This window comes from Muscardinus avellanarius, assembly GCF_963383645.1.
Source record: "Muscardinus avellanarius genome assembly, chromosome: 1".
Classification (NCBI taxonomy): domain Eukaryota; kingdom Metazoa; phylum Chordata; class Mammalia; order Rodentia; family Gliridae; genus Muscardinus; species Muscardinus avellanarius.
The window spans coordinates 141,605,824-141,750,002 of record NC_137786.1 but is presented as its reverse complement, the minus strand read 5'-3'; the positions used below and the strand labels follow the sequence as shown (position 1 = coordinate 141,750,002).

At 41.9% G+C, this 144,179-nt stretch overlaps 4 protein-coding genes across 5 annotated transcripts in view; 3 read left to right on the top strand and 1 right to left on the bottom strand.

Moving 5' to 3' along the window:
- IL18 (interleukin 18) overlaps window positions 1-9,077 on the bottom strand; it is a gene marked incomplete at both ends in the record, with an annotated part of 13,260 nt that extends 4,183 nt beyond the window's left edge. Inside the window, 3 exons of the mRNA XM_080716975.1 lie at window positions 940-1,073; window positions 3,623-3,757; window positions 9,005-9,077. Coding sequence (XP_080573101.1) covers window positions 940-1,073; window positions 3,623-3,757; window positions 9,005-9,077 — 342 coding nt within the window. The remainder of the gene's footprint in view (window positions 1-939; window positions 1,074-3,622; window positions 3,758-9,004) is intronic.
- A 19,110-nt stretch (window positions 9,078-28,187) lies between these two features.
- On the top strand, window positions 28,188-31,036 carry TEX12 (testis expressed 12; the record flags this gene model as incomplete). The annotated part of the gene is made up of 4 exons (XM_080698225.1): window positions 28,188-28,250; window positions 29,312-29,423; window positions 29,515-29,570; window positions 30,896-31,036. 4 exons carry the CDS (start codon window positions 28,188-28,190, stop codon window positions 31,034-31,036), a joined length of 372 nt encoding a protein of 123 aa, XP_080554351.1.
- Window positions 31,037-42,618: 11,582 nt separating this feature from the next.
- On the top strand, window positions 42,619-67,083 carry BCO2 (beta-carotene oxygenase 2; the record flags this gene model as incomplete). Its single annotated transcript, XM_080719958.1, has 11 exons — window positions 42,619-42,779; window positions 52,271-52,482; window positions 52,940-53,055; window positions 54,710-54,812; window positions 58,943-59,071; window positions 60,298-60,458; window positions 62,508-62,675; window positions 64,347-64,484; window positions 65,055-65,237; window positions 65,799-65,909; window positions 66,970-67,083. 11 exons carry the CDS (start codon window positions 42,619-42,621, stop codon window positions 67,081-67,083), a joined length of 1,596 nt encoding a protein of 531 aa, XP_080576084.1.
- An 8,603-nt stretch (window positions 67,084-75,686) lies between these two features.
- On the top strand, window positions 75,687-84,686 carry PTS (6-pyruvoyltetrahydropterin synthase; the record flags this gene model as incomplete). 2 transcript variants are annotated; one of them, XM_080718951.1, is made up of 6 exons in its annotated part: window positions 75,687-75,769; window positions 78,098-78,177; window positions 80,601-80,623; window positions 80,997-81,053; window positions 84,065-84,135; window positions 84,563-84,686. In XM_080718951.1, 6 exons carry the CDS (start codon window positions 75,687-75,689, stop codon window positions 84,684-84,686), a joined length of 438 nt encoding a protein of 145 aa, XP_080575077.1. The 2 variants fall into 2 exon arrangements, with proteins under 2 accessions (XP_080575077.1, XP_080575078.1); XM_080718952.1 differs by lacking the exons at window positions 75,687-75,769; window positions 80,601-80,623 and having other exon boundaries at window positions 78,154-78,177.
- Window positions 84,687-144,179: the final 59,493 nt, after the last annotated feature.

Sequence of the window (144,179 nt, the reverse complement as noted above, 5' to 3'; positions counted from 1 at the left end):
ACTTGTGATTCTGATAGCAGCTCATTTTGGCAAATCGCCACTTATAAGGAGTCTGCAAAATGGGGTTCGTCTTTCAAGCACAGTCAATTTGTGAGCAACCCCCTCTCATCTGGAGGAACATTTTCTGGGTCAGCCTCTAGCAATGGTTTAACGGTTGTTTACCTAATAATAATTCATAAAATAGAGAAAATCATAGAGAATAAGGTAGGATAATAGAGAAAAGAACAGTGGCCAGAAATAATTTACACTTGGCCTTGAGATAATTATGGCCTTATTTTCACAGCTGATCTTGTTAATTTTATTGAATTAGGTTGTTAAAAGTAACACATAACAGCTGAAAGCTGAAGGATGTGGCTAAGACAGGCTAAGAAGCAAGAACAAAACAATTAGGACTTAAAGTATTATGATCATGATTTACAGAGTAGCAGAGTTAAGGGCAATTAGTTTTATTGTGTATCGTAGGACATAATTAATCCTATACTGTTACTTATCTAGAGTTTGAATATTCCAATGACTCAGGTTGTAAATCAAGTGCCGTGCCCCTTCCTTCCTGTGACAGGCTTGGAAAAACCATGTTAGCACAATAGAGTAAAGTGCTTAATAATTTTTTCTTAACTATCCATTTCAGTGGTTCTTGTTTCTTGCTCTTCCTGCTCTAGATAAAGTTTATGGAGGGTTTGGGCTTTCTAATTGTGCCTATTTTTATTTTTGTGGCACTTAGGGATCCATCCCAGGGGGATTCTACTTCTGAACCACACCCCCAGCCCTCTTTTTTTTAATTTTGAAACAGGCTCACACTAAGTCGCTGAGGCTGGCCTTGAACTTGTGATCCTCCTTCCTCAGCCTCCCAAGTACTAGCATTACAAGTGTGCGCCACTATGCCCAGCTAATTGTGCCTAGGAATATGACTAAAAGAAAACAGCGAAGGCCCAGTCTTACCTTAAAGGAAATAACTTTGTTCTCACAGGAGAGAGTAAAAAGTTTCTCACACTTCACAGAGATGGCTATAGCCATTCCTCTGGCATCACTGTCTTTATACAGATATATTATAAATCTGGTCTGGGGTGCATTATCTGAAATAAACAAAGAAATGAGAACACTAGTCAGAAGAACTTTTTTGTGTGTGTGTGTGTGTGTGTGTGTGTGTGTGTGTGGTACTGGGGGTTGAACCCAGAGCCATTCTACCTTCGGGCTACACTCCCAGCCCAATTTTATTGATTTGGTCAGATAACAGCAGATTATACACAGCTGGCCAGGCAGTCTTTAAATACACTTAAGGGATTCTGTTGTTGTTGTTGGGGCACTGGAGATCAAATTCATGGCACTGCCTAAGTGTTTTTACCACCGACTCCCATCCCTAGCGTGCGCATGCCCTCTCTCTCTCCCTCCCTCCCCTCCCTCTCTCCACCTCTCTCTCTCTCTCTCTCTCTCTCTCTCTCTCTCTCTCTCTCTCTCTCTCGGGGGGGGGGGGTGGTGGTACTGGGTATTGAACTTGGGAGGTGCAATCTTTGACCTATGTCCCTAGCCCTATTTTATTTTTTTTGAAACAGGGTCTTGGTAGGTTGCTGAGAATCTTGTTATGTTGCTGAGGCTGTCCTTGAAGCTGCTATCTTTCTGTCTCATCCTCTCAAGTACTGGCACCACCATGCTCGACTCCCCAGCTCTCTTTAAAATACATTTCAAAGCCAGGCACGCTTGTAATCCCAGAACTTGGATTTCTGGACGAGAGGATCTCCAGTCTCAGAAACTTAGATGAGACTCTATTTCAAAATAAAACTACTTTTACTGTTTTATACTGCAAGACAAAACAAAACACATTTAATTTACTTATTTTTGTGGTATTGGGGATGAAACCCAGGGGCATTCTACCTCCAAGCTGTACTCCTAGCCCTGTTTTTTTATTCTTTATTTTGAAACAAGGTCTCACTGAGTTGCAAAGAGCCTCACTAAGTAGCTGAGGCTGGCCTCGAACCGTGATCCTCCTGTCTCAGTCTCCTGAACAAAACACATTCTAATGTGTGTTGTAACATATATATGGCAGCATTTTGAATGCATTAAAGATATTCAGAATTCCAAAAAATTATATTTAACTTTTTTTTTTTTAGATACTGGGAATGGAACCCAGGGGGATTCTACTTCTAAGCTATACCCCAAGCCCTATTCTTTATTCTTTATTTAGAAACAGGGTCTCACTGAGTTGCAAAGGGCCTCACTAAGTAGCTGAGGCTGTCTAAGAACTGCTATCCTCCTGTCTCAGCCTCCCAAATGCTGGGATTACAAGCATGCGCCACCACACTCAGCTTATATTTAATTTTGGAATGCTAAAGAAATTATTAAAATACATATTTGTTGAGATAGAAATTCAGTTGCTTTTAGGAATGCACATTCCAGACTTCAACCAGGCCCCAAACACTGACATTTGAAATTCATATCATGGGAGGCATAGTAAATTTACATATTTTCTAAAGTACTCTGAATTTCTGGTGGAAGACCAATTCATTTGAAATGCTTGCATTTTTTTTTTTTTTTAGTTTGAAAATGTAATCAGTATTTCTGAGCCAGGCGTGGTGGCGCATGCATGTAATTCTAGTACTTGGGAGGCTGATACAGGAGGTTCACTCAGGTTCGAAGCCAGCCTCAGCTACTTAGTGAGGCTCTCAGAAACTTAGTGAGACCCTGTTTCCAAATAAAATATAAAATAGGTCTGGGAGTGTAGCCCGGAGGCAGAAGGCCCCTGGATTTCATCCCCAGCACCACAGAAAAAAAAAAAAAATGTAATCAGTATTTCCAACTATAACCATCAGGGATTAAGGATTCAACTCTATAATAAAGACCTTATATAGTTAATGCAATTAAAATGAAGGGATTGGAGCTGGGTATGGTAATACTTGTAATCCCAGTATTTAGTGGCTGGAGATATAGTTCAGTGGTAGAGCACTTGCATAGCATGCAAGAGGGCCTGGATTCAATTCCCAGTAGTAAAAGAAAAATAAAAAAAACATATAGGCCAGTATTTGAGGGTGAGACAGGAGGATTGCACATTTGGGACCAGTGCATTAGTGAGACTCTGTTTTAAAATAAAAATAGGGCTTGGTGTATAGCTCAGAGGTAAAATGCCTCTGAGTTCAATTCCCAGTAACACAGCACAACACACACAAATGGGATTGGTGGTCCAAATGTAGGTTCAGAGTGATGTGACCTGTAGCAATATCTTTATCAGATACAATTTTCAAGTCGGGTATGGTGGCGCATGCTTGTAATCCCAGAATTTGGGAGGCTGAGACAGAGGGATCGAGGTTCGAAGACAGCCTCAGCTGCTTAGGCCCTTTGCAACTCAGCAAGACCCTGTTTCAAATAAAGAATAAAAAATAGGGCTGGGAGTATAGCTGGGAGGTAGAATGTCCCTGGGTTCCACCCTGGGTACTGCAAAACAAAAACAGATACAAGTTTTGCTTTAACTAAAAAATATGGGCATCCATAATTTTTTTAAGTGAAATTATTGTTACCTCTATGACTTTCCATCTAAGGAAATGGGTTTGGTATAGAAAAAATGTAGGCAATTAAAATAAAAAGGGAAAAATAGCTAGTCATCTCTGAATTTGTAAATATATATTAAAAATACCTGTACAGTCTGAATCAGGCATATCCTCAAACACAGGTTGCTTTCCTCTGTTAATGAAGAGAACTTGATCCTTCAAATTTCGTATAATTGAGATGCTGGAAGTGATCTTGCCAAAGTAGTCTGATTCCAGGTTTTCTAAAATATATATCAAATCTCATTAAAATATTTATTTTCTTTTTTTTGTGGTACTGAGGATGGAACCCAGGAAAATTCTACCTCCGAGATACACCCCCAGTCCTATTTTTATTTTTTATTTTGAAACAAAGTGCAAAGTGCCTCACTAAGTAGTAGCTGATGCTGTCTGTGACTGTGATCCTCCAGTCTCAGCCTCCCTAATGCTGGGATTCCAAGCACGTGCCACCACACCCAACCTCTTTTCTAAATCTAAAAATAGTCATACTGTGTACTTCAGTATTCAGTGAATCCGTTATAATCCTCCATTCCAGAAGCAGCTAAGATCAAGTTGCCTATTGGTCTTTAACCTGCCCCCCAGGGCACGCTCTATTGCCAGCACCATCCAGAGCTCCTCTACCTCTAAAATGATCATTTCAAACATCCTTCTTGCTGACCAGTCTCCTGTTCTTTTAGTTTGCTTATGCTTATACTCCAACTAGATACATTCTTAGACTTTGCAAAGTCTCCCAGTCTCCTCCTGACTCTTGTATTTCCTTAACTAATCTCTTCCTGTCTTCCCTTCCTTCCCTATGCAGCCAAACCTCATGGTATATTAGTCTATGTATCTTTTTGTCAGTATCTTAATTCCCTAACCCATTTATCTTTTCACTACTAAGCTCCAAACCTGGCTGCTGAGTGCTACCCAGGTGTTAAAGTGGGTGCCGTCCAGGCACATCCGTTGGGAATATTTTGTTTTCCAGGCCAGCGCTCTTGTCCACGGTGCACAACTGCAATGCCAAGTCTTCATTCTCTTCAAGACTGCGATGCCATCGCCTCCACTTTCACTTTCAACACCTGATTTCTTGTCATTCCACTTACGCTCCTCACTGTGGCACCCCCGGTTATTTCCTCTACCTTTCTTGTCCCAAGGGAAAATGTCGAAAAATCGCCCCTTCTAGGACCCAAGAATGATCTCATCTGTGCACTGCGTGTATTTTCTACTGACTCCTTGATCTGCTGATCATTCACTTTCTTCTATCAACCTAGCCGTCCTCCTTTTAGAAGCAATCAGACATATGCACAAATACTGTTATACAGCAATGCTTATAGGAGCACTGTTAACAATAAAACAGTGAGCTGGAAACGACTTAAATGTCCATCCCCAGTACCATAAAAAATGTCCATCAATTGAGGATCGATTAAGCAAATTTCTGATTTGCCCTTATTATGAAGTATTATGAATTTAACTATAATTATTAACTGCCATGAAAAGATGTCTCTAAATATTGCTAACTAGAAGAAGTTTAGTATAAGATGTAATCCCGGTGACCCAGGAAACTGAGGCAGAAGGACTATAAATTCAAGATCAGCCTCAGCAATTTAGCAAGACCCTAAATCAAAAATAACTAAGGGCTCAGAATAGCTGGGTGTGTGCTGCACACCTGTAATCCCGGTACTTGGGAGGCTGATACTGGAGGGTCACAGGTTTGAGGACAGCCTCAGCAAGTAGCAAGACCCTCACTGACGTAGCAATACCCTGTTTCCAAATAAGAAAATATAGAGCAGACTATTCAAACGGGAAAAAGAAAATTCAAGAGAATGCCACAGGCTCCCAGGAAAGCATTTCAATTTGGAGGTAGGAAGTGTGTTTAAGTCTGGAAAATCAAGGGCCAGAAAGCATATCTTCTTTGAATTAATTATAACGAGCATATTATCTTTATGATCAGAAAAACATACATCTCTTTATTTTGAGACTGGAAACTCCCCTGTCAACCCTATCCCACCCTGCAGCTACAGCCCTCTCTCCCTCTTTTAATAGCCAAGCTTATGGCAAGACTTGTCTATGTAATTTTCTTACTTTCCATTTACTTTTCTACCTATTGTAATCTGCCTCAGCCTCCACTTCTCCATCAAAGCAATTTCACTAGATCACCAAAATCCTTGTTGCTAAGTCGAATCTATGCTTTCTGGCCCTTGATTTTCAGGGCTGCAAGATTCATTCATTATTTTTGTTACTGGGGATAGAACCCAGGGGCATTCTACCTCCAACTACACACTCAGGACTTTTTATTTTTATGCTGAACCAGGGTCTTGCTAAGTTGTTTAAGGCCCCGTTAAGTTGTTGAATCTGGTCTCAAACCTGTGATCCTCTTGTTTTAGCCTCCTAAGTACTGGGTTACAGGCCTGCACCATCACGCCTGGTTCAGGGCTGTAAGATTTAACATAATGCCTGTTACCTCTACCTTGAAATGCTCCTCTGGGAATTTGTGGTTTTCTTTTTTATCTTCTTCTCCTTTGGTTAATCTACTTTCTCTATATCTATCATCTATCTATATATTTTCGGTACTGGGGATGGAACCCAGAGGCATTCTACCTCCGAGCGACACTCCAACCCTATTTTTTATTCTTTATTTTGAAACAGGGTCTCCCTCCCCTGAAGGAGGGGAGAAGAAGCCAGGTACAGTGGCCCACATCTGTAATCCCAGTATTGGCAGGCTGATACAGGAGGATTGTGGGTTTGAGACCAGTGTGTGGTATTTATTAAGACTTATTTCAAAATAAAAAAATTAAAAGGGCTGGGGGTGTAGCTCAGTGTAGAAAGTCCCTAACTTCAACCCCTAGTACCATGGGGGAAAAAGAAAGAGAAGAAAAACTTAGGTATAATTTTTTCTGCCTTCTTCTATATTCCCTTCCAAATCTAACCCCAAATAATGTCCTACTCATTCTTTTGAGTATTTCTAAAATCCATTCTAAAATTCTTTGTCACCCCATACCATTTCTTATAGAGATTAAAATAACACGCTTCTAGCTGGCTTCTCTCTCTCTGTCTCTCTGTCTCTGTCTCTGTGTCTCTCTCTCTCTCTGTGGTGCTGAGGGTTGAACCCAGGGGCATTCTACCTCTGAACTACACCCCTAGCCCTACTTTTTATTCTTTATTTTGAGACAGGGTCTCACTAAGTTGTAGAGGGCCTAAGTAGCTGAGGCTGGCCACAAACACAGATCCTCCTGTCTCAGTCTTTCAAGTACAGGGATTACAAACATGTGCCACCATGCCTGGCTCACTAGTTGGCTATTTTCAATCCTTTTAATTGCCCTATTCCTTACCCTGCACCAGCAATTCTTTATACTGAATCCCAAAGGATGTTAAGAAAGATGATTATATTGTCCCTGAATTAGAATGAGGCACATGCCATCCAGAATAAAAATTATATTTTTTAGCTCTGCGTGGTGGCACACGCTTATAATCCCAGCATTCAGGAGGCTGAGACAGGAGGATCGTAGTTCATGGATGGCTTCAACTAATTAGTGAGGCCCTCTTCAATGCAGTGAGACCCTGTTTCAAAAATAAAGAATAAAAACTAGGGCTGAGGTTGTAGCTTGGAGATAGAATGCCTCTGGGTTCCATCCCCCGTACTGCAAAAAAAAAAAATTAAAACAATTTATTTTCTAGATTTCCTTTCATTTGGTATGGCCATGAGTCTAGTCAATGGAATGTAAGAGAGACTACTGTGTACAATTTCCAAGTAGAACCTTTAAAAGAAATAGGCCTGCTTTCCTCTTATCTTGACTCTTTCTTGATAACTGAGATATAGGTCCAGGAAATAGGATGCTTTTGAACTACATGTGAGGGGAAAATGAAGTAATAAGAAAGAAGCTTGAGATTCCAACATCATCAGGCTGCATGCAGGCATGTTCATCCTGTCAACTTGGACTGTATTTGAGAGGAAAATTTCTATCTTATTCACTTCCTGTATTTTTGGATATCTTTGTTACAGCAAGTGAATCCATATCCTAGCTACTACGTATTGTGCAGAGTGAATCCCTATTATCCCCAGGACCAGATCCAAATTCCACACCTTGGAATAAGAGAATTTCCTTATCCGCACCCTATTTATTACTCTGACTTCTTTCATTGTTTTCTTCCTCCACTCTATTCCCTACCCATCCTGAATTACTCTTATTTCCTCATTCATGCTGTGCCTCCCTTCATAGCTTGGCCTAGAATGTGGTCTGCTTACTCCACCCATCCCTGTGTTCTCTGCTCCCCGAGTGCTCTGTCCTATGGGAGCCGCCCAGGCTTCTTTCTTCCCAAAGCATTTCTGAGAGAACAGGTTGAAGAGGGGAGATACTGATTTTGGAAAATTTCTTACACATTGATCCCCTTTTTTATGCTCCCCAGAGAACCTGTGACTCTCTGCCAATCTTAAGATCTATGCAGTAGGCAAGGTCTACTTTGTAGCTTCTAAGAGCTAGAGAATTTCCTAAGGTGTAGGAAGCCAGTTTTGTAGAGGTTCTTTGTATCCCTTAGGTCAGCTTCATTCTAACTCTGTGCTATTGAGTCCACTTTATTTTGAGGAAGCGTGGCTTCCCAGATAGGCTGGTACCATGTAGACAGAGTCATCGTCATTGATAGCTGGCAGTGGTGATATAGATGTGTCTCAAGCAGCTACTTATTTTGCAAAGAAAAAAATATATTTATACTTTACCATCGTCTTCAGCTAAGGGGAGGAAAAGAGAAAGAAAATCTGTTAAATTATGTATTTCAACTCAGAATTTCCTCTCACCCTACCCTTTTAGTACTCTGCTATGCTACTCTCCACTCTTTCAACCCTGTTTACTGGGTCTGGTTTCTTTCAGGACTATTAACCATCCAAAAGGCTGATAAAATGAAGTGCCTTAGACTTAATGTGTTCTTAGGTAAGTTAGACATAAATCTTAAACCCAGGATTTGTACATGAAAATACATAGCTAAGGAGAACCTTTATAAAGTGATGGAGTTTACTCTCAAATTTATTACTTAAATGGAAAGTCACTTAAGAACTCTTTATGGAGCTTTTCAAATGAAGCCAAATTGCCTATGAAAGATTAATCATTCATTGTCACAAATATTTACACAAAGTGATATAACTCATTCATTGAACCCTATATTTAGGATATCTCTTCTGTAATTTGCCAATTCGCCTTGGGAGATAGCATTTCCTCAATGTACCTAGTTTTGTGGGATTTTCATGATGTGTACCTGATGCCACCTTGAGAGTGGGCTATTGCTAGTTAAAATGCCAAGATAAAGTGCTGGGACTTTGGAAATATTATGGTTAATATGGGTAAATATTATAGTTCACTTTTTTTTCTCAGAGAAGAGTCATTAATATCATGATGAAATGTGGTGACAAAAAGGAGTCACTTAATAGTCCACCTCAAAAATTCTTTTCTAGCTGAATATATTTATATGAGCCTTGTATACTGGTCCTGTTGCTTTAGACTTACCTATAAAGTAAAGTGTATTGTCTGTAAATTTCATCTCCACCAAGTTGATGCAGTCGTTGTCTCCTGATGCCATTTCTATTTCCAATGGAAGCAAAGAGTCATCTGTTATTAAGAGGCCATGCTTGTTCTTTTTACATAAAAGGAACCTTTTACCACTGCCTGGATGACTTCCAAGTTTGGAAATCAGTTTATAACTCAGAATGTTGATAAACATGCTGGATGTTTAATAAATACTGGGAGTATTGGCTTATGAGTACGCTGCTTAAACATCTTCTTACAAGCCATCAGGGATTTGGAATCTAGAAAGCATTTTCTTATTAAACAATATTACAAAGAGAAGATAAATGACTCACTATTAAATGGAATCATTGTTCCAGTATTCCTTGGGGATAGATCATACGAACATATTTTCCATGTAAATAGAGCTGCGTCCAAGGATAGCTTTACAACCAGAGGGCTCCCACGGGTGAGAAGTTAAAGGTTCATGACTTCATTGTCAAAGGGCTAAAGGTGAAGAAATAATAAGAATGGTGTTTCCACCTGGGTTTGGGCAAGATGGGAGAAGGTTGGAAGGTTTTGGCATCTGCTGGCCTTTTCTTTCCTGAGCAGCTACATCTTTGGATTTGGATCCTGGATTATAATTCTGGTTTTTTTTTTTTTTTTTTTTGTGGTACTGGGGTTCCTGGAAGCCCTTCTACCTCCTGGACTACACTCCCAGACCTATTTTTTTTTTTTTTTTGGAAACAGGGTCTCCTAAGCCAGCACAGCTGGCTTCGAACCTGCGCGATCCTCCTGTCTCTGCCTCCCAAGCGCGGGCTTTACAAGCGTGCACCACCACGCCTGGCGTTATAATTCCGTTTTTATAGAAGTAATGTATATATACATACAATCTTTCTGTAAAAAAACATAATTTTTTTTCTCTATCTTCCCATCTCTCCACACTCCTATATGCTATGAATCCATCTAGATTTTTGTCATTGAGTGGGGTTTCTAGATAGAAGAAATCCATGAACTTGGATGGGAAGAATATATATTTATTTTTGCCAACTTCTGAGATTTAGCATTCTTCCATAATTAGTATAGGAGACAAATTACAGCTGAAATGGTACCTGTGACTAAAAAACCAAATAATTTTGTATTGAGTCATAGTTGTTACAAACAGCTTGAAATATGGTTTAAGCCCCTTACTACTTTGAAATTACAGAAGGTATTAGTCCCATCAGATCTTAATGTCTTAGTAAACACTAGTAAACCTAAGCATTTGTAGCCGGACATGGTGGCGCATGCTTGTAATCCCCGCGCTTGGGAGGCTGAGACAGGAGGATCGTGCAGGTTTGAAGCCAGCCTCGCTGGATTAAGAGACCCGGTTTCCAAATAAAATATAAAAAATAGGTCTGAAAGTGTAGCCCGGAGGTAGAAGGCCCCAATACCACCAAACAACAACAACAACAACAACAACAACAACAACAATAACAACAAAAAAACCATAAACTTTTGTGAATATCTTAGTATAATAAGTTTCCTTTTTAAGTCCAAATACTTAATTTCATTCATATAAAAGCATTATTCTGAGAATGGGCTTCAGGCTTCACGAGATTGTTCATGGAAGTCCCTACCACTGTTGGGACTAAAGAATGATACCTCAAACTACAGTGCTCTGACATACTGGACTAAAGAAGCAGTTTCGAGGTCTTTCTGACATTCCCTCCTCCAGTACCCCTTCCTTTCTCTTGACCTTCTTTCTCTCCTGATACACAGGAAGGGGCTTTCCCTAAAGTTTCCTTATCTACCTAAAGACTGAACCCAGCAAAGAAGGATATAATTGTCTTCAGTCTTCTTCCTGACATTTCATTTACCAAGGAAGATTAAGCTCCTGTCTCAAAGGAGGAGACTAAAGATCCAACACCATATTTAAAACTCAAGAGGAAGGCGGGCGTGTTGGCGCACACTTGTACTCCCCGCGATTGTGAGGCTGAGACAGGACGATCAGGCAGGTTCAAAGCCAGCCTCAGCTACTGAGTGGGGCTCTCAGCAACTTAGTGAGACCCTGTTTCCAAATAAAATATAAAATAGGGCTGGGAGTATAGCCCGGAGGTAGAAAACCTCTGGGTTCCACCCCCAGTACCACAAAAATAAATAGATAAATAAAACTCAGAGGAAATCTGTCCCAGGATATTGTTTGTTCTGAGCTCATTCCCTTCCCCCAATATAATTTACTACCCCTCTGAAATTTCCAACAGCCTCTACTTCCCTCTTCCCTTAAAGAGGGTTGTCAAGCTTCAACTGTCTGGCCCTAGAGTTTTCTCTAGTTTTGTATAGCTCCCATGCTAATGCATGTTGATAAGTCGTTTAGACCTTTTTGTCCTGTTAATCTGTCGATTACCACTTTTTTTTTTTTTTTCTGGAAATGGGTATTGAAACTAGGGGCATTCTACCTGTGAACTACACCCCCAGGCCTATTTTTTTATTCTTAATTTTGAAACAGGGTCTCACTAAGTTGCAGAGGGCCTAACTAAGTAGCAGAGGCTGGCCATGAACCTGAGACCCTCCTGTCTCAGCCTCCCAAATGCTGGGATTATAAGTGTGTGCCGCCAGGCCTGGCTCTATTGCCACTTTATTTCTACCAATTCAAGGTTCAAATACTGAACCTTCAGAGGGAATTTCTGAACTTCCCTACACTACAGAAACGACCAGGAAGCCCTGTGCCAGAGGTGAGCAGTGCCTTGTATCCCTGAGAATGGTTATGGTTGGGGCTCCAAGGAAGATGGCTGTATCAGTTGTCAATGACAAATGCTCTGATTTGTCCTCTCCGAAATTCATGTTGTGGGTTGGCCCTGATGTGGCAATGTTGGGAGGTGGGGAGTAGTGCGAAGTATTTGGGTCATGGAGGTGGAGCAGACATGAATGAATTGGTGCTTTACTTATATCAATTAATTCTTAAAGCAAGCCCATCTTTTGTATGTTGTCTCTTCTGCGTGTGCTTGCTTGCCCTTCTCCTTTCGACTAGGAGCTATTTCAGATGTGGCTGCCTGATCTTGAACTTTCTAGCCTCCAGAAATGGGAGCCAAAATAAATTTATTTATTTATTTATTTATTTTTTTTTTGCGGGTCTGGGGATGGAACCCAGGGACATTCGAACTCCAAGCTACGACCCCTGCCCTAGTTTTTCTTCTTTTTTTTTTTTTTTTTAGAAACAGAGTCTCATTAAGTTGCAGAGGGCCTCACTTAAGTAGCTGAGGCTGTCCGCGAACCGGGATCCTCTGGTCTCAGCCTTCCGAATGCTGGGATTACAAGCATGCACCACCACGCCCAGCTTAAATTTCTTTTCTTTATAAGCTACCTGGCCTCAAGTATTCTTTTATAGTGCATAAAATTGACTAAAGCAATGATATATAGGGAAATATTTATAAATGTCTGTTCATAGGTAAAGAAGTAACTCAAATGTTTTCTGGCATAATCTGAGGCCAGGCCTATATGGTAGAGGAAGCAGGAAATTAAAGTTTGATAAAACTTTATTCGAATTGTCCTTAGTAGCTAAAATACTTGTTACCTGATAGACATTTAAGTTTTATCCAGGTTCAGTTCCTTACATCCAAATATGAATATTTGTTAAATGTATTTTATAGAAATAAAATACTGAATTAAAAATATTTAAATTATCTAGCATTATCACTTAAAATTTTTTTTTTTTTTTTTGGTGGTACTGGGGTTCCTGGAAGCCCTTCTACTTCCGGGCTATACTCCCAGACCTATTTTTACATTTTTATTTGGAAACAGGGTCTCTTAAACCAGCGCGCGCGGCTGGCTTCGAACCTGCGCGATCCTCCTGTCTCTGCCTCCCAAGCGCGGGGATTACAAGCGTGCGCCACCAAGCCCGGCATCACTTAAATTTTTAAAGGGAGGTTGGGGGAGAAATATATAGCAAATAATATAGCAAAAAATAAAAAATGTTGAAATAAGTCTAAAAATTTGTTTTACTTAAATAAAATCAACTTTAAGATTAAAAATCAAAACTCTAATAGCTAGGTAGTGAACTCTATGAGGGCATTTTTTTATTCATCTTTATGGTTTCACTGCTTAACACAGAACCTGTTATTAGTGGCAGAAGAATTCATTTGTTAATTGCTACATTAACCAAAAAGGTAGACGTTTGTTAACCTGAAACTTTTATGATTGTTTGCCAACTGGTGAAACAGTGACTAGTGGTCTTTTTTTTTATCTTAATATTAAAAAGCATACACATATTTATTGGAGCAATTCACTTGAAAGGCAAGCAATATGGGTAGGAATTAAATTACTAGTGTTTACTACAATTGAGTATTTAGTTAATAAGTGAATGGATCAGAGAAAGATAGTTGCTTTAAACTCATCCATCAATTAATCACTGAGTATCTACTATGCATCACTTATGGAATTAAAAGCTGCTGAATGCCGGGCGTGGTGGCCCATGCTTGTAATCCCAGCATTCGGGAGGCTGAGACCGGAGGATCTTGGTTTACGGACAGCCTCAGCTACTTAGTGAGGCCCTCTGCAACTCAGTGAGACCCGGTTTCAAAATAAAGAATAAAAAATAGGGCAGGGGCTGTAGCTCGGAGGTCGAATGCCCCTGGGTTCCATTCCCAGACCCGCAAGAAAAAAAATAAATAAATAAAAGCTGCTGACGCAAAGAATGAAACTTAGCAACTCTCCTTCAGTGACTCAAAGCTAGTGGGAGAGACAAATATACAAAATAGTTTAATGAATGCTGTAAGAGCTAGATTTACGAGAGATCCTGTGTTTGGTGGTGGCGGTGGAGGCTTCTCAGGGGAAGTGACACTGTGTGGCCTTCACAGAGAGACAGCATTTTCAAAGCAGGGGACCATTTCTACACAGAAGGATGATGGGAACAAAGGCTAGGAAGCAGGGGGCTGAGAGGATACCGGCTGAGGCCTCATCACAAGTAAGCAAATGTAGTCACATATTCCAGGAAGGGTGTGTTTCTGAAGATCCCACATAGCTTGAGGTTATTTCTTTCCTTGGGAATAAATGTAAAAGTACTAGAAGAGATATTCTTGGAGTGCAGAAATCTACAGCCACCAAGTGTATGATTTTTTCTGCCCACTTTCTATGCGTCACTACTGATGTTTTGAAGAGTGTTCTCTGTTCACAGCATATCATGGTGGTGCCTTGGCCTTCTTTTTTTTTTGTATGTGTGATGGGGGAACTGAAACTAGAGGCATTCTATCTCTGAGCTACACCTCCAGCTGTATTTTATTTTTTAAATTTTATTTTGTATTTATTTATTTATTTATTTATTTATTTATTTATTTGTGGTACTGGGGGTGATTTTATTTTTTATTTGGAAACAGTCTCACTAGGTTGCTAAGAGTCTTGCTAAATTGCTGAGGCTGGCTTTGAACCTGTGATCCTCCTGTCTCAGCCTCTCAAGTACTGGGATTACAAGCATGTGCCACCAGGCCCATTTTACCTTTTTATTTTGAAACAAGGTCTCACTCAGCTACTGTGTGCTGGCTTGAACTTGCACTCCACCTGTCTCAGTCTCCCAAGTACTGGGTTACAGGCATGTGCCACTGGCTTCTGCCAGCACTGCTTTAAATCAAGACTCCACCATGTTTTACATCTTCTAATGGTCCTCTTAGGACTGTCTTGCTTCCAGACTCTCCCCTACTCCATACTGTTGCCAGAGTTATTTCCCTGCCAGGCCAGAACTTCCTGTCCTTCCCCCCATCATACCTTTCTTCATTCTTTATTCTTTAAGTCTCAGCTTAATTACCTCCTCTAGGGAAAATTTTCCTGACTCCTCCATTTCTAGCTAATTGTTCTCTCCTCAGAGTCCCCTTTCCCCTCAACCCTCTGTCCATGCTTCTAAAATATCTCTTTCTATACTGAATTAACATTACTTTGATTACAAACGGGTCTATCCGGTTCCGATCAGAGTTTCTTTGCACAATGAATCATCCTTTCCTGCCAAAGCTTCAACACCTGAAAAGAACTTACTAAATAATAGGGGCTCAATAAATTTTAAATGAGTAAATGTTTGCTAGGATAAGCCTTGCTTGCATGACAGTATTGTGGAAAGAGACTAGTGAAGTTTTCTTTTGCTGTTCTTTTTTTTTTTTTTTTTTCTCTCTTGGTACTGGAGATGCAACCCAGGGGCATTCTATCTCTGAACTACAGTCCCCTCCCCAGCCCTGTCTTTTATTCTTCATTTTGAAACAGGGTCTCACTGAGTTGCAAAGGGCCTCCCTAAGTAGCTGAGGCTGTCTGTGAATCAAGATCCTCCTGTCTCAGCCTCCCAAATGCTGGGATTACAAGCGTGCGCCACCAAACCCAGCTCTTTTGCAGTCTTAAAACTCTTCCTTTATCTAAAAGCCAAGGTGAAAGAAAAAGAAATTGAGGGAGGCCTACCAATAGATTTAAAAGGCAGAATAATTTTTCTAATGTTCTTCCTTTTTTTAAAACTAAATAGTTTCCTTTTTTTTTTTTCTTCCAATACTGGGGATGGAACCCAGGGGCATTCTATCTCCTAGCTACATCCCCAGTCCTATTTTTTAAATTATTATTTATTTTGAAACAGGGTCTCACTGAGTTGCAAAGGGTCTCACTAAGAAGTAGCTGAGGCTGTCTGTGAACCACGATCCTCCTGTCTCAGCCTCCCGAATGCTGGGATTACAAGGGCGTGCCATCACGCCCAGCTCAATAGTTTCCTTTTTATTTCATATGTTCATTTTGAATTCTTCACTTGTTTTTTCTTAGCACTCTTTTTGGTAGATGTCAGCACATCTATGATTAGAAGTGTTGTATTCTTTTGCCCTTTGCCCCTCTCTGTGATTTTTCTCTGATCCTTTTTTTATCCATGTTTCTTTGCCTTTTCAATTATAACCTATAGTTGAAAATTAGAGTTCTCATTGGGTGAAAATGTTTTGAACATTTCATCTAAGATTCTCAGCCTATTAACACCTTTTTGAAAAAGAATTATAAGACACTTCAGGAAGATCCTCCCAGTGATATGTAGTGAGTGTTGATTCAAAGAAATAAAAATGTATTAGTTATATGATCTTTTAAAAACTAGCCAGAAGCTGGGTGTGGTGGCATATGCCTGTAATCCCAGTACTTGGGAGGCTGAAAAAGGAGGATCACAGGTCTGAGGACTGCCTCAGGAAGCACTGAGACTTTCATCAACCTAGGGAGACTGTGTTCAAAAGAAAAATGAGGTCTGGTGATACAGCTCAGTGGTAGAGTGTTTGTCTAGCATGCCCAAGGCCCTGGGTTCAATCCAGCACAGTAGGAAAGAAAAATTGCTGGGGGTGGTGGCACATACTAGTAATCCCAGTACTTGGGAGACGGAGACAGGATGATTGTAGGTTTGAGGACAGCTTCGGCAAACAGTGAGACTCTTACCAACCTAGGGAGGAAAGATAAAATAGGGCTGGCTGGGGATGTAGCTCAGAGATAGAAAGCCTCTGGGTTCAATCAATCCGCAGTGCCACACACACAAAATCAATAATCAAATTAAATTAAATTTAAAAATAAATAACATAGGGCTGGGGGTGTTTTCAGGGTAGAATGCCCCTGGGTTCAATCCCCGAAGAACTCCCCACTGCAAAAACAAAAGCTAGCCAGAGGATAATGAAAGGTCATGATGGAAATAGTCACATGAGTTCCAATTTTGTCTAGGGCAAGTCACTTAATTCTGAGGGTCTTGGTTTTCTCATTTGGACAACAAGGAAGTTGGATGATCAAGCTTTAAGGTCTTTCCAGCTCTGGCATTCTGCAGCTGCCAGGAAAGAACCATTTATACATGGCAAATGTCTTAGTAACCACTTCCTTATAATTTTAAGACAGCGCATACTTTAGATATTTATTATACAACCAGCATTGTTAAGTCACTAGGAGATTAAAAACAGTATTGGTTTAAAAATACATATGCTTCAAACTTGGAAAGTAACTATGATTATGTTTATCCTTTCTGTGGAATTCTGATTCTCTGTAATAGATATGAGACAAAATGAGGGAGCATGATACATAATATTCTCTAAAACTATGTAGTCTTTTTAATAGCAACAAGACAAAACCCAACTTTTTGCTTCTATACATTATTTTGTCCTTGCAAATTCTGGCATCTTACAGATGTGTGTATGCAGGTATGGAAGAGGGGAGAATAGAAGAGGACTTAGGCAAGTAGGCAATTATAAAAGGTATGTTTAAGACAGGTGTGGTGGTGCATGCCTATAATCCCAGTACTTGGGAGGCTGAGATAGGAGGATGGCAGTTTCAAAGCCAACCTCAGCAACTTAGTGAGACCTGTTTCCAAATAAAAATTAAATAGGGTTGGGCATGTAGATCAGAGTTAGAATACCTCTAGGTCAATCCTCTGCGACAAAAGCACACACATACACACATGTGTATGCACACACGCACATGCACTTGCACACACAGTATTGTTAATATTGCTAAATATAGACTTAAAGCAAAAAGCTAGGTGGAAGTAATATAGGTAAATGGCCTTATGTGAATAGGAGAGGTGAATTAATTAATTAATTAATTAATTTGCAGTCATGGGGATGGAACCCAGGGGCATTCTATATCTGAGAGACACCCCCAGACCTATTTTCTATTCTTTATTTTGAAACAGGGTCTCACTGAGTTGCAAAGGGCCTCACTAAGTAGCTGAGGCTGTCTGTGAACCGTGATCCTCCTGTCCCAGCCTCCCAAAGGCTGGGATTACAAGCGTGTGCCACCAGGCCTGGGTAGGAGAGGTGGATTTAATCTTAAAGAATGCTCAAAATCTAAGCCGGGTGTGGTGGCGCATGCTTGTAATCCCCGTGTTGGGAGGCAGAGACAGGAGGATCGCGGACTAGGATTGAACCCAGGGATACTCTCTGAGCTACACCTTACTTTTTAAGTTTTGAAATAGGGTCTCACTAAGTTCCTTAGGGCCTCACTAAGTTACTGAAGCTGGCTTTGAACCTTCAATCCTCCTTCCTCAGCCTCCCAAATCCTGGGATTACAGGCGTGTTCCACCATGCCCAGCAACAAAGATCTCTCTCTCTCTTTCTGTCTCTTACTCTTTTTTTTTTTTTTTTTGTGGTACTGGGGATGGAACCCAGGCACATTCTACCGCTGAACTATACTCCCAGCCCTGTTTTTTATTCTTATTTTGAAACCGGGTCTCACGAAGTTGCAGAGTCTCATTAAGTAGCTGAGGCTGGCCATGAACCTGTGATCCTCCTGTCTGGGATTACAAGTGTGCATCACCATGCCCGGCCAAAAAAGATATCTTAAAGGAGGACTTATTAGAATTTGAAATAGATGAATATAGGTGAGAATAAAGAGGGGTTAAAATGTCCTAATTTTCTGTTATTCAACTTCAAATTAAAGATATTTATTTAGTCCTTCCCTTATTGTGAAATAGAAATTTCCCTGGGGAATGCTATTTAATTGTAGCTCAGCCTAAGAATGATGCCCCACATTCCATCAAGATGATCAACCTTGTGCATAATTGTAGTCTGTTTTGGTGTAATAGATTCAGAGTTGAGACTTCCTTTAAAGAAAAGCTTGATTTATCATTTCACTTTAAGCAATGATTCGCAGGGGTTCACAAAAACAGAGATCTTTCCCAATAATTTGTCTTTTTTTGGTGTGGTACTGGGGGTAGAACCCAGGGGCTTTTCTACCTCCAGGCTATACTCTCAGACCTATTTTATACTTTATTTGTAAACAGGATCTCACTAAGTTGCTGGGAGCCTCACTCAGTAGCTGAGGCTGGCTTCGAACCTGTGCGATCCTCTTGTCTCTGCCTCCCAAGCGCTGGAATTAGAAGTGTGCACCACCACGCCTGGCTAATTTGCCTTTTTTATTCTCATTCTCTCAGAGGTATAGAAAAGAGTTTATCAGAGCCCACATTCTGTGGGACATTGTAATAGACAGTAGTCAAAGTAGAATCCTGTTGTCTCTTATGGAGACAGACATTATTTTAAAAAATTGCCAAAATGAAAAAGGTCATTCTTTACATTAGGTTCTTTTTCAGAATATATAGTTATCTTTAATTAAAATATTTGCAAGTCATTTATAATAACATCTGATGTGCTTGTTATTATTATTTTAAGATAAATTACTAGGTAACTTTAAAATTTCTCAGTTTTACTCTCTAACATAGTAAATTACAGTAATGTAGTGAATAACTCAGTGATTTCTAAGAGAATGAAGGCGACGTGCCAATCTTTGTCCTCAAGTGACACTTTCCTTTATTTGATAAAAAGAGAGAGAAGGTTTCTGCTCTAACTTGGCTTCTGTTTGTTCCTTCGCTGCTGTCTGCCTGTGTTAGTGATGTGAGAGGACTTCAGTTTCCCTCAATAGCTTTTTAGCTTATTTACCTCGAATGGCCATGGTCAGTTCCAAATAAAGAGGAATGATATTTCCTACCTGTGTCAGTTTCCTGCAAGAGGAAGCGATCTGGAAGGTTAGAGGTCCTTTTATTTTTCCCCCGAAGCTGTGGAGATCCTAGAAGGTGGCAGCCTCTTTAGCAGCCGGGATGCAGGAATGCCAACAGCCTGGGAAAACACAACTAGTGGCCCGGTCGATACAGCAGCTCTGTGACTAGATGGCTCTGGGAAGAACAAGGAAGAAGTATGTAGAGGGGAGGAGTCTGTCTCTGGCTCGCCTTGGACCCGCCTCTAAATATTGTCTCTTTCCTCAGGCAATAGAACTTGGGGGGGAAAAAAAAAACTTGAAAAAACTTGAAGAAAAAATAAACCGAGTATTTCTTTTAATTGAAAACTCACTTTTAATGAACGAATTTCTTCTTCCCAAACCTATACCCCTTTCAGAAGTACATTCAGAAAACACTTTGAGAATCAAATAACACTTGCTTAGTCCATTAGAAGCATCTTTTCTCACATTAGTCTCTCTCAGTTTTGAGATTTTCCAGTCATATTTCTGTACAAAACTATTGTGTGTGTGTGTGTGTGTGTGTGTGTGTGTGTGTGTGTGTGTTACTGTACTGGGGATTGAACTCAGGCATTCTACCTGCAAGCTACACCCCCAGCCCTATTAAAAAAAATTTTTTTTTGTGGGTCTAGGGATGTACACCCCCTGCCCTATTTTGTATTTCTATTCTTTATTTTGAAACAGGGTCTCACTAAATTTCAGAGGGGCTCACTAAGTAGCTGAGGCTATCCGCGAACCGCGATCCTCTAGCCTCAGCCTCCTGAATTACAAGTGTGCGCCACCACGCCCAGCTGATTTTTTTTATTTTTAAACAGGGTCTCACTAGGTTGATGAGAGTCTCAACTACTTGCTGAGGCTGTCCTTGACTCTGCCATCCTCCTTCATTGCTTCCCAAGTACTGGGATTACAAGCCTGCTTCATTATGCCCTAATTGATATGAAATTTTGTTATCTGATAGTACCTGAAGAATCAGTCATACTGTATTATTTCCTATAGCAAGCACCTAAAATACTTCTAAAATATAACTATTTTGGAAAAGAATATTTTGCATAAATCATATCCATCTTTCCTCTTTCTTTCTCTTGCTTTTTTTTTTTTTTTTTTTTTTTTTTTTTGGTGGTACTGGGGATGGAACCCAGGGCATTCTTCCTCTGAGCTACACCCCTCACCCTATTTTTTATTCTTTATTTGGAAACAGGGTCTCACTGAGTTGCAGAGGGCCTCACTAAGTAACTGAGGCTGTCTGCAAACTGTGATCCTCCTGTCTCGGCCTTCCAGATGCTGAGATTATAAGCATATGCCACCATGCCCCACTAGGATTTCTCTTTTTATTACCTCATTCAGGACTTGTTCCTAAGCTCAACCTGTATAATTGATAGAGGTCATTAAAATTTACTTCTCAAACAAACAAAACTAGGTTCTGTGCATTTAAAAAATAAAATAGCAGCTGGACGTGGTGGCACACGCTTGTAATCCCAGCATTTGGGAGGCTGTGACTGGAGGATCGCGGTTAGCAGACAGCCTCAGCTACTTAGTGAGGCCCTTTGCAACTCACTGAGACCCAGTTTCAAAATAAAGAATAAAATATAGGGCTGGAGGTGCAGCTTGGAGGTAGAATGCCCCTGGGTTCCATCCCCAGTGCTGCAATAAATAAATAAATAAATAAATAAATAAATAAATAAATAAATAAATAAATAGCAAAGCCTGGCATGGCAGTGTCTGCTTGTAATCCCAGTACTTGAGAGGCTGAGACAGTAGGATCCAGGTTCATGGCCAGCCTCAGCTACTTAGTGAGGCCTCTCGCAACTTAGTGAGACCCTGTTTTGAAAAAAAAGAATAAAAAACCCAGAATAAATAAAGTATAAAAAATCAAGCTGGGAGTGTAGCTCAGAGGTAGAATGTTCCTGGGTTAAATCCCCAGCAACACACAACACACACACACACACACACACACACACACACACACACACACACAATGAAATAGCAATTTGAAATGATAAAAAAGATTTACTTCTCAGAACAAGAACAGTTTGTTTTCATAATTTCTCTTTTATTTGCCAAATCAGACGAAAACCAAAATGCATATTTAGTTGGGATTTTATTGAATAATTTTATTTCCTGCAACAGAAAGTAAATTTTGCTTTGATACAAGAATAAATATTTACTTGTTTCCAGTGCTAAAACTTTCTATTCCTGAAATGGTGGCAAACTTCTGACTTAAATATTTGAAGTATGATTTAGGAAGAGACATTTTTAGGACCTATATTTGACTCATAAAAATAGTCTTCTAAATGTAATTTTTTTTCAGTCCTGGGGATGGAACCCAGGGGCTTTCTACCTCTGAGCTACACCCCCAGCTCTTTTTTTATTCTTTATTTTTAGACAGGGTTGTAAAGGGCCTCACTAAGTAGCTGAGGTTGTCTGCAAACCAGGATCCTCCTGTATCAGTCTCCCAAATGCTGGGATTACAAGTGTGAGCCACTACGCTCGACTCCTAAACATAATTTTTATTTATTTATTTATTTATTTTTTTGGCGGGTCTAGGGATGTAACGCAGGGGCATTTGACCTCCAGGCTACACCCCCTGCTCTATTTTTTATTCTTTATTTTGAAACAGGGTCTCACTGAATTGCAGAGGGCCTCACTAAGTAGCTGAGGCTGTCCACGAACCGTGATGCTGGGATTACACGAATGCTGGGATTACAAGTGTGTGCCACCATGCCCGACTCTAAATGTAATTTTTAATGAGCTGTAATAAGAGGCCAGCTTTGGTAACAGAGCTGATTGCAGATATTACAACCTTAAAATAATTAATCAAAACAAAATTTCTTAAGATTTTTTCCCTGAATATGTGCTAATTTGTATTACTTTGCCACAAAGGGAATTCACAAGGAAGTTTTTTTTTTTTGGTACTGGGAATGGAACCCAGGGGCATTCTACCTCTGAATCACACTCCCCCCCACAGCCTTATTTTTTTCTTTTTATTCTTTATTTTGAGTGTTTCACTGAGTTCCAATGGGCCTCGCTAAGTGGTAGCTGAGGATGTCCTTGAACCCCTACCTCCGGTCTCAGCTTTCCAAATCCTGGGGTTACCAGTGTGCACTACCACACCTGGCAAAGAGGTATTTTTGTTTTTGTTTTTTTTGACAGTACAGACATGAGAGGTTCTAGAGTTAAGAATCTGAATGCATATGTAAGCAATATTATTTTTTAAAGATGGGGTTTTACGGAGCATGGTGGTGCACGCTTGTAATCCCAGTACTTGGGAAGCTGAAACAAGAGGATCACAGGTCCGAAGACAGCTTCAGTAAGTAGTGAAACTCTCATCAACTTAGTGAGACCCTGTTTCAAAATAAAAATGAAAAAAATAGGGCTGGAAGTGTAACTTAGAGATAGAATGTCCCTGAGTCCAATCCCCAGTACCACAAAAAACAAAAGACAAAACAAGATAGGGTTTTATTTTATTTCTTTTAATTTATTTTTTATTTTTATATTTTGCGGGTCTGGGGATGGAACCCAGGGGCATTTGACCTCTGAGCTACATCCCCTGCCCTATTTTTTATTCTTTATTTTGAAACCGGGTCTCACTGAGTTGCAGAGGGCCTCACTAAGTAGCTGAGGCTGTCCCCGAACCGTGAGCCTCCAGGTCTCAGCCTCCCTAATGCTGGGATTACAAGCGTGCGCCACCACGCCCGGCTAGGATAGGGTTTTAATTATATTTCATGTCAATAGTTGTGATGACAACAACAACAACAACAACAACAACAACAACAACAACAACAACAAAAAGCCTGTGGCAGGATGGTGGTGAAAAAAATGAAAAAATAGAGTATTTTTAGAAGAATATAATAAGAATACATATATGACTGAATTTGAAATAGCAAATTTTCATCCTCCAACTGTAGAGTCTAACCAACTAACATGAAAGTATAAAATAGGGTCAAAGTAGCAGAGTACCAGAGAAGTTCTAATTTTATTATTAAACCTTTTTTTTTGTGTGTGTATGGTTTTGGAGATTCAACCTAGGAACATTCTACCATATAACTATACCCCAAGCCTTTTTGTTTTGAGATAGGGTCTTGCTAAGTTGCTAAGGCTGGCCTTAAACCTGTGATCCTCCTATCTTAGCCCCCCAAATACTGGTATTATAGTGAGCACCACTGCACCTGGCAAAAGTTTTAATATTATATGTTTATGAGTTTTTTTCTAGCTCTAAAAATGCAAAATGCACAATTTGTACATTTCTAAGTTTTGGGACTTTTTTCTTTGATATATAGCAACCCTAATGTCTTAGTATCCTATGTACTCCATAGGGTTGTTTTTAAAAATTAAGTGACATGGTAGCACATGCTTATAATCCCAACATTTGGGAGGCTGAGACAGGAGGATTGTGGTTTGAGGACAGCCTCAGCTACTTAGTGAGGCTTTCTGAAATTCAGTGAGACCCTGTTTCAAAATAAAGAATAAAAAATAGGGCTGGGGATGTCACTTAGAGGTAGAATGCCCCTGGTTCCATCCCCAGTACTGAAAAAAAGATTAGGGCTGGGGGTGTAGCTAGGGGGAAGAATGCCCCTGGGTTCAATCCCAGTACTACTAAAAGAAAAGAAAAAGTCATGGTATAATTTGATAGAAGCATTTATGCATTAGGCTTTGGGATATTTTTTTCTCAGAAATAATTTATGAACCAGAATTATATGGAAAACTACTTGTTTGGGTATCATATGTGAAGATTGGGAGAGGAAACTGATCAGTTGGGAGAGGAAACTGATCAGTAGTTCCCAAATTTTTAATTTTTTTTCAGTACTGGAGGGTGGAACCCAGGGACATTCTACCTCCGACTTATACCCTTAGCCATATATTTTTAGTCTTTTTTTTTGAAACAGGGTCTTACTGATTGTGAAGGGCCTTGCTAACTAGCTGAGTCTGTCTGCACACCGCAATCGTCCAATCTCCACCTCCTGAATGCTAGGATTACAAGCGTGTACCATGCTTACTTATTCATTCATGTATTATTTTGTGGTGCTGGGGATGAGAACCTTCTACCTCCAGGCTACACCCCCACCTCTCTTTAATTTTTAATTTGGAAACAGGGTCACATTCAGTTGCTGAGAGCCTCACAAAAAAAGCTGACCCGAACCTACAATCCTCCTGTCTTAGCCTCCATAGTATTGGGATTACAGACATACACCACCACGCCTGGCAGGATCACACCTTTTAAGAAAATTACTTTCTAGATGCGTCAGCAGTTTAGTTGACTTAACTGGCAGCAATTATGAAGATGGTATTTGGTAATAGCATGATTCACATACTTGGGGCTTAGTCTCATTGGATGCTTCAACATGGCGACTTTGACCTGCCTGTCCACAGACAGACATTCTAAACCTATGCCCTGTTAATTGGAGTGGCAAGAATAAAACAAAAGAGCCTATCACCTCATAAAACAAAGGTCAGTAACACACCTTCATAAACTCTACGTGCACAATCTTACACCTGAGTGGTCTATATTTAACACATACATCATTACAGTTTTTTTTTTTTTTTTTTTTTTTCAGTAGAATGGAACCCAGGGGCATTCAACCTCTGAGCTACACTCCAGCCCTATTTTTTATTCTTTATTTTGAAACAGGATCTCACTGAGGTACTGGGGATTAAACCCAGGGACATTCTGTTTCTAAGCTATACCCCAGCTCTATTTTAATTACCTTTTTTGTGTGTGCGGTGATGCTGGGGATTGAACCCAGTGGCATTCTACTTACAAGCCACACCTCAGCCCTATATTTTACTTTTTATTTGGAAAAGGTCTCACCAAGTTGATGTGAACCTCACTAAGTTGTTGAGACTGGCTTCAAAACTGCGGCCCTCCTGTCTCAGCCTCCCCAGTACTGGGAATTACAGACGTGTGCTGCCACGCCCAGCTTTTAATATTTATTTTAAGACAAGGTCTCACTGAGTTGCAAGAGGCTCCATTAAATTGCTGAGGCTGTCCTGGAACATGAGATGCTCCGGTCTCTGCCTCCCAAGTACTGGCTCACAGGAGTAACTTCTACTTTGAAAGCGGAGGAGGGTATGCGCGGGCTTCTGCCGAGGCACCACCCCACCTCCGCTAGTTCTGGCGACTTGTAATTAATCTCGAATTAACCTCAGGGCCCCTCCCCATCCCAACCACTGGAAAACAGAGGAGATTCCTATTTCAAGTCCTATTTCGCCAAGATTCTCGGGTGAGCCATCAGGAACGCAGCAAGGCACGAGGCCACCACGTGACCAGCACGGGGCTGTCACGTGACTGGCGCGGACTGCCGGGAGCCAGGCGCCGCCTGCCGCGCTGCCTGCCGGGAGCCGCGCGCCGCCTGCCGCGCACGCACGCGGAGTCTGCGCACTCGGCCCCCTCGCGGCGGCGCCTTTGCTGACCAGGGCAGACCCCGGCTGAGCGCAGCCTGGACCTGGGTGGGCTGGAGGGCAGCGCACGTGGGATGTGGTGGTGTGGGAAGCCTGGCAGGGCGAGCGGGTGGGCGCGCACCCCGGGTCTGAAGTGGAGCGAAGCTCGAGAAGAGAAGGACGCGGGGCGGGGGGCGAGGACGAAGGCAGGCAGGGTGGTCTGAGGAGCCACGGTGCCCTGAGGAGCCACAGTGCGTGGAGAATAGAGGAAAATGGTTGCATGAAGCAGAGGGTGGTTCCTGGTAATAAGCCGGTCGCCAGTGTCTGAGATTACTTCGCCCGGGTCAAGGGCTGTGACGTGTTTGTTATGGGGTGAGGACCAGCCTGTCAACCAGCCCTGAATAGGTTGAGCCTGAAGTTGTGACAGAAAAGCTAGAGTATTTTTTAAAGAGGCAGAATTAACTAGTCATAAAAGTTCTTATTTGACATATGTGCCCTCCGGGTTAATTTGAGAAAGGAGAGAACCGGTGTAAAAGGAAATGAGAGTGAAAGAGGGGAGGGAGAATAATCTGCAGGTTGGCTTTTCTGAAACATTTTCCAACTTCCAGGCCCAAATCAGTGCTGCTGAACATGTATAATTTCTGCAAGTTATGATAGCCCGTAAATTTATATACTATATATAAAAATACTGGCATTACTATACTGAGTTTACTAAACAAGCATCTTTCTCTAGACTTTGTTTGCTCTTGCCTCTTGTATATATGCGTATTATATGAATGATCAGATTCATTATAGTTCTCCAACTCAGCATAGTTTTTTAAAGTAAAGTAAGTTGATAACGTAGATAGGGTTTCTCATTTCTAAGAAGTATTGACTGTACTTTTTATTTTTTATTTTGGTGGTACTGGGGATGGAACCCAGGGGCATTCTACCTCCAAGCTCTATCCCTAGCCCTACTTCTCTCTCTCTCTCTCTCTCTCTCTCTCTCTCTCTCTCTCTCTCTCTCTCTCTCTCTCTCCCTCTGTCTCTCTCTCTCTCTCTCCTCTGTCTCTCTCTCTCTCTCTCCTCTGTCTCCTCTGTCTCCTCCCTCTCCGTGGTACTGGGGTAGAACCCAGGGGCTTTTCTACCTCCGGGCTATACTCCCAGACCTGTTTTATACTTTATTTAGGAACAGGGTCTCACGGAGTTGCTTCCGAGGCTGGCTTCCAACCTGTGTGATCCTCCTGTCTCAGCCTCCCAAGCACTGGGATTTACAAGCATGCGCCATCGCCAGGCTTTATTCTTTATTTTGAAACAGGGTCTGACTGAGTTGCAAAGAGCCTCACTGAGTAGCTGAGGCTGTCCACAAAGAACTATCCTCCTGTCTTAGCCTCCCAAATGCCGGGATGAAAAGCCTGCCCCATGCCGCAGTGGTGGTGCACACTTGTAATCCCCGCTCTTGGGAGGTGGAGACAGGAGGATCGCCCAGGAAGCCAGCCGAGCTGGCTTAAGAGACCCTGTTTCTAAAAATAAAACATAAAATAGGTCTGGGAGTGTAGCCCGGAGGTAAGAAGGGCTTCCAGGAACCCCAGTACCACCAAAAAAGAAAAGAATAATAAAATAAAAAGCCTGCACCACCACTCCCAGCTTTTTGACTACACTCTTTTAGGTTCTAATATGTTGTGTTTAAATAATTCCTAGAAGAAAAAAACCTTCGGAATTTTTGGGAAAGCAATTTGATGATGCTATATTAAGGTAAGGTAGGGCAGCAGAAAAACTAGAAGAGTGAGGAAGTCTGTGTCTGGTCTGGTCTAGTCTCACTTGTTTGAATTTGGCCAGATATTTCTGACCCTGTTTTCTCATTTGTTAAAAAAAAAAAACAAAAAACAAACAAAGGGGGGGAAAAAACCAAAAGAGATGGTATCAAATGAATTGTAAGATCTATTTCAACATTAAAATTTTGTAAGGATAAAAGAATTATAGATCAGGTGGTTCTGAAGCAAGTCACAAATGCCAAATAGAATAGTTTGGTTGAGTGCACATAGAGGAGTAGTTGAAAATGATGGGAATGGTAGGTGAGCCCCAGACAAGGAGGGACCTTGAATGCCATACTGTGAAGTTTGTTTTTGCCCTGGAGCAATGGATAGTCAAAGGTTTTTGAGTGAAGGGAATGGAGGAATCAAAGTTTTGAAAGTTTACCTCTTCTAAAAAGTTAATAGGATAAATTAGGAGAAAAAATTAAGATTAGGTAAGACAGATGATGAAAGCCTAATAATAGCAGCAGTAGGAATAGAAAAAGGGGAGGATTTAACAGAGATATAACGAAGTTTGTACCTAAATTTGTAATTGCTCTAAACTTTTCAGTTTGTGTCTCCTGAATATGATGGCAAGTCACCTTGTAAAATCTGATTCTAGAAACTGCAAGAGGCCAAGAGAACTGGAGGTAAGGTGTATGCTACTGGAGTCTTAATCTTCTAGTGTATTTGTCTCTGTGTGTGTAGAACTGGAGATGGAACCCAGTGGCATTCTGCCTCCACACTATACCTTCAGACCGATTTTTTTTTTTTTTTTTTTGCTAGGTTGCTGAAAGTCTCATCACTTGCTGAGCCTGTTCTTGAACCTGCAATCTTTTTGTTTTCATATTCCCAGAGCTAGGATTATTTCAGCAGAAACTTTGTTGATTCTGGCTGCTTTTTTCAGCTGCTTGGCTCCATAAACTTCCAAAAACTATTTGGAAATTTCTTTTTGGTAGCTTGTGATCTAGAGATAGAAGCAAATTCATGCCTTTATGATACATAGGGTTTTACAAAGTTATTTGGGTATGATAAGTAAGATACCTAGGTATTGTAGTTTTTTATACTTTTTTCTTAGAGAAAAGACAAGAGGTTTTATTTAGGAAATTGAGGGATTCGAGGGGGAAGGTAGTCCATCTTTAGAGGTGGAGCATCTTTGTGGCCTTTTCAGTTCTTTTAGAGAACCTCCAAGAGGGGGTGGGTGGGGTCACAGAGTGGAAGTTTGCACTTCCTCTTAATCTTCAGGTTCTCTTGTTTTGAGATGACCCACAGTGAGACGCCAAAGTCCAAAGTGCCAAAGAGGTTGTTTTGTTTATGTTTTTGATCTTTTCAAAGAAGAGCACTATTGTCCCACCAGTTGAATTGCTGCATTTGGGACATTATTTTTTTCCCCTTGAAAACTAAGTTATATTGCAAAATTTTGTGTCCAAATTACAGTTCCTTATTGTTATGATACATTTTCATCAGGGGATTAAAACCATATTCAAAATCTAATTTAAAACCAAAACAACAAAATTTGGTGTGTTGAGCAAGGTGCTTCCTGGACTTAAAGATTCATTGATAACAATATTTCCAATGACTAGTACAAAATTTTTAGCATGTTTGCTTTTCTTCTGAAAAATATTTTTATTTTTAAATAAATAGAATGTATATGTCCTAAGGATCTTATCATTGACCATATATCCATTTTTTCTTTACATTCTTTTGTTAGTCTCAAGTGCCAGATAATCCACAGCTGTCTTCTCTTGGAAAAACAGATTCATCTTTCTCTGAATTTTCTGGACTATTTTATAAAGATGAAACCTTGGAGAAAGATTTGAATGGTGATGCATAAAAAACCTGTATTCCTCTACATTGATTGTATCATGCATGTTTATTACATTTCATTACTTACTCAATGTTATTTTTAAACAGAGATGAGCAAGGAAATTAATCTAATGTTGTCTACATATGCAAAGATTTTAAGGCAAGTACTTATACTGTATTTTCTTGGGCATTTATTTTAGAAATAGTAGTTTTCTTCTGAAAACACTGTAATGGGAAGTTTTATTCTGTGGCTGAGAAGCCTATCAAGTAGTTAAGACATTTTATTCTATCTCAATTTCTCCTTCCTTCCTTCCTTCCTTCCTTCCTTCCTTCCTTCCTTCCTTCCTTCCTTCTTTCTTTCGTGGTACTGGGGTTTCTGGAAGCCCTTCTACCTCCGGGCTACACTCCCAGACCTATTTTATATTTTTATTTGGAAACAGGGTCTCTTAAGCCAGTGCGGCTGTCTTTGAAACTGCGCGATCCTCCTGTCTCTGCTTTCCAAGTGCGGGGATTACAAGCGTACGCCACCACGCCCGGCTCTATCTCAATTTCTTATAGATGAGTTAGTTATTTTCAGGGAATAAGCTCAACTTTTCTGTTAAACATCCTTTGTCTTGCTATTCCCAGAACTAATAATGGACTGGATGTCTTGATCTCTAATTAGTGTTAAAATTAGATCATTTTAATTTTTTTTTGCACTAGGGATTGAACCCAGGGCATTCTACCTCCGAGCTACACTCCCAGCCCAATTATTTTATTTTTATTTTGAAACAGGGTCTCAATAGGTTGATGAGAGTCTTACTGCTTGTTGAGGCTGTCCTCAAACCTGTGATCCTCTTGTCTCAGCCTCCCAAGTACTGGATTACAGGCTAGATGATTTTAAATTTTATGTGAATACCTCTTTGAGAAAAATATTATTTGGTGAGCTGGGCATGGTGGCACATGCTTGTAATCCCAGCAATTGGGAGGCTGAGACTGGAGGATTGAGGTTTGAAGACAGCCTCAGCTACTTAGGTCCTTTGCAACTCAGTGAAATCCTGTTTCAAAATAAAGAATAAAAAATAGGGCTGGGGGTTTAGCTCAGAGGTAGAATGTTTCTGGGTTCAATCCCTAGTACTGCAATGAAAAAAAAATATTATTTGGTGAAATTAATGGTAATAGAGTAGTATTAAAGATGAATATTATTTTATATATTCATGTGAAACATGCACTTTAATATTAGAATTATAATGCATAAAGTACACTTTCTCTTGTGTCAGGAGACTTTTTGAGTAGTTAGATATTAGTCTGTGGGACCAATTTAACTTTTCTCTGAGGACTACTGGTAATTTTGTTTTTGACTACTAGTAAATTAAAGTCTCTCATGCAAAAAGCCATTTAAATAAAATAGCTAATAAATGTGGTATAGTAAATAACATCATCATGATGATGTTTACAGACTGTGTAACTATTTGGTTTAATGTAAAACTTTTTTTCCCCTATTAGTGAGAGAGCAGCAGTAGATGCATCTTACATTGACGAGCTAGATGGACTCTTCAAAGAAGCAAATACTATTGAAAATTTTCTAATACAAAAAAGAGAGCTCCTGAGACAGAGGTTTACAGTGATTGCAAACACACTGCACAGATAAAGTGTGTACTTAAAATAAGCGGAGAATTTAAATCTGTTATTGCTGCAATGAAAAAAATGACATTTATGCTCTGAAGGCTCTCTAGTTATTAAAAAAAAGTGTGTCTTAAAGAAAGGAAACTTTGAATTTTTTTTAGATTTAAGAGAAGCTTTAAGCAGAACAGTAATATGAAGTGTATAATTTTCTTTGGAGGGTCAAATATTTGGCACATTTTAAAATGTCAATTATTTAAATCATACATGGATCCTTTTCTTTTTTCCTTGAAGGTCATATCCTTTAAACTTCTAAAATTGGACTCATTTATATGTTTTCCAATATGTACATTTTAATTTTATAATTTTTGTTTAAATGGCAGATAATTTTGGAGATAGTTTTAAAATGTTTTTATGGGTATTATAAGAGAACATTAAAGATAACTTGTAAGTTCTCAATATGTTATGCAATGTAACTGCTATTGTTTAATTTGCTATTTGATTGTTTTCACTTCTAGTTATATACAACTAATACAAACTTGGCTCAAAATTATTTTCTTGTAGTGAAAATAGTAAAATAAAACCCAGAAATTACTAACCAGAACCTTATCTGAGTCACTTTTTTTACACCTACAAATCAGTGTGTGCATTTAGTGGATTTTATTTAGAAAGCTTAGGAGTAGTGTGGCATGGCCTGGAGATTAATGATTTAAAAGTAAAGAAAGTAACAAGATGACTTTGGCAGGTCACTTCAATTGTAATTTTATTTATTTATTTATTTATTTATTTATTTATTTATTGGTGCTAGGGATTGAACCCAGGGAAATTCTACCTCCAAGGTATACCCCCAGCCTGATTTTTTTCTTTATTTTAAAATAGGGTCTCACTGACGCCCGGCCCTATTTTATTTTGAAACAGGGTCTCACTAAGTTGCTGAGGGGCTTGCTGAGTTGTTGAGGCTGGCCTCAAACCTGTGATCCTCCTGTCTCAGCCATCCAAGTACTGGGATTACAGGTGCATGCCACCACACTGGTCTAAGACAATTTTTAAAATCATATTTTGATAGCTTTAGTACCATTAACATAAACAAGAACAATCTCATAATTGGAGATACCATGTTGTAGGAATATCATTTCCCTCTATACTTCTAATATGACTGTCATTTCAATAAAATGTCACAAGTAGCATATACATTATTATATTTTTCTTTTTTATGTGGTACTGAGGGGCATCTTCCTCTGAGCTCTACCCTAGCCCAGTTTTTTATTCTTTATTTTAAAACAGGATCTCACTAAGTTGCAGAGGGCCTCACAAGTAGCTGAGGTTGGCCTCAAACCTGCAATCCTCCTGTCTTAGCCTCCCAAGTACTGGGATTACAAGCATGTGCCACCATGACTGGCTGAAGAAGAATATTTCAGGTAGGGAAAAGTTTGTTTAAAGGCACAGAAGAGAGCCAGGCATGGTGGCGCACGCTTCTTAATCCTAGTACTTGGGAGGCTGACACAGGAAAACTGTAGTTTTGCAGCCAGCATCAGCTACTGAAGCCCTCCACAACTTAGTGAGACCCTGTTTCAAAATAGAGAATTAAAAAATACGGCTGGGGGTGTATCTTGGAGGTACGATGCCGCCAGGTTGAATCCCCAGTAACTAGCGTGCACGCGCACGCGCGCGCACACACACACACACACACATACACACACACACACACACACTACACACACACGAATATTAAAAAGAACAAAGGCACATTGGGGTATGTTGGGCACTTTGCTGGGGAATTGTGTATCATCTAAACCAAGAACAAAGAGAATCTTGTTTTTTGATACTTCTAGCACAGTATTTGATAAATTGATGCTCAAAAATGTTTGTTGTCAAGCCAGGCCTGGTGGCACATGCCTGTAATCCCTGTATTTGGGAGCTGAGACAAGAGAATAACAGGTTCAGGGACAGCCTCAGCAACTTAAGTGAGACTTTCAGCAACTTAGCAAGACCCTGTTTCAAAATAAAAAGTAAGCCGGGCGTGGTGGCACACACTTGTAATACCAGCATTTGGGAGGCTGAGACCAGAGGATCATGGTTTGCAGCCAGCCTCAGCTACTTAGGCCATCTGCAACTTAGTAAGACCCTGTTTCAAAATAAAAAATAAGAAGACAGGGGATGTAGCTTGGAGGTAGAGTACCTCTAAGTTCAGTCCTCAGTATTGCCCCAAAAGAAAACACACAATGAAGTTGGGTGTGGTGACGCACGCTTGTAATTCCAGCGTTTTGGGAGGCTGAGACGAGGATTGTGGATTGTGGATAGCCTCAGCTACTACTTAGTGAGGCCTTTTGAAAGTCACTGAGACCCTGTTTCAAAAAATAAAGACTAAAAAATAGGACTGGAGGTGTAGCTTGGAGGTAGAATGCCCCTCCCTAGTACTGCAAAAAAAGAAAAAAAGAAAAAAAAAAAGAAAACAATGTTTGTTGTCATAAAATCAGATATGGTTATATGGTTTTTTTTTTGTGTGTGTGTGTGGTACTGGGGTTTCTGGAAGCCCTTCTACCTCCGGGCTACACTCCCAGACCTATTTTTTATATATTTTTATTTGGAAACAGGGTCTCTTAAGGCAGCACGGCTGGCTTCAAACCTGCGCGATCCTCCTATCTCCGCCTCCCAAGCGCGGGGGATTATAAGCGCGCCACCACGCCTGGCTGGTTATATGTTTTTTAAGGGCTTACCTTCACAGGGCCTTACTGATATTCATTATTATAAAATGTTTTGTAAAATTAATGATTAGAAAAAGAAGGATGAAATGATATAAAGGCAAAGGGTGAAAGGTAAGTTGTCTGCTTGTAGAGTCCTTATTGACAGTCTAAATTTGGACTTTATGCTGTGTCTGCATTTTCCAAAGAAGTGATTCCAGTGGTCCACGTCAGCTACTTAATTATCATGTGAGGGCAGATTTGAGAAAAGAAAGTTTAAAAAGAGAAACTACTCTTGGTGGTCTAGTTTTAATAATTCAAACTGAAAATGATTTATAGCTAGTTAGTTGGGCGTCTTGCCCTCAAAATGAGACCAGAAGAGATTACTGGAGATTTTTAACTCCACCCCTTACTTCCCCTCCCCATCCTATTTGTCAGGCAGCCAGGGACAACCCAGGAAGTTCTGTGACGAAAATCACGGGATCTGCTGCTTCTGAACTGAATTTTAAAAATGTCTTTTTAAAAACATCTCTCCATTTTTTTCAGCAATATTTTTACCACTGCCGAGAGTTTTCTTTCCGTGCATGAGAGTGCACTAGTTCCCAGGTAGGGAATTTACTCCTGCCTCTTCCCTTTCCACTTTCTCCTCTTCCTTCTAGACTGTGCTTACACTTCTGTGTTTCTTTCCTGAGCTTCCTGAAGGCTTCTGAAGTTTTCCCCTGTGTGGAACAGCTGCAGTCGGAGCTTCTGCGGAGCCAGTGGTGAAAGAAGACTGAGTCAGGATTTGTTTGCTGGTAGAGACACAGCTGTCCTGTTAGGGAAACAGTCTTGTATAACACAGGGGGCAGGATTCAGGGTTTAGTGATTTTCTTGGATCTATAATAGAAAGGATATCCACTGTTTCCATTTTTCTAAGTTGAAAATCACTGCCACCTGTTCTGATGTCAGTGTTCATTTCTTCTATTTGCATTCTGGGAAACTGCCTTAAAATCTGTATGTATGTATGTATATTTTGTTTGTTTTGTAACTTTCTACTATAGCTACTCTTTTTTTTTTTCAGTACTGGGAATGGAACCCAGGGGCATTCTACCTCCTAGCTACACCTCCAGCTGTATCTTTTATTCTTTTTTTCTGAAATAAGCTCTCACTAAGTTGCAGAGAGTCTCACTAAATAGCTGAGGCTGGCTATGAATCCATAGTCCTCCTGTCTCAGCCTCCCAAGTACTGGGATTACAGGTGTATGCCATCATGCCCAGCTAACTACTCTTGTTTCATGATTTTATTTCATGAAATTGTCTGATACAGAACTTTTAGAAAGTTCACCAATGTGCATTGTAAATTGTAAAATTAATTTAATAATTTGATGCTTGCAGTATGCAAGACAGTATTGGAAAGAGAGGGGAGACAAAAACTAGACCCTGTACTCAAAGATTACTGATAGTAGAAGTTATAAAGTACATTTGTCTTTATCATATTAGAATAAGATAAGGGCCATAAGAAAGTTGTAAACAGACCTGTGCAAATGCAGACTAAGGAGAATCGGTTCTTGCTGTAGGAAATGGGAATGCGATGCTTATACACATGCAGCAGGGGATGTGGAAACTGAATCTTGAAGGATGAGTTAGATACATGAATTCCATTTAAAGATGATTAAAATATCCTATGTGGCCGGGCGTGGTGGCGCACGCTTGTAATCCCCACGCTTGGGAGGCTGAGACAGGAGGATCGCACAGGTTTGAAGCCAGCCTCAGCTACTTAGTGAGGCTCTCAGCAACTTAGTGAGACTTTGTTTCCAAATAAAAAATAAAATGGGTCTGGGAGTATAGCCCGGAGGTAGAAAGCCTCTGGGTTCCACCCCCAGTACCACCACCAAAAAAAAAAAAAAAAAAAAAAATCCTATGTGAAGAGAATGGTATGATTATGATGAGAAGAGAATGGCAGTGGTCCAGGGAGGCTGGAGTGAGAGACAGAACTGGATGGATTGGTTGGTATGAAACTATACAGGACCTTCATTGGTCCCTGGCCAAGCAGTTTAGATTTTACTTGGTAGGCAATGACAAGCCATTGGTGAAGGTTTTATGGAGAAGTATATGATAAAGTCAGATCTATACTTAGGAAACATAAGTTAGCAGCATTTCATTTTCTTTTTTTATGTTATAGCTCAGATTCAAAATGAAAAATTTTTTTCAGGTGTTGGCATAAATTGGATGAGATCTAGCGTTCTGATGAGCTACATAGAGCTGAAGGCCTCGGAGCATCCCAAGGGCCAAGGGGATTAAGAGGCCCACGAATTAGGAAGTTCTGGTGTGGAAAATAGTTTCTCTATTTTTTCTTCCAATTAGGAGGTGGTTATAATATTCAAGTAAGAGGCAAGAGCCTAAATTAGGACAGTAGAAAGGAGGTGACAGATAGGAAAGAGAAGGCCCAGCATCAGTGCTGAGGAGGGCAGGTCCAGGCCAGGAAAAAAATTAAGAGAGTTGCCCAGGAGGAAGGGGCTGATAAAAATCTCTACAGAAGATTTCCTCCAGGCATCCTTGCAGACTTTTGGACCCTAATAATTTATACACTTTACCCTATATCATCTCCTTAGCATCCCCCTACATACCCTGTGTCAGTATATGTAGTCAACAGAACTTTATTTATTTATTTTTTGGCACTGGGGATTGAACCCATCAGTATTCTACTTCCAAGCTACACACCGGCCCTATTTTTTATCCTTTTATTTTGAAACAGGGTCTCACTAAGTTTCAGAGGCCTCACAAATTGTTGAGGCTGGCTGCAAACTTGCTATCCTTCTGTCTCATCCTCCCAAGTACTGGGACTACAAGTGTGTGCCACCATGCCTGCCTTTAATCAACAAACTTAATCACTTAGTGAATGTGAGGGGCAGTGGAGAAAATGAATTGAAACCTTGAGAGATCTTTAAGATAGGTGGTCAAGTTGGAGGAAAAATTGATTCGGAAGGGGGAAAATGAAGAATTTTATGTTGACATGTTGAGAGTCACCTGCAAGAAGTGATTGGTGATTTTAAGGGACTAGGGTTTCCAAGGGAGAATGTTGAGATGAGAGAGTAAAGGTCCAAGTTCATACCTTAGGAACATTTATGTGGTGATAAGGGAAAAGAAGCCAATAAAGGGATTTAACATTTGGCAAGCATCACTAGATGTAATTATGATGATAGACATGAACAGGAAATGTTAACAACCTTTTATTCTCATTTTATTATTGAAAAAACCTGAGGCTCAGAGACATTAAGGAGTTTGCCCAAGGTTGTCAGCTAATGAGTAATGAAGTTGGCCTAAAGCAAAGAGGAGGCAGTGGGGAAGGGGCACGGACGCAGGAAAGTTAGCATAGTGCAATGTCTCAGGACAGAAAGGGGGTTAAAGAGATGTTGACTACAATATCAAGTACTACAGGAAGCTTGAAGAGCATAAAACAGACTGCCAATGGTATGGAGTATGGAACACTTAGAAGTAGTTTCTTTTTCTTTTTCTTTTTTTGTAGTACTGAGGATTAAATTCAGAGACATTCTACATTTTTTCCTTTTTTCTTTTTTTTTTTTTGTGGAACTGGGGATTGAACCAGGGGTATTCTACCTCTGAGCTACACCCCTAGTTCTATTTTTTTATTCTTTATTTTGAAACAGGATCTTACTATGTTGTGGAGGGTTTCACTAAATAGCTGAGGTTGGCCATGAACCTACATTCCTCCTGTTTTAGCCTCCCAAGTACTGGGATTACAAGTGTGTGCCACCGCACTTGGCTGGCATTCTACCTGTGAACAATGCCCCCAGCCTGATTTTATTTCTTATTTGGAAACAAGGTCTTGCTAGGTTGATGGGAGTCTCACTACTTGCTGAGGCTGTCCTCGAACCTGTCATCCTCTTATTTTAGCCTGCCAAGTACAGGAATTACAGGTGTGAGGCTTAGGAGTATTTTCTAAAATGTAAAAATGTCTAAAATTCATGTGTGTCTACTCAGATAAATGCCCAATAAGTCTGTTCAATATAATTTTACTTAAAATAGTAAGATTAGTAAAATACCTGACTTTAGGGAATTTATTTTAGAGGAAAATAAGACAAACATGCACCATATTAATAGAAGTAGAATGAGATAAGACCTGAGGGTTTCCTGCTCTTTCTTTTTTGCTTTGTTTTTTTATATACTTTTATCAGTGCATTATATTCTTACATCATAATGTACATCATAGTGATAATGACATACATGCACATAGCATTTGGTGGGCTTTCCCCTGGCTTCCTCTCCATTCTCCACCACCACCACCCCCATACAGGGTATTGAGATTGACATTGGTATTCTCACATATGTCAATGGTAGTAATTCCTTCCCTGATCCTTACTATCTTCCCTCCCCTTTCCATAGACCACCTTTCTGGCTTCCACTGGAGTTTTCCCTCCATTTCTGCTCTCTTTTCAAAATATCATCTCAATACCTCTGACTGGTTTAAATAAACACATTTTGGTTTATTTACAAAATAAACTATTTACAAATTTTATTTAATACAGAGTGGAGTCTAGGAATTTGCATTTTAGCAACACCAGGTAATATTTCTATTGCAAGTAGTCCTCAGACCAGACTTAGAGAAGCAGTGTTGTGGTAAAACACTTATTATCAACAATCTGTTTACTGTGTAGGAAATTCCTTTCATATATATATATATATATATATATATATATTTTTTTTTTTTTTTTTTTTTTTTTTTGGTGGTACTTGGGTTCCTGGAAGCCCTTCTACCTCCGGGCTACACTCCCAGACCTCTTTTTACATTTTATATTTGGAAACAGGGTCTCCTAAGCCAGCGCGCGCGGCTGGCTTCGAACCTGCGCGATCCTCCTGTCTCTGCCTCCCAAGCGCGGGGATTACAAGCGTGCGCCACCACGCCCGGCTTTCCTTTTATATTTTTTAAAAAACTTTTTTGTTGTATTAAAGATTAAACCCAGGGACATCCTACCTATGAGCTATACTCCCAGTCCTATTTCATTTTTTATTTTGAAACAGAGTATCACTACATTGCTGAGGCCTCGATCAATTTCTGAGGTTGGCCTGGAACCTTTAATTCTCCTCTCTCAGCCTCCCAAGTACTGGGATTACAGGTCTACATCACCATGCCCAAATTGGGAGTTTCTTTATATCAGGGTTCTAGTGCTTTTTATCCCTCAGCAGTGCCTAGCACTTTGTAGAATGAATAAAGTAATTAGATGAAAGATACATAGTATATTTTTGTTTGATCATTAAAAACTATTTAATAACTTTTTTGGTATTTATTGTGTTCTAAAAGCTTTACATAAATTATTTCATTTATTATAGCCCCAGTGTGATAAGAATTTTTATTTCCCCACCTTGGAAGGAGAAAACAATACAGAGGTTGGGAGTCTTATTTGGGAAATGACCAAGATTTGAACCCAAGCAATCTGAGGCCAGTCAGAACCTGAATGTACACTCTTAAATATTAGTGTTCTTATTTTTAAAGAAATATTTGAGGTAGAACTTGTGCGATAGAATTTTCTTAGGAAGAGGTTTTGAGGAAGGCATTCAGGGTGAAAGTGAGTTTTATTTGAGAAATCAGGAAATAGTTGGCCTTGACTTGTTGCATATAGGAAAAATAGAAGGTCTCATGTGCTCCAAACTGAATATTTGAAAGACATGGCTCTCTGCTTCTGGCCTCCACGATTGAGAAATGAGCTTTATGCGCATGCATGCTCTCTCTCCACTTCCCTCTGCCGTGCTCTGAGCTCCAGACCCTGGCCTCCCATGGACTGAACCCCAGAATTTCCATGGAAACCATGACCAAATAAATTTTCCTTTCTCTAAGTTGTGTGGTCAGGTTTTTAGGTTCTAGCAGTGAGATTGCTAACTAAGAAATTAGTACTGAAGAAGTATGGTCACCACTCTAAGTCTGACCATGTATTTTGTGAGTCTGTAACTGGTTTGTGAGTGGAAACGGGAAGGGCCAGAACGTGGCTGGACAGGTGGATGGCAGAGACTGTGCTTGGGAGATTTTGGCGGGAAAAGAGGACTCCATAGGAAAATGGAGTAGAGGCGCCATGTGTAACATTCCTGCAAAAAAAAAAACACAAACAAAAACTTACCAGCATTTTGCCTGTGTAAAATTGCCGGTGTAAGTTTTAGTATTTGTCCTGAAACTTTGTGTGAGGCTGAATTTAAAGATGATGGACTGATCGATTAAACTGGCCGAGGAAATCTAAGCAGAAAAATATCCAGACTGCATTATGGATATTGATGTGTGCATTCAGCCATGTGTACAGCAAATTTCAAGGAATGGAAAGCAAAGCAGAGACTTTTTAGCAGTTGGCTGGAAAGGAATGTGTGAAGCTGGGACCCAGAGAGATGGTGTCCTGAAAGAAAGGAAGACGGCAAGAGGGAGGCCACATGTTTTGCCTAGGAGCAAAGAAAGGAATGTCGTCAGAGCAGTTCAAGCCCAACTGCAAAACCAAGGAAAAAATGGCCCAGTGGTGGCAGCGGCCAGGATCGAGACAGGCTCAGTGGGCAGTGATTGAAAAGGACATCACTACCTTTTCTGCTGGTGGTTGATTTGGGTGTTCATGTAATGCTGATTTTGCCAGGAAAAAGGGGTCATGGAGTCTTCCCCCTAGCTTTCAAAAGAAGGTGTGGGAAGCCAGACATGTGCTAGGGCTGGAATCCTTGCAAACAGGCCCAAATGGGGCAATTTATTATGAAGCTGTGCTGGTGAATCCAAGGTTGCAAGAACTCCATAAGTAAGAAAAGACAGAAACGTGGAGTAACTGTGAGGAAAGGCTTCCAGCTGCCAGCCACAGAGCCAGGCTTGAAGAGCAATTACACCATTGCTCTTTGCAGTCGACCAGGCACAGGGGCAGGTCTGCCAAGGCCCAGTGGAGATGGTATCTTATCAGCATGTGCCCTGTGCCATAAACAGAGCTGCAGGATTAAATGCTTGCCCTGCTGGATTCCTATACAGTTTTGGTCCCATTTCTTCTTTTTAGGGTCCTGTTTCTCCCTTTCATTTTTCTTTCTTTTTTTCTGTGGTACTGGGGATGGAACAAAAGGGCCTTTTACTCTGAGATACACCCCAGATCTATTTTATATTTTATTTAGAAAAAGGGTCTCACTAAATTGCTGAAAGCCGAACTAAGTAGCTGAGGCTGGCTTTGAACCTGTGCAGTCCTCCTGTCTCAGCCTCCCAAGTACTGGGATTACAAGCATGCGCCACCACACCCGGCTCTGTTTCTCCCATTCAGAATGCAAATATTTACTCTGTGTCATTGTATATTGGATGCACGAAGCTTGCTTTTAATTTTGATTTTGATTTTCTTACAGTGGCTCACAGCCAAGAGTTTCCTTTGAGACTCAGAGAAGACTTTGGACTTTTGAGTAATGCTGGAACTGTTAAGACTGTGGGAGCTCTTGGAGATGGACTAATGCATTTTGCATTGTGAAGTGGCTGTGAGGCTGAGGTCAGGGGCACAGCAGCTGGAGTGTAATGGCTTGGGTTTGAGATGTTCTCCTACCCCCTACAGAAACAGTGTAGCAGTATAGGAAGCTGGACTTGGTTGTAATTTAGCAATAGATAAATTTGTTGTAAGGACTTATCTGGAGGGTGGGGGTGGCCTGGGCAGCAGGCTGCTCATTCTTCATGCCACTTTTCCCTGGGTTAATAGTCCTAGTTTTGAAGTCTGCCGTGTACAACTTTTGATGGAATAAATTCAGTACATTTTAAAAAATGATGTGAAAGAAATAGATTGTAAATTCAATATTGTAAAATAATTTGCTAAAAGAATAAATCTCATTTCTTCAGGGGAATAGTATCCATGTATATGTGTTAGTTCATTTTTCTAGTCTAGACTGCTGTATCATGTTAAATTTACATGAAATAAAGGATTGTATTTTGTAGTGCTTAGTTAATTACATATTTGCCCACCCTTCTGCATTAAGCATTATTGCTTTGTAAATACTCAGTAAATAGGAAAAAATAGGGCCAGTATTCAGCTTCTGATTATATGAGTTTTACTTCTTGTGGTTTTGGGACTTAACGGTAATTTCATAATAGGCATCACTGATAATTTATGATACCATTCTTTTAGAAAATGCCATGTGTTTTCATGTATATGCCAAAAATAAAAATACTAAATTTAACATCCTTTCAAATTCACAGAAATAACTATAAAATCTTTGGGGTTGGTCACCTTCTAATGTAACTAAAGTAAGGGTCAGTGTAATTATGAGAGTATCTACTGGTGATCTTTTTTTTATTGTAACAATGAAGTTGCTATTAGCACATCAAGGGTAGCATATAGAGTTATTCCTGTAAAAAGACAAGCACTGTTCAACTATGAAAAATGAAAATACTAGCTGGGTGTGGTGGCCCATACCTATAACCCTAGTATTTAGGAATCTGAGACAGGAGGATTGACAGCTTCAGCAACTTTGTGAGTCCCTCCACAACTTAGTGAGACCCTGTTTCAAAATAGAAAAAAATAATAAAATAGGGTGGGGTATAGCTCAGAAGCAGAATGTCCCTGGTTTAAATCCCTAGTAAAAAAAAAAAAACCCTAGTAAAACACACACACACACACACACACACACACACAGAAATAAAAGAAAATACTACTAATTAAAGTCCTGAGTTAATTCTTAGGCAGATTAATACTGTAAGAAATACAAGAAGGATTGTTGTGGTTTAAAAGTGGAGAACCAAGGGGTTGGTAGCCTGAGAAAAAGGAAAGAAAGAAAGGGATTTGGAGATTATATTTGGTGCTGGGTTCACATTTCCCTCAAACTGCCAGACCATGAGATTATGGCTGGTAGGGAAATAGCATGTCTATAGAAGATCGGGCAAAGTTTTTCATGCTTTTGGCTTCTTCTTCCCAGTTCTGAAGAAGTATATGGGAAATCCTCATCAGGAAGAAGCCATGCTGGGGCGGCGACATCTACCATGTATCGCACCACTGCTGAGCACCGTGGAGGAGACTCCTCGGGTCATCTCTGCTCGAGTCCGAGGGCAGATTCCAAAGTGGCTCAATGGCTATCTACTTCGAGTTGGTCCTGGGAAATTCGAGTTTGGGAAGGATAAGTAAGCCTAGACTTTGGAGAACAATTTGAATTTCTTGTCAAGGGCTGCTGATACTATGAAATTTACTTTAATATCTGTTTTTTCTCTGTGGTCAACACTGCCATATGATCCTGTTGATTATGAATACAGAAAATATAGCCTAGCAGAGGAAAAAAGAGGACTTGCTTATTTTTTTAAGTCTTGTTTTTTCTGCTCTGCAGAAAAAACAAATACCTGTGTGAGGTTATGTCAAATAAAGGGTAGTGGCAGGAGCTCTCTTTGTGACTGCCGAGCTGTTTCACTACAGGTTCCTTAAGGAACACAATGATTTTGCCTCCTGCCATTCTTGTTCTCATGCTGTACTCCCCAGACCCAATGGCCTCTTTAGTTAGTTCCTTATATCTGGCACATTTATTTATTTATTTATTTTTGTGGTACTGGGGATGGAACCCAGGGGCATTGTACTTCAAAGCCACACCCCCAGCCCTATTTTTGTAGTCTTTTTTTTTTTTTTTTTTTTGCGGGTCTGGGGATGGAACCCAGGGGCATTTGACCTCCGAGCTACACCCCCTGCCTTATTTTTTATTCTTTATTTTGAAACCGGGTCTCACTGAGTTGCAGAGGGCCTCACTAAGTAGCTGAGGCTGTCCGCGAACCGTGATCCTCCAGGTCTCAGCCTCCCTAATGCTGGGATTACAAGCGTGCGCCACCACGCCCGGCAAGTCCTTTTATTTTTTAACAGGGTCTCACTGAGTTACGAAGGGCCTTGCTAAGTAGCTGAGGCTGTCCGTGAACTGCGATCCTCTAGTCTCCACCTCCCAAATGCTGGGATTATAAGCTTGGGCCACCACACCTGGCTAGCACATTTATTTTTATTTTTGCACAGTATCTCAACTTTAACTCTTTTGCCATTCAGATAGCAAGTCAAATCTGTGATCTTTTCGACCTTTCCCAATCTCTCAATCTAAAAACACTAGTAGCTGGGTGTGGTAGGGCATGCCTGTAATCTTAGTACTTGGGAGGCTGAGATAGGAGGATCACAGATTCTTGTCTAGATTTAGCAACTTAGCAAGACCCTGTTTCAAAAAGAATATAAAATTTGGCTGGGGATGTAGCTCAGAGGTAGAATACTCCTGGGTCCAATCCCCAATACCACAAACAAACAAACAAACAAACAAACAAACAAATACTATATTGCCAATTTAATTCTCTGCACAGTACTCTCCTTGTTTAATATTTTTGTTTATTTGCACATTAGCTGTGTTCCCTGACTAGAATATGAGTTCCATGAAAACAGGAACTTTTTCTATTTTACCTGGTATCCTTAATATATAGAACAGAAATTACACTTAAATAGAACTCAATAAATAGGTTTAAATAAATAAAAAACCAATAACTCTTTAGGATATGATTTCTTTGTCTAGTAGTGATATGTGAAGCAGTGCCTATGACCAAGAAGGAATCTGCTTGTTTTTAACATTTAAACATCAGAAACATTTTTTATTATAATTATTTTACTTGTATAAAACTTTTACAGTACAGAAAATAGAGAGGGGCAAGCATATACCATTTGACACATCCTCTATTCCCATTTTGGTATATTTTGTGTCATTCTTCCACCTTATTCCATTGATTTGTTTTTAAAAAAATGCAGTCACATGTAGATTTTTGTTTTTCTGCTGTAAAAACACTTTACACTATCAGCCAAGTGCAGTTGCACACATCTGCAATCCCAGCTACTTGCAAGGCTGAGGCAGGAGGATGGCAGGTTCAAGGCCAGCCTAGACAACCTGGTGAGATCTTGTCTCAAAATAAAATATAAGCCTGGTGTAGTTAGTGGTCCACACCATTAATCCCAGTGCTTGGGGGCTGAGGCAGGAAGATTGTAGGTTCAATGTGAGACCCTGTTTATTTTTTTATTTTTATTTATTTTTTTTTGTGGTACTGGGGGTAGAACCCAGAGGCTTTCTACCTCCGGGCTATACTCCCAGACCCATTTTATATTTTATTTGGAAACAGGGTCTCACTAAGTTGCTGGGAGCCTCACTAAGTAGCTGAGGCTGTCTTTGAACCTGTGCGATCCTCTGTCTCAGCCTCCCAAGCGCGGGGATTACAAGCATGCGCCACCATGTCCGGCTCAGTGAGACCCTGTTTAAAAAAAAATTAAAAAAGGATTGGGTGTGTAGCTCAGTGGTAGAACGCCCCTTGGTTCAATCCTCAGTATACTTCCCCCCTCCCAAACACACACACACACAAATACAATACAATACAATAAAACAACTTAAAGTAAAAAGGGCTGAGATGTAGTTATCTAGTAGAGCATTTGCCTAGCATGCATAAGGACCTGGGTTCAATCCCCAGTACCATAAGAACAAAAACTTCACATTATCATAAGCTTTTTTGTTGGGGTGGGTACTGGGGATGGAATCTAGGGGCATTCTACCTCTGAGACACATCCATGACCCTTTCTTGTTTTGAAACATGGTCTTGCTAAGTTGCAGAGGCTGCCCTTATACCTGTGATCCCTTTGTCTCAGTCTCCCTAGTACTGGAAGTTCTAGATATTTTAATTTGCTCAACAAAACAGCTTATTATCTCTAAAAAACATTTGCATGAAATACCGTGTCCCCTACTCCCTGGCTACTGCAAGAAGCCCTTAAAGGAGTCACTTTAGATGCTAGAGCATGAGTGGAGTGTGGGTGGAGAGGAAGACAGAGGGCTAGGGCATGGTTTGGAGGTGGAGTAAATAAAAGAGGGTGAGCGAGATGCCAGAGATGTTCCACTTATCTCTATTTTTACATGTCTGTCTTTCACACAAGTTATAATTTTATTTTGCCATATTTTCCCCTCTGTGTGCTGAGTATGAGCTGAGGAGGAGGAGGCAAAGCGAGAGGGGGAGGAGGAGAAAAGTACTAGTCCAGCCCTTAGAGAAAGAAGCTGATAGTATCTTATCTCATCTGCTGCGGAAGAAGCTGTGAGCCACTTGGCCTGGGCTTGTACCACTGGCCTCTTCTAAGATAAACATATTTGTGGGAAAGTGAGTGGTGTGAATGAGAAGTACAGAAATCTTTAGACCACATTTTGCACTCATTTTTGAGGTTGACTCACCAGGGCAGACAAGTAGGGAGGAGCTGAAACTTAGAGAAGGACAACGTAACCCTCCACTTGCCAGTAAGAACTGCCTCGCTCCATCCATGATGCAGCTGATTCTTCAGTTAGACGTCATATAACAGGTCCTTATGAGTGTGAGATGTGGTAGTGACACACCAAAGGTCTTTCGTCAAGTAGGTTTTTTTTTCTTTAATCATTTTGGAGCCATGCTCATCGATTTTTTAAGTTACATGAAACTGGGGAGAATGCTAAATAGCCTCAGCACCTTGGTGTCTCCCGATCCCCCTGGAGGACAACAGATCTATGATGGCAGTTAGCCTCTTAGCTCCAGGCTATCCCACTGCAGTGACTCTCCCCTCCGTGCCATTTCGACAAGGCTACATACCCAGGCCACACCTGGAACTTACTTCAGGGTGCTGCTCCACCCCTGAAATCTGAAAATTACTCAGCTCTCAAAACCTCAATTTTCATACTCCTGTGTGCTCATTAAACTTCTTTCTTTCTTTCTTTCTTTCTTTCTTTCTTTCTTTCTTTCTTTCTTTCTTTCTTTCTTCTTTCCTTCTTTCTTTGTTTCTTTCTTTCTTTGTTTCTTTCTCCCTTCCTTCCTTCTTTCTTTCCTTCCTTTCTTCTTTCTTTCTTTCTTTTTTTCTTTCTTTCTTTCTTTCTTTTTGGTGGTACAGGGGTTCCTGGAAACCCTTCTACCTCCGGGTTATACTCCCAGACCTATTTTTATATACTTGTTAAAATTTGGAAACAGGGTCTCTTAAGCCAGCGTGCGCAGCTGGCTTCGAACCAGCGCGATCCTCCTGTCTCTGCCTCCCAAGCGCAGGGATTACAAGCATGCGCCACCATGCCTGGCTAAACTTATTTTTCTTTTTCTAACAACTCATCTTCTCTTTACTGTTCTTCATCGTTTCAGCTTATCTGATTTCTTGAAATTTTTTCTTCCTGGCCCAGACTGCATGTCCATTCACTTCAAATACACTTTCCCCATCATCTTCATTTCCTTTGCTTTGCTGATGGCGGCCTCTCTGGCCATTTCCAGTTCTGGATGAACCCATTCTTGGTTTCTTTGCTGGTGACCTGGGCCTGCTGAGCCGTTGGGAGCAGATCGCAGGACACTGCTGACTGAGGAAGTCATGGCCTCATCATTTCTAGCTGAGCAGAGTGCTGGGTACTACCAGGATCTCGGCAGTTACTGTTCTTTTCAGCTCCCCACTAGGCCTGCTCTAGCCTCAGTTAATTCTCATTCTTCCCTTCTCTCAGCAGATCAACTGGCCTTCTTCATGTGAATGAAAGACTAGAGGGGCAGGGGACAGGACCCTTCAACGCTCCTCTCCCCACCTCAGCATTTCCTCATATAGGTCCCTACTCCTCATCTGACGAAGTGGCCTTTTCCTCCTCAGAAGCCTTGCTGTATCACCATCTCTGTCCACTTCCTTTCCTGTCAAATGACTTATAATTTAATTTACTTGTAGAACCTAGGGTTTACAGTCAACACTGTTCAAATATTTGTTCTGCTGCTTACCAGCCCTGTGACAACAGGGATGTTGCTCTGAAACTTGGTCTCCACAACTGTAAAATGGGAATAAGAGCTCCTCACAGGATCAGCGTGAGGGGATCTATGTACAATTATTACATGTGCATGTACACACACATCTATGAGAAGCTGTGGCTAAGTGCTTAGCACCATACCTGGCCTGTAGCAGATGACTCATAAGTGGCCATTATCATTTCATTTGCATAGCTTTTATCTCACTTGCAAGGTTATCCATAGATATTTTCAAATAGTTATCCCCCTCCCCCCCAACCTCCATTCCCACTCTGGGCCTGTATTTTGCCAGTCGGCTGTGGACCATCTCTACCTCAATATCCTACACATAATTTAGACTTGCTCAGGCCTGAGCTATTTGTTGTCTAAGTACTTTCTCTCCACATCCTCCTGATCTCACTGAAAGCATCGCCTCCAGCTGTCATTCGGGCAGGACTTTCTGGACTGCCTGCCTCCTCTCACGCCTTTGATTTGCTTCTGGGACTTGTGCTTTTCTTCCCCCACCTGAATTACCTCTGAATTATCTCATTGTTTTCACATTCTATTCTGCGTCCAGAGCCCCCTTTCTAAGATGCAGGCTCAACAGCTTCCCTCCTGTTGAAGCCCATGTTTTCCTGTTGAAGGCCTTCAAGCCTTACGTCTCAGCACTGGCAGGTCCCATGCTGACCCGGTTCCCCATCCACATCACCTGCCATTGGCAGCTGTGTCCCGGCTAGCTCATTAAATGGCCGTTCCTCTGTTCCTCTGAGATCCCTGCTGCCTTCACAGCCCTTCCTCCTGGCACCTCTGCTGTGTTCCCTTCCCCTGGCAAACACCCTTAAAGAGCCAGAAAATGTCCCTTCCGCTCTTGACCTTCTCCAGTCCCCCATCCTCCCATCTGGCTGCTCCTCTGCCTTGGTGGCATTTTTCAGGGTTTTTCCAGTGTAGAAGTAATCACTTTGTAGCCTCACTATTTAAGTATCTGTAAGCACAGGCTTGGGCACAATGCCTGGCAGATTGAGGGACTCAAGAAATGTTGGTTTGAATAAATGAATGCGTGGGATGAGAAACTCTTGTGAGATAGAATCTAGCAATTTGACATTTTGTAATGATAAAAACTAGCAATTTGACATGTATTAACTGAGTTCTATGAGCACAAATATGGAAGAGATTTTTTTAAACAGGAGAATATGTTAAAAAAATACTTAGAAACCATTTGTGGTGGCACACACTTGTCATCCCAGCATTTGGGAGGCTGAGATAGGAGGATCGCAGTTCGTGGACAGCCTTAGCTAATTAGTGAAGCCCTTTGGAACTCAGTGAGACCCTGTTTCAAAATAAAGAATAAAAAAATAGGGCTGGGGATGTAGCTCGAAGGTAAAATGCCCCTGGGATTCATTCCCAGTACCATACAAACAAACAAACAAATAATGTAGAGGTTTTTGTTGACAGGTCAGTGAATAAACAAGTAAGGTTGTGATTACTGTCACCTCCCACCCAAAAAAAGAGAGAAGAATCTTGAGTAAGAAGCTGAGTATGTGGTTTTACTCTCAAGAGTACTGTGTTTAAGGTTTTAAAATTATTTAGATCAAAATAGTAAAAAATATTGAAACCACTTTGTTATTAAAAAGTTACGGAAGTAACTTTTTAATTTTATAAGAGCTTTTTATAAGAATTTTATAAGAGCTTAGGAACTTGTTCTAATTTGAAAGTGTCTTCTGTGCATAGTGGCGCACACTTGTAATCCCAGCATTTGGGAGGCTGGGACTGGAGGATCGCAGTTCGAGGACAGCCTCAGCTTAGTGAGGTCCTCTGCAACTTAGTGAGACACTGTTTTATTTATTTTTAAAAGTTTTTTATTGGTGCATTATATTCATATGCCATATTGGAGGAAAACCTTGTGTGGACATATATGTACACATCACACGTTTAGCCCCTATCCAATTCCCACTCCATTCCCTCTCCATCCCTCCTTTCTTTGCTTGGCTTAGTGGTTGACTTCGATATGTTTAAATACACTGTGTGTTTTAGAGAATTTCCTTCTTCCCTCCTCCCATCCCCTCATTTAGGTTGTCTTGTTTGCTCCTCTACAGGATTTCCTTTTTCATCTAGAGTTCCTCCTATGGCCCATTTCTCCTTAGCTTTCACATATTAGGGAAAGCATCCGATTTCTTATTTTTTGTGACTGACTAATCTTGCTTAGCATAATGTCCTCCATTTCCATCTCTTTCTCTAAAATGATGTAATTGAGGGTTTTTTTAATGGCTGAGTAAAATTCCATTGTGTACATATCCCACAGTTTTGTAATCCATTCATCTGTTGATGGACATCTTGGCTGGTTCCATTGTTTGGCTATGGTGAATTGTGCAGCTATGAACATAGATAAACATGCATTAGTTTGGCTTACTTTCTTTTGGGTAGATACCCAGAAGTGATATTGCTGGATCAAATGGTAGGTTTGTTCCCATTCTTTTGAGGATTCTCCATAGTGTTTTCCAAAGTGGTTGCACCAATTTGCAATCCCACCAACAATGTTTTAGAATTCCCACTTCTCCACATACTCGCCAGCATTTGTTGTTGTTTGTGTTTTGAATGATGGCCATTCTAGTTGGAGTTAGGTGAAATCTCAGGGTAGTTTTGATTTGCATCTCTCTGATTGCCAGTGATGTTGAGCATTTTTTTATGCATTTATTGGCCATTTGAATTTCTTCTTTTGTGAAGTGTCTATTTAGTTCACTTGCCTATTTTTTGATTGGATGATTTGGTTTTTTAGTGTAGAGTTTCTTGAGTTCTCTGTATATTCTAGCTATTAGTTTTCTATCAGAAGTGTAGTTGGGAAAAATCTTCTTCCATTCTGTTGGCTCTCGGTTGAGGTTCTTGACAGTTTCCTTTGCTGAACAAAAGCTCTTCAATTTCATGCAATCCCATGTATTGATTCGCCTTTTAATTTGTTGTGCCTTTGGGGTCTTGTTGAGGAAATGTTTATCTGTGCCTGTGTGTTGCAGTGTTGGACCTATGCCCTCTTCAAGGAGCTTCAAGGTGTCTGGTTTGATTTCCAAGTCTTTGATCCATCTTGAATTGACTCTTGAGCAGGGTGAGAAAGTGGGATTAATTTTCAATTTTCTGCATATGGTTAACCAGTTTTGCCAACACCATTTGTTGAACAGGCTATCTTTTTTTCCAGTGTATGTTTTTGGCCCCTTTGTCAAAAATCAATTTGGTGAAAGTGTGTGAACTTGTTTCTGAGTCTACTATTCTGCTCCATTGTTCTATGTATCTGTTTTTGTGCCAGTACCATGTTGTTTTTATTACAATGGCTTTGCAGTATAGTTTAAAGTCAGGTATTGTGATTCCTCCTGCATGGTTTTTGTTGCTGAGAACTACCTTGGCTATTCTGGGCTTTTTGTTATTCCAAATAAATTTAAGGACTGATTTTTCTATGTCTGTGAGGAATGATCTTGGTAGTTTAATGAACATTGCACTGAATCTGTAGATCACTTTTGGAAGGATGGCCATTTTAATATTTATTCTGCTAATCCATGAACATGGAAGATCTTTCCATCTTCTAAGATCTTCTTTGATTTCTTTTTTCAATGTTTTATAATTTTCTTTGTAGAGATCTTTTACCTCCTTGGTTAAGTTTATTCCTAAGTATTTTATTTTATTTTTGGTGGGAGATCCTGAGTGGAAGTGTTTTCTGAATTTCTTTTTCAGTGGATTTATGGTTGTTGTATAGAAAAGCTTCTGATTTTTAAGATTGATTTTGTATCCAGACACTTTGCTGAATTTGTTGATCAGTTATATAAGCCTTTTGGTTGAGTTTTTGGGTTTTCTAAATATAGTATCATGTCATCTGCAAATAATGAAAGTTTGAGTTCTTCTTTTCCTATTTGTACTCCTTTGATTTCCTTTACTTGCCTTATTGCTCTGGCTAGAGTCTCCAGTACTATATTGAAGAGAAGTGGTGATAATGGACATCGTAGTCTTGTTTCTGTTTTTAGGGGGAATTCTTGAAGTTTTTCCCCATTTAATATGATGTTGGCAGTGGGCTTATTGTAGATTGCCTTTATGATGTTGAGATATGTTCCTTCTATTCCAATTCTCTGCAGTGTTTTTATCACTGGATTTTATCAAATGCTTTTTCAGCGTCTATTAAAATGATCATGTAATTTTTGTCTTTAATTCTGTTTATATGATGAATTACATGGATTGATTTTTGTATTTTGAACCAGCCTTGCATCCCTGAGACCCTGCTTTAAAATAAAGAATAAAGCGCTGGGCATGGTGGGGTACGCTTGTAATCCCTGTGCTTGGGAGGTGGAGACTGGAGGATTGCGTAGGTTTGACGCCAGCCATGCTGGCTTAAGAGACCCTGTTTACAAATAAAAAATATGAAAAATAGATCTGGGAGTGTAGCCCAGAGGTAGAAGGGCTTCCAGGAACCCCAGTACCACAAAAAATAAAAATAAAAAATAAAATAAAGCATAAAAAAATAGGGCAGGGGGTGTAGCTGGGAGGTTGAATGCCCCTGGGTTCCATCCACAGTCCTGGATAAAAAAAAGTGTGAAGCATTTTGTATCTTCTCATGCTATTCTCTTAGCTATAGGGTAAAAATCAGAATTATTTTAGGATTCACCACTGCAGGGGTTTCCTTTAGCCCTCTGGAATGTGAGCTTTTTAATAGGGATATGGGTGAAGAGAATGTAGGTTGCTCTTTCCTGTTGGATCTTTCTTGAATGCTGAGCTCTCTGATTAATCAGGTAGTGCTGGGAGCCTATGCCATTTTCTTAGTTCTATATTTGAAATGCAGATGTATCATTCTATCTCTCATTTTGACCCCATGCTTTTCTATTATTTTATCCTGTTTGCAGGTACAGTCACTGGTTTGATGGAATGGCTTTGCTTCACCAATTCAGGATGGAGAAGGGTGCAGTGACATACAGGAGCAAGTTTCTACAGAGCGATACTTATAAGGCCAACAGTGCTCAAAATCGAATTGTGATCTCAGAATTTGGTACACTGGCTCTTCCTGATCCATGCAAGAATATTTTTGAACGTTTCATGTCAAAGTTCAAGCTTCCTGGTAAGCATCCTTTCATGTGCCCCAAATTTGCAAGTGCCCATTTTCATTAATTAGATTGTTATGACATATGGCAATTTATACAAATATAAATATTAAAAATATATTTTGTTTTGAGCCGGGTGTGGTAGTGCACGCTTGTAATCCCAGCACTTGGGAGGCTGAGGCAGGAGGATCGTGCAGATTCGAAGCCAGCCTCAGATACTGAGTGAGGAGGCTCTTTGCAACTCAGTGAGACCATGTTTCCAAATAAAGTATAAAATAAGTCTGGGAGTATAGCCCACAGGTAGAAAAACCCCTGGGTTCTACCCCCAGTACCACAAGAAAAGGAAAAAAAATATTTTGTTTTGTATGAAAGAACATTGAAACTGTTTTCCCACTGTGAGACTGTGTTTAGAGTGGATTTAGGGTTGACCTCAGTAAGCTCTGGTGCTAAAATAATGCTGATGGTTGGTTCCAGCCATGACTGACAACACCAATGTCAACTATGTGCAATACAAGGGCGATTACTACATTAGCACGGAGACAAATTTTATGAATAAAGTGGACATTGAAACTCTGGAAAAAACAGACAAGGTAATGTAGACGGTAAACAACATAAAATAGACCCTAAAGTTTCTTTATTCAAAATACTTTTTAGAGTAGTAGTATGTGAAGAAGAAATTGGAGACTTTACCACACAAAAACAAAGTTATCCCTTGATTCTGATCACATTCTTCCTCTGGCCTGATTAGAATGGATTATGGGATTGGTTTTCCTTAAAGATAATCCTAAACTCTTCCTTAGTCTTGGTATATGAAGGCGAGGATAAAGAAGAAATGAATACTGATCTACTTTGGTAGACTCATGTTCTTCCTGGCAACATTAGTGTTGGACTGAAGGTGGTCTAGGTTCATATTGAGGAGGCAGAAAGGAAGTAGGCAGATAGGGAAGAGGCCTCAGTAGAAAAATTTAATTTACTGAGGGGCAGTGATTACTAATTAACTTCCAAGGCTCCTAAAAAGAGACCAGCCCTTCCAAGGTTCAGAGATAAGAATGACCAAAGCTTCACAAAACCATCTGTTTACTAATCAACAAACCCAGGAGATATCCCTGGAGCAAGTCTAACACCTCTACTGAAAGGAGACCCCTCAAGGACATGCAAATACTCTATGCAAATTTTAAGAACTGCCTCCCAGACTCCAACCAACAGAGGATGTGCCTAGATATATAAATCCCTAGACCAGTCACCAGGATGGTTACCCACTCTGGGAACCCCTCCCCGTTGGGGAGCTTTTCTCTCTCTCGCAGGTCGCGTTAGCTTTGAGAGAATGTGGGGTGCAATTGAAGGCACTTGGCCCAGGCCACACTCGGGTAGTGACCTGAAGGCCTCTGCTGGACATCAAGGCTGACCAGGGCCCCTAAGGGTGACCTGCACTTCTTTTCTGGCAGATTGGGAGAAAGCAGCTTGCAACTGAAGGCATTTGGCTTGGGATACCCTCAAGTATTGTCCTGAAGGCAGCTGCTGGACATCAGAGCCCTGACAGCCCTTAGGGGTGTTTGGCCACTTTTTCCTATTCCCTGTTGCTTCCAGTAAACCTTTTACTTCACTTCCTGAGGTCTGCGGGTGTCATTTTTTGCTCACCACAGACAAGAATCCGGTAAGGAAACGCCGAGTTTCTTCTCAAGAAACTCCGTTTCATCTTAAGGAAACGCTGTGTTTCTTCTCAAGAAACCCCATTTCAATATTACCTTAACTAAGTAATTAAAAATAAAATTTCAGACCAGAGTTTTAATTTTTATACTTTTTTCAAATTTTCTTGTGATCTCAAATCTATGCAGGGTTTGCTATTATCATTGGTGATACTTTGGCTCTTTAGTCTCAATTTCTTTTTCTTTAGTGGACAAAATAATTTTGATTTCTCAGAGCTAAAAATTGGTTATTAATTAGCTATACTAATTAATATTTTATTTTAAATATTTTACATTTCCTTGCTATTTATGTATGTCAGTAAAAGTCTGCACAAGCAATATTTAAAAATACATGCATAAAATGCCAGTAATTAGTAGTCTGAGACCAGGGAGATTGCAGGTTCAAGGCTATCCTCACAATGTCATGAGACCAAAATTAAAAAATTAAAAAATAAAATTAAAAAATAAAATGGGCTGTATGTAGCTCAGTGGTAGAGTGCCTCTGGGTTCAATCCTTCTTACCACAAAATAAAAATCTCTAATGATCTTAAATTTGTAGGTAGATTGGAGCAAATTTACTGCTGTGAATGGAGCAACTGCACATCCTCATTATGACTCAGATGGAACAGCGTATAATATGGGGAACTCCTATGGACCACAAGGTAAGGTAGGAATGGAGGTCTTTTTGGAAATAATTGGGAGTTAAGTCTCCCAAGGTTCAGATGTCAGTTAAGATGTAAACACACAGCCGTGCGGGGTGGTGCATGCTTGTAATACCACCATTAGGAAGGCTGATACAGGATGATCACAGTTCCTGGGCAGCCTCAGCTACTAAGTGAAGCTCTCTGCAGTGTAGTGGGACCCTGTTTCAAAGTAAAGAATAAAATATGGGGATGGGGGTGTAGCTCGGATGTAGAATGCCCCTGGGTTCCACCCCTAGTACCGAGAAAAAAAAAAAAAGATGTAAACACACAAAACTTCATTTGAAAGGTTCAGAAGGAAATCTCCAAGATGGCATTTTATTTTATTTTATTTTATTTTATTTTATTTTATTTTATTTTATTTTTGTAGTACTGGAGGTGGAACCCAGAGGCTTTCTACCTCTGGGCTATACTCCCAGACCCATTTTTTATTTTATTTGAAAACAGGGTCTCACTTAAGTTGCTGAGAGCCTCACTAAGTAGTTGAGGCTGGCTTCGAACCTGCGTGATCCTCCTGTCTCAGCCTCCCAAGCGTGGGGATTACAAGCGTGCGCCACCACGCCCGGTGTCAAGATGGCATTTTAGAGTTTAAAATACAAGATTGATTAAATATTTGTTCTGTGGTCCTTTTGCACCTATGCTTAGGAGCCGATTTTCTGTCCTTTTCAGCATAACTCACATTTTGATGTCCCATTGTGATTTTGGCTTACAAGCATTGAAGAGACTTTTCAATATCTATTTCTTGAACTCTAAGACCCTCTCTCCATTGCTCCACTGGGTGTCCCTTAATTGCCGAAGTGGCCACCAAATCATAACGGGCTATATCTATTACTTTATCTTAATTTGCTATTTATACAAATTCCTGGAGAGTCTACTAGATGAGATTCACAGTGCCAGGCAGCTCATATCTTTCCGGGCATTCCTCTGCTGGGTGTTTCCTGAGTGCCTGCCTTGCCTAATACCTTAAAGGCTTGAAGTTAAAACAGTTCAGTGACTAATGTGTTTAAATTCAGTGAATTGAGTAACCGTCATTTAATCCATTTGCAGAGATAGGAAGTACTTTATTTTGTAATTGCAAATAACACTGAAACTATTTCTTTTTTCTCACTTGGTTATTTGGTTCAGTGAGAATTTTTTGAACTGGAACTCAATGTACATGGAGCTGAGGGGAGCTCAACTACCTAGGATACATTTGGGGGAAATTTAGTGAGTCTCACTGTTATAAAATAAAATGCTTGCTATCAATTTCTGCCTTTAGGATCTAAAAAGCTTTTACTTGTTTTGGCTTTTCCAAATATTTTTAAAAAGCCTTTTTAAAATTAAAAAATCTGCTCAATAGTAATTGCTCCATGTAGTTTTTAATACCTACTTAAGATATACATACTAATCAGTTGGAGACCATGCGCTGGGAAACCACAGCACTTGTCTGTTATTTCTTGTATAATTGTACAAATGATTTATAAATATGTGATGGGTTTTCAAAACATGTCTATATGTCCAACCTGGGCCACCCCAGTAACTCATATCCAGTTTCGTACTCATTGGTGTCTTGTTTTGTTTTACCTGATGGCTAACAGGCATTACAAAATTCATTTGTCTAAAACCAAACTCCTGATCTACCCCCACTCCTGCCCCAGAATATTTCCTTTTTAAGATGATTCTTCTCTATCTAGGTTAATGGCAACTTCATTCATCAACTCTAGAATTATCATTCACACTTCTCTCTTATATTTTCATTTAATTGATCAAAAAGTAATTTCAAAACCGATGTGATGGTGCACGCTTGTAATCCCAGCATTTGGGAGGCTGAGACAAGAGGATCGCGGTTCACAGACAGCCTCACCTACTTAGTGAGGCCCTTTGCAACTTAGTGAGACCCTGTTTCAAAATAAAGAATAAAAAATAGGGCAGGGGGTGTAGCCTGGAGGTAGAATGCCGCTGGGTTCCATCCCCAGTACTGAGGGGAAAAAAAGCAATTTCAGTAATGCCTTTAAAATGTCTTTGAAATCTAGCAACTTCCTCTGTATTACCTCTGTTGTTCAAGCCACAATCTTCTCTAATTAATATTCTTTTGTGGTGCTGGGGATTGAACCCAGAGGCATTCTACCTCTGAGCTATACCCCCAGCCCAATTTTTTATTCTTTGTTTTGAAACCATCTCACTAAGTTGTGGAGTGCCTTACTAAGTAGCTGAGGTTGGCCAGAAACCTGGATCCTCCTGTCTGAGCCTCCCAGGTACTGGGATTAAAAGCCACCAGACCTGGCTCCACCCTCTCTAATTTAAATGATCACAATAGCCTTTTAATTAGTTTCCTTGTTGGTACTTCACATGGCCCACTTTACTGTATTCTCTGCATAGCATTCAGAGTTGCCCTTTAAAACCACACCTGCAGCTGGCATGGTGGTGCACGCCTATAATCCCAGCATTTGGGAGGCTGAGACTAAAGGATCTCGGTTCGAGGACAGCCTCAGCTATTTAGTGAGGCCCTCCACAACTTAGTGAGACCCTGTTTCAAAATAAAGAATAATTGGGCAGGGGGTGTAGGTCGGAGGTCAAATGCCTCTCGGTTCCATCCCCAGACACACACACACACACACACACACACACACACACACACACACACACAAAACCCACACCCGCCCCTTGTCCTCAGCTCCTAGTCTCTCTTCCTTTCTGATAGGATGACACCGGGTTCCTTGCTGTTATTTGGACATTTTAACTTGCTCTTGGGTGAAACCTTTGCATTTGTTCTTCCTTCTGCCTGGAATGCATTTCTCTCAGAGATCCTCAAGGCTGTCTTTTTCACCTCTTTCAGGACTTTAAATAAATGTCACCTACTTACCAAAAACTTCCTAGACCACCATATTTATTTATTTTTTATTTTTGTTTTACTGGGGGTGGAACCCAGGGGCTTTTCTACCTCTGGGCTATACTCCTAGACCTGTTTTATACTTTATTTGGAAACAGCATCTCACTAAGTTGCTGAGAGCCTCACTAAGTAGCTGAGTCTGGCTTCGAACCTGTGCGAGCCTCCTTTCTCAGCCTCCCAAGCTCTGGGATTACAAGCGTGTGCCACCATGCCTGGCCTTATACCACCATATTTAAACTGACATCTCTTACACAGTCTCTACATATCCTCATTTCCTTGTTTATTTTTAATTATACTTATCACTATTTGATGCACTGCATTTTTACTTATATGATTTATTAGAATTTGAGATTTATTTATTTATTTACTTACTGTGGTTCTAGAGACTGAACCCAGGGGCATTCTACCTCTGAGTTATATCTCCAGCCCTATTTGATTCTTTTTTAATTTTAATTTTAATTTAATTTTATTTAATTTTATTGGCTTTTTGTGAGGGTCTGGGGATGGAACCCGGGGGCATTTGACCTCTGAGCTACACTCCCTGCCCTATTTTTTTATTCTTTATTTTGGAACAGGGTCTCACTAAGTTGCGGAGGACCTCACTAAGTAGCTGAGGCTGTCCACGAACCAACATCCTCCGATTTCAGTCTCCCGAATGCTGAAATTACAAGCGTGCACCACCACACCCAGCTTCTTCTTCTTCTTCTTTTTTTTTTTTTTAAACAAAATCTCTTTAGGTTTCTGAGTTTTGCTAAGTTGCTGAGATTGTCCTCGAACCTGAGATTCTACAATTTCAACCTCTCAAGTACTGGGATGCCAACATGCCTGGCTTGAGGTTTATAAAATGATAAATTTTTGTCCATTTTGTATACTGCCATATACAAGTAACTAGAATACAATGCTTATGACACTTATGACAATGTCTGGACAGTGCCCTTAAGAAGTAATTGTAGAATAAACGAATCAAGAACTACATGGATCTTGTCCAAAAAAAGATTGAAGATTATAAAGTTTGTCATGACTCACACCAGCAATTCTGATACCATGAAGATAATCCAGTATCACCTAAATATTTATGTATTGAGTGGTTTAACAAACATATTGTTAGCTAACCCATTAATAGCTATGTAGTGTGCCTGCTAAATGCCAAGTCCTTGGCAAGGGCAAGGGTTACCTTTATTCTTAAACCTTTAAAGGAAAGACAACATTATCTGTTTTCCAGGTTCCTGCTATAATATTATTCGGGTCCCTCCAGAGAAGGCAGACTTTAGAGAGACAATCCATGGAGCCCAGGTGATATGTTCTATTGCTTCTTCAGAGACAATGAAACCTTCTTATTACCATAGCTTTGGTGAGTCCAGAGATCAGGCAAATTGTGCTGGGTCCTACGTTACTATTGCTGTATCAGAGGGATTAGTTTTGGCAAGTGCTCTGTTAATTGTTTGCCAGAGTATGGTGATAATGAGACCAGGGTTGCATTTTAGTTATTTATTTTATTTTTATTTATTTATTTATTTTGGTGGTACTGGGGTTCTTGGAAGCCATTCTACCTCTGGGCTACACTCCCAGACCTATTTTATATTTTTATTTGGAAACAGGGTCTCTTAAGCCAGCGAGGCTGGCTCCAAACCAGCACAATCCTCCTGTCTCCGCCTCCCAAGCGCGGGGATTACAAGTGTTCGCCACCATGCCTGGCCAGGGTTGCATTTTAATATTAGTTGAGTTTATGCTGTTTAGTCATGAACTCTTTTTTATTATTTTATTTTATTTTTTTTGCGGGTCTGGGGATGGAACCCAGGGACATTTATCTCCGAGCAACAACCCCTGACCTATTTTTTATTCTTTATTTTGAAACAGGGTCTCACTAAGTTACGGAGTGCCTCACTAAGTAGCTGAGGCTGTCCGCGAACTGCCATCCTCCGGTCTCAGCCTCCCAAATGCTGGGATTACAAGCGTGTGCTACCACGCCCAGCTTGTCATGTATTCTTTACACTAGCCATTTGACTGTGTGAAGAGGTACAGTTCCTTTAGTACAAGCAATTCCTAAAAAAATTTAAGTGATCAACTCAGAATTTTGGACAACTTTAAAGCCCACAAATAATCATACATGAAAAGGTCTAGTCTTTTTATATATATTTGAAATTTATATTCTTTACAGATTGTTCTAGCTTTTACTCAGAATATCTATTTTCTGTGTCCTAAATTGTTATAGCCAAAGCATTCCTAGCTTCTTACCCCAAGTATAAATAGGAAAAGGGCTAGGGAATAAATGTACAGATCATAGATGATACTTTAATATTATATTTTTTATTGTGTTCCTGAACCAAAATGATTAAAAAAAAAGATAAAAAGCAAGCTGAGGACATTCAACCCAAGCTATTCTAAGCAGTTCTCTTTTTATGTGGGAACAGGAAATATGTATAGCAAAGCTGGGAAACAGTGAAGAAGTATTTCTGGCTGACATTTGTGTAGGTCAGCAGTAATAGATCCTGGCATTTGGACAGGTGCCATAACTGGCACATTTCAGACCACTCTAGTGTGCTAAATAACGTTTTGTTGTTTGCTGAAATCTTTTAGGAATGACAAGAAACTATATAATCTTCATTGAACAGCCTCTAAAGATGAAGTTGTGGAAAATCGTCACTTCTAAAATTAGAGGAAAAGCCTTTTCAGATGGAATAAGCTGGGAGCCCCAGTACAATACACGGTTTCATGTAGTGGATAAACACACTGGGCAGGTAGAGTATTTTGAGCATATGTATCATGAAATTGGCTGGATCCAAATGTGAATTACCATATGGTTGATTTTCATCTTCACTGGGCATTATTTTTAAGAAACTCTTTTATTGGTTGGGCTAGTTATTATTATAGTAGATTTTATACTAGAAAATTACAGGAAATGTTTTTATTCCTTTAATTATTTGATTCAACTAAAATGACATGTAGAAAATTCTCTTTTATGTTTTTTCCATATCATAATAGTTGCAAAAGAAATTGCTATTGTTCATACATAAATCTTCTGTAACTTTCGGAATGGTATTTTATTTTATTTATTCATTTATTTCCAGAACTGGGGGTTGAACTCAGAGGCAGAGGAATTCTACCTTCAGGCTGTACCCCAGCCCTATTTTTTATTCTTAATTTTGAAATGGGGTCGCACGAAGTTGTAGAGGGTCTCACCAAGTAGCTAAGATTGGCTGTGAACCTGCGATTCTCCTGTTTCAGCCTCCCAATTACAGGATTACAAATGTGTGCCACCACACCCAGCTGGAATGATATTTTAATTAGTTGTTTGTGATTTTTTTTATGTTAATGACAATCCCATCAGAGTCCAACTATGTTGGTTGAATTTCTTTTTGTATGCCTGATTAATAATAGTGCTATTAAATTTCTCTTCATTTTACGTCTCTAACTAGATAGTACCCTAAATTTACTCTACCAGGATTTTATTAAAAAATTTTAATAATGAGTGCATTTTTCAAAGAATTAGTCATTTAATCATAAATTAGGTTTACTAAGTAGCTATATTTTCTATTTAAACATGTAGTTAGAGTCTAGGACTTATTTATTCGTTAACACATTGTTCCTTGAACCAGATATGGTGGTACATGATTGTAATCCCAGTACTTGGGAAGCTGAGACAGGAAGATCACAGGTTCATGGACAGTCTCAACTTTTTAGTGAGTCCATCTGCAACTTAGTGAGACCCTGTTTCAAAAATAAAAAATTAAAAAATAGAGTTGGAGGTGTAGCTCAGAGGTAGAATGCTCCTGAGTTCAATCCCCAGTACAAAAAAAAAAAAAAAAAAAAGTATTGGTCTGCAGTGGTGCACATCTATAACCCCAGGTACTTGGAAGGCTGAGACAAGATTTATGTTTAAGGTCAGCCTGGGCAATTCATTCAGACTATCTCAAAATAACACATAAAAAGAGTTTGGGATGTAGCTCTATAGTAGAGCATCCCTGGGTTCAATATTTAGTACTAAAAAGTAAAAACAAACAAAACAACAATAACCGCAACAAAAACTTTGGGCTATGTTTTATGAAGATTTTAGTTAGTTGTAGTAGGTGATTGGTCTGTATGAAATAGCCTCAGTCTATTGATTAGTATGAAATAAAATGATGAAAAATTTCTTCTATATTTTATTTTATTTTGCAGGTCTGAGGATGGAACCCAGAGGCATTTGACCTCCGAGCTATACCCCCTGTCCAATTTTTTATTCTTTAAATTAAATTTGAAACAGGGTCTCACTGAGTTGCGGAGGGCCTCACTTAGTAGATGAGGCTGTCTGCGAACCGCTATCCTACAGTCTCAGCCTCCCAAATGCTGGGATTACAAGCGTGCGCCACCATGCCCAGCTCTTATATATTTTAGACTACTACTTTTATGTCTATTGGGTGTGCCATGTAAGGAAGAATCTGTACCCTAAAGGAAAGAAAGGAAAATGGTTTTTAAAAGAAGGTGTTTGGTTGAGGGTATAGCTCCATGGTAAAACACCTCTGTAGTAATGCAAGGCCCTGAGTTTGAAACCCAGCACTACCACCAAAAAAAAAAGTCAGCTAGGTGGGCAGGCAAATGCTTGTAATCTCAGTAATTGGGAGGCTAAGACAGGAGTATTGCAGATTTCAGGCCTGGGTAACTTAGCAAGATCTCATTTCAAAATGAAAAATAAAATAGGGCTGGGAGTGTGGCTCAGATGTAGAGCTACCCTGCGTTTAGTCCCCAGGACCACCAAACAAACCAAACCAAACCAAACGACACCCAAAACATTGTATTTTCTCCTGCAGCTTCTTCCAGGAATGTACTACAGCAAACCTTTTATTACTTTTCATCAAATCAATGCCTTTGAGGACCAAGGCTGTGTTGTAATTGATCTGTGCTGTCAGGATGATGGCAGAAGCCTAGATGTTTACCAGCTACAGAATCTCAGGAAAGCAGGGGAAGGGCTTGATCAGGTAAGTATCTCTGATTTGCCAAAATAATTTTAACTAGCCAAGGTCTGGATGTGGCTTTGGGATGGCGTGTTTCTCTTACCCCTTGTGCAAATGAGGTGAGAAGGTAATTTGAAAATATTGAAAAAACAGATTGTCATTTATTTACTATTAAAAATAATTTTAAGTAGTTTAATGCCTAATAAATTCAAAAGCATGGTAAAGACAGCCAGGATATGTGCTGTGAGAGAATTCTGATTAGTTCCTTATCACATTTAAGCACTAAACATATTAAAATTTCCTGAGAGGGACAGCACTATTTCTATCATCCACTGCATATCATGTTACCTAGTCTTTAATGGACTGGTTATTTTGTCATATGCATAATATTGTGTTTGAGAAATTGTAGAAATTTTTTGAGACCTAGCACGATGCTGTCTTCCTTTAGAGAAGATTTTAATTTGCCTGAATAAATTTTTCTTTTTCTTTTTCTTTTTTTTTGTGGTACTGGGAATGGAAACCAGGGACATTATACCTCCAAGCTACACCCCCAGACCTATTTTCTTATTCTTATTTTGACACAAGGTCTCACTGAGTTGCAAAGGGCCTCACTAAGTAGCGGAGGCTGTCTGCAAACCGCGATCCTCCTGTCTCAGCTTCCCAAATGCTGGGATTACAAGCATGTGTCACTACACCCAGCTTTTTGCCTGAATAATTTGAAGTGGGATTGGATCTCTGAAATAGCTAGATCATTTCTCATTTATTCTTATTTCTAGAGTTTAGACCTTGGAGATGCTCATCCAAAAGACTAGAAGTTTATCAAGGATTCCTCCTCTAGGCAGACCTTAAACTCTGACTTTTGTCCCTCCATTCCCTAAAAACGATCAAAATCTCTTCCATTAAGGTAGAAGGATGGGGAAATTGGTTTGGCTATAACTTTATAAAAAGATAGCATGAATCCGGGCGTGGTAGCACGCACTTGTAATACCAGCATTTGGGAGGCTGAAACGGGAGGATCCTGGTTCTGGGACAGCCTCAGCCAAGTAGTGAGGCCCTTTGCAACTCAGTAAGACCCTGTTTCAAAATAAAGAATAAAAAATAGGGCTGGGGGTGTTGCTCAGAGGTAGAATGCCCCTGGGTTCCATAGCCACTATTGAAAAAAAAAAAAGGTATCATGAAAGGTCCATACAGTAATTGTCACATGAATTTAGACATGATAAAATAGCGTAGAACACACACACACATACTCACACACACATGCATGTGTGTGAATATGCACGAATACATGTTAAACTGGTAAAATCTGAAAAAGGCTTGTGGATTGTATCAAAGTAAATTTCTCAGTTATGATGTTATACTGTGGTTATATAAAATATTTGTTGAATGAATGAATTGAAAGTGTCATTTGCATAATTAAGAATGTCAGGTGTGGTGGCCTATGTTTGTAATCCCAGTATTAGGAAGGCTGAGACAGGAGAATCACAGGTTTGTGACCAGTCTCAGTAACTTAGTGAGACTCTGTTTTAAATAAAAAATGAAACAGGATTGGGAGTCTAGCTTAGAGCCCCTGGGTTTAACCCCCAGAAAAAAATTACTTAGGAATTGCAATAATGTGATTGGATCCAAATGATTGAAGTGTGCTTTTATCCTGTGAATGACATTTTTTTCATCTGTTTATTTCTCTGTCCTAAACAGGTCTATAATTCAGTAGCCAGATCTTTCCCTCGAAGGTTTGTTTTGCCCTTAGATGTCAGTGTGAATGCCCCTGAGGGAGAAAACCTCAGTCCATTGTCCTATTCTTCAGCCAGTGCTGTGAAACAGGGTGATGGAAAGGTATGCTATGAATGGACATTAGACTAAGACTTTGAACCTCAGTGGTGTTATTTATTCTTTGGGTATTTCCCACAAAGTTTGGTGGCCAATAGATTTCATAACATTTAGCTAATCATGGTAAGGTCATGGAATCTTGCTTGTACAATAATCACAGAAACTGTTAGGATTGATTGTTGAGTTGACTATGCTTTTTGTGTTTTGCAACCGATTTATGCAATTTCTAATGGTTATAGAATGTCTACGCTTTTGAGATTGACATTGACTATCCCTACCTTCTATATAATTTGCACTTACCACAGACATATGAATGTGCAGCTATCAGTGTCAACTTTAGTAGAATAAAGAGTCACTGCCATCTCTTATGCCATTTAACATCTTATTCACAAAACCTGACAATATCCTATATCCTCATATTCATGGTGGAAAGAAGAGCAATATAAAACTTATATAGAACCTTAGTTTTCAAGCTCTGCCACAATGTACAGAGTATTAGTCCCCTCACTGACCTATACTGAAGAAAATAAGTGAGAATTAAGAAACCACTTCAGATTCTTTTGGGACCTCTTGTAGATCTGGTGCTGTCATGAAAATCTCCATCATGAGGACCTAGAGGAGGAAGGTGGCATTGAATTTCCTCAGATCAACTATGGTCAATTCAGTGGCAAGAAGTATAATTTCTTCTATGGCTGTGGTTTTCGGCATTTGGTGGGTGATTCTCTGATCAAGGTGGATGTGGTGAATAAGACACTAAAGGTAATGAAAATTTATTTTCTCAACTTTTCAAACGCTATTCTGAACTTTGAATTAGTTTGTTTTGTTTACGGTAGCTCTTGAAATTCTTTAATATTTAAGCAGCTCAACCATTTTTTTTCCTTAAGTTTGAGAACCATGGCATTACCAAAGTTAGGGATATGATTACTCTAGGGAATGTAAAGGAACCCCGAGCCTAGAAAAATAATTCTAAATTTTATGTCATTTTAGGAAAAAATATATGGTAAAAGTTGTTGGGATACCTATATTCAGTTTGATGGAAAATTATAATCACAAAAATTATGTTTGGTGGTGATGGAATCTGGGTTTGCCCAAACACCCCTTCTGCTATATTCAACTCAGCCTGATATCTATCTATCTATCTATCTATCTATCTATCTATCTATCTATCTATCTATCTACCTATCTATCTACCTACCTACCTACCTACCTACCTACCTATCGATTGCAATATCCTATGGTAATACTGGACATGACAAAGGCTATAGAAATCTTCCCAATCAAACTGGCCTTTATCAAGTACTCTTTTTTTGGACTTGGCAGGTTTGGAGAGAAGACGGCTTTTATCCTTCAGAACCTATATTTGTTCCAGGACCAGGAGCCATTGAGGAAGATGATGGAGCCATTATTTCTGTCGTGATCACCACCAACCAGGTAAAGGTATTTTCCTGTCACTATCCTGAAAAAAAGTAGCACTAAGCCAATTGAGAGTGATATTTAGTGATGTAGTCCATAGTTTATTTTGATTTCTATATGGCACCTTCTCCCTTTTCTTTTCTGTCTTATATTTACAGATTCTTTTATCACATCTCACACTTTTATTATTGTTTTAAAATTCTGTTTGTATAATTATCATAATAATTTACATTTGCAAAAATTTATTATTTATAAAGCACTTAGTCATCAAAACAACTTCATGTGATACTATTTTTTCACACGTGGAATTTGTGACTTAAGGGAGTAGAAGGAGGAGACTTGTCTCAGATCTCCTAGTGGGAAAGCCAGTATTTAAATCTTCTGGCTTCTGGTCTAATGCTCATACCATCATTTGTGTTGCTAATTTTAATTAGCTGACCTCAAATATCTTAGGCCCTAGCATAGTATCTCAATGTTACTAGTTGACTTCTTGTCTGGGGCAATTTTGTGGAAAACAGGCTCACTTTGAGTACTAGTTTTGATCAATTATTAATGGCTGTCTAGAATGTAGAATTCAGAGGTCTTTTAATGATTTGGTGGAAAAAATACTGTGATCAATTAGTGATATGTGCCATGGGCTTTGTTATCATGTTCTGTACTTGACATGCCTGTAATTATATCAGGGCAACTTTAGTCTGCCTTGCAATATTGCCCTTTGAACATCTCCAAAGTAATGCAAAATGAAAGCATTTCTAATTTGGAAAAAAGAATTTCTGTGTCTCTTAGGACATTGGAGAGGGGCAAGTAAAAATATAATTAGACTCAAAGAAATCCTGTGAAGGTGATTGGTTTAAACAGCTTAACTTCTTCAGCCATAATTTCCTTTCAGTCCAGTTCAGCAACTCAGCAAACATTTAATGACTGGATAGGCGAGGCACTGCACTAGGTGCTGGACACAGATAAGAAAATGATTAAATCAAGATGCAATCTTTCTTTTAGGACACTTTTAGTCTAGTGGAGGAGATGACTAATTTTTGATGAAAAAAGGGAATGTTCAGTATTGTTTTTTCTTTTCTAGAATGAAAGCAATTTTCTCCTTATCTTGGATGCCAGGAACTTTGAAGAATTGGGTAGAGCAGAGGTACCTGTGCAAATGCCTTATGGGTTCCATGGCACATTTGTACCCATGTGATGGGACAACCACCAGATCTGGGAACCATATTTAACACGAGTGTGTTCTGCAGAGAAGAGGGCAAATGGTACCCTACTTCACAAACCACAGACATTTGGGTTTAAAATATCTAGTAAAAACAAAAATTATAAAGTAATTATCGCTTTATGTTTTCTTAGGGTTCTTCCTTGAAACATTAAGCGGGTGTTAATTCAACCGATTTGATGTACCTATTCATCCTATTTTAATGTACAGTTATTGCATATGCTTCTCTCTAGCTAATAATAAGAATACATGAAAGGAAAACTAAATCTGAATCTTTGCCATCATCAGATAGGTGAATGACAGAAATCTCAGAAGAAGAAATATAAATGATCACAATAGGTTTTATAGGTGTTTTTTTGGGGGGGTCTGGGGATGGAACTCAGGGACATTTGCCCTCCGAGCTACACTTCCTGCCTTATTTTGTATTTTTATTTTGAAACGGGGGTCTCGTTAAGTTGCAGAGGGCCTCACTAAGTAGCTGAGGCTGTCTGTGAGCTGCGATCCTTCTGTCTCAGCCTCCCGAATGCTGGGATTACAAGTGTGTGCCACCACACCCAGCTCATAGTAGGTTCTAAATCCATATCTATAAAGCACCTCGTTTTTTCCATCACAACCTGTCTGTTACCACTGGATGTGAGGTACTAGGGCAGGAAGCCAGCTCTATCATGCTTGGGGGCCTCTTCTAAACTGTCTGTTTCATTGTGATCTGTAGCAGATTATCAGATGCTACTGCAGTTGCTTTCCCCTTCTATAGACCACCTGCTTCCATCCTATTTTTGCCTCCGTCTAACCTTTAGGGGAGGTGGTTATTTTGAGGAACATTACTAAAATCAGGCATTTTTTCTTCAGGGATTGATGAAAAGCCAGTAGTTCTTCCTTTAGTCGGGCAATAGGTGGCAGTAGAGACCGTATAACTTTCACATTTCTAAAACCTGCCAGCTCTTTTCTCTTCTCTTCTCTTCTCTTCTCTTCTCTTCTCTTCTCTTCTTTCTTTCCTTTTCTCTTTTCTTTTCTTTTCTTTTTTTGTGGTGCTGGGGATGGAACCCAGAGGCTTTCTACCTTCGGGCTATACTCCCAGACCTATCTTGTATTTTATTTGTTTTTTTAATTAAATTTTTTTTTTTTGGTGGTACTGGGGTTGGAACCCAGGGGCTTTCTACCTTCAGCCTATACTCCCAGACCTATTTTATATTTTATTTGGAAACAGGTTCTCACTAAGTTGCTGAGACCCTCACTAAGTAGCTGAGGCTGGCTTCAAACCTACGTGATCCTCCTGTTACAGCCTCCGAAGTGTGGGGATTACAAGCTGGATATTTTGTATTTTATTTGGAAACAGGGTCTCACTATGTTGCTAAGAGCCTCAATAAGTAGCAGAGGCTGGCTTTGAATCTTTGCAATCTTCCTGTCTCAGCCTTCCAAGCGCTGGGATTACTAGTGTGAGCCGCCATGCCCCGCTAAAGCACCAGTTTTTTTTTTTTTTTTTAAATCAGGAGCCCTGTAACCAAGTAAAACACATTCTTGTTAGCCCCTTCAAAATTCTCTTTTCTTCAGTTACATCCCATTCTCTGGCTGAACTCCAGTTTTGAACCAATTAAACTGTCCAGGCTCCTTCTACATGTTGACTTTTGCTGGAGAAAACCCCCAAGCATGGTAGTTGGGCACCAGTGAACTTATGGTTAGGTTCTCTGTATAGTCCGGGACCAACATGATCACTTTCTGCTTCAGTTTTCCTTAAGAGTTATTTTAATTCTCACAAGCTTTATCCTCTTCAGTTAAGTGTTACACACATACAAATGCCTTGTGTGGGGGTTCGCACTATGCCAATAAAATAAAAGAGCTAAGTCCCATGTCCGGATTTGTGAGATGCAGAACATAATAGCAGGTGTAAGATGGCAGGAAGATGCCCAAACAGAACTGATACATAGAACTGGAAGCACAGAGTTCAAGGTAGCCATGATACAAGTCCCCTGACACCTCACACAAGTCCCTGAAAAGACATTCACTGTACTTAGACAAAATGTGGAGGTTTAATAATTCTTAGCTATACATGATGAAGATGACTCCTGTTGACCTTTGGGAAGCACACAGATATAATGGGGTCATTCCTGTGTTTATTTTTTATTTTGGGGTATATTGGGGACTGAACCCAAGGACATTCTACCTCCTAGCTATACCCCCAGCCTTGTTTTATTTTATTTATTATTTATTTATTTATTTATTTATTTATTTATTTAATTTATTTATTTTGGTGGTACTGGGGTTCCTGGAAGCCCTTCTACCTCCGGGCTACACTCCCAGACCTATTTTTACATTTTTTATTTGGAAACAGGGTCTCCTAAGCCAGCACCGTGCGGCTGGCTTCGAACCTGCGCGATCCTCCTGTCTCTGCCTCCCAAGCGCGGGGATTACAAGCGTGCGCCACCACGCCCGGCCTTATTTTTTATTTTGAAACAGGGTCTCACTAAATAGCTGAGGCTGGCTGAGAACCTGTGATCCTTCTCTCTCAGCCTTCCAAGTAATGGTATTACAAGTGTGTACCACCACGACCAGCTTTCATTCTTCTGTTTATGATCCTTTATTCCGTCTTATATACAGGGAGTAAAATTAAAATATATAAAGGTTAGCAGTATAAACATAAGATCTTGACCCAAGGATGCTTGAATTTTGCCTTGGTCCTGCAACCTGTAAGGTTCTTAAAGAAGACTAAATAAATATCAGTGGCATTTAAAAATTGTAGCATAGTGTCTGGTAATCCAATGCAAAAAGTTCTGGTGAAGATTGAGTAAGCACATGACCAAGGCTCGGTGCACAGGCAGGGACTCTTCTCTCCTTACGCTTCTAAAGACTCAAAGAAAAGGAGTATATAGTATACAATAAGGGGGGAAGAGATAGAGAGGAAAAAAAGGAAAGGGAGAGGAGAGAAAGGGAGAGAAAGAGAAAGAGAAGGAAAGAGGGAAGAGAAAGAAAAAGGGAGAGGGAAAGAGGGAAGAGAGAGAAAAAGGGAGAGGGAACAAGAGAGATAAGGAGAGGGAGAGAGAGAAAGGGAGAGAGAACAAGAAAGGGTGAGAAAGAGAGAAAGTGGGAGAGAAAGAGAAAGGGAGAGGGAAAGAGAAAGAGGGAAAGAGAAAGGGGAGAGAGAAGAAGAGAGAAAGGGAGAGAGAAAAAGAGGGGGAAGAGAAAGAGGGCAAGAAAGAGAGGGAGAGGGGGAGAGAGAGAGGGAGCAAGGGGAAGAGGGAGGGAGGGAGGGAGGGAGGGAGGGAGAGAGAGAGGGGGGGGGGAGATGGATGGCATGTGTGCTAATGAGCTCCTGAGCTCTTGAGGTCTGGATCCAGGGCCTAGATCATTTTGCTGCAGGGAGGTAAGAAGCGAAATAGAATGTGAGTAAGGGCCAGGGCTACTTGAGGTGGGGCCTTGCTATGTTGTCCAGGCTGACCCTGGACTCCTAAGATGCTAGTCATCATCCTACCGCAGCCTCCCAAATAGCTGAGACTATAGGTATGTACTTTCAGACTTGGCTAAATTTTCCCTTTTTATAAGGACACTCCACTCGTCATATTGCATTAGGGTCCAGCCTACTGATTGCATCTGAACTAACATCTATAAAAACCTTCTTTTCAAATAAAGTTATATTCAGAGATACTAGGGGTTAGAATTTCTACCTATGAATTTGGAAGGGGCACAATTCAACCTATAACAGAGTCATTGAGTGTGAATTTGGTAGTAGCCTTGTGTAGAATTAGTTTTTAAAATAATTTAGAGCAAAAACTGCAAATACAGTGAAATAGTTCACTCAAGCAAACATGTAATTAAAACAACTTCTCATAAATTCCTTCTACCCTTGAATTTTTTTTTTTTTTGTGTGTGTGTGTGTGGTGCTGGGGATTGAAATGAAGGGCATTTTGCCTCTGAAATACATCCCTAGCCCTAATTTTTATTCTTTACTTTGAAACAGGACCTCACTAAGTAATTGAGGCTGCCCACTAACTGAAAAATTCTGTCTCAGCCTCCCAAGCACTGGGATTACAAGCATGCACCACCACACCAGGCTAACATTTGTTTTTGTAATGAGTAGAATGTGTTAACCATTGAATGTTAGAGAATATTTATCTTTGATATAGTCAGTACCTAGGAAATATTGTTTCTATTCTGAGTGATCCAGGATAAGTAATACATTTATCTGGACCTTTTTTTTGTTTGTTTGTTTGTTTTGTTGTTAAATCTCTAAAGTTAGAGGATTAAACTAGATAGTATTTATTCAAAAAATCTCTAAAAGTTTTGATTCTTTTAATTTTTTATTCACAGTACAATAGGTGGGGATAGTGACAAACATCTGGAAATGTGTGAAGAATGTTTGCTATACAGCATTAATAATATCATGCAGAACAAATACAGTATATAACTATACACAGGAGACATTTTGAGAAATCACCATTGGGATCTATGCTTCTATCTCTATGATTTTATCTTCCTTTTCTAAATGAACAGGAAACTAGTCTATTATTAATCACTGACTTACTCTGCTTTTCATCATTTGATTTTTCTCATATACAATGTAAGTTGTCGACCCCAGTGCCTGGACCTGTGCCAGCCACATAGTAGGTGCCCAGGACATACTTAACGACAGAACAGAGGCAAGAGGTGACGTGCCACTGGAAACATCCTTGTGAGGAGATGTGAGGAGACAAGGCCCTTTCACTCCCAAGGTGTCCAGATTAGCTCAAGACTTGCCATGCCCGTGTTGGTGGGTGCATGTGTTTAGATCCATGTGGTCCATGTAGGCATATGTCAGGATGGCCTCAGAATTTTCCCTAGTAAGAATCATTAATACAACAGTTGGAACTTAGTCTCATACCTGAAGTCCTTCAGATGCTCTCAAATTCTGGCTCTTTTTATGCATTAAGTGGACTGTGGGGCTCACCGGATAGCATACCCAGACACTACAGTTTTCTATTCTAATTAATCCAGGGTTTTCTAGACCAGAGTTGGAATAGAGGCTTAAGGAGGTCACTGGAGGACACAAAATGTGCCCTTACCTAAGTGTATGGTGTGGCCTCAAGATGAGCAGATTTTTTTTTTAAATTTATTTTTATTGGTGCACTGTATTCATACATCATAGTGGGATACAAACTTTTGTAGACAAACATGCACACATCGCCCAGTCAGCCCCCACCCGATCCCCACCCCATTCTCTCCCCATCCCTCCCTCCCATGCTTGGCTTAGTGGTTGACATCTAGTATTATAGCAATTTATCCAAAATTAAAAATGATAATCTCACATAACAGTTTCATTTGTCTGATACCAAGCTTTTGATGACTTAAAGATAACATTTCAATATTTCTTTTTGCTTTCTTTCTTACCAGAGAATATTTTTTTCTTTTTTTTAGGTGAAACTATCATATATTTATTTTTCAGAAAAAAATCTATCCTGATATGGAAAATGGACTCTAGATACCCAAAACAATCTCGAAGCAAAAACAAAGCTAGAAGATGTATATTTTCTGATTTCAAACCATATAAAGCTACAATAATTGAAACAGTGTAGTACTGTTCTAAAGGCAGATATATAGACCATTGGAGTTAAATACAAGCCTAGAGCTAACTTCTTCCCTATATTGTCAAGTTATTTTTGACAAGGTTTCCACGAACATTTGGTGGTGGAAATAATAATCTTTTAACTAAATATTGTTGAAAAATAATAATTACATGGAAAAGAATAAAATTGGACCCTTACCTAATCCCACATACAAGTATTAACTCAAACTAGATAAAAGACCTAAATATAAATCTTAAGACTATAAACTTTTAGGAGAAAATCTGAGTCATAAAACCTCACAACATTGAAATTGGCAGTGATTTCTTGGATATGATTTCAATGGCACAGGCAACAGAAGAATATACAAACTCCCTAAAAAATAAAAGAAAATATTGTATATCCAAAGACAATGTAAACAGAGTTAAAAGTTACTAATAGAATTGGATAAAATATTTCCAAATGCTATATCTGAAGGTATATTAATATTCCAACTAGAAATCCTAAAAATTAACAACAATAAAGGCAAACAATACCATTTAGAGATAGGTAAGACTAACATAAATAATGAATCTCCACAGATAACCAATCTTAGTTGTCTGTTGGATGGAAACTCTTGTTTCTCTGGTTCTGGTGAGTGTTACCTATTTCTTCTTTGTAGTTAATCTCTTTGAGTATTTTCTCTAACGCTGGTTTTGAAGACATAAATTCCTTCAGTTTCTGTTTGTCATGGAAGCTTCTTATTTCTCCATCTAATTTGATAGAAAGTTTTGCTGGATAGGAAATTTTTGGCTGGAAGTTATTTTCTTTCAGAGTTTGGAATATGTTACTCCAAGCCCTTCTGGCTCTCATGACTTGGTTTGGGAAGTCTGGAGTGATTCTAATTGGTTTGCCTCTGAATGTCACTTGGCCCTTTGTTTTTGTTGCCTTTAAGATTCTCTGCTTGGCTTCCACATTGGTCATTTTGACAATTATATGGCGTGGGGATCCTCTTCTCCGATCCTGTCTAAAGGGAGTTCTATAAGTTTCCTGGATCTGTGTATCAACCTCTTGCTCTATATTTGGAAAATTTTCTGCTATTACTTCCTTGAAGAGATTGTTGATCCCTTTGGTATCACTTTCTTTTCCCTCCTCTATTCCAATTATTCTTAGGTTAGCTCTCTTAAGATGGGCCCATATTTCTTCAATGTCAGATTCCTGCTGTTGGATATCTTTTTCTAGATTAGAAACTATGCATTCATTTTTGGATTGCTCATCTTCTAAGAGCGAGATTCTGTTCTCCATGTGGTCTAATCGGTTGTTTGTGCTTTGAATTGAGGCCTTTACTTCATTAATTGCATCCTTTATCTCTTTTTGGCTCTCTCTGAGTTCTTTTCGAAGCACTTCTATTATTTCTACAGTTATTTTCCTGATTTGATCTTCTAGAAATCTCTGATTTTCTGTTTTATCAGGTTCTGATGTTGTGGGGTTGTGCACATTCATTACTTCAGTGTTATTCCTCTTTCCCATGATTTCGGAGGTTTGTGCCTTCTCTGGGTTCTTCCCTTGGGTCACTATGGCTTCACTTAAGGTGCTCTGGATCTCGAGTCTCTATTATCTCAGACCCTACTACTCCTTTACTGGGTTGTATCACAGAGTCTCCGACCCAGGGAGTCGATAGAGGCTGCTTTAAACTATGGGGGGTGCCAGGTTGCACGCTCTCCTATGGTGTGATATCTCTGCCACCACCACTCCCTCACTGGGTCAAGTCCCAGGAGGCACAATACTGGGATTTCTCCTCTGTGGCCCGCAATTTGACTCACTGTTCTTGAGTACGTAGATGTAGCTGTATTGGACTCGGTGAATTCACTGCTGCTGCCGCCGCCGGTGGCAATATGGCGCCTCTGCCACGCCCTCGGCCATGAGGCTGGCGTATTTTTTCTTCTCTGGTTTTGATTTCCACTCTGAATCCCTGCAGCGTGTGCTGAGCTCAGCCACTGGGAGCTTTAAATGCTGTCTGCGCCGAAAGATCCCGCCTGGCTGTTCCGCATCGGCTCACCTCGGCTTGCTGTAGCCATCCGCTGAGTTCGCCGCTGCCGCCGGCAGTATGGCGCTGCTGCCGCGTCCTCGGGCGCGTGTGTCTCCTCTGTGGCCCTGAGCTCTGTTCTCAGTCCGCTTTCTCTCTGGAGCCTGGTGGTTTTTTTGTTTTTCTGGTGATGGTGTTTTCTGGCTATGAAAGGCGCTCTTTTTGTGGTAATGGAGATTGGTTGTTAGCGGGACTCTTAAGCCCCGCTTTTCTCGGTTGCCATCTTCCCGGAAGTCAAGATGAGCAGATTTTTTAAATTAAAAATCTGGGTTGGACAGTGGCACACTTTTGTAATCCCAGTACTTGGGAGGCTGAGACAGGAGGATCGCAGGTTTGTGGGCAGCCTCAACAATTTAGTGAAGCTCTCTGCAACTTAGTGAGACACGATTTCAAAATAAAGAATAAAAAATAGGCCCGGGGTTTGGGTCAGAGGAAGAATACCACTGGGTTCAATCCCTAGTACTGGGGGTTAAAAAAAAAAAAAAAAAAAAAAAGATGGTCGTAGTGGCACAGGCCTGTAATCCCAGTGCTTCCGAAGCTGAGGCGGAGATCGCAAGTTCGGAGGCAGCTTCGGCAATTTAGTGAGACCTTGTTTCAAATTTAAAAAGTAAAATTGGGCTTGGGGTATAATTCAGAGGTAGAATGGTCTCCGCAACTTAGGCTCTGTTTGAGGTAGAATCCCTCTAGGTTCAATCTCCATCACCACAACGAACGAACAAACGAACGAACGAACGAACGAACAAACAAACAAACAAATAAACAAACACCGTCGCACGCACAGCTCCAGGGCATGCCTAGTCTACCTCTCCAAAGATGCGCAGATGAGACACCTGTAATTGCCTCCATCCCCTCCAGGCGGCGCTGCTGGGTCGGGGGAGGGCCGGAACCCAAGTAGAGAGCACTTCCGGGGGCGCGCGAGCCGGCACTGCGCAGGCGCAGACATCGCCCCGCCCACCCAGCCCAGCCCGCGGGAGGTGCGGAGGATGAGTGCGCCGGGTTCAGGCCAGGGCCCGCGGGCCCGCGTATCCCGCCTGGTCTCCTTCAGTGCGAGCCACCGGCTGCACAGGTGGGGTGTGCCCGCAGGCCCCACAGCGGGAGGCGCGCACCTGTCTGTGGGGGCGGCCTCCCGGGGAGACGCGCCTCGCGGTGTCCGGGCCTGCTGGGCGGCCGGGAGGTCAGCGCCCCGACACGAGCCTGGAGGTGGGGAGCGCCCAGGGGTGTGAGCTACACAGCCAGGAGCGTGAGCACGTGCCACGTCTAATATAAAATACAGTGTAATTAAAAGGCACGCTATATCACGTGCAACCAAAGATGTGGTGAACCCTGTTGCTCAGTTTCCTAAGCAGGTAGCGCAGGTGAGATTTTGAACTCAAGCTCCCAGGCTGCCTGGCTGCACCGAAGAGGAGGTTTTGAGCCTGGAGCCTGGAGTACTCCTGTAATCCCAGCACGTGGGAGGTTGAGATGGGAGGATTGCAGGTTCGAGGCCAGTGAGCAGCAACTTAGTACGACCTTGTTTCAAAATAAAAATTAAGGGAGGAGGGGCTGAAGGTGTGGCTCAAAGATAGCGTGCCCCTGGGTTCAATATCCAGTACAAAAAATTTAAAAATTAAATTTGATTTTGGTTAGAGTTTCACTATTCTAGCAAGCTCCCTGCCCTGAGTTTCTGTTCTAACAGGATTCAGCCATTCATTACTGGACAAGGATTTGTTTCTTGCTTATAAGGTTCTGTGTCAGGTGATGCTTCAGAAACCAACACACACTTGTTACTGCTCCTTGCAAGGAATTTATACCGTGGTCAGTTTTGTGTAAGACTGAACTGTGGCACTCTTAAGTGTGAGAAGTAGGAGAAAATGGGAGTATTTTTTTTTCTTTAAATAAAGATCTCAAAAAGAAAGGGATTATATAACAGGAAACTCAAACATAAAAGTGCCAAGTACTCAGGATAAGATTGGATTGGTATGGTATACAAATTCATTAGGCCAATTGTTTTCTGTCTGGAACAACAGCTTAAACAGCTTAGTATTGTAATTTAAAAATTATACTCTGAATGGATTTTTTTTTTTTTTTTTTTTTTTTTTTTTTGGTGGTACTGGGGTTTCTGGAAGCCCTTCTACCTCCGGGCTACACTCCCAAACCTATTTTTACATTTTTATTTGGAAACAGGGTCTCCTAAGCCAGCGCGTGCGGCTGGCTTCAAACCTGCGCGATCCTCCTGTCTCTGCTCCCAAGCGCGGGGATTACAAGCATGCGCCACCTCGCCCGGCTGGATGGATTTTTAATAGGCAGAATAGAACAAGATTGCTACAAAGTTGACTGAAGTCAGGATTTTTTTTTTTTTTCAGGAAAAAGGAGATATTGAAGTGCTTGAGGACACACACACACATTTATTTATTTATTTATTCATTTATTGCGGGTCTGGGGATAGAACCCAGGGGCATTCAACCTCCGAGCTATACCCCCTGCCCTATTTTTTATTCTTTACTTTGAAACCAGGTCTCACTGAGTTCTAGAGAGCTTCACTAAGTAGCCGAGGCTGTTCACAAACCACGATCCTCTGGTCTCAGCCTCCTGAATGCTGGGATTAGAAGCATGTGCCACCACGCCGGCTGAATACATATATCTTGTGTTTATCATTGTATATTTGTTTCATTCTGCACTTCCTTTTACATAGTAGGTACTCAGTAAATGCATGTTGAATTGAAAAACGGAAGGACCTTCTGCAGATTAGTTGGAATTTTGCTATGGAACAAGGGATTACATTCAGAGTTTGTTTATGCTAATTTGTGTTGGTACAGTAGTCTAATTAGGGAGTATACATTGATTCTTGATGTATAGGGAGTAATGAGGTCAAAGTGATTTCTTGCTGGGTGTGATTGTGCATGCCTGTAATTCCAGGACTTGCAAGGTTGAGACAGGAGGACTGGAAGTTAGCCTCAGCCATCTAGCAAGGCTCTTAACAACTTAGCGAGACTCTGTTTCCAAATAAATAAAATAGGGCTGGGTTGTACCTCGGAAGTAGAATGCCCCTATGTTCAATCTGCAGCACCCAATTCCCCCCCAAAACAAGTGATTTCTCCAGTTAGCGATCTAAAGTAATAATAAATTGTGAAACTCCAAAGACCAGAGCAAATAATAATGTAGGGAGCCAGGTGTGAGATCACCTGTTATCTCAGCACTTGGGAGGTTGAGGCTGGAGGATTGCAAGTTCAAGGCCAGCCTCAGCAACTTACCCTGTCTCAAAATAAAAAAGTAATAATAATCATAAAAAGGACTAGGGTTGTGGCTCAGAGGTAAACACCTAGGTTCAATCCCGAGTACTACCAAAAAAAAAAGGAATAGAAAGGGACTTGAATGTGATGCTGTGTCACACTAACTTTCTTTTTCTTTTGGTCAGCAAATCTCTGAGTGACGAAGAAAACTTGAAATTGTTTGGGAAATGCAACAATCCGAATGGCCATGGGCACAATTATAAAGGTGAGAGAAAAACTGATGAAATTTTTACCCTTAAATAAGGATGAAAGAGCATTCAGGAAATGTACATGTAATGAAAAAGAAGCATTATGGACAGAATGACTGTTTTGATTCTTACAGTTTAAAAAACAAAAAGCAGCCTGGCGTGGTGGCATGAGCTCCTAATCCCAGCATTCGGGAGGCTGAGACAGGAGGGTCCGAGTTCACGGACAGCCTCAGCTACTGCTTAGTGAGGCCACTCAGTGAGACCCTGTTTCAAAATAAAGAATAAAAAATAGGGCTGGGGGTGTAACTTGTAGGTAGAATGCCCCTGGGTTCCATCCCCAGTACAAAAAAAAAAAAAAAAAAAAAAAAAGCCCTGTGGCCATAGTTTTACTTCACAGTTGTCTACTCTGTTGTAGATAGTCCAAAATAAGGAATAGTTTAAAGAATTTTTTCCTTGGTCTTGGAGTGTACATAATAAAAAAATTTTTTCTTCTGATTAGGGATTGCTGAAGCTAAAGTTAAAATTAGATTACAGAGCTGGGCGTGGTGGCGCATGTTTGTAATCCCAGCATTTGGGAGGCTGAGACAGGAGAATCACAGTTTGTAGACAACCCCAGCTACTTAGTGAGGTTCTTCACAATTTAGTGAGGGCCTGTTTCAAATAAAGAATAAAAAAAAATAAGGCTGGGGTGCAGGTCGGAGGCCGAATGTCTTCTGGGTTCCATCCCCAGTACTGAAAAAAAAAAAAAAAAAAAAAAAAAATATATATATATATATATATATATATATATATATATATGATTACAATCAGTGAGTAGACAGAAACACATAACCTAATTTAAACATTATATATACATGTACTAAAACATCACATGATACTCAACTAATATGTATACTTTTTATGTTTTAATGAATCAGAAAATTAAAAGGCTTAATAGAATCAAAATGAATCAGAATGCCTAAGAATGTACTATATGGCAGAAAAACAGTTTGGGTCTGAAACTTTGCCAGCACTCTAAAGAAAGTAAAGTGATTTTGCAAGGACATAAGACTTGATTCTGTGGCACATAGATGATGCTTCAAAAACCAGCCAAATGTAACACCATGTGGTGTGGTGGCATTAGAAAGACCAGACAAGATGACAGAAGGTCAGAATACCCAGTTTTGTTACTGCTCTTACTTTGGCTATGATAACTCTCTCAAATATCCACTTAGGTAATACCTAATGGCATTTGTGTACAGCTGAGAAAATGCAAAATTGTAAAAGTTATTTATTTGTAAAGCATTGATTAAGATTTTTCAAATTCTCCAAATGAGCACTTATGCTTTTACAAAGGATTACTGTAAGCTGTGTATACATTCTTTTAAGTAAAAGGATGAATGTAAGATCCAGCAGTAGTTTTGCTTACTTAGAAAGGTGCTGTCCAGAATTGTGCCAGGTTGGTGCATAGATGGACACCTACATGTACATTTTCTTTCTGTTTTTATTTTATTTTTTTTTATACTGGGCGTGGAACCCAGGGGCTTTTCTCCCTCCAGGATATACTCCCAGACCTATTTTATACTTTATTTGGAAACGGTCTCACTAAGTTGTTGGGAGCCTCACTAGGTAGCTGAGGCTAGCTTGGAACCTGTCTTAGCCTCCCAAGTGCTGGAATTACAAGGGTGCACCACATCTGGCTACATTTTCTGCAAGAGATCAAACAACATCTTAATCCTCCTTCCTCCTATAAGAACATCAATCATAAGCAGACTTTATACACTTTTTGGCCTTGGCTAATTTCCTCTACTTAGCTAAACCTCTTTTGTCTTTTCTTGTGGTGCTAAGGATTGAATCCAGGGGCATTCTGTCTCCAAGATACACTCCCAGCCCAATTTTTTATTTTTTATTTTGAAACAGGGTCTCATTAAGTTGTGAGGGGCCTCACTAAGTAGCTGAGGCTGGCTGCGATCCCAGATCCTCCTGTCTTAGCCTCCCGAGTACTGGGATTACAAGCGTGCGCCACCACACCTGGCTCAGCCAAATCTCTTGAGGACAGAGAGAGAGAGAGAGAGAGAGAGAGAGAGAGAGAGAGAGAGAGAGAGAGAGAGGGAGGGAGTGTGTGTGTGTGTGTGTGTGTGTGTGTGTGTGTGTGTTGCAAAAGAATTAAACCCAGGGCCTAGGACTTGCTAGGCAAGCTTTCTACTATTGAGCTACAACCTCAGCCCTTTTCATTTTGAGGCAGGGTCTTGCTAAGTTGCCCAGGCTGGCCTCCAACTCGCACTCCTCCTGCTTTATCCTCCCGAGTAGCTAAAAGGAAAAATGTTTCAAGGAAAATATAAGTATGACATATGGCTGTGGGGGCCAAAGATCTAATAATTTACGTTGCTAACTTGTGCTTGGACGTTAATCTGTTGAAAGTCATGTTTGTGTTTTGGTATTTTTGTCTTTTTTCCCATAGTTGTGGTGACAGTACATGGAGAGGTATGTGCTGAACATATTTGTGTGATTTGTTCAGACTGCTGAGCCCTCTTTCAGCCTTCGTGTTGGATTCTGTGTGGAAAACCTCTGTGTCACTTGCATCGTTGTTGGCTTTTGTGTGTGGTGAGCTGCTGCCATTCCAGGCCTTTCCTCTTCCAAAGTGTTGTCTTTAATGTGCTGTCTGTGGACAGGCAGAAGAGCCGGGCACTGAAAGGTGCTGCAGCACGTGGTGCTTCTCTGTCGAGATCAAGGCTTGTCTTTGGGATGAAGGCAAATGTGGGCACAATCTGCACATTTTACGGTCTGTAGTAGTTTACCAGAAGTTTTAATGGGAAGAGCCTCATTAAAGTAATACTCACTTTTGCTTCTTCTTTAGATTGATCCTGTTACTGGAATGGTTATGAATTTGACCGATCTCAAAAAATATATGGAGGTAATGCTGTATTGGGTGCTTATTATATGCTTTCTCCTTGGTATAATTTTTTTGGCAGACCCCTTTCTAACTCCCCAGTAAATTCTCTCTTGAGGTTCCATGACTTTCTGAGTGGAGTTGGGTGTAGGGTAGAATAGTCAGAATAACTGCTCTCATGGCCTTCTAAAGGTTTTTTTTTCTCCTTTTTTTGTAACCCAGGGTTACAAAAAAAAAAAAAAAAAAAAAAAAAAGCTCCCTCAGAGCTTCATTCCCAGCTTCTTAAAAAAGAAAAGAAAAAAGAAAAAAATACAGGGTCTCACTAAGTTGCTGAGGCTGGCTTTGAACCTGTGAGCCTCCTGTCTCAGCTTCCCAAGTATTGGGATTACAGGTGTGCACTGAGCTCTTTCATTTTTTGAATTACGGTCTTGCTAAGTTGCTGAGGCTGGTCTTGAACCTGGAATCCTCCTTGTCTTAGCCTCTCAGACACTGAGATCACAAGTGTATGCCACCATGCCTGACTTAAAAGTCTTCTTAATGGAAAATAGTCACAGTCATGTTATAGTGTTGGGGAAACATGTAGCTCGCTCACCTCTTACTCTTTGTTGGAGTATCCTGATTTCCCCCACTTAACAAATTCTTCTTTTCTTTCAGGCAACAGCTTTCTCCTTGAAGCTTTCTGTTCTTTCTCTGAATATTACTTGTACCTTTGATTATAGATTTATTTTATTTTATTTTTGTGGTACTGGGGATTGAACTGAGGGGCATTCTACATCTGAGCCATACCCCCAGCCCGATTTTATTTTTTATTTGGAAACAGGTCTCATTAAGTTAATGCAAGCCATACTGAGTTGCTGAGGCTGGTTTGAAACCTGTGATTCTCCTATCAGCCTCCAAATGCTGGGATTACAGGCATGTGCCACCACACCTGACTTGATGATAGATTTTAACCCCACCTTTCTGCCTTTTTTTTTTTTTTTTTTTTTTTAACAGGTCTGGGAATGGAACCCAGGGGCATTTGGCTTCCAACCTACACCCCCTGCTCTATTTTTTATTCTTTATTTTGAAACAGGGTTTTACTAAGTTGCAGTGGGCCTCACTAAATAGCCGAGGCTGTCTGAGAACCGTGATCCTCCGGTCTCAGCCTCCCAAATGCTGGGATTACAAGTGTGCACCACCACACCCGGCTTCCACCTTTTCTTACTCACTGTGGTTTTATTATAAACTTAGTTGGACAGTTCATCATAGAGATAACACACAGGAAGATATTCAATAAAGAGCTTTCTGATTGTGCCATCAGAAAATTCTTCTAAGATGTTATAAAAGTTATCCAAACTAATTTCTTTATTTCAGATTGTGAGATGCTCAGTAGTTAACTGACTTGTCCCGGGTCATGTCATTAGTTGTTTGCAAAGTTGTGAATAAGTTTTTTTTTCATCTACCTGTTTTTATTATGCTATTTTTTTTTCTTTTTTCTTTTTTTTTTTTTTTGCAGGTCTGGGGATGGAACCCAGAGGCATTTGACCTCTGAGCTACATTCCCTGCCCAATTTTTTATTCTTTGTTTTGAAACAGGGTCTCACTGAGTTACAGAGAGCCTCACTAAGTAGCTGAGGCTGTCCGCGAACCACGATCCTCCAGTCTGAGCCTCCCAAATGGTGGGATTACAAGCATGCACTGCCACACCCTGCTATTATGCTATTATTTTAACTTACTTAATTCTTTAGTTCATCTCTGCTACTTTTTTCACATTACTTATCCGTAGAGTCAACAAATTTGCCTGTTTTGCCTGAGTTTTTGGGCTAAATACTAGGAATACAAAGATGAGTCAGCCCATATAGAATATGTGCATCATTTTTTTAGCAGGTAAAGAATAATAAATGCTCAAAAGTTGTTGGTTGAATAGATAAATAAGGGAATGAATGAACAAATCAATATCACTGTGCTCAAAGAACTTTAGAAAAGTCATAACAATAGAGTTCTGTTTGGGCACATAAAATATATATGTGCAAAGTATTGTACCATATCTGACAACAGTAGGTCTCAAGCACACATACTTGACAACTGCCAGAAGAGCTCCGTTTTTCTTCCTCTTTTGAGTACCTGGCATACACTACACATTCCATCAGTGAAGGTAACTTGTCAAGGTATATAGACTGATGCCTCAATGGAGAAGTTGGGACTGGAACTGGAATTGAAGATAAGACAAAGATACTTATTTTCTTGATATCCATGGGGAATATCCCTTCATTTGACCTACTTTGAATGCTAGTGGATCTAGAATCTACTTTAACAAATATGATTCTAGCTTTCCTCAAGAACTTATTGCTGTTATTACTAACATACCTATGCTTCTTGAAACCCTAGCATATGGAAAATTAGATTGTTTCATAATGCTTAGATTTTTGTCCTTGAGCTAAAAGTAGAAACCTAAAAGGAATAAGGCAATTACAGTCCTTGCCGTGATGGGGAAAAACTTTATGTTAATATATGTAAGCAGTAGGAATAGTCTTTATGTATTTATATTTTTTCTTCTAAGAACCCAATATCATTCTTAAATTCTTTATTACAGAAGTTTAGAATTACTTACATAATTTTAGTCTGGGTCTGCTTTATAAAATAGTGTCCATTGGCTCCTTGTAATGATATTGTCACATTCATTGTTCCATGGGTGAGTCTGATTTATGAAAAGTTTTTTCTGGCAAGTTTTTGGCAGAATTTAAGAAGTGTTAGGCTGAATTCTGAATCACAGTGGTTTGTGATTTGAGAATGCTGCAGTAATTCTCTTCTGCTTTTTGGTTTCTGCCCTCATTCAGCAATGAGGACAGTAAATCATTGCAGGGAACTGGGCCTGAATTTATTTGACAACTTTAATCCTCATCAGGTTGCTCTGTGACACATGTATGCCACCTGTCAGTCTTGAGTTAGAGGCTAAATGAGAGGGAAAAGCTTAGAGGTTTGGGTAGAAACCTTTGGGATTTGCATCTGAAATGAACTCGTCTCTCTCTCTCTCTTTTTTTTTTTTTTTTGGTATAGGAGGCAATCATGAAGCCCCTGGATCATAAGAATCTGGATCTGGATGTGCCGTACTTTGCAGATGTTGTCAGGTGAGTGTCACTGTCTTGTCTTACGTAGAAAGTAAGAAAGAAGAATTGAAAGCCAGGTGTATTGGTATATGCATGTAATCCCACCTCTTGGGAGACTGAGACAGAAGTATCACAAATTTCCAGTCAGCAATTTAGCAAGACCCTCAGCAACTTACTTAGTAAGACCTTGTTTCAAAAACAACAACAACAAAAAAAAGCAAAATTGGTCTGGAGATTTAGCTTAAGAGTAGAAGGACCTTAGGTTCAATCCCTAGTACCACAAACACACTTAAAAAAAAGAATCTATCTTAACATTTTATTTTATCTGATTGCCGTGTCATTTCTAAAGTTTTAGTTTAATTTATTTCAGTATCATAATTTGTTTTCTATGAATACTAAACAAATTTTATTTTTTACATTTTGAACTTTTTTGTCTTTTTTTTTATAGCACGACAGAAAATATAGCTGTATATATCTGGGAAAACCTCCAGAAACTTCTTCCTGTGGGAGTTCTTTATAAAGTAAAAGTGTATGAAACCGACAATAATATTGTAGTCTATAAAGGAGAGTAGTTCTTAGGGATTAAATTATAGGAAGACTAATTTCTTCCATGTTTGAAAAGATCTTTATTCATATGGAATACTAAGCAGTTATGACATAATTGTTGTATTTTGGCATTGTGTTTGGGAGTGTCTGGTTTGTTGAAATTATTGTAGAACTTATAATAATTTAAAATCTATTGTAAAATAAAACTGTACTGTAATCTGAATATTACTTACTTATTTATTTTGTGGTACTGGGGATGGAACCCAGGGGCATTCTACCTCTGAGTGTCACCTCCAGTTCTACTTTTTATTCTTTATTTTGAAACAGGGTCTCACTGAGTTGCAAGGGCATAAGGAGCTGAGGCTGGCCATGAACTGCGATCTTCCTGTCTCAGCCTCCTGAATGCTGGGATTACAAACATGCGCCACCATGCCTGGCTAAATATGATTTGGAGAGTCATTTATTCATAAATAAGCAGAATATTTTGATGTGGTATTTGGAAGAAAAATAAATTTATTTTTTATGTATTCTCTGTTGTCTCATTTTTAGTACTCATTTTTTCTTGATATAAGAAGGAATAATGATGGGTATGGTAGTGCATACTCGTAATTCCAGTATTTAGGAGGCTAAGACAGGAGGATTGAAGGTTCAAGGCCAGCCTCAGCAAGTAGTGAGATCTCGTCAACCTAGTGAGACCTTGTTTCAAAATTAAAAACAAACAAAATAGGGCGGGAGATGTAGCTTCGAGGTAGAATGCCCCTGGGCTCAATTCGAAGTGACACACAGACGCACGCATGCACAGATATAAAAATATTATATAACTTATAGTAGGTGAATATTATAAAAAATAAAATTTAGTGCTGGGCTCCAAGGCACACAACCTGTGATCCAAGCTACTTGGGAAGTTGAGGCAGCAGGTTAAAAAATTTGAGTGTAGCCTGGGCAACTTAGACCCTGTCTCAAAAACAAAATGGTCGTGGGTGTGTAGCACAGTACTGAGCACTGGCCTAGCATGTGAAAGACTTTGGGTTTGGTCCTCAGTATTATGAACGAACAAACAAACAAACAAATAATCAGGAAAGACGGGGCCGGCTTTGGGGTCCCAGGGGGGGGGGGCTGTCCCTGGGATGGAGGTGACTTGGAGCAGCACTTGGAAGACAATGAAGAATCCATCCATTGTTGGAGCCATGTGCACAGGTTCACAGGGTGGCTGTGATGACTGGAGCCCCGTCAAATGAGCATGCTGGGGTGTGATAGCTCTTCTTGCCCAGAGCAGCTAAGCTAACCTCTGACCCTCCCCCGATATTCCTGTGGTGTGTCTAGAATCACATAATGGGAATGTTATGATCCAGAAACATGACGGCATCATGGTGGCAGTACACGAAACCGCCTGTTGATGTCTTTTAGCAGTTCTCCAGCAGCCTGTCAGAAGGACTCAATCCTACCTGTGTTTATTATCTTGTAAAACTATAAAGTTCCAGTGGTTAGGCTGTTCATTTAAATATGTATTGGGCACTTTCTATTTATATTAGACTAAGTTGCTTTTTAATTAGCCTATCAGGTTATTAATAAGAAAGGATCATGTTTTGAAACAGCAAGTCCATGTCACTTTGTATATAAAATTTTGTTACGTTCAATAAATCTCTTTGGAGGAAAAAATATATGTAAAATAAAATTCAATTTACCACAAAGTCTGGAGAGAAATAAAATACACACACACAGACACACACCCCTTAATAGACTGAACTCCCTTGATTACTACCACTCAAATATGGTACAGGCACAAGTTTATTCAATGTCAGACAAATCATTCGAGGCACTGAATTGCTGATGCATGTACAAAGATGGATGGAAATGCTGCTCTAGTGCACATTAGTCACTGCAGTTTTACACAGCATATTGAACTATGAATGCTAGAGAGGAGCAACACGTTGAACATAATCATAAAACATCATCAGTTTTGTCTGGAATTCAGATGTCACGGCCACCGAATAAACTCAGAAGACTGCAGAATAAGGACATATTTTAAACCCTGTTAATCAACATATGAAGGATCTGCTACTCTGTGAAACATTTCCTGTGGAGTTTTTTCTAACTGATGTCATTTTAGTCTGATTATTAAACTGACCTGTGTAAGTTGAACTATATTCTTGGCACTGATATGTCTTTTCCTCGTGACTAAATCTGTAAGAATGTATTTTGCTTGTATTACATAAAGAGCTATTCTTTTCTGTCCTTATTTGTATCTAAACTACTTAAATATGGGGTTTTATATTTTCACATAGCACTAGTATACAGTGGAGTCTCAGAATGTTGCCACCTAGAAATAAAAAGATTTATGCAGTTCTTATGATGCTAAAACATTTTGCAAAGGAATAGACTTATTTTTGAAGTAATGACTATAGAAAATTTATTATAAAATTTGACAATGCGATGCCCACTTAATTAAATTTGAATGCTTTAGTTATCAAACTCAACTTTTATTTTTGTAGCATATTTTGTTTTATTCGTGTACCTCTGTGTGTGTGTGTGTGTGTGTGTGTGTGTGTGTGTGTGTGTGTGTGTGACTGGAGATAGAACCCAAGGACATTCAATATCTGAGCAACAACCCCAGTCCTGTATGTATGTATGTATGTATGTATTTTTTTGGTGCTGGGGATTGAACCCAGGAGCATTCTACCTTCGAGCTACACCCCCAGCCCAAGTTTTTAATCTTTATTTTGAAACAGGGTCTCACTAAATTTCAGAGGCTGTAGTAGCTGAGGCTGGTGCGAACCTCTGATCCTGTCTCAGCCTCCCAAGTACTGAAGTATGTGCCCCAGCTTCCCAGTCCTTAATTAATTAACTAATTAACTTACTTGATTGGTGGTACTGGGGATATTCTACCACTGAGTTACACCCAGCCCTTTTTCATTTTTTGTTTTGAAATAGGGTCTCAGGGGGCCGTGATGTAGCTCAGTGGCAAAGTGTCTGCTTTTCAGGTGTGGCGCTCTGGGTTCAATCCCCAGTTCCAAGAAAGACAAAAGAACCCCTTTAAAAAAAATAAGCTAAGAATTGAAATAGGGTCTCATTAAGTTTCTGCATGCTGGCCTCAAACCTGCCATTATTGTGTCTCAGCCTCCCAAGTACTGAATTGTGCCACTGCATTTGGCTGTATTGATGACCTGAAAGGCAGGAGATATGCCGAAGACCGGCTCCGGCCAATTCAGGGGTTCTCAAAGGTGTTGAGGAGTCAGTGACTTGAGGGAATGAGAGACAGCCTTTTTCGGAGGCGTGACTCTGCCATACAGACTTGATGCTTTATTTTTATATGTTTTTACAATGAAGTATTTGGTATTAACAACTTTCCTCATACATATCCTCAATACACCTGGATACAAACAACTTTTAACAAAACATTTTCAGCATACCTGGGTACATTTTGCACTTTATCTAAAACAATTCAACCTGCCCCGATGAGCTCATATATCCCAATACTGTGGTTGAAAAAACACCCAAAATTATCCAAATTAATGTCATCCAATTCATTCTGATTACCTAGCCACAAAAATCAACTTTATTCTAATTATTAACCTAACTAACAATGGAGCTCTGCAAAGCACATTCCAACCTAAGACTAAACCGGAAGTACAGAAACCAGGGGGCTTTTCCATTAGAAGGAACACAAAGATTTTAAGAGATCTTTAAGGTGCACAAAATGTTTTACCTTTATATTTCATATTTTAAAATACTAAGTGTACAATTTATTTTCTTAAATCTTATGATCTTTGGTCAGAAAACACCAAAAAGGGAAGCCCTGCCTAGCTAATCTCTCCATCACTTATAATAAACTTCTATCCTCTAACTTAACTACTAAATATTAAGCTTACTATTTCTATTTCTAAAATTAACTTCTAATATTATCTGCTGTTTTAGCCACTAAATCTTTTATTATTCTAACCTAACCACCAAATCCACACTAAATTTATTCTATTTTTCTAACGTACAATGCCTTCACCTAATTTTCTATAATACCTATTAAGTTGTTTACCAAGGGAACTCTTTTGTGCTTTAATGAGCAGGCACCAAGGAGGTCCCTGCTTGCCCAGCCCTTTGTAGGAATGGTAGAGTCCTGACATCAAGCCATTTTCCAGTAATATTAACTGTGCTTTCCATTTATCATACACTCCTGTATAGGAAAGTGGAGGATTGTTTGGAGGTGGAAAAGTATTCTGATTAGTGCTAGCCTGCCGAGGGGGCTACCACAGTCGACCCCCTAACTTATAAGCAACATATGGAGGGCCTTGCACAGTAGGTATAATTTGCCTAAAATTAACTTTTCCTTTCATGGCTAAAACCTTAAGTGAGTTAAATGTAAGCAGAGGAGCAAAGAGCCCTTTTCTATGTAGCTTCTTGAAAGTTCTCCCATAGTCATACTCTTCTTAGTGCTATTCCCAGCACAAATCTTAGGCATTTTCTAGTCATATTTACATCTATTTTTAGATTATTACAAAACAGCAATCTTCATTCTAAGAAGATTTCAAATTTCATTAATATTATCATTATTATAACTAAAATCAAGAGGGATAATGGCTTCAGTTTTGCCAGTCTTCTAGCCTTGTTGAATTTTCTTCCTAGCTGTGACCCTGTCCTACAGCAGGAATGGCACCGCCTCCGCCACACACACACACACACACACACACATACACACACACACGCATATATATGCATTATATATAAGTTATATATATAATGACATATAAATTCTATGCAATTACATGTGAATTATATATATAATTTATGAAAATACTTTATATTTTTCCTCTCACAAATACCATGCCGAATAGTTACTATTCCCATTTATAGGTAAGAAAATTAAAAGTAATAGAATTTAAGCTACTTGCTTAAGATCATTCAGCAAATAAATTGTAAACAGGGTGTTTGACATTTAGAGTCTTTCTCATCCCTAAACACAGACTTTTTAAAAAGGGGCAGTATTATTTAAAGATGCAGATTTTAGAGCCGGGCGTGATGGCACACGCTTGTAATCTCAGCACTTGGGAGGTTGAGACGAGGATCGCACAGGTTCGAAGCCAGTCTCAGCTACTGAGTGAGGCTTTCAGCAACTTAGTGAGACCCTGTTTCCAAATAAAGTATACAATAGGTCTGGGAGTATAGCCTAAAAGTATAAAAGTACCTGGGTTCCACCCCCAGTACCACAAAAATAAATAAAAAGATGCAGATTTTATAGGTCTGGTGTATTAGAGAAACATTTTTCAGTACCACATAAATAAATAAAAAATAAATAAAAAGATACAGATTTTATAGGTCTGATATATTAGAGAAACATTTTGTGTGTGTGTGTGTGTGTGTGTGTGTGTGTGTGTGTGTGGTACTGAGGCTTGAACCCAGGGGCATTCTACCTCCAAGCTATACTACCAATCCTATTTTTTATTCTTTATTTTGAAACAGGGTCTCACTGAGTTTCGAAAGACCTCACCAAGTTGCTGAGGCTGGCCACCAGCTGTGATCCTCCTGTCTCAGCCTCCCAAATGCTGGGATTATAAGCATGCGCCACCATGTCTGGTGATAAACATTTTTATTTTGGTAATATTCTGTCTATTCATTCATCCATCTATATCCATCCATCCATCCATCCATCCATCCATCCATCCATCCACCCATCCATGACATAACTTGAGTACATGGGTGAATGGAAGGGCCAACGATAGGGTATGGATGATTTTCTTTTCTCCCTTTCAGAGACCATATCAAACATATTGTAATTGTTGCATGACCTGTTTTTTTTTTTTTTTCTTTCTCAATATTGTGAATTCCTTGTGGACAAGTTTGTTTGTTTCTTTCTATTTTGTACTGGGAATTGAATCCAGGGGCATTATATCTTCTAGCTACACCCCCAGTCCTATTTTAGTTTTTATTTTGAAATAAGGTCTCAGTAAGTTGTGGAGTGCCTCATTGAGTTGCCGAGGCTGGCTGCAAACTGGCCTCAGCCTTCCAAGTACTAGGATTACAAGTGTGCACCAGCATGCACAACTGTGGGCAAGTCTTTATCCTAAGCCGGGTAACTGGTAAATAGTACTCCCTAAGTTTTTGTTAATTAAATAAACAAATGGCATATTGGTAAAAACTTGAAAAAAAATTTTTTTTGGTGGTACTGGGGTTCCTGGAAACCCTTCTACCTCCGAGCTACACTCCCAGACCTATTTTTTATATTTTTATTTGGAAACAGGGTCTCTTAAGCCAGCGCGGCTGGCCTCGAACCTGCGTGATCCTCCTGTCTCCGCCTCCCAAGCGTGGGGATTACAAGCGTGCGCCACCACGCCCAGCAAAACTTGAAAATTTTATAGTGCCTTCCATACATAATAGGTACTTTGCAAATATTTCTAGATTTGAATAACCTGAAAGTTTTGAGGCTTGAATTCTAGTCTCTGAGTTGTTAACTATTTAGTTAAGTCCTACCCCAGTCTCAGAGTCAGTTTCTTTGCTAGTAAGGCAATCCTTTGACTTAACTAAGTGCTTTCTGAAGTTAACTTCTGCCTATTTTATATCTAGGTGATTTTAAATACCAAACAAGTAATACGTTTAGAGAAGGAAAAAGATCACTGTGGGGTGGTGAGGTTTGGGAAGGCTTAGTGGAGGGGGAAGTCTTACAGTGTACTTGCAGTGACGGAGCAGAGTGGTAGTTTGGAGTTTAGGAGAAAGAGGGGAATGAATACTAAATGGGTAGAAGTGATTTAGCAAGGTTACCAAGGTGGGAATATACAAAGAATATTTTGGGTATAGTAAATAGACCAGTCTTAACAGAGTAGTGGTAAGGTTTAGAAACATGGGAAGTGAGCTTGGAAATGCGGGGTGGAGATGGTATGGAGAGCCTCGAATGCCAATTCAGTGTCTCCTGAGGAATAGTCACTGAAGCTTTGTTCGTTTGTTTGAAGAGGATAACCAGTGGGCAAAGGGAAGCAAGGAAAACAGTGGTAAAGCTATTGCAGGGATCCTGAGCCAGGCTGGTGGAGCACACTTGTAATCCCAGTACTTGGGAGGCAGCGACAGGAGGATTGCAGGTTCACGGCCAGCCTCAGCAACTCAGTGAGGCCCTCTGTACTCTGTAACTTGGTGAGACACTATTTCAAAACAAAAACAAAATAGGTCTTGAGATATAGCTCAGAGGTAGAATGTCCCTGGGCTCAATCCCCAGTACAAAAAAAAAAAAAAAAAAAGTGATGGGCATATGAACCATAATGGTAGAAATAGAGAGAAGAGGAGGGGGAGGGAGAACCAAACTAGCATTGTGCAGTGCTTCATATGGTTTTGGGCATTCTTTTTTTTTTTTTTTTTTTCGGTACTGGAGATGGAACCCAGGGGTATTCTACCTCTGAGCTACTCCCCGAGTCCAAATTTTTGTTTTTTCAGTCTCTTTATTTTTTGAAACAGGGTCTCACTGAGTTGCAAAGGGCCTCGCTAAGTAGCTGAGGCTGTCCGTGAACCTCCAACCTTGGGTCTCAACTGCCTCAAGAATGCTGGAATTACAAGAATGTGACACCACGCCCGGCTGCTGCTGCTACTGCTGCTGCTGCTGCTGCGGCCTCCTCCTCCTCCTCCCCCTTCTCCTCCTCCTCCCCCTTCTCCTCCTCCTCCTTCTCCTTGTTTTTATTCTTCATTATTATTTTTATTCTTTATTTAAATATAGGGTCTCACTGAGTTTCAAAAGGCCTCACTAAATAGCTGAGGCTGTTCACAAACCCGGATCCTCCTGTCTCAGCCTCCCAAATGCTGGGATTATAAGTGTTCCCCACCATGCCCGGCTAGCACAACTCTTGAAATTAAAGCTGACTCTGAGGTGAGAAGTTAAGAAAAATATAATCACCAAATCTTGTGAGTGTTAATGTCCAGAGGTCAGCTACTGTTTATATCGGTTAGTTGATGTAATAACCACCAGTGTGTTATTATATAAATGGCCAGGATACTAGGATCAGTTGTGTGCATGTGGTCCCTAATACACTAGACCTGGGATCCATAATCATTTGGCTTTCTGCATCCCAACTTTTAAAATTCTTCCTGGAATTGAAATTATCTTGAAGATGGGAAACAGCTTGTTCTCATTTTACCTTTGCTATGTCTGAGATATTTCTAGCCTCCCTTGCACATAGAAAAATCATTGTTAGTTTCACACAATTTAACTTTATAGCAAGATTCTGCTGCAAGACACTTTTGGAAAATGTCCCAGATAAACACTAGTAAAGTCTCTACATAGCTGCAGAAAGAAAAGCTGTAGCTACAAAAGAAAGGTCAAGACAAGCGGTTCTCTGGATGTTTAGGGCGGGAGTTCTGCTTTCCATTGTCTCATTGGTTGGTTTGCTTCCTTCAAAAATCCACTTCCATCTGGTTCGCAGCCTCTCAGACAGAAGAATTAATTATTAAAAAAAAAAAAAAAAAGAGAACAGCTGGGCGTGATGGCGCACGCTTGTAATCCCCACGCTTGGGAGGCTGAGACAGGAGGATCGCACAGGTTCGAAGTCATCCTCACTACTTAGTGAGGCCCTCAGCAACTTAGTGAGACCCTGTTTCCAAATAAAAGAATAAAAAATAGGGCTGGGGTTGTAGCTCGGAGGTAGAATACCCCTGGGTTCCATCCCCAGTATTGCAGAGAGAGAGAGAGAGAGAGAGAGAGAGAGAGAGAGAGAGAGAGCACTGTCCCCCCACCCCCTTTGTGGGTTTTGGCTTAAGAAATGACATCCCAGGCTTGTATTCACAAAGCCTCTGTAGAAACAAGTCCTCAGTACTTAAGCCCAACTTCATCATTATTTAATCAGCTTATTATTCGGTGAAAATTCCCAACATAGTATGATAACAGATCCAAACCAAATTTTCTAACCGATTTTATTTCACACACATATCTAAATTAGTATGAACACTGTGGCTGGGAATGACCTGAAGAAACAAAAGGCTTGGTACTGCCTTTTACAGATTAAAATTTTTATTTGATCATAGATGGAGCCATAGGTAAGTGTCGGAGGGACGTCTCTGCCTTAACTTCCAAACATGAAGCTCTGATTTCTTCTTCAAAACCTATTCTTCTGCCAGTCTTCCTTAAAAAATGCCACTATTATCTATTCAGTTCTTTAAGCCAAGAATCTGGGGGTTGTTCTTGATCCTTCCCCACCCACGTCTCACCTCTCACATTGACGCTGTCATTTGACTATGTCTCCCTGTCCCATGCTATCACTCTAGTCCAAACCACCGTCATCTCACGCCTGGATCTGACAAGCCCTGGATCTGACAAGGCCTCTGAACTGGTCTCCTGCTTCCACTTTGGTCCTCTTTCACACCCCGTGGATCTTTCTAGAAGGGAGGTCAGCCCCCCCCCCATGTTACCCCTGAAAGCTCCCTCTTGGTTTTAGATGGTAATCCTAATCCCCCACACTGACCCACCAGCCATGTGTGATGGCAGCCGCCTCCTTTGCGGCCGCAGCCCATCTCTGGGCTTGCCGCACTGGCTTCCTTATCTGTTTCATTGCCGCCCCAGGTCCTCTGCATTTACTGTCCTTCTTCCTGGGATGCTGCCCTCACCTCCAATCCCTGTCACAAACCCTACCCTTTTCACGTTTCGGTGTACCCATCACCTTGAAGGAGGCTTCCTTGATCACCCTGTAGAAATCCTGTGATGTTCTTTCACACTTTATACCACCCTTTCTGGAAGTTTAAATTTTTTATGTATTTGTTTCTTTTTGCCTTAGTTTACTTTATTCTCTGTCCCAACCACGAAGATGTTGACTTCATGAGAGCTAAAGCCCTGCCTATCTTGTTCACTCTTGTTCCCCAGGACTCAGCTTAGTGCCTCCTACACAGCAGGTGCTGAATACAGTCATCCCTTTACCCGTGGGTGAATACAGAACACCTCCCCACCCCTGCCGCCCCCACAGAGACATCTCAATCTGGATGCTCAAACCCTCATAAAATGACGTAGTACTTGTGTATAACCTATGCACATCCTCTTGTATGCTTTAAATCACCTCAAATGCTATATGAATAGATATTATAGGGTTTTCTTTAAGGAATAATAACAAGAAAAGAGTCTGTGAGCTGGGCCTGGCGATGCATGCTTACAGACCTGGAGGAGGCTCACAGGTTCATGGCCAACCTTAGCTACTTAGGTGCTCCATAACTTAGTGAAACCCTGTTGAGAGAGGGAGAGAGAGAGAGAGAGAGAGAGAGAGAGAGAGAGAGAGAGAGAGAATAAGAAATAGGGCTGATGGTAGAATGCCCCTGGGTTCAATTCGCAGTACTGCAAAAAAAAAAAAAAAAAAATGTGTACCTAATCAGTACAGACCCAATTTTTCCGAAGACGGACACAGTTTTTCCTAATATTTTGGACCTGTGGTTGGGTCCACATTTATGGACATGGAACTCAAAGATACATAAGGATGGAATCCAGGGGCATTTTAACTCTGAGCTACACCCCCAGTCCTGTTTTTTATTTTTTGAAACAGGGTGAGTTGCAAAGGGCCTCACTAAATAACTGAGGCTGTCAGTGAACTGGGATCCTCCTGTCTCAGCCTCCCAAATGCTGGAATTATAAGCATGTGCCACCATGCCCAGATGTGGTAATAATTTTTTTTTGAGACTTAATACTACACATCAGATAACATATTTGTGTGTGTATATATATAACTGGGGATTGATTGAACCTAGGGGCATTCTACCTCTGAGATAGACCCTTATCCCTATTTTATTTTTTATTTTTGAATCAGACTCTCACTAAGTAGCTAAGGGCCTCTACTAAATTGCGGAGGCTTGCCTCGAACCTGCAATCTGTTTGTCTCAGCCTCCCACATATTAGGATTGCAGGTGTGTGCCACTATGTCCTGCTCAGAAATTCTTTATGCACTTCAGCTTAGAGAACCACCACCCCCATAAAACACACAGGGACTTCCTCCAAACCTGTTTGTCTGGCTACCTTTATCTTCCTGGGAATTTCCATTTCCACACAACAGCAAAATGATCCTCAACTACTAATTTAGATAAAGATAAGCAAGAACTCTCAATCGAAGCTCTTTTAGTAAATAGCTCTCTCCATTACAACATCATCTTAGTAGCCCTTGATGCAAAGGTTCCTTTTATAGGCAGGATACATAATAAAGGTTGAACGTAGTCACTGTCTCTTCCCTAGTTCTTGGAGTGTAGGTTTGCTGTAGGCAGAGAGAGCCTTGGATGGTCTTGCAGAAAATGCTTTTATCATTTCATCTCTTTGGCTTTGAGAACAGAGGTATCTTTTGATATGTGGAACTGAGCTCGTCTCTGTACCACAGGCAGTATGTTTTTCAGCAAACAAGGGTCTTATTTATTGTCATAATGACTCTCAGTAATTATAAGAGTACTAGGGAGAAGGTTAACATTCCATTCTTGAAAGAGAAACAATATTTAGAAAAAGAAAAGAGCGACTCAATCAGGTTGTGGGGTATAGCACGTCCCACTCTTATTTGAGATTGTGTTGGTCTTCATGTGGATAACAGCCTTCAGGGTTTGGCTCTCAATGGTTTGCTGTGAATGAACATTATGGCAGCCAGCAATCTCAAGTAATCACCTCTACTCTTTCGAAATGACCTCCAGTTTATGGATGAGGAATCAGTGGTTTAAGGAGATTTAAGAATCATGTTCAAAGTCACCCAGTAAGTGAAAGAGCTGCGATTTGAATATAGTTCTCTTTGGCTTAACCCTCCACATACACATACCTAGGCTGAACAATTAACAACTTTCAAAAAATTTCCAAAGCTCTTTAAAAATGGAATATGTATAGCCGGGCGTGGTGGCGCACGCTTGTAATCCCCGTGCTTGGGAGGCGGAGACAGGAGGATCGCACAGGTTCAAAGCCAGCCTTGCTGGCTTAAGAGACCCTGTTTCCAAATAAAATATAAAATAGGTCTGGGAGTGTAGCCCGGAGGTAGAAGGGTTCCAGCCCCAGTAACACACACACACACACACACACACACACACACACACACACTCACACACACAATGCAATATGTATAGATTTTGTTACTTTAACAAAAGACTTTTTGAGTTTGTTTGGGCTTAAGCAGCTGCGTCTAAAATTACTTTTACATATAGGTCATATATGTAAGCATAGATAAGTATGGAGATATTCTGCATGTTAAATGACTTTCTATTTATATCAGGTATATAAATTTAATTTTGTTCTAGCTATTTATATGGCTGTAACTTATATGAAATCAGGATAGAGATGGTCCATATGTTCCAGTTTAACTGCTGAGCCATATTCAAAGAAGTACAGTACCAGCAATCAGAAGTAAAATAATTCTTTCGCCTGCTTCTCTTGAAGAACACTAAGGGAGAGGCTGTCTGTGATGCAAAGCAGCTCTTGGGACATGCTTAGCCTTAGCTTTTAGCCCCCGGAGACTATAGAGCTTTGTTCTATCTCAACCCTCACAATATTCAAGCCACACGTGGCTTTTGCCGTCTCTCCCCCACCCTCACTCTCACTTCAACTCTCATTATGTAGAATAATTTAAACTGCCCCCTACAGAGCCTACCCTTTTATTTAGATTCCCTGCAAGAGGACAGAGCCTGGGAGCTGATCCTGAAGGGTAGAAGATGCTCTGCTTCAGAAGTATGAAGTGTTGTCTGGTGTATGGCGCATGCCTGGAATCCTAGGAGGTGGGATAGGTGGATCACAGGTTCCAGGCTTGCCTCAGCAACTCAGCGAAAAGGCTGGAGGTGTAGCTCAGAGGTAGGCTGGGCCTGGGTTAAGTCCCCAGTAGGGGTGATGGGGGGTTGAAGTGTAGAGGTGAAGTGGGCTGGAGGAGGAGAGTGTCACCAAGCCCTTGGGAAACCCTGGAGTTTCCCTCCTTGCCTCACCTCCTGTCTCCCTTCTTCCTGCATCAAGCACTATTCTGCATGGTGAGCACGCGTACTGAGGATGCAAACCTACATCTGAGACGAGACATCTTGCTCTATAGACGAGTAAGGTATATAACCAAGGAATCCGCACGTAGGGTGCTGGGCTCAGCAACTAAACCCATCTTGACCTGCAGCATTCGCCCCTCTAAGTTTCATTTTAATGCATGTTCACAGTAAAACTCTTGCTGTTACCACCAGGACAGTATACAGTTTCTATGGCAACCTCTCATCTTGCAAATACGGCCAGTTATGGAGGGAGGGGCACAGTGCTTGGACACAAACTGGCGCCTTTGTGGTAAAATCATGAATATCCACCTGTTCATCCGCCTGCTGCCCATCCTGTTAATCTATAGAGTTTTACTCCTTTTGCTTTTTTGGTAGACATGCTTTGTGGTTCTCCGTTCCCCCTTTCATTGTCCACTGAATAAAATCTGGTTATACTGGCTGGGTGTTCTCTGGTGTCTTTATTGGATCTGCTTTTTTTTTTTTTTTTTTTTGTGGGAGAGAAGAACCCAAGATTTGGGGAACTAATCAGTTACAAAAGATTGTGAAAAGTCACCGGGCGTGATGGTGCATGCTTGTAATCCCAGCATTTGGGAGGCTGAGACAGGAGGATCGCGGTTTGAGTACAGCCTCAGCTACTTAGTGAGGCTCTTTGCAACTCAGTGAAACCCTGTAAAAAGAATTAAAAATAGGGGCTGGGGATGTAGCTCGGAGGCAGGATGCCCCTGGGTTCCATCCCCAGTACCATAAAAAAAATTGTGAAAAAATCATGCATTAGTAATTTATTTTCCTGCGGTACTATGGATTGAACTCAGGGGCATTCTACCTCTGAGCTACACTCCGGGCCCTACTTTTTTAGTTTGAAACAGGGTCTCACTAAGTTGCTGAGGCTGGCCACAAACCTGCCATCCTCCTGTCTCAGCATCCCAAGTACTGGGATTACAAGGGTGGGCCACCATGCCCAGCTAGCAATTTCTCTTAATAGTTACAAGTTAGTAATTTTAGACCTTGTTCTAGATACTATTTTATTTGCACATATTTAGACAGCTATAATACTTGGTTTTCTTGTCCATTAATTTATCATTTGTGATTCCTTTTTTCTTTTTCAGTACTGGGAATGGAACCCAGGGGTATTCTACCTCCGAGCTATACCCCACCCCCAGCCCTATTTTTAATTCTTAATTTGAAACAGGCTCTCACTGAGTTGCAAAGGGCCTCACTAAGTAACTGAGGCTGGCCGTGAACTATGATCCTCTTGTCTCAGCCTCCCGAATGCTGAGATTACAAGCATGCACCACAACATCTGGCTTTGTGATTCCTTTTTGGACAATAATATTAAGTTGGGTGCTGTGACACATGCCTGTAATTCTAGTACTTGGGAGGCCAAGACAGGAGGATCACAGGTTTAAGGCCAGCTGCAGAAATTTAGACCCTGTTTCATAAAAATAAAAAAAAAATATTTAGATAGCACTTTGTGCCTACCATGGTTCTAGGTACTTTTATATATTAACTCACTTAATTCCCACAGCAACCTATGAAGTAGCTAATTTTCTCTATAAAGAAACCAAGAAATGGCCAGGTGTGGTGGTGCACGCTTGTAATCCCAGTACTTGGGAGGCTGAGACAGGAGGATTACAGGTTTGTGGCCAGCCTCAGCTACTTAGTGAGGCCCTCTTCAACTTGGTGAGATCCTGTTTCAAAATAAAGTGAGATCCTGTTTCAAAATAAAGAATAAAAAATAAGGCTGGAGGTGTAGCTTGGAGGTAGAATGCTCCTGGTTTCAATTCCTAGTACTGAGAGAAAAAAAAAATACCCAAGAAAATAGAATTTGTGCAAGGTCTCACAGCTAATGAAAATCAAATGAAATTTAACCCAGGCAGTCTGGCTTCAGAGATTATACATTTAACCACTTGTATACCCATCTTATGAAATTATATATTTTATATTCTCAATATTTTATTTAAGAATATAACGAGAAGGTTGATAGTACATAAGATGCTGCCTAAATTTTCTTCCTCTTCTGAATTCTTTTTCCTGCTCTAAGTGGCTGGTGTAATAATTACCTCACTGACCAGATTTGGAACTCTTTCTGGTGGGTGAAGATCTTTTTAGGTAATAGGGTGTGGAAGACATCTTACTTTCTCAGCATGCATGATTGCTTCCTCTGGATATAGGCAATTGCTTCTAATAATGAAAATACATTGGATTTATAAAACATAAAGCTTTAAACAAGACACAAAAGTGGAAAAGCAAGGTTGACAAGTGAGCAGGAATGATGAGAAGTCCACGAATTGTTTATCTTTTTGTGCAGAAGGCACAGTCCATGGGCTTTCTCGCAAGGGTACATGTGTATTTACAGTGTGTGTGTGTGTGTGTGTGTGTGTGTGTGTGTGTGTGTGTGTGTGTGACTTTCCCACTAATCAGGGTCGGAAGATTGGTTATACACATAAGGACCAGGATTAAGTGTTTCTGAGACAGACTACCTACGACTTTAGCTCTTGACGCTTACTCTGCCACCGTGTCTCTGCTTACTACTTACTGGATTCACCTAAAGAGCAATCGAAATTGGCAATTACCTAGAACCTGTGTTGCTTCAGTTCCTGCCTCCAGAGTCCTCGGGAGATGTCACTAGTGGAGTATGTCACTTTATTTCCGAGCCTAGGTTTTACTTCAGAATCCTCAGCAGTGCTCCCAGCATCCTCTTCGTCGTCAGTTGAGGTATAAGTAACCCCTTACCTGTCTTCCTGACTAGACCTTACATATGATGAGAGAAACTAAAATCGAGACCTATATAGAGGGCTGAGAAATCTGGGACAGACCAAAAAAAAAAAAAAAAAAAAAAAAAAAAAAAAAAAGAAAAAAAGAAAAAAAAAGGCACAGTAGTTTTGTCTTAAGATAACTTTTTTATTTAGTAGTAGAATTAGAATTTAACAAATTTCCCTTTTCCTACTCCAGTGTTGCTTGCTCTACTGCCTTTTTGCAGCTTGTCTAAATTCTGCTATCCAGATTTCTTTGCAGGTAAAATGTTTTCCATCTTCAGAGAATATCATGGCCTGGGCTCCAGCTTGGAGCAAAGTTGGTATTTGTCACACCTTCCACACTAAACCTGAGATGAGGGCCAGGTTGAGCCATGAAAGGTAAAATATAAAATTTGTCCTTAGTGTGTTGGGCGAGCTCTAAGTAATAAGTTAACTTATTACTTATTATGCTTTTGTTTTACGTTATAAATATTATATTTCTTTTTGCTTAGTGTAAATTACTATTAATAACTTTTTTTTTTCAGTACTGGGGATGGAACCCAGTGGCATTCTACCTCTGAGCTACATCCCCAGCCCTATTTTTTTATTCTATATTTTGAAACAGGGTCTCACTGAGTTGCAAAGGGCTTCATTAAGTAGCTGAGGCTGTCCTTGAACAGTGATCCTCCTGCTTCAGCCTCCCAAATGCTGGGATTACAAGTGTGGGCCAACTTGCCCGGCTAGTGTAAATTACTATTAAGGGGGAGGGGAATGACTAGTTTGTACTCAAGGAAATTTTGAAAATTGAGATAAATTTACCCTTAGGTTTGGCCTTAATAAAACACACATTACCATTTCATTCTTTTTTTTTTTTTTCTTGCAGTACTGGGGATGGATCCAGGGGCATTCTACTTCTGAGCTACACCCCCAGCCCCACCTTTTTTTTGGTGGTCCTGGGGTTCCTGGAAACCCTTCTACCTCCAGGCTACACTCCCAGACCCATTTTATATTTTTATTTGGAAACAGGGTCCCTTAAGCCAGCGTGGCTGGCTTCGAACCTGCACGATCCTCCTGGTCTCTGCCTCCCAAGCGTGGGGATTGGGCTACCATGCCTGGCCCCAGCCCTATTTTTTATTCTTTATTTTAAAACGGTCTCACTGAGTTGCAAAGGGTCTCTCACTAAGTAACTGAGGCTGTCCGTGAACTGCAGTCCTACTGTCTCCGCCTCCCAAATGCTGGGATTATAAGCATGTGTCACCACACCTGGCTCATTTAATTAATTTTTAATGTATATATGAATAAAATAGGTAGCATCATCTTTGAGTCAATAACTCATTAAAGACTTATCTTTGAATGTAACACATGCATTCTTCTTGTTCAAAGTATCATTTATTTGGTATGCCTTAGAAAAACACACATTTATGACATAATTTTTCTGTTACTGGATGGTCAGACATGGTATCTTCCCCTTCTCTTGCCCTTCAAAACCTACTAGTCTTGACCAGTGGGTTCAAGGCTCTCTCTCCTTCTGCCTTTCCTCTTAGTCACAAGAGTCACAGAAGTTCTGTGTAACCCAAGTGGGTTTGGTCAGAAATCTGAAATCATCTCGAAAGGAAGGAAGGATTCTTCCTCCAAAGACTCAGGAGGCTCAGAAGAATCCCTTAGGCAACAAACAAACCGTCGCCATGAGTAGGACCAGGTCTGACTATGTACAAAAAACACCCTCTGTGTCCTGAAAGATGCAGCTGGACTTGAGCGTTGCCCAAGCCCACGAGTCTAGTGCATGCCCTAGGTCTTTGGTCTGAATCAGCAGCCGAGGAGTTGCATATTTGAGAACATGAAGCCTTCATTCGTATCCTCTCAGACTGGCTCGGAACCTGAGTGCGGGGCGCACTGGAGGTGCAACAATTGCTTCCTGTTTCCTTTAGAAGAGGAGTCTGCTGATGAGGAACACCAGCAGGATGTGGATGGCGCCTACAGTGGGGCTGCTGAGGGCTCTGATGGCCAAGCTTTTGGTCGTGGGTGGGGGCGTGGTCTTGGTCGTGGGTGGGGGCGTGGTCTTGGTCGTGGGTGGGGGCGTGGTCTTGGTCGTGGGTGGGGGCGTGGTCTTGGTTGTGGGTCGGGGTGTGGTCCTGGTTATGTTGCTGGTCGTGGTGGGAATGTTCCTGGAGGTAGAGGGCAAGGTTGTGGTGGTCCCTGGAAAACAAAAAACAAAACAGTGGCATGAGAACCTCTCTTGAGTAGCAGGTGGGCACTAGAGAAAGAACGCCGGCTTAGCCATGGTGGTGCACATCTGTAATCCCAGTATTTGGAAGGCTGAAACAAGAGGATTGCAGCTCAAGGCCAGCCTCAGAAACTGAAGTGAGATTCTCAGTAACTTAGACCCTGTTTCAAAAAAAAAGTGCTGGGGGTGTAGCCCAAAGGTTCAATTCCTAGTACCAAGAAAATAAATTTAAAAAATAGAAAAAGTGCCATAGTTCATGAACAAATTTTACTCCACACTTCTCTAGTGTCAGGTGAGGACAGAAGAGGGGACTATCTGCGGGGAGGAACAGAGTGTTAAGTAGCAAAAATAATCTCTCCTCTTAACACTCTTAAATTCTGTACAGACTCATTGAGCCAAAGAGTTGAAACACAACCACCGTCTTTTTCTTTTTTTTAATTAAATTTTATAAACCTAGAACTAAGGGATCCTAATTAAAAATCACCTTTTCTTCTTAGCATGTACATAAGTGTTCATCTCAAAAATGTCCTGGAAGAAGAAAATAACAGCTCAGTTTTCTCATAGAGGGAAATATACCAAGGAAACAGGACTTTCAAATAATAGTTTCACTAGGCATGGTCACTTTGAAATTTGTTATTGAAAATAATTATCTCCTTTGAACACAGTTTGTAATGCACAACGGGCAGGAAAATCAGCAGCGTGCTAGACGACTTCAGTGTTCTGGGGCTTATGAGGATGTCCCGTTGTCTGGACACTGACAAAGAATAGTGATTCTGGTTCTTGGTTGAATCTTGTGTTTAAAAAGATTGTCTTAGGCCGGGCGTGGTGGCGCACGCTTGTAATCCCCGCACTTGGGAGGCGGAGACAGGAGGATCGCGCTGGTTCGGAGCCAGCCTCACTGGCTTAAGAGACCCTGTTTCCAAATAAAAAAATATAAAATAGGTCTGGGAGTGTAGCCCGGAGGTAGAAGGGCTTCCAGGAACCCAGTACCACCAAAAAAAAAAAAAAAGATTGTCTTAGCTGGGTGTGGTGGCGCACTCTTGTCATCCCAGCCCACCGAGTTGTGGTTCTTGTCTAAAAAAAGATTGTCTTTTTAGTTGTAAGGAAAGGAAAGTGTAAGCCGGGAGCAGAGTGCCACGGCACAGAGTTGAGGCAGGAGGATTGCAGGTTTAAGGCCAGTGTGTGGTAACTTGGCAAGACCCTGTTTCAAAATATAAAATATATAATAGGACTGGGGATGTAGCTCGGAATTAGAATACCCCTGGGTTCAATCCCTAGTAACACACACACACATACACACACACACACACACACACACACACACACACACACACACAGTACAAGATGTAGAATGACAGACCTTGTTTTGCAATCTACTTTCTATGTGGTCTTAAGCTAGATGCTTATCTTTTCTGAACCTCTTTTCCTGAGTTTATTTTAGCTCCTTGAAAAGAGGCAAGAAAAGAGAGAAAGGGACAGAAACTGGAGAAGGGGGGATCCTAAATTTGGGGACTGTAGCCCCTGAAAAGTCAGCATAAGTGTCCACAGGACTCTTAAGAACTAATGAAATTATTATTTTTTCAGGTCTGGGATGGAACCCAGGGGCATTCTACCTCTGAGCTACACCCCCTGCCCTATTTTTTATTCTTTATTTTGAAACAGGGTCTCACTAAGTTGCAGAGGGCCTCACTAAGGAGCTGAGGCTGTCTGTGAACCGGAGTCCTCCTGTCTCAGCCTCCCAAATGCTGGGATTACAAGCGTGTGCCACCACGCCCGACTAAGAATTAATAAAATTATTGACATCTCTATTTTATAACCCCTCCCTTTTATTTGCCACTATCCTCCACCCCCACCCCATTTCCTTTAAAATCCTTTGGTTAAATTCTACTCTACCCAATGAAGGCTCTGGGTGTGTGTGTGTGTGTGTCTGTGTGTGTGTGTGTGTGTGTGTGTGTATGTATTCCTTGTGGAAATTGAGGATGATGTTGATTTTTATATTTATATCTATGTAGTATTGAATAGAAACAGCTGCTAGGGCAGCAAAGGTTTTGGAGCCACAGGTGACCATGAGAATATAAGGCCCCTGGGAATTTGCAGAAATCTCAGGGGAGAGCTTTTGTTTTCCACAGGGGATGGAATAAGAGGTTCCATGGAATAATATTACATAGATTCCAAGGTGCTGGGAGACTCAATTGATATCTTGGGGAACATATAATAAAAATTTTTCTAGGGCAACCACAAGGTAATTTTTTTTTTGGGGTGGTACTAGGGATGGATCCCAGGGGCCTTCTACCTCCGGGCTACACTCCCAGACCTATTTTTGTATTTTATTTGGAAACAGCGTCTCTTAAGCCAGCTGAGGCTGGCTTCGAACCTGTGTGATCTCCTGTCTCAGCCTCCCAAGCCTCCCAAGCACAGGGATTACAAGCTTGAGCCACCACGCCCGGCTACCACAAAATAATTAGCCAGGCAGTTGAGTTTACCACCAAATATACAAATGGGCTAAGAGGAACTCACCCATGTCTCCCAGCGTCAGAGAAGAAAACGTAGCGGTGCGGTTGAGGTCGACGGCGAAGCTTCTGTGGAGGGCAAGTGAGAGAGAGAGAGCTGGTGAGGTCCCTCTATGGATACCTGGCACAGCCCACACTGCTGCCGCTCGGGAGCCGCCACCCTCAGTCTCTTTTGTGTTTACTTTCTCTATGACACAATTTGCAGATTGTTAAATATTGCTCTGCTCTCTACTGTCTTCACTAAGATCCTCCATGTTCTTTCCTCTAGACAACCTCTCTCCCTCCTCCAGCCCCATTATCCTGAACTCCTGACAGGTTGGTACACACTTCTGGGCTTCGTCTCTAACACCTATCCTGGCCACGTCTGTCTGTGGACACAACAGTAGCCTCTCTGAATTCCTTCCTTTCTATTGTTCTTAACCTAGACATCTGCTGGGGAGCCTTGACCTTCTACTGCATTGAATTGCTGTGAGCCTCTTTTCCCACCAGAGGGCGGACTTCTTGTGGGCAGGCTGGGTTGTCAACAAAGCCTGACACCTCCTCTCCAGGAGTGCAACCGGAGACTGCAGCTGAGGATCATTGGAATTGTGGGTCATCCATTTCCTGTGCAAACTTCGGCTACAACTTGCAGCAGTGGCGGATGAGCTCACCACACCCTCCAGAGATCAAGACTTGCGCACAAAAACACTGTGGCGCTTAATGTATGTGAAATGACCCTTCAGCTTGGTCTGTTGTTATGTCAGTGGGCCCGTTATAATATCAGTCCCTTGTTTATACATCCAACACATAATGAAGGGCCACCCCCTGCCAACCACTGTACTGGGTGCTGAAGGGACAGTGGTGAACCACACAGGCCTGTTTCTTGCCCTTGTGGCGTTGATAGTGTCTTCAGAGAGTCAGGCTTTAAGGGAATGATCAACTAACTAGTTAAGTAACCAGTCACAGTGCCTAGGTATGTTCCTGAAGGAGAGGGTAGGAGTGAATATCAGAGAGCCCTTCCTTGGGCTGGGAGTGCCGGGATGCTGGGATGCTGGGGGCGTGCGCTTCCCCTCAGCATGGGCCTGGCCGCCCCAATCTCGCTGTGAAGTCCACGGGCCAGGGCCTCTTCACATCCCTTTGTGCCCTACCCAGAGCAGTGCCCACCATGGCGGGGGGCTCTGCTCCCTGTGCCCCCCTTCCCTTGAGTCAGTCTTGCTGACGGAGCCCCTGAGTCCACACTGTGAACAAGCAGAGAGGCCTCAGGAGCAGTTGGAGACCACAGTGTTGGGGCCCGTGCTGTCAGCTCTGTAAATGGTCACTGTGTGGTCCTCTATCTGTTGTTGCATGGAGTGTGGAGGCTTTAGTGAGGTGGGATGAAAGGAAGTTCCTTGCCCTCATTAGCCTTGGCTGGCTTCTAGGCACCGCTGTGGCTGTGAAGCAGGACAGTAGCAGTCACTTTGGATTCTGCTCTTGCCGGTCACTGCGGGCCCAGTCGTCTCTCCTCCAGGGGCACCTGTCTGAGCAGGCCCAGAGAGGGCAAGATGGCTTGTCTGCATCATCATCAAGGTCACCAGCTTCCCTGAGACCAGGCTGTTCACAGCAGACACAGCCTTCTGGTCCCGGCTGCCCTCCCAAAGTGACAGTCGGAAGAGCATAAATACCTCCTAACACTTGGCTCCTAAAGTAAATCTGATCTCAAATTCCCAGCCAGGAGGAAGGCTCCTCATCAGAGGGGAATGGCAGCCCCATGGTAGCCTCACCTGAGAATCTCATCACGCCCGTTCTCTTGACACCAGGGAACCACTTTTGTTCCCCAATCATTGCACATTGTTACTGAGAGATTCCCCAAATTAATCTTATTTTTTAACAAATGATTCTTCAATTTGAATTTAGAGAATTAGAAAGAAAAAGGATGCCCAGGTCTTTCAGTTTATGTTAAGCATAACTGGTGGAGTATGTTGTGTAGAGTGTATGTGTGTGTGCATGCATGTGTACACACACACACACACTCACACACACACACACACACACACACACACACACACACACACACTCCTGCATGTGAAACGCCTGACAGAGAATGCTGCGTCACCTCCAGCTTGTAGTTTTAGTCCTCCCCAGTCACTGTAAAACCGCATAAACCTCAAATAACTACATAAAAGCCCAGAGCGAAGTGAGATGGATTCTTACCGCAGCACGACTCCAGTTATGTCCTCAGAACGAGGAATGATCCAGGTGGCCTTGAAGAGCGTGTGGTTAGGACCAGACACTTGATACTGGGCACTGCCGTTGCACTCCTTATCTGCCCCCTGCCACTGGCCCACCGAGCTGCTGTTCTTGTCGAGGGCTTGCAGGACCACGGTGATGGTCTTGTCACTCACAGGAACCCACACTAGGAGGGAACGGGAGGAAGCATCAGCCACCTGTGCAGTGTGGCCCAGGGAGACGGGCATGGCGTAGAAAGTAAATGCGAGAAAAGAAAGTGACGGAGAGCGGCTACTCAGAGCATGGTCCTGCTTTTGTAAAAGAAGATGCACAATGTCTGGAGGAAAATCCATCAAGATAGGAACTGGGTGATTTTCTGGTAGTAAGATTACAGATGATTTTAATTTGCTTCCTACTGCTTTTTGGTATGTGTTTTTCACATTTTTGATAGGTTTTGCGAACAGTAGCAAGACCTATCCTCTAGCCCTGGTTTTGCTAGGAGTGAGACCCTAGGAGTAAGTCTCCTAACTTTTTTTTTTTCTTTTGGTGCTGGGAATTGAACTCAGGGGCATTCCACCTCTGAGCTAGACCCCCAGCCCTTTTTATTTTTTATTTTTATTTATTTTATTTTTTGCGGGTCTGGGGATGGAACCCAGGGGCATTCTACCTCTGAGATACACCCCCTGCCCTAACTTTTATTCTTATTTTGAAACAGGGTCTCACTGAGTTGCAGAGGGCCTCACTAAGTAGCTGCGGCTGTCCACAAACCGCGATCCTCCGGTCTCAGTCTCCCAAATGCTGGGATTACAAGTGTGCGCCAACATGCCCGGCTTTATTTTTTATTTTGAAACAGGGTCTTGGTAAGTTTCTGAGGCTGGGCTGGAACCTGCCATCCTTCTGTCTCAGCCTCCCAGGTACTGGGATCACAGGCATACGCTACCAGGCCCTGCTTCAAGAGAATATTCCAACATCTCCATTCTCCCCTTAGAAGACCCCTTGTGAATAAATTCCTCAATGTTAGGCTGTTGCTCTCCCCAGGGGCTTCTTAGCCACCCGTTGTTCCTTCAGAGACTTCCTCACAAAGCAAAGGAGGTGGATCACAGCACACTCGGCCCACACGGCGTGGCCCTGACTCCGGCTCTGACTCTCAGGAGCAAGTCCAACACCTCCAGCCCTTGGTTTCCTTATTCTTTCACTCCACATCTATTTCTTGACTGCCCACTTTATACCTGCCCTGGTCCTGGCCTAGGGATAAAGGCCTTATCCATCCCTGGGACCTATCTGAGAAGTTCCTGAGATGATGAAAGAGAAGAATGCCAAAAATATAAACGTTTGTAATCCCTGTGCTTGGGAGGCTGAGACAGGAGGATCGCACAGGTTCAAAGCCAGCCTCAGCTACTTAGTGAGGCTCTCAGCAACTTAGTGAGACTCTGTTTCCAAATAAAATATATATATAAAAAAATAGGTCTGGGAGTATAGCCCGGAGGTAGAAAGCCCCTGGGCTCCACCCCCCCAGTACCACCGCCAAAAAAAAAAAGTAATATCTGGTGGATATTGGATAAATTGCAATAATTATTAAATCAATTTTAGCACACTACATTTCTCTGGCCTGGTTGTTTGCTTTGCCGATCAAAATCAGCTGATCCAAGTCCAGGGGCCCATGGGCCCTGACTTGCTCAGGGAGCACCTGATGTTTCCCCCACATCTGTACATCACCGTTCAGTGGAAAGTGACCCCGGATGGCGTCACACAGAGCCATCGAATCTGCCAGCTCTCTCCAGGGTGTGGTCTTGCCTGTTCTGCCGTTTGCTTTTCTTTTTCCCTCTCCCTCTGGGTGAAGCCCTCCTTTCTCCTCCCAGGCACCTGTGTCCTCTGGATTGCTGGCCTCAGGTCCTTCACCCTCAGGCTGACTTGCAACATGTTATAGCCAGACCAGACTCCCCTGCAGAAGCAGTGCACCAGGATACACTACCGTCCAAACCCTTCAGTGTCCTTCCCTCTGGTACACTGAAATGCATCTGCTTTTATACTTCTGCCTCTGTCCTGCCGGTGGTGATGACCAGCACGTGGTGTCCAGGACTCTAAGGACCTAGCTTCACTCTGCTCTTTGCCGTCCTTCCTGGGGGCAGCCGGCCTCCCTGTTCTGCAGATGCACCCGGCCCACACCTGGCCCTGCCCTCCTTTCTGTCTGGCTGCTTATTTGGAATCCTTCTTCCTTCTCATCATATGTCCCATCCCCACTTCCACTCAAGGTCCTGCTCGCGTTCCTCCTCTGTGCCCAGCCGGCCCTGTTTCCTTCTCACACCAGAAACATTTACAGCTTTTACTGTAAAGTCCAGCACGTAGTTATATCTGTGATTTCATCTGTGTCTGGCCAGCCCCGAACTGGACACCTAAGGGGGGGGCACTAAATAACTGCTTGTTGACTGATTTTAAAAGTTGGGCATCAAAGTCAGGCACAGTGGCATATGCTTGTAATCCCAGTGCCTGGGGGGCTGAGCCAGGAGGCTCGCAGGTTCCAGGCCAGCCTCAGCAACTTAGATCCTTTTTCAAAATAAAAAACAAAAGGGACTGGGAGTGTACCTTGGAGGTAGAATATCTCTGGATTCAACCCCCAGTACTACATACATACATAACGTTTAAAATGATAGGGTAATCTAGGTATCATGGGGCACAACCGTAATCCCAGTACTTGGAAGGCTGAGGCAGGAGGACTGCAGGTTTGAGGCCTGTCTCAGCAACTTAGTGAGATGTTCAGCATTGTAGTGAGATCCTGTTTTAATAAAGGAGGGGACAGGGGCATAGCTCAGAGGTCGAATGCCCCTGAGTTTAATCCCCAGTACCAAAAAGACGGGAGGAGGTGTCACACAGCAGTAGAGCACTCCTGGGGTTCAATTCTGAGTACACACACACAATAAAAATTGTGTATCCACTGTGGTACTTTAAGTTTTAAGCTGAATTTTTAGGAAAACAAATTTAAAAATTACATCACTCTTGCCCATAAAAATAAAGAATGGAGACAGATGCTGACCCAGTATCCTCATAATGTAAATGTCACTGTATTAAGGGATTCTTTCTCTGGTATCAAAAGAGGCCCAAGGAACCTGTCCTAAGGTATTGGCTGAGCTGTGGTTGGCTCTTGGTACCCACCAAGCCATTTAGACATAGCACACCAATGTTGAAACACTGCTGAAATGTAAGAGAATTTCAAAACTGAAATAAGGAATGATGCTTGGCCTGGGGTGGGAATTTACTTAAATTCTCCAGAAGCCCCGAGTCCTGGCAAGGAAACTCCACAGTGCGATCCCATCCCGGAGCCTGCTGTGTCATTAGCGAGAGGTGTGGGATCTGGCTCTTCTCATTCCCCTGGGGAGGGAATTTCGATCCTTGGAGTAAAGCATTCCTATCTCCAGTCCGGTCACCACAGAGCTCTCACGTACTTCTCCTCTGAGATGGAAGCTGATAAGGCGCACAGTCTCCTTCCCCTTTTCCTGGCTCCACTGACGCCCCTGTGGCTGCTGTGGTTGCCCTTTCACCTCACCGGATTCTCCTGTCTTGAAAGCTGCCATGTCCCCACATTATCTTCACATGATACTCCCATTTCGGGAGCAAAGTTCTTTACAAACTCTTGACCTGATATCTCGCATCAGGATTCTGTAATCTCTCTTGCAGTAATGACTCTGAATCCCCAGGTCACACATACACCTATGCGGCACTCATCTTGAATTACCAGATTGTCCTCCCTGCCCTGAGAGGACAAGATCCACTGCTTGATTGAAGCACTTAGTGGCAGTCCCCAGGAAAAAGTAGACGGACAAGCCAGGAGGTGCGTACAAAGATATGCTGTGGCATCCCGCTGAGCCGGAATCTGCAGAGCTCTGCTAGCTCTGTTACATTCTAGTGAGGAAATCTGTAACTTCTCTGTGTTTTAGTAATGGCTCTAAAATGGGATGATAAACTGGATATGGTGGTGCAGGCTTGTAATCCCAGAACTTGGGAGACTCGGTTCGTGGCCAACCTCAGCTACTTAGTGAGGCCCTCCACAACTCAGTGAGACCCTGTTTCAAAATACATAATAAAAAATAGGGCTGGTGGTGTAGCTTGGAGGTACCACTTTTTTGTCAAATAGATGTGAAAAGCCTATGCAATTATATCTCCTAAAAAATAAAAATATTCATTACATTTAAGTTAGAGGATTTGCTCCAGGTGTGTTCTTGTTAGGGCTTAGTTAATCTGGGCATGTTGTGGTCCAGAACATATCTCATCTCCTCTCCTCTTCCTCCTCCTCCTCCTCTTCCTCCTCCTCCTCCTCTTCCTCCTCCTCTTCCTCCTCCTCCTCCTCCTCCTCCTCCTCCTCCTTCTTCTTTCTCTCTCTCTCTTTCTCTCTCTCTCTCTCTCTCTCTCTCTCTCTCTTTGCTCTTTGATACTGGAGATCAAATTCAGGGGTGCTCTATCACTGAATTACACCCTCAGCCCTTTTATTTTTATTTTAAGTCAGGCCCCGCTAAATTGCCCTGCCTGGCCTGGAACTTGCGATTCTCCTGCCTCAGCCTCCTGAGTCACTGGGATTACAGGCATGCACCACCGCGCCCAGGAGAAATAGCCCCCTCGACCTGCTCTCTCACATATTCTCGTTCCTTCTCTTTGTCCCCCCATTTCCCTTCCACCCCAAAAGCACATGCTTTGTGTAACTGAGAGCAGGGAAAGAGGAGTATGTCCTGAAGTTGTGGCTAACACCCTTCAGGGAACAGAGGACAGCAAAATAAAAAATAAAAAAAATAAAAAGGCTTTTACCCACCTGTGTAGATGGTGTTGCTTTCAGAGACATTCGGATGGGCCATGATGCCGGTGTGATTGGTGTCGATGACCTCACTGAAGGCCGTGCAGTCGTCACTGTATTTTATAGAGCGGGCAGAAGAAAAGTGTAGTAGGAGGTACAGAAACAGCCCCAGCTGTAGCAGTGAGGAGCGCAGGACTGCCATGGTCTTGATCTGCTTGCGAAGCGCAGAGCCTGGAACTGGTAAGACGGATGACTCTCCTGTTTATATGCTGCAGGGCTGGAGCTTCTGCATGAGGTCACACATGCAAATCTTCATCCCACCCCTCTGGAAAATAAACTGCCTTCTGGAATTTGGCTCAAGACACCACCAGTGATGAATCACCCACCATTTAGCCACCTGTCCCCATTGCCTCTGCCCCAATCAAGCCAGTTTTGCTCAAGAAGGGAAATAGACAGATTATGACTTTATTTTGCACCCTGCTCAGCTCAGCCTCTACTCTTTGAAGGAAGCTGTTGAGAAATGGTAAACATCAGCAAAGTGAAATCCAGAGTTGGGTAATCATCACATACCTGATCTGCTTGGAAGCTCTGCTCTTTTTTCCTGCAGAAGAGCCAGGCATGAAAGCCCTCTTTCCCTAGAATATTGGATATTATTAGTTATTACACCCTCTTCCAGTCCTCCTTGGCCGAGCACGTCTCTAATCCCCACTTTATTTCACCACTAGCGTAGAACAAGAAAGACCACGTCGGGATTGATACTTGTTTCTTTGGAAAGAAATTGCTTGGGTTCACCTTGCTTCTGACACTTCTGACCTTAGCACCATAGCACAGGGAAATGACCCAGAAATTCAGAAAATATGTTTTTTCATATCACTCATTTGAATGTTATAAATTATTCACTGGAGAGAAAAGAGGAAAGAAGTATGATACTTTATGAGTAGAAAGAAAACAAACAAAATGCAGACTTGGATCAAGGTAATATCTGTAAATGTTCCTTCAAGAGCACTTGCAGGGTGATAGAGGGAGGGCTTCTGAGAACTCCTCTCCTCCACTAAAGTAGTGAGGACATTGGCACCAAACCAACTGTTCATAACTCTTGAAATTAACCCAAGGTTTGCAAAATCTGAAAACACTTATTTAAGAAAAATGGTGCTGGGCATGGTGGTGCACACCTGTAATTCTAGTACTTGGGAGGCTGAGATAAGAGGATTTCAGGTTTGAGGTCAACTTCAGCAACTCAATGAGGCCCTCAGCAAGTGAGCGAGACCTTGCTTCAATATAAGAAATAAAATAGAGCTTGGGGTGTAGCTCAAAGGTAGCGTGCCTCTGGGTTCAATTCCCAGTAACATACACACACACACACACACACACACACACACACACACACACGTAAGAAAATTGGTTGAATATCATTTAGAATAGTGGACATTGTGGCATTTCAACTTGCCAAGTCCCACTCCTCAGTCCATCTCCACAGTAGCTTTGGAAACTGACGAACTTACTACCATGGTTAGCGGATAGAATTGAGAGTTCAGAAGTCAACCCTTTGAATATATCAAGGACCATTGAATTGAATTATATGATATATAAATAATAAAAATTAAAAAATTTATTCATATAGCATGCTATGTAGGCAAGTTGGCTGGCAGAAGGAATGTAAGTGGACTTTAGTGTTAGGCCCTTTCAGAATCCTGGCTTCAGGAGAGTTTTTAACTTAAGTAAGTTTCAGTCTCTCTGTTGGTTTTTGTTTTGTTTTAGGTCTAGGGATTGAATCCAGGTCCTCGAGCTTGCTAATCGTTCACTGTACCTTTGAAAGTACAACTCCAAAGACTCTATTTCTGAAAGTTGGGGCAAAAATGACAATTCTACGTATGTATATTAAGTGAGAAGTATTTGCAAACTGTCTTGGTGGGTGGGTGGACCATATATAATAGATTTTTATCACATGTTAATTAATTTGCCTTCCTTCCTTCCTTTCTTTTTTCCTTCCCTTCTTTGTGCCAGATTAAAGTAGTGGATCAGGAAAAAATAAATACAGAAACTGTGCTGCTGATATAGGAACAATAATTTAAACCTCCTGACTGGGGAGATGGTGAACAACTGGGAAGAAAATTCCATTAAACAAAAATATCACATGTATTTACTGCAGTGTGGAGCTCAGCCCCAGAGCCCTGGTGATGATGCTGGTGCTGCCTTTAGGGGGGGGGCAGTGTCCCCTGGTTACAGGGACAGCTGTTGACAAAACAGAGTCGTTCTTTGATTCTAGCCACAAAGGACTTGATTTTTCTTAGGGACAGGAGAGGAAAAGAAAACTAGTTTTTTTTTTTTGTTGTTGTTGTTGTTAGATGCACATTTTGGAGGCCTTCCTCTGCTTCCCTCCCCCTTCTCTGGAATTTTGGACTCCAGTTCTTGGAAATTCACACTTTAGAAAAGCCTGATAGGTACCTGGGGCGTGGTGGTGCATGCTTGTAGGCTGATACAGAAGGACTGCAGCCAGCCTCAGCTACTTGGTGAGGCCCTCTGCAACTTAATGAGAACTTGTTTCAAAATAAAAAATAAAAAATAGGGCTGAGGGTGTAGCTCAGAGGTAGAATGCCTCTGGGTTCAATCCCCAGTACTGCAAAAAAGAAAAAGAAAAAAGAGAAGAAAATTCTCATAGCTGATTCTAGAGCAGTGTGTTAGCAACACTAATGTGAGTTCAAGTCACAGGAAATGTCTTCTAGCGCGCAGGTCTGATTCAGGGAGTCTGATGTGTGGCCTGTGAGTCCTCATTTCCAACAGGCTCCCAGATAACATTAAGATGCTGTCCGGTGTGGTGGTGCGTGCTTGTAATCCCCGTGCTTGGGAAGCGGAGATGGGAGCATCACGCAGGTTCGAAGCCAGCGCGCTGGCTTAAGAGACCCTGTTTCCAAATAAAAAAGTATAAAATAGGTGTCTGGGAGTGTAGCCTGGAGGTAGAAGGGTTTCCAGGAACCCCAGTAACACCAAAAAAAAAAAAAAAAAAAAAAAAAAAAAAATGCTGCTGGGCTGTGGACCACACCGCAAACAGTAAAAGCTTAGCAACGGATCTGAGTAAGCCAGGTTGGAAATGAATGTTAGACTTTTTTTGGTACAAGGGATTGAACCCAGGTATTCTATGTCCAAGCTACAACCCCAGCCCTTTTTTATTTTTTGTTTTTTGGAAACAGTTTCTCACCAAGTTGCTAAGGGTCTTGCTTAGCTGCTGAGGCTTTTTTTTTTTTTTTTTTTTTTTTTTTTTTGGTGGCACTGGGGTTCCTGGAAGCCCTTCTACTTCTGGGCTACACTCCCAGACCTATTTTTTATATTTTTATTTGGAAACAGGGTCTCTTAAGCCAGCGCGGCTGGCTTTGAACCTGTGCGATCCTCTTGTCTCCACCTCCCAAGCGCGGGATTACAAGCGTGCGCCACCATGACCGGCAGCCGAGACTGATCTTATACCTGTGATCTGCCTGTCTCAGTGTCCCAAGTATTGGGATTATAGGTCTGTGCCACCAAGCCTAGCTAGACTAATTTGGATTTTGTTTTTTGTTTTTGGCACTGGGATTGAACCCAGGTTTGTTTGTTTGTTTGTTTGTTTATTTATTTATTTTTGCAGTATTGGGGATGGAAACTAGGGGCATTCTACCTCTGAGATACACCCCCAGACCTATTTTTTAGTCTTTATATTTTTTTGAAACAGGGTCTCACTGAGTTGCGAGGGGCCTCGCTAAGTAGCAGAGGCTGTCCGCGCACTGCAATCCTCCAGTTTCTGCCTCTTAAATGCTGGGATTACAAACCTGCACCACCACGCCTGGTCCCCAGCCCTATTTCTTATTCTTTATTTTGAAACAGGGTCTCACTGAGTTGCAAAGGGCCTCACTAAGTAGCTGAGGCTGTCTGCAAACCGCCATTCTTCTGTCTCAGCTTCCCAAACGCTGGGATTACAAGCGTGTGCCACAGCGCCTAGCGCAAACCCAGGGGTTTTCTACCTCTGAGCTACCCGTCAGCCCTTTAAGTTTTTAATTTTGAAACATGGTTTCAGTAAATTGCTAAGGTAAGGAAGTTGTAAGGTAAGTAAGGTCAGTAAGCTGCTCACTGAGTTGCTGAGGCTGGCCTCAAACCTGTGATCCTCCTTGCTCAGCTGCTCAAGTACTGAGATTATAGGCATGTGCCACCATGCCCAACCAGACTGGTTGTTAAAGTTGGAAATGCTAGATTCCATGACTGTAGTGCACCCCAAATTTGTCAGTCGCCTGGAGCTTCTATGCTGGGACTCTTCATGCTGTAGGAAGTGTGGTGGGCACTTGAATGGCCGGCCTTTCTGGGGAGAACAGCTATCAGACAACAGAGAGCAGTCATTTTCCAGTGTCAAAGGCTACAGGGAGGTTTTCTTAAGTCCACAGAAGTGATCACCAGTGGAGGCAGGTGGCATCAGCCTGAGAAGCTGTGGGCTTTAGATCCTGTCTCCTGAGTGTGTCAGAGGTGCAGGACACAACACAGCAAACGCAGAAAAAGGAGTGTAGGCTGTAGAGCCTGGGGAGTCTCAGTTTGAATCCTGCTTCTCAGGACTGTATTTAACCTGCCTGAGCCTCAGTGGTCTTATTTATATTACAGAGATAATATCAATTTCCAGGGATCATGTCAAGGTTTAAAGGAGAGAGAGAGAAAGAGAGAAGAGAGAGAGAGAGAGAGAGAGAGAGAGAGAGAGAGAGAGAGAGAGAGAATGAGAATGAGAATATAGCATGCCTGCTACAAAGTCAGGCTCCCTGGGTGGTCCTTTTTAACACACTGATGGTAGGTCTCCCTGCTGTCTAGGAAGAAGGGCCGCCAGGGAGGCAAAGGGGCCTCTTTTTTTTTTTTTTTTTTTCAGGTCTGGGGATGAAACCCAGGGCCATTTGACCTCCGAGCTATACCCCCTGCCCTATTTTTTATTCTTTATTTTGAAACAGGGTCTCACTGACTTGCAAAGGGCTTCACTAGTAGCTGAGGCTGGCTGTAACTGTGGTCCTTCTGTCTCAGCCTCCCAAATGCTGGGATTACAAGCGTGCGCCACCACGCCCGGCTTCCTGTATAAAGTAAAAGTATGATCATTGTAGGTAGTACATTTTCCCTCCTTTCTTTTTAAATTCTTTATTTATTTAGTTTTGGTACTAGGATTGAGCCCAGGGGCATTCTCTTCCCAAGCTATACCCCCAGCCCTTTTCCCCCCCATTTTTTTAATATGATCTCACTAAGTTGCTGAGGGTTTTACTAAACTGCTGAGGCTGGCCTGTCAGCCTCTCCAATACTAGGATTACAGGTATGCATCACTACACTTGGCTTCTCCTTGGTGAGATTAGCCAAGGGACATATGTTTTTTGCTAATATGCTCAAGCTAGGGAGTATTAGGGATAACAGAAGGACTCCAGATAATGGAGGGGAAACCACAGCGAAGCCGGAAAGGAGGGGTAGGGGAGGAAGAAGGCTGAGGTTGAGTCATGGAGGAGCTACATTCGAATATGTGCATACATGTGAATATAACATTGTTAACCTGGACACTCAGTATTAGGAGGGAGGGAAATGGGGAAGGGGGGAGGGCACCAAGTACTGTGTGGATGTATGCCATTGTCAACATGATCCACATCATGATGTGAGACTATAGTGCACCCATAAAATTTTTTTTAAAGTTGTTCTTTTTTATGCCAAGTGACGTGTACATGTATGTTTGTATAACTTTGAATCTCATTATGATGTATGATTACATTGTACCAATAAAAGTATAAGAAAAAGAAAAAAAAAGTTGGCCCCTATCTAGGTCTTTGAGATGCAAAGTGGGAAACCAGGAGTCAAAGCGGTTTACCTTGTGTCCTGACTTGCAGAAACGCTGTGCCACTGTGGCAAAAGGCAGGGATGGCGAGCGCTTAGTAGGAGCTGGAGGGCTGTGTGTCAGGACAGGTACTCAGGACTATTTTCCCAAGATTAGACTCTGTGATATCTCACAGGCAAAATTGATTCCACTCATTTTTAGGCAGAAATGGGAACGTTGCGGGCCATTAGTGGTCTGGGAAAACAGGGGATTAGTGGGTGAGGTGGTGAAATAGACCAGAAGAGAAGTCAGGGCTCAGCTTCCCGTTCCCCAGAAAAAGGGGAAAAGAGCTGGCCTTCAGTAGGGGAGGAGGGCTTAGACACTCCCTAATGGCTGGTGTGGCTTCCTCCCTGAGGGGCGAGAACACTCTCCCTGAAGCCAGGTGTGGCGGCGCAGGCCTGTAATCTCAGTACTTGGGCAGCTGAGATGGGAGTATCTCAGCTTCGTGGCCAGCCTTAGCAATTTATTGAGACCCTCAGCAACTTAGTGGGACACTGTTTCAAAAATAAATAAATAAATAAATAAATAAATAAATAAATAAATAAATATTAAAAGGGCTGGGAGTATAGCTGGGAGGTTAGAAAGCCTCTGAGTTAAATTCCCAGTACCAAGCAGGGGTGGGGGAGGGGGAAGGAACTGTCTCCCTGAGAACTCATGACAGAGCTAAGTAAGCCCAGGTCAGAGGCCAGAAGCACAGGGCTCTTCTTAGTTCCTGGTTCCTGTTTAGCTACACTTAGAAATTTCTTTGGAACGTGTAATATTTAACAAGAAATTGAATGACATTGTCCCAACTGTAGGGAAAAAGTGGGAAAAAATCCAGTCAGTAGGGCAGGACTGGAATCCCCAGGAAGCTGTGGGTTAGCAGGTGGTCTGTGAAAGATGTGAGGGAGAGGTCTCTCCTGTGGCAAAGTCCAGGGACTCTCCTACCCATGGGATCTCCCTGTGTCCAATATTAAAAAGTGTGTTAATTTTTTCATACCTTGTCTTATGCAATTATGATATAGAGTATCTTTTAGAAATACAAGGTTTAAAAAGTAAGAAACTAGCCTGGTTTGGTGGCACATGCTTGTAATCCCAGTACTTGGGAAACCGAGGCAGGAGGATCGCAGGTTTGAGACTAGTCTCAGCAACTTACTGAGACCCTGTTTCAAAATAAAATATAAAAGAGGGCTAGGGTTGTGACTTAGAAGTAGAGTGCCTCTGAGCCAATCTCTAGTTACTGCCTCTAACCCCCCAAAGTAAGAAATTACCTGATGTGGTGGCACACACCTGTAATCTCAGTACTAGGAGGCTAAGACAGGAAGATTGCAGATTCTAGACCAGCCTTAGCAACTTTTTAAGGCCCTGTTTCAAAATAAGAAATCAAAAGGGCTAGTTTAGCTCAGAGGTATAATGCTATTAGATTCAATCCCCAGTATCAAAATAAAGAGAAAGTAAGAAATTAAGGATATAGAGGAAAAAAGGTAGAAAGAAGTCGGGCGTGGTGGCGCATGCTTGTAATCCCATCATTTGGGAGGTTGAGACAGGAGGATTGCAGTTCAAGGACAGCCTCAGCTATTTAGTGAGGCCCTTAGCAACTCAGTGAGACCCTGTTTCAAAATAAAGAATAAAAAATGGGGTTGAGGGTGTAGCTCAGAGGTAGAATGCCCCTGGGTTCCATTTCTAGTACTGCCAAAAAAAAAAAAAAAAAAAAGCCAGGCCTGGTGGCGCACACTTGTAATCCCTGCGCTTGGGAGGTGGAGACAGGAGTATCGCGCAGGTTCGAAGCCAGCCGCACTGGTTTAAGAGACCCTGTTTGCAAATAAAAATATAAAAATAGGTCTGGGAGTGTAGCCCAGAGGTAGAAGGGCTTCCAGGAATCCCAGTGCCACCAAAAAAAAAAAAAAAAAAAAGTAGAATAAGATAAGAGGAGAATGGAGTTCATGATGTAAGGAATGTTTCCTCTGTGTGTTTGGTGTTGCTTTTCACCCTGGGAGAAGAGGACAGTTCCTGTTCCCATGTGGTTTATCGGAAAGTTCTTTAATTCAGTAAACTGCATTAAATACTACTAACTTCTGCCATTCGTGGTGAACTGTTTTTCCCCCCTGTGGTACTGATTTGTTATTGTGTAGTAGCATTTAAATGATCATTACTGCATACAATAACAGTTTATCTTTCCTAAAAACAAAACCAAATGAGAGTATCTATTTTTCTCATAAGAAAAAAGCTCTGTTTCTAGCCTCCTGTATGAATGCAGTTTTATCACTTGCATAATTTGTTACTCATACATTAATTTCAGAAGTATCTGTAGTGCTATTTCCTCAAATGTTAAGAAACAATGGACTTAAGAAATAAGAAGGTAAAAAGATGAAAAAAATAAGAAAAATAAATGAGAAGTTGTATTTGATGAATGTGTCTTTCAGTTGACGGTTAACAATCCAAAGATAAGTTTTTTAAAAGTAACATTTATAAATGATTATTAAGCCAGGTATGGTGATGCACGCTTGTAATCCCAGCATTCGGGAGGCTGGCCAGGAGGGTCGCAGTTCGTGGACAGCCTCAGATACTTAGCAAGGTCCTTTGCAATGCAGTGAGACCCTGTTTCAAAATAAAGAATAAAAAAATAGGGCTGGGGATGTAGCTTGGAGACGGAATGCCCCTGGGTTTCATCCCCAGACTCACACACACACACACACACAAAATGATTATTAAAATTGAAACATGAGAGCACATCGGTGTTAGGAGAGCTGGTCGGCTTCTGAGAGATGAGCTAGAGAGCAAAGGCTGTGTCTCACAGACTCTGGAACCATGAACATATTTGATTGGAAGCTCAACTTTGATACACTTTAAAAATTTTTCCATATAGCTCAGCAAGGCTGGGATCAGAGTTTGCCATGAGGCAAGACCCATGCTGGAGTCAGCAAGGCCGAGATCAGAGCCTTCTGGGTGGCCAGGCCGGTGCCAGGGCCTTCAAGAGTGGGATCGGAACATGCAATGTGGCATACACAGAGAAATATCACAGAAAATAAAAAAACAGATGCTTTCCCTAATATGTAAAAACTAGGAAGAAATGGGTAATAGGAGGGAATCTAGTGGAAGAAAGGGCTTTATGGAGGAGCAATTAAGGTGACCAATCAGAGGGGATAGAATGGGGGAAGATGGAATTTCTTTAAAGCAGATGATGTACGTAAACAAATATATCAAAATTAATCACTAAGTCAAAGCATGGGATTGAGGGAGGGGGAGGGCGTGGGATGGGGATTGGATAAAGGCTAATTGGATGATGTGTCCTTGGATAGCCTCACAAGTCTTGTATTCCATTGTGATATTTGACTACAATGCACCAATAAAAAATATTAAAAAATTTCCCCATATAACCACCTCTACACAGCAGCACCTGAAGAAGGTCTCTGCCAGCTTTGCCCATGTATGTCTCTGGCAGCTGAGGGGCCTATGTCCATGTGGTCACTATTTCATTCAGGCTGGCCTGCTCTCTGCCTTGGGCTCCTTGGGTTAATGATTTGGCTGATGGCAACACCCCATAGCCATGAAACTGAGCAGAAACCACTGGCGACTTCTAGATGGATTTGCTTTCCTTACAGCAGTTGGCCTGGGCCCTGATTTGGAGCTGTGCATTGCTGTCAATCTCAGCATCCTTCCCCACCTTCATGGCACAGCCGTGGTCTTCACCTGCTTCACTCTGAGTGCACTCTACGCTGGGCACCGGAGCTACCGCTTTGTGGGAGGCATCTTGATGTCAGCTATGAGTCTGATGCTCTAGTCTTCCCTGGGGAACCTTTGCTTTCCAGTTGGCTTTCCCAGGCAAACTGAGTTGCTGAGGCTGGCTTCAAACCTTGATACTCCTGTCTCAGCCTCTCAAGTACTGGTATTCCAGGCGTGCTCCACCACACTCAGCCCTTGGTGGTTTTTAAAATTGGTTAATACCATAGTTACTAAATCGCCTCTACCATGAGGACTGCTATGATTAAATGTTCCAAGAGAGGAAGGATAGGGAAGGAGAATGCTTGAGCCTCTGGGGCTAATTATAATGAATCCTGCAGGACAAACCTAGCTAAGGACTTGTTTGGGAGAGTGGGGGACAAATTTCCACCACCAAGTGAGATCAGTGAAGCAGGCTGTGTTGTCTTGGGAGGCAGCCCTTCAGTGCATTTTATTCTAACCACCCAGACACTTAATAGAGATTCGGGACAGTAGATAAATGTTCATTTTACTCATGTACTTTAGATGTGGTCTTTTAGCTTGTTTCCAGAAATCTGCAGTCTTCTGAGTAGGAACCAGGTGGCCAAACATGCACCATTCCCTGCAGCTTCGTGGTTACAAGTAAGGGTGGGCAGTCCTGGTGTGGATCAGGGCAGTTCTGGTGCGGATCACCTGCTTCTTCCCTGTGGGTTACCACAGCCAGCTGCACACAGGGGCAGTGTCAGGAGTGCTCATGCCTTGGGCTACTCGTGGCTTCTAGTGCAAGGAGACCAAGCCATTGAGAGCTCATTACCAGTGGGACATATTTTGGGCTGCTCACACCTGGTGCACAGTCTGATTAAAATATGCGTGTTTTAAGAATATATTGGAGAACTGGGCGTGGTGGTGCATGCTTGTAATCCCAGCATTCGGGAGGCTGAGACCGGAGGACTGCGGTTTGTGGACAGCCTCAGCTACTTAGTGAGGCCCTCTGCAACTCAGTGAGACCCGGTTTCAAAATAAAGAATAAAAAATAGGGCAGGAGGTGTAGCTCAGAAGTCTTTAAAAGCCCCTGGGTTCCAGACCCGCAAAAAAAAAAAAAAAAAAAAAAAAGAATATATTAGATATACTTGGGAATATGTTGATTTTACTTATTTGTAATATATTGATAACTAATATAATATCAAATTTTTAGAATTAATATCAATATTATACTTTTGAGTTTCTGATATCAATAAAATTATGTGAAAGATAACCTATTGCCTTTCTAAGTGTAAATATTGAATGTGTACACTCCCTGCTCCATAGCCAGCGCTTCTGATTCAGTTGGTGCGCAGTCCTGGACATGAGCCCTTCCGAAAGCCCCACGGATGTGCCGTGGCTGCTGCTTTCGAACGCATGTGTCACTGTGCCATCCCATGAACTGTTCCTGGAGCAGCAGGCCATCCAGAGTGGCTGGCTTCTACTGAGGATGCTGCCCCGCCTCTGGCTTGAGGACTTATTAAAGAGACTTCCTTCCTCTAAGCCACCATTAGCAATTCTCCATAAATTTGTTGATTCTCTGCAAGGGATGCAGGGTGCTAACATGCACAGGACCATTCCTATGACAAAATGTCAATAGTGCTGAGATTGTGAATTCCTGCTTTAGAGGAAAGGAATTACCTGGTATGCAAAATATTAATAACTTTTATAGTCAATAAATAACATTTATTACATACTCATGGTATCTTGACCTTTCAATTTGTCAGTTAGCATTTATTTAAAAAAAATTTTTTTTTGGCAGTACTAGGAGTTGAACCCAGGGGCATTTTACCAATGAACTGCCCTTCCAGCCCTATTTTTAGTCTTTATTCTGAAGCAGGGTCTCAGTAAGTTGCGGAGGGCCTCTAAATAGCTGAGGTTGGCTGCAAACCTGTGATCCTTTCATTATCAGCCTCCCAAGTACTGGGATTACAAACATGTGCCACCATGCCCAGCAGCATTTATGTTTTTGATATAACTCCCCAAAGCACCACTGAAAGTGATTTCCAACCTCAGCAGGCTTACACTCTAATTGGAAACTAAGAGTTTGGAAAATTTGAGCAGCCATCCACAGAGAAGCATCACAGTCTATACAGTGAGTAGGAGGATCCACGGGGGGCGCAGGAAAGATGACTCCTCTGAGTGTGGTGAGAGCCAGATCGCTGGGGTCGAGAAGAAAGGTCTCTGTGTCCCCACTTCTCCATTTGCTGCCCAGATGAGCTCAGACCAACTTATTGAACTGCTCTCTTTCCTCTTCCATAAAATGGGGGTAATAGTAGTACCCAGCCCAGTGGTTTCTGGGAGCTTTTAATAGGATAGTACATGTCAAGCATTATGGCTAGTATCAAGAAAACACTCAATGAATATTTGTTATTCTTATTGCTATTGGAGATATTCCACCGAGGTGGTGCCTGGGAGCTGCCCACACCTCCACAGGGGAACGCCAAGTTTCCCAGGTTTCTGTCTCTCCTTGAGCAATGGGATGTGAGTCAAGGCTGCTTGTGCTTCACCCAGGCTCCGGATGTGGCCTGCCCGGCTGGTTATGAGCTCTCTGCTGCAGCTGAGTTGGGGTGGGGTTGGCTAGGAGAGGTGGAGAGGAGGACAACAAATTCCACCTTCTTGTGAAACTTTGTAAAGCAAAGGCCCTTATCTCTACAGAGCAGAGCAGGAACAGGGTGAGGGGCAGGCGCCTGAACGTCTCCACTGGTGGATGAAGGAAGGCTCTGTGCAGAGCTGAGGCTGCTCACAGGCCCCGCAGACCTCTGCTCCAACCCCTTCCCCGGGCAGGGAATGAACCCTCTGGTTCCCAGAACCCCTTGGGGAGGTGATAGGTTGCCTTAGCTGAGAAGCACGGAAGAAGACAGAGGGTTGGCAAGATGTTCAGGACCTGGCTACTTGCCAGATTCCTGGCTAATGAGGCCATCCTGGCTGTACATCTTTGTTTTGCCTGGGGTTTATAGAGAAGGCCATCCTATCTTTATCCCCTGTTGTCTACACCCTTGTTGCCTTCTCCTGTGTTTTGCAAACACGGGATGATATTTTTAGTCTTCTTTGGCTGGAATTATTCCAACCCCACATCCTTTGTCTTCTTTGTCCAGAAGCAATCATCCTCTGATGTAGGAGCTCTAGAGAAAGGTGTGCAGAGGAGGCCCCTCTTCTGGTGCACAAAGCTGTGCCAGCCTCTAGCTATGACTGACAGCGGTCTAAGTGCTCCCTTCATTCTGTGGGTTCCTGGCTTTTCCTTGGCTTGTATCAGGTCTCTGCCTCTTGACCCTTTGGTTGGCTCCTGCTGTATTTCTGGTTGCAGGGGAAGGCTGTTAGAAGGTGAGTGGGAGAGGGACAAGGCCCTCGCCGGAGAGGCTGAGGAACACTGGCCTCTTGTCTGCACAGGTCCATATTTATTTATCTTCTAACATTCTCTGGATAGTTCCTATCTTGATCTAGACCAGGAATCTCCTGGAGGTTTTTGCCCACGAGGGCTGGGGCTGGTTGCTTAGCAAGCAGAACCTGAGTAAGTGCAGGACAGAAGACAGTTATGGACATCTGTGGGGACACTGGCTGGCTCAGGCCCAGCAGCTAGACTGAGCTGGTGGGCAGGACGGGCCTGGCACTATCCAGCAATTTAGCATATTAGGACTCTGCTTAGAACTAACAACACCAAGGCCTCACATCATATTCGTCCACCTGCTGGAATTCTGCCATTTTCATTTCCCGAGATGCCTCGCCACACCACGTGCCTAGGCTGGGGCCTCCATATCTCATTGCTATCTACATCTCTGTGGCTCATGTTTTCCAGCCCATATTTGAGTGTCTTGACCTTAGGTTCAAATCACTGCTCTCCCACCTACTAGCATGTGACCTGCTGAGTCTCAGGGTTTTACACTTGAAGATCTGCCTTATAACCCTGCCGGAGACATTCATCAATTCTAAGCTCGTCCTTCCTTCCTTCCTTCCTTCCTTCCTTCCTTCCTTCCTTCCTTCCTTCCTTCCTTCCTTCCTTCCTTCCTGTCTTTCTTCCTTCCTGTCTTTCTTCCTTCCTGTCTTTCTTCCTTCCTGTCTTTCTTCTCTCTCTCTCTCTCTCTCTCTCTCTCTCTCTCTCTCTCTCTCTCCTCTTTCTTTCTTTTTTTCCCGTGGCCCTAATACATGTCAGATACTATGGTAGGCCTTGGAGGAAGGAAGGGCACAAAAAGAACACCAGTATTCAATCCTGTGTGTGTGTGCGGCACTGGAGATGGAACCCAGGGGCGTTCTACCTCCGGCTACATCCCCAGCCCTTTTAAATTTCAATTTTGAAACACGGTCTTACTAGGTTGTTGAAAGACTCATTACATTGTTGAGGCTGGTCTCGAACTTGTGATCCTCCTGTCTCACTATTAGGATTACAGGCCTGCACCATCACATCTGGCAATAATTCTTTTTCTTTTTCTTTTCTTTTTTTTTTTGTGATATTGGGGATGGAACCCAGGGGCATTCTATGTTTGAGCTATACCCTCAGCCCTATTTTTTATTCTTTTATTTTGAAACAGGGTCTCACTAAGTTGCAGAGGGTCTCACCAAATAGCTTAGATTGGCTGTGACCCCTAACCTCCTGTCTCAGCCTCCCAAATGCTGGGATTACAAGCATGTGACACCATGCCTGGCTTATAATTCTTTTTTGAATAGCTTTTTTTTTTTTTTGAAGTCCTTCAACAGATAATTTCAAAACAATGGGTAGAGCCAGTCGTGGTGGCGCACGCTTGTAATCCCCGGGCTTGGGAGGCAGAGACAGGAGGATTGTGCAGGTTCGAAGCCAGCCACGCTGGTTTAGGAGACCCTGTTTCTAAATAAAAATATAAAAAGTAGGTCTGGGAGTGTAGTCCGGAAGTAGAAGTGTTTCCAGGAACCCCAGTACCACCAAAACAAACAAACAAACAAACAAACAAACAATAAAAAACAATGGGTAGATACTAAGGTAGAGATAAGCAGAAGATCCTTAGGAATTTTCAGGAAGGACAACAATGCCCTTTGGTGTAGATGGTGGATGAGTTATTTTGGAGGTTGAGGGATGGTGGGGTGAGTGTTTCTGGAAGGGAGAGTGTGGAGGTCAAATCAGCACAGTGTGATTAGGAAATTAGGCAGTGTTCGAGACATGGTGACAGGTGCTGAAACTGAGAAATGAATAGGGGCCACGTTCCTGGAGGCCTTGTAGGTGACACCAAGAAACTTAAATCTTACCTATAGGCAACAGGGTTTTTGTTTTGTTTTGTTTACTTGTTCTGTTTTTTTGGTGGTACTGGGGTTCCTGGAAACCCTTCTACCTCCGGACTACACTCCCAGACCTATTTTATATTTTTTTTTGGAAGCAGGGTCTCTTAAGCCAGCGAGGCTGACTTTGAACCTGCGTGATCCTCCTGTCTCCGCCTCCCAAGTGCAGGGATTCCAAGCATGCGCCACCATGCCCGGTCCGGCAACAGGGTTTTAAAGCAGAAGAATAGCGTGGTCAGCTCTGGGTTTATATAGGTGACATTAGTGACTACTGGGTGGTGGATGGGTATGTTCGTGTGTGTTGGGGGTTGGATGCAGAAGTGAATATATCTGGAATCTGGGGTTCAATTAGGCTGTGGTAATCATCCAGGTAAGTGATAAGTTATCAGAAAATACTCAGTATCTATAGGATTGGAGGGGAGGGCCGAGATTTTTAAACATAAGGCAGTCAAAAGAACAGATCTTAGAGGCAGCTTGCTTAAGAGAGGGTGGGGTCAGGATGACTCCCGGTGTCTGGCTTGCCTGGAGGGGTGGATGGTGGTGCCTTTGACTCAGATGGGGCTCACGGGAGGAGCAGGGTTGGGGCAGGGTGGAGATGATGAGTTCATCTTTGATGACGGATCTACTCTGGTACTCTGGCGGTGGCAAGTCCCGATGCAAATGTCTAGCGTGTAGTTAAAGATGCAAATCTGGTGTCCAAGAAGGAAGTCCAGACCAGGTATAAATTTAGGAGTTATCAGAGTATAGGTGAGAGTGAAAGCGTCAACAGTGGAAGCTATTGTCCAGGAACACTGGGTGGAATGAAAAAAATCAGTTGCACAAGGGCTGAGTGACAGGGAGCCCCGGTGAGTAAATGGTGGGTGGTCAAGGTGGGGACCCGCAATGACATAGGGTATCATCACAGTCCCTCAGGTGAGGACAGTTTCAAGCCAAAGAGGATGAGCAATAGAGTCAAATGCACCAGTATGAAAAGTATAGGAAATTGCTCCTTGGGTTTGGCCGTGGGAAGGTATTGGTGATTTTTGACTGAGGAAGTTCAGAGGCCGCAACAACCTAAACTGGAAAGCAGAGGCAGGGAAACGGGAAGAGCAATTTTAGAAGGGTAGGAAGGAGGAAGTGGAACTGGTATGTTTGTGCCGGGGCGGGGGTCTAGGCAAAGAGAAGTTTTTATTTGTTTATTTATATTTATATTTATTTTTATTTGGAAACAGGGTCCTGCTAAATCATTAAGGCTGAGCTTGAACCTGTGATCCTACTGTCTCACTCTCCCAAGTACTGGGATTACACGCATGAGCCATCACACCTGGCCCACAGTCTAGTTTTTCATTTTGGGGTCTCTCCAAGTTTTAAGGCTGGCCTTGAACCTGTGATTCACCTATCTCAGCAAACTGTGCCCAAGTATTGGGATTACAGGTGTGCACCACCATACCCAGCTATTTATTTTATTTTTTATTTTTATTTTTTGGTGGTACTGGGGTTCCTAGAAGCCCTTCTATCTCCTGACTACACTTCCAGGCCTATTTTTTTGTTTTTGGAAACAGGGTCTCTTAAGCCAGCGCGGCTGGCTTCGAACCATGTGCGATCCTCCTGTCTCCGCCTCCCAAGCGCGGGGATTACAAGTGTGCGCCACCACACCCGGTGTTATTTATTTTTAAATGTCATAAAAACTTGAGTGTGTGTCCCAAGGAGGAGATAGGCCCCAAGGGGGAGAACACACAATTGGCTGGGGTAGGAGGATGGATGCTTGTCTTAGGAGACTGGCGGTCTTGGGTACAGAGTGTCTGGTGGCATTCAACGCTGTAACATACATATAGCACTTGGTACAGGACCCATCTGCTCAATGGCAGGTATGAGACACACCGGGACTTCTTGGTTATTTGGTGGTACCCAGAATACCCAGCAGGCCGTGCAAGTAAAGTTCATTAGTAGTGAGTTTCCATGTCAGCAGACCCGCCTGGCACTCAGAGGATGAGCGAGGTCTTCTGTACCTTTCATTCATACCACCCTCCCCCCAGCCACACCTCTGGGAGCCTCCTTCCTGCACAGGACCCCTTTCCCTCTTCTGAAATCAAATTCTAATACCTACCCTAATTTTCCCAATCACATATTTAGAACAAGCCTTTGGAATAAAGGAAAAAAGAAATTAATTTATTTGCTGGCAAACTGGAGAAACTAGTGAACTTAAGTGTTTAGGAACAGGCTCAGCAAGTAGAGACTCTTATCAACCTAGAGAAACCCTGTTTCAAAATAAAGATAAAACAGGGTTGGGGGTGCAGCTCAGAGATAGAATGCCTCTGGGTTCAATATCTAGTAACACAGAGAGGAGAGAGAGAGAGCGAGAGCGAGAGAGAGAAGGAACAAGCCCTGGGTTCTCCTTGAACAAAGGAATCTAGTTCCTTTTAAGAGTTAGCTCTTCATGGTGACACAAGTATGCTCATCAGAGAGGGCACAATTCCTATTCAAGTTATCTTTTCTCAGACCTGCAGGTGCCAAGTGTCAGGTCTTTACCCTTTGGTCAGTAAACTGATAAAAGCATGTTATTTGTTAACAAGGGGAGAAGGAAAGGGAAGGGCGGAGCGGGGGGGGGGGGGAATCAGCTTTGAAAAAGGTCATCTGTTAGCTGCCAGAGCCAGAATCAAGCCCCTCTATGCTTCCACTGTCCTCATTTTTTTGGAACTGGGGTTGAGCCCTGGCCCATCTTACCTCTGAGCTTACATTCCCAGCCCCCCCACCCCCTTTCTTGGACACAGGGTCTTGCTAAGTTGCCGAACATGGCCCAGAACCTGCAGATTCAGCCTCCCAACTACTGGGGTTACAGGCATGTGCCATCGGGCCCACAATTCTCTTAGTCTTCTCTGTCTGATGCCCCCTCTCAGAGTCCTGCTGCGCCAGGAGAGGGGCTGGGTCACCTGTGGGGCCTGTGTGGTCTGGGGAGCTTGGGCTCCTTAATGTCTTCAGAAAAGGCCTCGGCCAAATTGCTCAGTCCCGACCGCCTCTGCTGACAAGCTTCAGTGCTCTGTGGTGCTAAGGATGCTCTGTCTCCATTCTCTGTCCTACTGAAAGCTTCTCGGAAGTAAGCAGAGGGGCAAAGGAAGGCAAGGAGCCGGGGACGAAGCCCCTCTGCCCTGTTATCATGTAACTCTAGATCTCATTACACTTTTTTTTTCCCTTAGAGTTTTGCTAAGTTGCTCACACTGGCCTTGAACTCACGATCCTTCTGTTTCATCTCCTGAGTAGCTGAAATGTAGAATGTGTGTGTGTGTGTGTGTGTGTGTGTGTGTGTGTGTGTGTGTGTATAGTACTGAAGGTTGAACTTAGGGGCATTCTACCTCTGAGCTACATCCCAGCCTATTTATTTATTTATTTATTTTTGCGGTACTGGGGATGGAACCCAGGGGCATTCTATCTCTGAGCAATACCCTCAGCCATATTTTTTATTCTTTATTTTGATACAGGGTCTCACTGAGTTGCAAAGGGCCTCACTAAGTAGTAGCTGAGGCTGTCCTCAAACTACAATCCTCCTGTCTCAGCCTCCTAAATGCTGGGATTACAAAGGTGCACCACCACGCCCTGGCTTATTTTTATTTTGAAACAAGGTTTCATTAAGTTGCTGAGGGTTTTGCTAAGTTGCTGAGGCTGTCCTTGAACCTGTAATCCTCCTATCTCAGCCTCCCAAGTACTGGGATTACAAGCGTGCACTACCTCACCTGTCTTAGATCTTATTTATATTTTAAGGTAGGTCTAAGTCCCACTTTGGGCGGTTAGTCCTTCTCAGCACCTCTAGAATACTCTTGAAATCCCAACCTGTGGCCCACTCTTCAGTGTTTGAATTAAGCATATGATTACTGAGCTGTGCTGGTCCCAGAGGCTTTGGGCAATATGGATAAAATGCATCAGGAACAGTGAATGGAAAACCCAGAACACCCATGGCATTATGAGATCTATTTTAGATAAAAAGGGAAGGAGCGGGGCTAGGGATATAGCTCAGTAGCAAAGTGCTTGCCTAGCATGTTTGAGGCCCTGGGTTCAAGCCCCAGCACTAAAAAAAGAAAAAATAAAATAAAACCAAAACCACAACAACAAAAACAAACAGGAAAATCCAGGCATGGTGGCACAGGCTTGTAATTCCAGTACTTGGGAGGCTGAGACAGGAGGATCGCCTCAACTAGTTAGTGAGGCCTTCCATAACTCAGTAAGACTCTGTTTCAAAATAAAGAATAAAAAATAGGGCTGGGCATGTAGTTCAGAAGTAGAATGCTGCTGGGTTAAGTCCTCAGTACCGAAACAAACAAACAAACAAACAAACAAACAACCCAAAACCCCCAAACACAGGAGAAAGGCATGGAGCTGGAGAGAGGACCACTGGCCAAGGACAGCTGAAAAGGAGGAACCAGTGCAGCTGCTGTCTGTGTGAGGTGGCCACGGATGGCCTGGGACCTGTGGGTCCTCGGAGGCCACAGAAGAGATGTGAACATTAGCAAGTGAAAAAAAAAAAACTCACAAGAACAAAACCTTGGAGTCTCTACATAATGAAACATGTAAATGAACAGCTATTAGAAGTAAATCCCACAACGCTGGGATTTACAACGCTGGGCAGCTTAAGGGAGAGTGACCTGCTATTTAATCAATGGATGCTGCGAATGTTAACTTAAAGTCTCTTCGGAGGATAGAAAAAATAAAAATAGTAGGTAGAAAGGAGACAAACGGAAGGAAAGGGAGACTGTAGCTTTAAATCTAGAAACGCATGCTGGTCCTCACCTTCACCCTAAAGGTCTGTTTTCCTTTGAACCTAAATTCCTAAGAGGTCTAGTGAACAGAGTCCAATAAATCTTGGAGCACACATGTTTTCTTGACCTGCAGAATGTATTTTAGATTGGTGAAGAATGTCTAAAGGGAATACTGTTAAAGGCTCAAGGACACTCGGAATCGCCCAGTCGCCTCCCATCTACCAGATGACTTAAGATCTGAAGAGTCTGCAGGAAACTGGACCACCATCCCTGCTCTGTGCGCTCCCCAACCCCTCACAGGGGTCTCCTATAAAAGAAGAGCCCTGTACCTACAGAGCGTACCTCTGTCTGTCTGTCTGTCTGTCTGTCTGTCTGTCTCTTTCTCTGGAGGTGGTCCACATTCTCTTGTGAATGTGTTTTTTTACTTTCCTAAATAAACCTCTATGTCTCCGACTGGTGTGTAATGAAATTCTTTTCCATCACATAAGCCCAGGACCCTGCGGATCCTGAGATGCGGAATCGACCCTTCTCCCATGACGTTATCATCGCGTCCTGGAGCACCTGGGCTGTGTTGCTGGCGCTCAGGCGTGCAGAGGACTAATATGGGCAGCGAGCAGAGGTTGTGGCTACTGCGCCTTCATTTACATCACTGAATTATTAGGTGGGCGTTATGAAATCTTTCACGGACAAGATGTGACAGGAATATGATGTAAGATGCTGTCCCTGCCTGGGAGCGCTCAGGTGACCTGAGAATGTGGCAAATACTGATGGCTTAAGGTTGCCCCAACCACACCAGGAGGACCTGGAAACCCAGTTCCATGACAGAGCAGATAAGGGAGGAATCCAGTTCAGAATACCTTCTCCTGCTGTGGGTTTTCCTCCTTCAAGGTACTGATCACGTAGTCCCTGACTGGTGAGTATGCAAGGTGCTTTCGTTTTTTTCACTATCATGGACAATGCTGTGATTGTCTTTCCTCCATAAAAAATGCCACCCAGCAGAGAGTATTTCCTTTGAGTAAATTCATAGAATTTGAACATCTCAGTCAAAGGATATGTGCACCCTTAAGGTGTAGGACAGAGTTTTTACATTAATCTAGTTAATAGCTTTAACTAGATGTTCAGTTCCTGGGGGATAAACATTGTACCTTCTTTGTATCACCTATGGTACTCAGCGCGCCTGGTGTGGAGTATACAGTAGGTGCTCACCATGTGCTCAATTTGATTCATTTTAATTCCTGCAGGGTCTATAACATGCCCTGCATGTGTTAGACACTTGGTTTTGTTAGATTAATAAAATTAAGTGTTCTCTCTCTTTGATCCTGTTCCTTTTTGCCTGTCTTTCAAGGATTAAACATAAGTGTGTGTTAAAATAAATTATGGCCGGGCGTGGTGGCACATGCTTGTAATCCCCGTGCTTGGGAGGCGGACACAGGAGGATCGCGCAGGTTCAAAGCCAGCCGCACTGGCGTAAGAGGCCCTGTTTCAAAAATATAAAATAGGTTTGGGAGTGTAGCCTGGAGGTAGAAGGGCTTCCAGGAACCCCAGTACCACAAAAAAAAAAAAAAAAAAAAAAATTATGAAATGGCCAATGACTTTAGAAAAAAGTCCTATTTCGTTAACAATCAAATTTTACTTACAACATCTGAGAAGATTAATACAAGTGAGATCACAGACAGCAAGCCGGGTGTGGTGGCACACACCTGTAAGTCTAGTATTTGGGAGGTGGAGGCAGAAGGACCACAGGTTTGAGGCCAAACTCAGCTATTTAGTGAGGCCCTCTGCAATTTAGTGAGACCGTATTTCAAAATAAAGAATAAAAATTAGGGCTGGGGTGTAGCTTAGAGATAGAATGCCCTGGGTTCAATTCCCTGTACTGAAAAAAAAAAAAGAAAAGAAAGAAAAGAAATGAAAAAAGAGTTGCAAGCAAATGAAGCATTTACAAATTGTGAAAGGAAGAATAGCTACTGGATTTTTTGTTTGTTTGGTTTTTTTATGGTACTGGGGATTGAGCCCAAGTACTGGGATTACTGGTGGTGCCGCCATGCCCAGCTTGCATGCAGCCTTTGACCAAATATTCAACTTGTATGAATTTACTCTAAGGAAATAGTCACTTCTGAGCTAAAAATTTTATGAAAGGAAGATAGTTACAGCATTGTCCATGATAGTGAAAATTAAAAACATCTTAAATGCTAACTAGCAAGGGGCTATGTGGTTAACATTTTGAAACTGAAACGGGGTTTCTTGAGAAGAAACCCGGCGTTTCCTTAAGATGAAACGGAGTTTCTTGAGAAGAAACTCAGCGTTTCCTTACTGGGTTCTTGTCTACGGTGAGCGAAGAATGACACCCGCAGACGGCAGGAAGGGGAGTAAAAGGTTTATTGGAAGCAGCAGGGAATACGGAAAAGTGGCCGAACACCCCTAAGGGCTGTCGGAACTTTTGATAGGCAGCAGCTGCCTTCAGGTCACTACCCAAGTGTAGCCCGGGCCAAGTACCTTCAGTTGCAAACTGCTTTCTTCCAAAGTCCACGCGATCTGCCAGAAAAGAAGTGCAGGTCACCCCTAGGGGCCCTGGTCGGCCTTGATGTCCAGCAGAGGCCTTCAGGTCACTACCCGAGTGTACCCCGGGCCAAGTCCTTCAATTGCATTCCACCTTCTCTCAAAGCTAACGCGACCTACAAGAAAGAGAGAAGCTCCCCAATGGGGAGGGGTTCCCAGAGTGGTTAACCGTCCTGGTGACTGGGCTAGGGGTTTATATATCTCTGCATGTCCTCTATTGCTTGGAGTCTGGGAGGCAGCTCTCAAAATTTGCATCGGGTATTTTGCATGTCCTTTGAGGGGGTCTCCTTTCAGTAGGAGTGTCAGATTTGCTCCAGTGATGTCTCCTGGGTTTGTTGATTAGTAAACAGATGGTTTTGTGAAGCTTTGGTCATTCTTATCTCTGAACCTTGGAAGAGCTGGTCTCTTTTTGGAGCCTTGGAAGTTAATTAGTATTCATCGCCCTGCAGGAAATTAAGTGTTTTTCTACCAAGGCCTCTTCCCTATCTGCCTACTTCTCTTCTACCTCCTCAAAACCACTTCCTTTTTTTTTTTTTTTTTTTGGTGGTACTGGGGTTCCTGGAAGCCCTTCTACCTCCGGGATACACTCCCATGGGCTACACTCCCAGACCTATTTTTAAACTTTTTTTATGTGGAAACAGGGTCTCTTAAACCAGCAAGGCTGGCTCCGAACCAGCTCGATCCTCCTGTCTCCGCCTCCCAAGCGCGGGGAATTACAAGCGTGCGCCACCATGCCCGGCGCCAAAACCACTTCTAATAATGTATCAGGAAGGTATTTGAACAATGGAGAGATACAATGGTGAGGTAAAAAAACGGGTCATAAAACAATCTAGGTTGTTCAGAAAGCCGGTTGGTAGGAATTCTGGTCTGTTCCTCGCTGGTTGTAAGGCCTCCAGCAGGTGAATAATCTGTTATTGTGCTTTGGGTTTCTTTTATGTAGAATGGGGACATTGAGCTCTTTTCTTAAGGATTGCTATAAATATTGGTGATATGTTTATACAGCACTTGGTCCTGTGGCTGACAGGTGGCAGATGCTTAGTTCTGGATATTATTACCCAATTTCTATCATACACATAAAAAGTACACATCTATATTTGCATAGTAAATGAAAGACCAGTAGAAATCTTAGGAAAAAAGCCAGGTGTAGTGGTGCACGCTATATTTCTAGTACTTGGGAAACTGAGACAGGAAGCTTGCAATTTAGTGACACTTAGTGAGGCCCTCTGCAACTTAGTGAGGCCCTGTTTCAAAAATGAAATAAAATACCTCAAGCCGGGCGTGGTGGCGCACACTTGTAATCCCAGCATTTGGGAGGCTGAGACCGGAGGATCACGGTTTGCCGACATCCTCAGCTACTTAGTGAGGCCCTCTGCAACTCAGTGACACCCTGCTTCAACATAAAGAACAAAAAAGAGCCCTGGAGGTACAGCTTGGGGGTAGAATGCCCTGGATTCCACCCCCAGTACTGCAAACAAACAAACAAAAACAACAAAAACAAAAAACAAAAAACAAACAAAAACTCTCAGAGGTAGAATGTCCCTGGGTTTTATCTTGTACCACACACAAAAAGAAATTATAGCACAATGTTAGCAGTACTGCCCCTACCTGGTGCCTGTGTAGTGATTTTTATCTTTTCCTTTGGGATCTCTTTTATCAAATTTTCTCGATTAATGCATATTAATATTATAATCAGAAACAAAGTATTTAGAAAAGAAATGGTCCTGGGATTATATTAAAAAGCACAAGAGAGCAGGGTATGATGGCACATGCTTGTAATCCCAGTACTTGGAAAGCTGAGGCAGGTGGATTGCAGGTTTGAGGACAGCCTCAGCAAGTAGTGAGACTCTCATCAACCTAGCCGGACCCTATTTCTCTTTCTTGCTTTCTTGTTGTTTTTTTTTCTCCTCCTCCTCCTCCTCCTCCTCCTCCTCCTCCTCCTCCTCCTCCTCCTCCTCCTCCTCCTCCTCCTCCTCCTCCTTCTTCTTCTTCTTCTTCTTCTTCTTCTTCTTCTTCTTCTTCTTCTTCTTCTTCTTCTTTATAGTATTGGGGGTGGAACCCAGAAGCTTTCTACCTCCAGGCTATACTCCCATATTCATTTTATTTTTTATTTTTTTGGTGGTACTGGGGGTGGAACCCAGAGGCTTTCTACCTCTGGGCTATACTCCCAGACCTTTTAAAAGAATATTTTATTTGGAAACAGGGTCTCACTAAATTGCTGAAAGCCTCACTAAGTAGCTGAGGCTGGCTTAGAACCCGTGCGATCCTCCTGTCTCAGCCTCCCAAGGGCGGGGATTACAAGCTTGTGCCACCACGCCCGGCTGACCCTATTTCAAACTAAAAATAATATAAGCCTGGGGGTGTAGCTCAGAGGTAGAATGCTTGCCTAGCATGAGCGAGGCCTTGGATTCCTCTCCAGCAGTGGAAAAAAAATCATATTGAAAAGGGCAAAGAAAGAGACGAATCACTGATTCATGTGTGTTGGAATTATAAGAGACCGTAGAGATCATCCACTAACTTTATTTTACAGCTGGGAAGATAGGTGTCTAGGGGAGAGTGACTTGTCTGAGGTAATAAATAAATGAGCAGATCTCAGAGTTCTCGAGTCAGTGCTGTTAGAGTGACACTTGTATATCTTCGAGGACCTGGGTCTCCAGAGAAAGGCTGTGTTTAGCTTGATGGTTCCCAAACCACCGGAGTCACTAGTAGAATATCCCTTCCTGTCCATTCCAGAAAGAAACTTCTGCCTCTGTCATCCTCCCCAAGCAATATTGTGTCAGATAGAACTCACTGCTAGCTGGGTGTGGTGTCACACTCCTATAATCCCAGTACTTGGGAGGCTGAGACAGGAGGACTGTAGGTTTGAGGTCAGTCTCAGCAATTTAGCAAGATCCTGTTTCACAATAAAAAGTAAAGCTGGGTGTGGGGTGCATGCCTGTAATCCTAGTACTTAGGAGGCTGAGACTGGAGGATCACAGGTTCGCAGGTTCATAGCCAGCTTCAGTAATTTAGTGAGGCCCTCAGCAACTCAGACCCTATTTCAAAATAAAAAAAAACAAAAGGGCTGGAGATGTATCTCGGAGGTAGAATGTCCATGGGTTCCATCCAGTAACACACACATGCCGGGGTCCGGCCTCGCCCAGTCCAGGGGTCTTGAAGGAGATGTTGGGTCGGCGAAATTGAAGAATGAGAGATGCCATGCTTAGTAGCAGGGGGAAGCCATCTCTGCCTGTGCCCTAGAATATGCTTTATTTATACATGAATCTGACAAATTACAGTAAGCTGCACTATACGTATTTTGTTTTTCATTTAGTTTTCTCAAAACCATATTACATGTACATTGTTTTTCATTTAGTTTTTCATTAACCTGAATTCCACGTAGCAGGCACACCTCGAAGCCACCTGATTTTCCTGTTTTTTGTTTTTTATTAATTTGTAATGAATTGACCTACAAAACTTATTACTACTCTACATTACACATAATAAACTTTAACTGAACTTATCCTATCTTCTATCTTAGCTACTAAATATTAGACTTACTGTATCTACTTCTAAAATTAAATGCTAATTTTATCTGCTATTTTGGTCAAGGTATTCTATTAACTTATTTTGACCCAACCACCAAAACCCCACTGAACTTATTCTGTTTCTCTAGCATACAATGCCTACACCTAATTTTCTATAATACCTATTAAGTTGTTTACCAAGGGAACTCTTTTGTGCTTTAGTGAGCAAGGCACCAAGGAGGTCCCTGCCTGCCCAGCCCTCTGTACGAATGGTAGAGTCCTGATGTAAAGCCATTTTCCAGTAATATTAACTCTGTGCTTTCCATTCATCATACACTCCTGCATAAGAAAGTGGAGGATTGGTTTTTAGGTGGAAAAGTATTCTGATTAGTGCTAGCCCGCCGAGGGGGATACCACAGTTGACCCCCTAACTTATTTTATTTTGTTTTTGGTGGTACTGGGGTTCCTGGAAACCTTTCTACCTCTGGGATACACTCCCAGACCTATTTTTTATATTTCTATTTGGAAACAGGGTCTCTTAAGCCAGCGAGTCTGGCTTCGAACCTGCGTCATCCTCCTGTCTCCGTCTCCCAAGCACGGGGATTACAAGCTTGTGCCACCATGACTGGCTTCGACGCCCTAACTTATAAGTTACATATGGAGGGCCTTGCACAATAGGTATAATTTGCCTAAAGTTAACTTTTCCTTTCATGGCTAAAACCTTAAGTGAGTTAGGTATTATAAGCAGAGGAGCAAAGAGCTCTTTTCTATGTAGCTTCTTGAAAGTTCTCCCACAGTCATATTCTTCTTAGTGCTATTCCCAGCACAAATCTTAGGGCATTTTCTAGTCATATTCACATCAATTTTCAGATTATTACAAAACAGCAATCCTCATGCTAAAAAATTTTCAAATTTCATTAATATTATCATTATTATAACTAAAATCAAGAGGGATAATGGTTTCAGTTTTGCCAGTGTCTTCCAGCCCTGCGGAATTCTCTTCCTAGCTGCAACCCTGTCATACAGCAGGAACGGCACCGCGCGCGCGCACGCGCACACACACACACACACACACACACACACACACACACACACACGGCTGGGTGTAGCTCCAAGACAGAATGCTCCTGGGTTTGATCCTCAGTACCAATAAATAAATGAATAAATAAATAAATAAAATAAAAAAAGGAACCTACCACTGCTGACCATGACTTGCTGCTGTACAAGTTCAAACAAGCTGCTTCTCAACAGTCTGTGTTTTCAGTCATGACCTGGAGACAGCACTTTTACTGGCAATTCCTTGCACTGTTTCCAGCCCGGCCCTCTCCTGGCCATACCCACCTATCCCTCTGCACGTGGGTGTCTTGTAGACACATCCAACCCTACCATGCCTAACAGGCAGCTAACATCTTCTTTCCAAACCTGTTTCTTTTCTTATTTTTTATTTTTTTCAGTACTGTGGATGGAACCCAGGGGCATTCTACCTCTGAGCGACACCACCAGCCCTATTTTTTATTCTTTATTTTGAAACAGGGTCTCACTGAGTTGCAAAGGGCCTCACCAAGTAGCTGAGGCTGGTTGCGAACTGTGATCCTCCTGTCTCAGCCTCCCGAATGCCGGGATTACAAGCGTGCGCCACCACGCCCGGCTTTCAAACCTGTTTCTCCTCCCGAGTTCTGCTGAGGAAAATGGCAGCAGAATGGGGGCCACAGCTCCCTCTCCTCTCTCTGAGCCCTTGGGCCACATCTCCCTGTTGACTGGCTATTGAAATTTTTGTGCAGCCTCCAATGACAGTCTCTCTGAGCTGGTGTCTGGCTTGAGTTTCTTTTATCTCCCAACCAGACTTAGAGGGAGTGTGCTAACACATGAAGCTGATGCCACAGGCTTCAACTTAGAATCCTTTTGTGGCTCCTCATTATTTGAAGGATAAAATTCAGATTCTCAAGCAGGCCTGTAAATGATTCCATTAATTAGCCCTTGCCACCCTCTCCCATCTGCCAGAGGTCTCCCTGTGTCCATCCTTCTAGTCCCAGCCCAGACATCTCCTCCCCTCCCCTCTTGTCAATGGCTGAGTAACAACTCAGAAGTGTGGATCAATGACAGGCCTGGTAGGACTGTAATCCCAGTACATGAGAGGCTGAGACAGGAGGATCTCAGGTTTAAGGTTAGCCTTAGTAATTTAGTGAGGCCTTCAGTAACTTAGTAAGACCCTGTTTCACAATAAAAATTTTTTTTAAAAGGCTGGGAGTGTAGCTCGGACTGTACCCCCCTGGGTTCAATCCGCAGTATGTATAAACACACACACACACACACACACACACACACACACACACACACACACACACGATGTTTGATGAGGCACTAGGGAGCATTCTGCCTACTTGTCACATAAACTTCATCCAGTTCAAAGGCCAACTGTCCCAGCTCCTTAGCCTTGAAGATCCCTCCAAAAAAGGAAAACTGAGTCCCATTCTGCGACAGAAATGATGAAATGAAATGTTAAGATCACTGAGTTGTCCTTTGGGGAAAGAACAGCCTCTTGGACCGCATTCTGAGAGCCAGACTTTGCTTATGCTGGTGAGTAGCCCTAAGTGTGACATGATCCTCGTGCATTCATTTCTCCCCTTGCTAATGTTTGTTTTAAAGTAAGCCCTTACAAAATCGTGTTCTAAAAGAGGATATGTGCGGCCCATTTCCCCAGGGTGAGTCAGGAGGTGAACAGTAGCTCGCCTGATGTTATCAAGCTGGGAAGACGTAAAGCGCTGTCCTGCTTCTTCTCAAGATATGTCAGTAGGGAGGGGGTAGATTCTGCCTTAGCACTAGCAGGAATTAGTGCCTAATGGTTTTTCAGAGGCTGAAGAAGGTACTGCGGTGCCTGGGGCTTTGATGACATGCTGGAACCTCCTGTTCCAGTGGCCAAACCACAGACCATGTGGAATTCTTGCAGTGTGAAACATGCCTGACTTGGCCCTCACAGAGCCTCGTGCATCATGACGACACACAGGAAGCCATAGTACAAGTGGGTAAAGCTACAGAGGCTTCTCTACTCCGTGTGGCTGGACCTTGGTCCACTGCTGGTGACATCGATTAATGAGAAGGTGATGCAGGGCTTGGAGCCAAGCTGACAGTCCATTCGGAGACTCTGTATTCCTGGGGGGCTCTAAGGAAGTTGGAGGGTGGGGCGTGTGGGAGGTCAAAGCGCAGGGAGCAGATGAGAAGCTAGGGGACATTTGCTTCTGCTCACCTCCCCTTCAGCTGAGCCCTGAGTGCCAAAGGACCACTGCGCCTATGGCCTGCATCTCCCTGCATCCACTTTGGTCCACCAGCTTGCTCAGTGGCAGCCTCTGCAAGTCTTTCCCCAGGTCCCAGAGCTATGCTGAAGCTCTTTCTCTAGCTTCTTACCCCAGTTTTCTAGGGGCAAACATGCTATCTTATTTGACTATTGTGTTTTCTAGCACCCTACTTTAAATAACAGGTGCTAAATAAATATTTTTGGAGCAAATAAATGACCAAGCCCTAGGGGCAGACCTTTATGTTATGGCTCGTAACTTTATGTTATGGCAGTGGGTTCTTTTTCTCATTCAAATACATATGTTGAACTGGGAGAATTAAAGAACCGATAGCTCAGTTGCAGCTCAAGTTTGTCTTTATTACAAAGCAGGAGGGAAGAGGAGAGAGAAAAGCAGTGTATTGGAGGGACACACTGGAGACTCCAAATATGGAACTCTGCCCCTTGTTGGAGCTCTGGCTCTTAAATACTGTTCTTGCTGGTATTTCCTTATCTAGGTTACCATGTCAACCAGGCTAGCAACTCACTTTCCCATGCAGGTGGTGCTACCTTGTCCCACTTACTATCTTAGCTGCTGGAGGCAGGTACTAATGGTCTATTTTCCCTATCTCTGTTGTACTTGCTGCCTACCAATTAGGGGTGCCTTGAAGTAGCATACGGATTTTAACACCCGTATATCAAGCCTGGGTCATAGAGAAAGGGCAGAAAGATACTGATTGCAGGTGCGTGCAATCTCCAAAGGCAGCACATAAGGCTTTTGCTATTTTTGCAGTTTTAATATGAGTCGGGCAGAGCTACGTGTGATCTCAGGGCTTCTAATTGCTTTTACATTTTTAAGGCTCTAATTGCTTTACACTCTTACTATGGGTTAACATTGGGCCAAGGAGAGGGAGGGGGAGTTCTGAAGTATAACAGGTGAGGCTATGGGGCTCTTCCTGCTCGCAGCATGTCAGGCTTTGACTGCCTTTTATTGGGGATCAATACCAGACACTGGAACAACAAGAACACCTCGTTCAGTCACTCATTCATTCATTTATCCATCCATCCATTCACTCAGCCAGTATTAATTAGCCCAAGACACTCTCCATCTGGATAGGGAGGAACCAGGAAGACCAATCAGACCTTTCCTCAAATACCTTATCCTTGAGCCAGGCGTGGGGGTGCATGCTTGTAATCTCAGTACTTAAAAGGCTGAGCCAGGAGGATGCAGGTTTGTGGCCAGCCTCAGCTACTTAATAAAGTTCTCAGCAACTTAATGAGACCTTATTTTAAAATTAAGAATACAAAATAGGGCTAGAGGTGTAGCTCAGAGGGAGAATACCCCTGGGTTTAATCCTCAGTACCGCAAAAAAGAAAAAAAAACCCAAAACCAAAACAAAACAAAAAACAACAAAAAAAACCCCCTCATCCTTGAAAGATATATTTGCATATCTATTTATCAATCTATCTATCTATCAGCATCTTCTTCATTTTGCATAATTTTTATTTTAGAACAAAATAAACAGAATACACAATGTCCAACCCCATTGTCAAATTAAGGAGGGGATGGGCTTGAGGTTCTTGTTTCTTGCCTTAGACACAAAGATGGAGAGACAGATGGGAGAGCGAGCGAGCGAGAGAGCAGCCTAGACATCACTAGACGGGGCCACGTGGCTCAGGGTCACTGGAGGCTGCGGCAGGAGCCATGGGGACACTACACAGAGGGCTCCAGGTTTCCTAGTAGAAACTCTCATTTGCCCTGTACGTGAGCCCCATCACCTGCAGGAGGTTTGCCAGTGGGACAGCAGTGCCAGCTTTCTCTGCTGTCACTTCATCAGTGCTTGGCCTGGCTCAGTCTTGCAGGACACGTGGTTGCTCTCTGGAACAGTTAGCTCTCACCCTGGCCCTCCTGTCATAACTGGTAGGTTGCATTCAGCAAGACTCAGGCTGGGCTGGGCATAACTAGAGTGAAGATGCTGCCCGCCACAGCCCCTTTCTTCTATCTGTTCATGACTCAGCGATACTAATCCTCCTTATCACACAAAAGCTGGGTCAGTGAGCTCTAGGACGGCAGATCTCTGTCCGCCAGCCTTGAGCACTGTCCCCGGATTCCTCCAGGATGAGTCATCCAAGAACCTGCTGTTCTAGCCCCATTAGTAGCACTAAGCCCCAGGCAGAGGGGAATAGTTCAGTTTACCCCCCCCCCCCCACACACACACACACTTTTTTCTCTCTCCTTAATAACATGGCTGCCATCCCAATGCATCTGGAACACCGGTCTCCACATGGGCTGACCGAGGGGGTTTCCTCAGGCCCATCAGCTCTGTAGCCAGAGCAGCTTTTTAGCAGCAAAGGCCCAGATGCTGAGGGAACACGGGTGCCGTAGAGGTAAGAATCCTCCACAGGTAGCTTCTTAAGAATTTTGTTTTTCCCTTGACCCTCAAGACTGTGATACCTGTAATGTTCTGTTGCCTGAATTTATAGTCCTGGAATCTGAAACTTTCTTTTTTTTTGTGTAGCCCTCAATTGGTTCCCTTCTGTAGTACTTTCCTAGTGGATAGAGAGCAGAGGTTCAGCCACGGGCCTTCTCCACTCTCACTTTTACAGTGAATAGCATAAGGCTTTTCTGCTGACAGGTATAAGATTTTAGAGTCAGAGTCAATCTTATACGTATTTAACTCTATGGAGTATCTTCTCATCTACGTTTTAGATGAAAAAACAGCAACCCAGAAAGGCTAAAGACCTTGACCAAGGTTATACATCAGTACTGCCAACACAGAGTGGAAGTAGAACCTAAATCTCTTGACTCTTAAATCAGTGTTCTGAGATCCGCTATCCCATAACACTTTCAAAAGTAACATGCCAGAAAAATAGAGAAGGTGCCCATTTTCCATGAGATGAAGTGTTCACATTATTGCAAGCCAGATTTGTAAGAGATACTCAATAAAGGAGGTTCGGTGGGCACTGTAGTTTCAGGCAAACAAATCAGTTTTCTTTCTTTCTTTCTCTTTTCTTTTTTCCTTTTTTCTTTCATTCTTTTTTTTTTTTTCATGATACTGGGGATGGAATCCAGGGGCATTCTACCTCTGACCTACACCCCTGGTCCTATTTTTTAGTCTTTTTATTTTTTTTTGAAACCGGGTCTCACTGAGTTGCGAAGGGCCTTGCTAGGTAGCTGAGGCTGTTCACTGACCCTGATCCTCCAGTCTCTGCCTCCCGAATGCTGGGATTACAAGTATGCGCCACCACACCCAGCCTCAGTTTTCTTTTTTAAGAGTTCTCTAAACCGGGCGTGGTGGCGCATGCTTGTAATCCCAGCATTC